This window comes from Molothrus aeneus, chromosome 6 (genome assembly GCF_037042795.1).
Source record: "Molothrus aeneus isolate 106 chromosome 6, BPBGC_Maene_1.0, whole genome shotgun sequence".
Lineage (NCBI taxonomy): Eukaryota > Metazoa > Chordata > Aves > Passeriformes > Icteridae > Molothrus > Molothrus aeneus.
Window position 1 is genome coordinate 3,097,204 of NC_089651.1, and position 144,179 is coordinate 3,241,382.

Here is a 144,179-nt window from a genome sequence, read left to right on the forward strand (position 1 = left end):
GCCCTACACACCTTCATCTTGCTTGCTCTTAGAAATGCTGTTTTTTCTCCTTGTCTCTAATCTCCATAGAAAATGGCAATTTGTTTTTCCTGGCCCATCTATCTTCACTAATTCCTGGTTAGAAGTGCTACCTGTAAACCTATGACTAACCACTCTGTAAGATAGAGACCTTTGCAGCTTCATGTCTCTGCTCTTTCATGGGACAAGGAGAATGGGACTGATGGCAAAAAAGGTCAAATTTGGAAGCTGAATGAGGTTTTAGAGGATGAAAACCTTCAGCCAAGGCATTGGAGCTAAACTGCAGTCTACTCAAGAAAGTGAGCTGAAAAGAGATATGTAGCTCGATAATTTGATATCCAAGGAGCCAACATGGAAAGGATGCTTCCTCTTTTATGTTGTTTATAGGAGTGCTATATATGTGCACTGCAATAAATGGAAGTTTTGAAGACCAAACATAGTCTGTATCAAACATACAGAATTTGACAGTCATTTATAACAGCAATGTGAAATATGTTCCTAGAGCTCATATTTTAACTATTGCTAGAGCTATCATCTCCTCCTGGAGAATGTTAAAAACAGCAGAGAAGAACAGGATCACTCAGTACTGTCCTTATGAATAGACAATCACTTGTACAATTATTTCTATTATTATCACCAGCCTGCCAGCTACATAAGTTGTGCTTGAATATTGCAAAAAGTAACTTACTAAAATGCATACTGAGGGGTTTACGTTTTTCAAGAATTTTTTACCAAAAAGCTATCTCTTTATATAATTTAATACACTTTGTAATAAAATATGTAATCAAGGACAGTTTAAAATGGGCATTTATGAGAGATGTATAAGTCATTAAAAGCTGCATACAAGAAATTGTGGTTAAAAAATTTACTTGTGACGACAGAATTTTGTGTGTATCTCTTATGTAACTATAAGTTTTTCATTCTCTTTTACTTTTATGGAATCTTTATCATTCAGTTCTGCTTTACTGTCTAAGGTATTAATGCACACTGAACTAAACTGATTTTGTTAATATTTTTGCTAGAGCTACTGAGCTCCCTGCATCCTTTCAATGCTCTAAATTTTACATGTCAGTGACTCACTCTATAATCCTCTGTGTTAAAAAATACTGTATTTGACTTTATTCAAACTAGCTATCAGGTTGGGATAATCAACAGACAACAGATAAAAAACCAAAATGAAGCATTAGGTGCCAGCATCCCTATTGTCACAGGAGAAAAAGCCATCACCACCAGAGGGCAACTGAACCCCGAGAAACCAAAACCAAACCGACTATAAAAGGACAAGCGAAAATCGCGATTTCACCAGAACGACACGGGAATTTAGTAAGATGATGCAATTTCTTATCTCAACACTGCAATTTAAGAGCCAGAGTGGCCTTCTCCCAGCCCCGCCCTGTTCGGTAATCTGTTCTGTGAGTGTACCTACATCCGTGCGCAGCTCATCACAGTTAAACACCAAGCTCCACTTATGTTGTTGAGGAGCAGTTTAGCCAAACCAATGGAACTACGTCCATGGCGACATGCCGAGAGCGAACTATCAAGCCTCACACTTGATACTTTTTACTGGGCTGATTTTGTACATATTCAACCATCCTTAAGAATCTCTCTACCAGCAACAAAGAGATTCATTCTCTCGACTCCCCAAAACACATCAAAGCATTTTTTTTCTTGTAGGGTTGGGGTATTTTTTGGTTTTTTGGTTTGTTTTGTTGCTTGTTTGTCACAGACATATTTTATGAAAAATCCTTTCCTTAGGATTTTGCTCCTGAGAAGCTGAGAGGCCTCAGGAACAAAATGTAACCAATGGTTATCTGCTGCTGTGGAATGCAACAGGTGCATCTGGGATTGGCTCATGTGGTTGTTTCTAATTAATGGCCAATCACAGCCCAGCTGGCTCGGACTTTCTGTCTGAGCCACGAGCTTTTGTTATCATTCCTTCTTTTTCTATTCTTAGCCAGCCTTCTTATGAAATCCTTTCTTCTATTCTTTTAGTATAATTTTAATATAATATATATCATAAAAAAATAAATCAGCCTTCTGAAACATGGAGTCAGATCCTCGTCTCTTCCCTAATCCTCGGATCCCTGTGAACACACACTTGTTTGGGAGTTTGGGGTTTATTTGGGAGTTTGGGGTTTGTTTGTTTGGGGGTTTGGGGTGGTTTTTGTTTGTTTTGTTATGTTTTGGGGGTTTTTTGGGGAGTTGGCTTGTTGTTGATTTTTGGGGTTTGGTTTTTTGGGAGAGTTGTGGGGTTTTTTTCGGAGGGTTGTTTGGTTTTGGCGGTTTTTGTTGTTGGGGTTTTTTTTTTGAGCGGTGGGGGGGGGGGGGTTCGGGCTGATGGGGGTTTTGGGGCATGGAGGGTGTGATGGTTTCTTTGAAGCACCGCTTTAAGAAGGCTCCGGTGGCAGCTGTAAACCGGGCAGTCCAGATTCCAGCGCCAAAACATCTGCCTGTTCCCAAAGGGGGTCCCGGCTGCGTTCAGCTCTGCCGATCCCCGGCAGCCCCCGAGGCAGCGCTGCCCTCGGCCAGCAGGGCCGGGCTGCCCCGGTGCCACGCCCAGGCGCTTTCCTTCCCCGGGGACACCGCAAACCGAGCCCTCGGCGTCACTTCTGCTATTGCCCGGGCGCACAACTCTGGCCAAGAAAAACAGTTTCTGTAAAGGCATCTGTTTGTTTAGACACTCTAAGTGCTTATGGCTGTCTGCGCTGCGTTCTGCGATTTCAGCTGACTGGAAAGCGATGACGTAGAAAAAAAATGCGGTGACTAATGATGAACTTTTTGCATACTTAGTAAAGTTTTTACTTCCCTTGAGAAGCGTTAGCACTCTGCCGCGTCCCACCACAGTTCTTTGGTACACTCCCTTTCCGTTTCCTGAGGGATTTAGGGCGGTGCGGTAGCCGGAGCAAAAAATCAGCTGTCTCTCGATACACAAATTCACATGCCCATCAGCAAGCCTCGCTGTGCTTCTCTGTGAAAAACGCATGTATTTTATGATTGGCTTTCCGCAAATATTGAAATGAATATTATATGTGTTGTGTTAGAAAGTAATGCTGTATTAGTTTTCTTAAGTACTGTATTAAATATAGTTTTAAGTTATAAAAAAATTGTTAAAATAGAAACGATGCTATGTAGGATACTTTTTTTTAAAAAAGAAAGGACTCGCAGCGAGATAGCAGCCACAGGGCACCTAAATCTTTCAGAGAAAGAGAATTTATGGCCCTCTTATCAGAAGAAACGAACTTCTTCCCCCCTCGAAGGCGCTATTAGGATTTGGAGGAAGAAGTTGACGATGACCAGACAGAATCCTGTGTTTGAATGGAATTTATGCATCATGTATGAAGTGTATGAATATGCAACAGGCTGTTGCTTTTAAGGGTAAATCCTCTGTTAACGTGGGGCCTTTTTCAGGCTCGTGCTGCCCAGAAAAGGTACCCGGACGTCCGTAACTCTTTGTCTCTATTGTCTCATATTGTCCTAATTCAGTTTGTCCAAATTATTATTACTCTAATTGTATTACTATTTTTATAACCATTTTATTACTATTAAACTTTTAAAATTTTGGAAACAAGTTATTAGTGTTTTTAACATTCTCCATCCACGAATTCACATGCCCATCAGCAAGCCTCGCTGTGTCTCTCCATACACAAATTCACATGCCCATCAGCAAGCCTCGCTGTGTCTCTCGATACACGAATTCACATGCCCATCAGCAAGCCTTGCTGTACTTCCCCATACACTAATTCAGATGCCTCACAGGGAAAGGACTCCTCTCCCTGAGAACTGGAAGAAAATCTTGGTGATGAACCAACCAAACCCCCATGCCCTGTGCTGTCGGTGGGAAGGAGGGAGGGGCTGGGAGGGAAGAAAAGGTGTTTGAAGGGCTTATTTTGCTTCTCATTATCCTTCTCTGTTTTGTTAATAATAAATGGACTTTGTCCCTCTAGGCTGAGGCTGTTTTGCCCTTGGAGTATTTTCTCCTGGTCCTTACCTCAACTCATGAACCCTTCATTAAATTTTTTTCTCTCCTCTGCCTAGCTATGGCAGCGGAGGGCAAGTGAGCCACCTTTGTGGGTGCCTGGCATTTGGCCAGCATCAAACCATGAGTTTCTTGGTGGAGAATGCGGGCATTGATTCTGCTACCTCTCACAAAAAAACTCAGGTTATATTTTCACAGATGCTTCAGTGCCAAAAGTTTCAGATAATCCTCTAAGTAGAATTTTTAAAGTTGGCATCTCAGGTTGTATGTTAAGATTTCTTTTGAACGGCCTTGGGCTATCTACCTGAGACAACAATAGACACTGAGATATCTTGTAATCTTTGAAATCTTGCCCTCCAATCCCACCAATTTTGTGTTTAATTTTCTTTTTTTTTTTTTTTTAATGTGAAGGCCCTAAAGTCAGTCGCATGGTTTGGAAAAGGCAAATCAATGGAATGGAAGACTTATAAGAGATACAAACTACCTGTTCTCCTTTAGCACAAAGGATTACCCTTTGCCACTGAATATACTAAGTATATTCACTGTCAGCAATTTTGGTGAGGCTTGCTACCTTTACCCACAGCTTTCTAGGTATTTTATTATTTTTTGGTTTATGTATGCACTGTATCAGAAATAGTGTTTGAACTCCCAAAGCAGAAATATTATGGTGTACTTAGCTACTGTATTAATATTTTAGGAATAAAATTGTGTGATTTGCCACCTCTTCCTTTATTTTGGCCTTACCTGTTGCTTGCAGTGATTTGTGCAACTGAAAGCCCCCCAAAAACCCCAAACCAATAACATGATTATTTGGTTTAATAGGCTGACATAAGTCATGCATCACCTTATCAGCATTCCTTATTCAGATTGAACCAGGAAGGTTGGAGGGAGAAAAGGTGTGTGCCTTTGGAAGGAAGGGTGGTCCTAGATCACTTGGGCAAACTGTGAACACACCGAGTCAGACAGTGGCTGGTTCAACTCTGAATATGCAAGGAAATTCCACGCCGGGTATTGCACAGACCTCCTGTGTGCCTCCACAGATTCCTCACTCTGGAGGAGCATCCCTTCTGTCCCATCCCTACACAAATCCCTGTGTAATTTGCACAAAGTCAGTGCTCAACACACTATCAGCCTGTGCAATTACAAGGGCCGTTGAAATCTTCTTTGGCATTCTGGCTGAGGCACTCATACAGCTTTAGATATGGTTGGGTTGGCTGTTGGGTGGAGCTGGAAACAGCCAGCGTGCAATTAGGAGAAAAACTGAGCAATGACCATGGCACTTCTTGCTGTTTCTGGCTCTTGTTGAATAGCAACTCTAATTGCATCTTCTGTGGGCATAAGCACATGTATCCAAGATATGTAGTGCTAGGAGGAAATTAAAGGCCTACAAGTGCAGCTCTGAAACAGAGCCTTGTGGTCTGGTGCACTGTATGCAGTCACAGGCTGTTTCAGGGCACTCTTTGGTGCACCAAGCCCATCCTCTTTGTTCCCCCCATCCTGCACTGGGACATTAAAATCCCGACTAAACATCTTAGGCTTTGGAGAGCAACCAGACACATTTTTAGGTCTTGCTCCTGACTAAAAATATAATCCTTGAAGCAGTTATGTTGCACAAATAAAGGCTTAGTACTGTATATAGATCTGAAAACAAGCCCAGCAACTCAACTGACTTAAATAACTTTCCATTAAGAATTCCATTAATTCTTATTGGTCATGAAAGTGCTGTTGTGTTACAGTTGCCTAAGTAATAAAACTCCATCAGTTTGGTGTGCAAAATGGTTACTCAGGTAGTAGAAGATGAATAAACAAAAAGTTCATTTGAAAGAAGGCCTGAGCTTATATTAATGAACAAAAAAATGTATTAAATACATGTACTGAACCAAGACTGTTGGAAACTGTTTCAGATGATTGAAGGAAGGAATAAGAAGCTGGGGCTGTTAGACATGGCAATGGTAACAGCTCCAGGAGCAGGGACAGCAGCTGTGAATGGAGACTCACGAGATAAGAGTTAAATTTCTTCATAGCAGCTTTTATGGGCGTGAAAAACACCAATCACTTGTTTTTCAAATTTTAAAAGTTTAATAGTAATAAAATGGTTATACAAATAGCAATATAATTACAGTAATAAAATTTGAACAATTGGGATTAGGGCAATACGAGACAATAAGAGCAAACAGTTATGGACAGTCTGGATGCCTCTTTCTGGGCAGCACAAACCTGAAAAAGGACCCACGTCAACAGAGGATTAACCCTTAAAAGCAACATACTCATACACCTCATACATGATGCATAAATTCCATTCAAACACAGGATTCTGTCTGGGCAGTGTCAGGTTCTTCCTCTCAATCCTGACATCGTCTTCAGGTCTGAGCGAGGCAGGAAGAATTTCGTTTGTCCTGATAATGGAGCAATAAATTCTCTTTCTCTGAAAGATTCAGGTGTCCTGTGGCTGCTATCTCACTGCAAGTCCTCTGTTTAAAAAAAGTATCTTACATAGCACAGTTTCTATTTTAACATTATGTTAAACCTAAAACTATATTTAACATACTACCTAAGAAAATTAATACAACATAACTTTCTAACACAACACTTATAATATTCATTTCAATATTTGCGAAAAGCCGATCATTAAATTCGCATTTTTACATGAGTCTAAGTTTTGGCTTTGTGACAAGAACAGCGTTGCTAACAGAGGGCTGGTTTAGATACCGCTGAGCAAGGAACTCTTGCGCTGCCACCAGGTGCGTCCCGCTCCTGTGGATGCACAAGCAGCGTGAGAGGGGACACAGCCGAACCCAGATCACACATACCATGGACCCTGCTCTCAGGCATGCTGCCCAATTGTTAGGGTTGTCCTCTACAGGCCAGGAGAGCCCTCGCACCGCAATTCCGTGGGGCACAGCCCCGCTGGGTGGCGGCTGCGGTGGCTCCCCCGGCCCGGCCCCGGCACGGTCCCGCTGGGTGGTGGCTGCGGCGGCTCTTCCGGCCCGCCCAGCCCCGGCCCAGCCCCTCTCGGTGGCGGCTCCCCCGGCCCGGCCCGGTGCGGCCCCTCTCGGTGGCGGCTCCCCCGGCCCGGCCCGGCCCGGTGCGGCCCCGCTCCGCCCCGCGGGCAGTGCGCATGCATGAGGCGGCCCCGCCGCCCTGAGTCACCGCTCGGCTCAGCGGCCGCTCCCCGGCAGCAGCAGCGGGAAGGCGGCCACCATGAACCGCTTGGGGAAGAAAGCCAACGAGACCCTCATCGAGATGGCTCTGTCGGCGGACGGTAGGAGAGGGCGGGGAGGGGGAATCGTGGTTCTGTTCCGCCCTTGTTCCCCGGGGGACGCGGAGCGGAGGCGAGCGTGGTGGGGGGGTCTGGGGGGCTCTGGTTCCTGCCCGGGGTCTGCAGGCCGGCGTCTGTGAGAGGGGCTGGTCCCGGGTGAATCCTCACCTCTCCCGCATCGAGCTTTTAATCCTTCGGCTTCCACTTGAGAAGAACAAAACCGCTTCTCCATGAGCACGATCCAGCTGTGATTCGATCTTTATAATTCTCAAATCAGTCTTGAAAATGGAGGTTCTCGTATCAGCACTCTGCCAAGAACAAAAAAAAACTAGAGAATCCGCTTGGTTTTTATCTTAAAAGACACAGCAGATAGAAAGGTCCCTCTGCCGGACGGCAAACTTTGGGCTTCCCCCGGAGCACCGGCTGGGATGGGCGCTGGCTCCGGGGAGCTGAGGCTGCCCCTTGCGAGGGGGCTCCGAGCGGACCCCACCTCACCTGGGAGGGGTGAGCAGAGCGGGTCACCTCACCTGGGAGGGCTGAGCAGAGCAGACCCCACCTCACCTGGGAAGGCTGAGCAGAGCAGACCCCACCTCACCTGGGAAGGCTGAGCAGAGCGGGTCACCTCACCTGGGAGGGCTGAGCAGAGCAGACCCCACCTCACCTGGGAAGGCTGAGCAGAGCGGGTCACCTCACCTGGGAAGGGCTGAGCAGAGCGGGTCACCTCACCTGGGAGGGGTGAGCAGACCCCACCTCACCTGGGAAGGCTGAGCAGAGCGGGTCACCTCACCTGGGAAGGCTGAGCAGAGCGGGTCACCTCACCTGGGAAGGCTGAGCAGAGCAGACCCCACCTCACCTGGGAGGGGTGAGCAGACCCCACCTCACCTGGGAGGGGTGACCAGACCCCACCTCACCTGGGAGGGGTGAGCAGCCCTCTTCCCCTCTTCCCCTTGCCCCATCCCAGATGTGCTGGCACCCCTCAGCTTCGGACAGACCCTGGGGCAGGGCATTTGCAGCCAGTGGATTTGTGTCGGGGCCTTGCTTTTTTGCTGTAGCCATGTTACAGTTTCCACTCTATGTCATTACTTATAATAAATGTGGTCACGTTAATATTTTGTGAAATAACATGATGCAAGTGTGTGTTTATCAGCACCTCACCTGGCAACGTGAATCAACAGTCAGAAGTAAGAGAGCATGTTAGTATTTTCAGAATGAGACTGTTTTTTAGGGTTTTTTTTTAAAAAAAGGAAAATGCTGACCTAGAAAAATTACTTTTTTTGGGAATAATGCTTTGCCATCAGTCCTAGAAATGAAAGTCTTAAACCAGGAAAGAACCACTAAGTCCCTGTGTTGGCTTCTCGGGTTATCTGTTCTCCTTCACAGCTTGACTGCACTGTCTCTTTTAGAAAAACATATATAGTGCCATTTTAAACGCCTCAAGCACTAGCAGCAAATCATGATTTTCAAAAGATTTGGCAGTCTTTTTCCAGAGAGGTATGATGGCAATACTGACTGTGAAGTTATTCAAAAGAAGCTCTTTGTAGTGACAGCGAGGAGGGGTGTCCACTGCAGGGAGGCACGCGTCTGCAGCAAGTGTCAGACGAAGGTTTGCCCTCTCTGGAAGGTCTGAGGGAGCTGGCAGCTCCTCAGGAACCCGAGCAGATGGATATTACAGCCTCCTGGCCAGCAAGCCTGTTCCAGAGGGGATGTGAGAGACCTGAGTCATCGCCCATCCCACTGCCTGGGAGCCATGAGAAGTGCTGGGACTGAGCTTCTCTCTCCATGGGTTATTCTCCTGAAGTACTTTGAGACTAAAAAATATTTACAGAACACACAAAATATTCCTATTTAGGGAATGATTCTATGAAGTCAGATTTGTAAACTTCATTCCACGTTATTCAGTTTTCCCATGAGCCTTGTGGGGTTTTTGTAGTCATAAATAGTGAATATAAGGAGATTTGAGGGGTTTCAGTGTTCAAGGATGGTTAAGAAGGATTTGCCATATAGTCGTACATAACTCTCCGTACAAAATCATATTCTAATTCAGTTCAATTTTGTTAATCAACCACTTTTCTTAAGCAGAAACAAATTGAATATGGAGTGAAGTGAGTAGGCTTTTTAAAAGTTACGTTAACTTGTTGCCCAAAAGTCTCTCAAGGTTAAAAAAAAACCCAGAAAATTCCTTCAGTTATTGTTTAGAAAAGTTAATGGTGTACATATGCTGCCAGCAGGACTTCTTATAGATCTAAACATATGCTTTGTGCCTTTTAGGAAAAGCCTCTTAAGGCTCTGGATGTCTGATGTGTACAGGCAGGGCCTGTGTAAGTCAATAGGAACAAGGCAGGAGAGAAAACATCTGCTACTTATTTTCTTTAAAGGTGTGTTTGTATTTGGATAGTATGTGTGTATTTAATTCTGGTTTACTACTGCTTTTCATTAAACTTGAATGCTGGGGAACAGCTTATGGGGTGCAAAACTGTCTACCAGCAAGAGAAAGTTTTACTTGCCTGTTTAGAGCCTACGTGCCAAAACTTTTACCTTGAAGGAAGCTTCCTGCTGAATTACATCTGTGTGAGGTAAAAAATTCCATTTTTGTGTGTGGGATTTTGCTTTCTGTTGGAAGCTGTGTGTCATTTACCCCAAATATGAAAGTCTAAGAAAACTGAACTAGCAAAATTGGAATGTCACTTTCAGAGGAAGAAGACTGCCATGTGTTGCTAGGATTATTTGTGTCTACGTTCACTTTTAGTAGCTTTTTTTATCCTCCAGCATGTAAATGCTGCAGTAGCTGTGTTGTGGGATATATCCCAAGCCTGCCAGTTTTCTGGAAGCTTGCTGTTGGCTCCGTGCCATGATTTGAAGTATGCTGCCTTTATACACATGGCTTCTCTTCCAGAACTTCCAGGAGCCTGCTTTGTGCTCAGAACTAAGTGATCTGAATTCAAATGCTTGCTTAGTTTGGTTGTCATCTTGTTTGTTTCCCTCCCAGAAAGGTGGAGAAACATCCGTGAAAGCCAGCAGTGCTTGTGCCACAACAGCGCTTGTGCCAGTGTGTTGGCACCTTGCAGTACCTCAGCATTCAGGGCCTAATCCTGCTGTCATTTAATAAAATGACACTGAACTTACTTGATCAGAATTCATACCATAACATAAAATACAGCCTCCGTTCAAAACCGCATCTGTCTCTAATTACTGTCAGGGTGAATGTAGTAATTTCTGATCTATTTGTGGAAACGTTGAGTGGGATATCATATTCCCATAGGCCTAAACCAAAGGGTTTGTTAAGAGGAAACTGTTCCATAGCTTATTCCTAGGTAATGAAATGAAAGCTCCAAGAAATTTAGACATAGTTCATATTATAAAAGGCAGGGAAGAAAATACACTCTCAGCCCAAGCAATGTCTGGTTTCTGAGTGGAATTTCTTTACTGGCTGCCACGCGTCGCTGCAGGGGCACAGTGTAAATACAGGTTGGTTACTGGAAGTTAAACACCTTTGTAACAGAAAACCTGTTTGTGGTAGGAAAACCTGATTTTGGGAACTCATCCCAACAACTTGTGTCATATCACTGTATAGCTGTGGCGCTTTTAATGCAAAAATGAAAATGTCAAGCCCATTCCACGGCAGCTGTTAAATATGGAGTTTTCTCCAAAGATTATGTCAATTAAAAAAAAAATTACTCTTGGACAGCATTTTTATTTTAGGTGAGCACCCTGCATATGAGATTAAACTCACTGTCTGCAGTTCAGTGAGTAGCAAAGGAAGGATTAAGTACCCTGCATGCCATTTGAATCCAGTAGCAATTATGTGGGATATTCAGGCCACATTTTGGGAAGCTGGGAAATAAAGGTGGATTCATAGGATCATTAAAGTTGAAAAAGACCTCTAAGATCCCTCAGGTGCTGAGCTGAGTGATGGCCTTGCCATCACAGGTGAAAGCATTTTAGTCTGTTTGTAACGAGCTGCCTACAATTTCACCTTCTCGCTCAGAATATGAACGAAAATTCTCTGCAGCTGTCTCTCCTTCACAATAGCTCCTGGAGGAATGGTTTGGCTCAGTGGTGGGGCAGAGATTTTGGACTGTGAATGCCAAATAAACAGCAAGAAAGGCGCCAGCATCTCTTCTGGTGTAAGGCAGAGTGATGTTCTCTCAGTGATTCCTCTCCATCAGTTTGCTGCTAAGGCATTGCCTGCTGTGCTGTGCTGTTCTGAGGTGTTCCCTACAGAAATAAACTGATAGCTGTATTATAAAATGGAAGTACACTTTAACCTTTATGTACAAAGACTTAATAAGTACTGTGATACAAGGGGACACCAGGATAAGATAAAAGGGCATTGATGAAAATGTCCTTCAAAAATCGTGCTTGAGAACTGTTGGCATATAATGTGTAAGAAAAACCCCAAACAGAAGAACAAACAAAACCACCAAGAAACCAAATACCATGTCTTGATATTTTGTATCTTTAAACCAACGAGTTGCATGTGCACATGGAGGAGACAAATAGTCATCTAACATAAGCATGTTATCAGGAAGGTATAGGTAATGTGAAAATCAGATGTTATGAGGCAAGGTAATAATGCAGTGAATCAGATGTTATGAGGCAAGGTAATAATGCAGTGAACTTTTGCACTACTTTTTATTGTGATCTGGGGATTGAACCAAAGAGCAGTGTAATTACCAAGTTGCATTTTCTTATCTAGCAGTAATTTTATTATATTTGGTGATAGCTTTCCACGTGCATATGTGTATAAATGCAGAAAGGGAATGTGTTGTATTGCTAGGGATAATTCTTGCAATTATAACATAGTTATGGAGGGATTTACAGTTATTTGCTGTGTGCTAAAGCTGAATAACATCAGAAATTATTTATAGATTAAAGTTTGTGTGTAGTTACACACTGTGTAACATTTTTTATTTTGTTGTAACAGCTACAACATTTTGTGTTAGATTAAACACTGTGGGAGAGGAGCTGAGTCTATTAGGATTTGTTTACTTGGATTTATATAGAAAAACATGGATTTTTACATGGATTTTCATATGGAAAAACATATATATATTACAATGTAGATAAAGGTTTTTCATTGAAACCTAAAGCTGTTAAAGCTGTGGTGTTCATGCCTTTGTTCACCAGTGGCTCTCAGTGGGGACCAGTAGACGTGGTGAAGTTCCGAACACATTTTTTTAGGAAGTGAATATATCTTTGCATGAAGGATAGTCTTCTAACTGGAAATCCCAAGGGATTCTTGTTTTCTTTACTTGGCTCAAAAGGGTAAATATGAAATTTGAGGCCTTTGGCAAGATAGCATAAACCCAGCAAACCATGTGGGTAGGACTCATGATGCAGATGGTTGTCCTTTCATTTGCTGTACTGGCCCTAAATTAGAAAGGGCCCTGTGGTTTTGTTATTCAAAGGAGTTGTCTTAACTGTTGGGTAGGAAATCACAAAGTCTATGTTAGCACCATTTATAGTGTGCTAGAAATATACTATGCCAGCAAGTCATGGCTAGCAGATGTGGATTTCAGGCCACTTGGTTCTTCAAACCACTTCGCCTACCTCAGTTCTGTTAATTGACTAGTGCTTACATAAAAAAAGTTTAGGCAATGGAAGCCATAGCCCATTGCCCTGATCATTTTCTTGATTGATAGGAACAGTTTCTCTTTGGGATGAGTATAGGAATTCCAAAGATGTTCCATCATTTTTAAAGTAATTTGGACAAAAATGCCGAATCTTGCAATTCTTGTTAGTCTTGCAAATCTTGCATTTGTTCATAAAACATCTTCCTATACTGGTATATTTTTATGTTGTGTAATGTGAGAAAATGAAATACTCAGTGAATACAGTAGCAAAATTTACAATGATGCATTTCATTGGAAGCATAACCAGAAAAGTACTGAGTGAGGTAGAATATAAAGAACCAGAAGGAACAAAAATTTGCCTTTTAAATTGGCCATCTGAAATTAAATGTCTGGATAACATGAAATTGAGGAATACCACCAGAGGACAGTAAATTTGAGGTGATTTTTTTTAAAAAATGTGTTGCTATATTTGCATCATTAGTTTCCTAGCTTACCCTTTTCATTTTCAACATCTGTAGAAGATCTCTCATACAAGGCTAGGAATGCAATGTGTGTGCACAGAATGAATAGTTCAGTGGGCCCTCCAGTACTTTTGGACACTTGTGTATTGCAAATGTGGAAAGGAATTGGAGGCTCTGCTGCCTGAGGGTTTACAGCACTGATGTCAGTGGAAGCTGGAGAAAGGCATCAATGAATGATGCTGTGAGGTGTTCAGTGTATCTCTGTACACACCAGGACAGCAAGGCTGTGCCCAACACTTGGCTCCATTGGGCTGTGATGAAAACCATTCCCGCAGTTCCTCCTTCTTCATCGCTCCTTGAAGGAGAGGCAGGAGCACCTGACACTTCCATGGATGTGCAGGGCCCTTGCTGGAGCTGTGTGCTTGCCTCTGCACTGAGATAGTGCTGATGGAATCTGGCCCTGAATATATAAGTACTCCTCAGGGCAAACAAGCACAGCCCTAGGGCTTCATGATTTGTCAGAACTCCTGCAGTCTGGTGTTTCTGCCACCCTGTTCTGCTGAGATTTGTCATTCTAGTCCCTCTAACTTGCATGCATGTAAATGCCATGCAGTTTAAAATACCTGATTTTATCCAACTATTGCTAGTCTGAGCTTTCTTTTTTAACTGCATTTGCACCTAATAATGAGTTTCTGTGTGTCACGCTGCAGAACACTGATACCTGGGTGGTCTGAATGCTCACAGCATGCTTTGGGTCTTGCCTGTGCTAGTACATAAAATACAGTGGTGGTTGTTACCTGAATTGCATTAAAATGCAATTCAAGTTCTCTGTTACAACACTACGTTTGTGGGTTTTTTGCTAAAAACAGATTTGCACAACTTCTCTTTTTGTTTAATGTATTCCCTTTTTTGCTATCCCAGTGGCTTGTAATTGAAAGGGGAGGTGGTTTTGTGGTTCAGTAAAAGGGAGGCAGCTGAAGGTAGATGTCCCATTTTGATTTAAAATACCCAGTTACTGTACTGGAGATTAGGGCTAGGACTACGTGTCTTTTCCAAATGCTAAATGAGATTTTCTTACTGTTAGAAACAGATTTCCAAATATTTATCCCTGTGTAAAATAGTTATTTTTCTTTTATTTCTGATGTGTTGATAAATACCTGTTCTCTGGAAGTACTTGTTTAATAATGAAATACATGAAGAAAAGTAATATGTCAGTGAAGCAGCCTATACTTGAATGCAATCTTCTTCTTTTTAAGGGACTAATAAGATTCTTGGAAAATATTCCCAATAGATTTTCTTGGATTCACTGAGAATGTTTTCATTGTTAAATAGTTTTAAATTTTTAGAAGCATCTCTGTGTGCATGAATCACCACATCATTTTAGGATTGAACCTTTGGCTAAGCAGCACAGTTCCTACTCTTCAGACAATAGCAGCTGGATATATAACCTTATCTTGCTTTCTTACAAGTCAGCTGGGTGGGTTTCCAGTTCCCAGTGGCAGCTCCATTCAGCTCTGGAGGATGTGATCAGTATGTGCATCAGTTTAGTTGATAAGTCATTGTAAAGCTGCCTTCCTTAGATCTGGAAGCACTTGCAATAGTCTTATGGTGCTTACTTGGAGGCAGTGACTCATTTCTCTTTCCTGTTGGCCAGGCCCAGTCATCAAATGATGTCAGGGGGTTTATTAAGATGGTAACTTCAAGACATCTAGGAATAATGTTTTCTTTCATAGCATGTTAAAGATGAATATTGGGAATTTTCTTCATAGTACGTAGTAGCTACTTCATAACAACTGCAGTGTAAGTTTCAGGATTTGTTAAGATTGGTTTATTTGTTTGTTTTCATTTTACCTGGACCATCAAAACTTTGCATGTGTATAAACTAATATGCCAATGTGTCAGACAGATGTAGAACAGTGTCAGTGGTCTAAAACCTCCTTGCTTGGTTTTGTTGGCTGAAAAGGATGCTGTTATTGTATCTAAGAAAATTGTGGAAATAATTGAGAGCAGAATTTTGGAAACAATACTGAAATAGCAGAATCAATAGTAATACTGTCTTACTGCTGCTAAACAATGCAGTTTATCAATACCCCCATGAGAATCCTGTCTGTGGCTTTTCCTTTGGAATAGCTCTATCACAGATCTTAGGTGTGCAAATCCAGATGATTTTCTAGTTTTAGTAGTAAAGCAAATTTTGATCCCTAAAAATGTCTCTTCATCTGCCACCTGATTTTGGAAGCACCTAATATGTAATGTTTTTAGTGGTATAAATGATCTGTCAAGAGCTGTACTTGGTGCAGATGAATCAGGGTTATAGAAGTTGGAAGGAATGCTTAAAAGCCTTCTCTTGCTCAGTTTTCTGGTGCAGAGTTGCTCTGAACTGTGCCAGACTGCAGCATCTGCACACCAGCTGCACCATGCCCAGCTGTACCTCAAGTGCAGCATCATCAGCCAAGCTCTTTTCTTTGCCACCTCCCAGCAGACTTGGACTTACTGAGGGTGCTGAAGTAAAAGAATTGTCATGTTCCAGGGAAATTGCAGGGTAGCTACTGTTAAAGGGGCTGGAGCATCCATGGCTGTGACTGTGCTAGTTACTATAAAAGCCAAGGATTTTGTCATTGGCTTTTGAAGATGAGTAGCACAGTCCAGCCACACCTGTATGGCTAAAATCCCTTCTCTCCCTAGCAAGGCAGATTTCTCTGCAATACTGTTTTGGTTGCCAGACTCCAGAGTCCTCCAGAGTGTGCTTCTTCTCCATCTAGAAGAGTGCTGGAAGCTGAAAACATTCAAGGCTGAAACCATTCTCCAAAGAGCACCAGTAGCTGAGTGAGAAGTCCTGTGCTTAAGGCTGTCATGAGCTTTTACTTGCCTAGCTGGGGCATTGCTGTGGGGCCAGGACATGGCCTGTGACAGCCTGGGGCATTGCTGTGGGGCCAGGACATGGCCTGTGACAGGCTGGGGCATTGCTGTGGGGCCAGGACATGGCCTGTGACAGGCTGGGGCATTGCTGTGGGGCCAGGACATGGCCTGTGACAGGTTGGGGCATTGCTATGGGGCCAGGACATGGCCTGTGACAGGCTGGGGCACTGCTGATGTGGCCAGGACATGGCCTGTGACAGGCTGGGGCACTGCTGTGGGGCCAGGACATGGCCTGTGACAGGCTGGGGCATTGCTGTGGGGCCAGGACATGGCCTGTGACAGGCTGGGGCACTGCTGTGGGGCCAGGACATGGCCTGTGACAGGCTGGGGCACTGCTGATGTGGCCAGGACATGGCCTGTGACAGGCTGGGGCACTGCTGATGTGGCCAGGACATGGCCTGTGACAGGCTGGGGCACTGCTGATGTGGCCAGGACATGGCCTGTGACAGGCTGGGGCACTGCTGTCACCAGGACATGGCCTGTGACAGGCTGGGGCATTGCTGTGGGGCCAGGACATGGCCTGTGACAGGCTGGGGCACTGCTGTCACCAGGACATGGCCTGTGACAGGCTGGGGCACTGCTGTTGTGGGGGCCAGGACATGGCCTGTGACAGGCTGGGGCACTGCTGTGGGGCCAGGACATGGCCTGTGACAGGCTGGGGCATTGCTGTGGGGCCAGGACATGGCCTGTGACAGGCTGGGGCATTGCTGTGGGGCCAGGACATGGCCTGTGACAGGTTGGGGCATTGCTATGGGGCCAGGACATGGCCTGTGACAGGCTGGGGCACTGCTGATGTGGCCAGGACATGGCCTGTGACAGGCTGGGGCACTGCTGTGGGGCCAGGACATGGCCTGTGACAGGCTGGGGCATTGCTGTGGGGCCAGGACATGGCCTGTGACAGGCTGGGGCACTGCTGTGGGGCCAGGACATGGCCTGTGACAGGCTGGGGCACTGCTGTGGGGCCAGGACATGGCCTGTGACAGGCTGGGGCACTGCTGTGGGGCCAGGACATGGCCTGTGACAGGCTGGGGCACTGCTGTCACCAGGACATGGCCTGTGACAGGCTGGGGCACTGCTGTGGGGCCAGGACATGGCCTGTGACAGGCTGGGGCATTGCTGTGGGGCCAGGACATGGCCTGTGACAGGCTGGGGCATTGCTGTGGGGCCAGGACATGGCCTGTGACAGGCTGGGGCACTGCTGTGGGGCCAGGACATGGCCTGTGACAGGCTGGGGCACTGCTGTCACCAGGACATGGCCTGTGACAGGCTGGGGCATTGCTGTGGGGCCAGGACATGGCCTGTGACAGGCTGGGGCATTGCTGATGTGGCCAGGACATGGCCTGTGACAGGCTGGGGCACTGCTGTCACCAGGACATGGCCTGTGACAGGCTGGGGCACTGCTGTCACCAGGACATGGCCTGTGACAGGTTGCATTTCTCCCAGAGAACGTGCAGTTCCTTTTTTGGCACCACTTGCCTTGCTGCAGCTATTATCAGAAACCAGGGTTTGTGGGAGGTCTGTTTTTTTTGCAATAGCACTGAACACTTGCACTTTTACCTTTTCTTAACTCATTAGTTTTGCCATGGAGAAAAATGATGATTCCAGCACTGTGAACAAATTTGACGTATTGTAGAATTTCTGATTGTTTAATTTCACAAGAAGCCATGTTTTATGCTTGTTACAGAAATCATAAGATTATAGTAATGAAAGTATCTGTTTTGTGAGTAATCTACTTATATTTTAAGAGATGAAATCCATCTTGATTATATTCTTCAGTACTGAATGTTAATTTGTGTTGTGGGCTACTGTTGTTCTCATCATTCAGGTCTGTAATTGAAGTAGAAATGGTCTGTAATTCTTTACCAAAAGTTCCTAAGTAGGTTGCCTGTGGTTGGGTGTAGTTTGGGACAGCATATGTTACCTTATAGTGCAGAATTATAGGCCATATGAAGGTTGCTTATTTACAGCAACGTGCACACTGCCAAGGCATGTGTGTTTAAGGGGTTACACATAATGGCTGTGTGAAGAGTTGTAAGGCTGGTGAAGACACCAGTTACATTGGGAAAGAGGCATTTCTTTTGGGTAGGATACGTGCACTCCCATGAAGGCCAGTGATTTGAACAAATACCAAAATGATACATTTCTGAAATCATTTCGTGGGCTTTTTAATAGTCATGGAGTTGTACTGCAGTAAGTTTTGAAAAAACATTTCAAAGAGTTTCTGCTATTAATACAAATTTTATAATAAAGAGCCACTTAGTTTAGTAAGTGTCCTTGTTTGTTGTTCTGGGTGTGCAGGTATTTCTAGGTCTATATATATACATAAAAGCATGTAGTGTTGAAGAACAAGGACATACCCTTAAATACAGAATTTTATCAGAATATTATTGTTTTACTCCCATCTTTAGATATGAAGCAGTAATTTCATGAAGAATTTTTAAAGTGTTTTCTTGACTAGTAGAAGCTATTGCGGTCCTCCCTGCTGCTGCTAAGGAAAAGTGGCATCCTTGTTTGTGTTGCTGAGTAAGGTGCCTGGACAAAAAGGTGAATGTTGGTGTTCCAAGAGGAGCCTGTGCCATGCTTTCTGTCTAGGTCTGGTGTCCAGGGCTTATTCTTTTGCTTTATTGTAAAGGATAGAGCAGAATTGTGAAACGGGTTCGTGTTAAAGTGAATTTTCCTCCTGGTTCTCACTGAAGTGTTTTTTCCTTTCAAAGATGACATTGCGGTTCTCACCAAGTTCAAGCCATCACAGTCAGAAGGTATTGTACTAACCCGTGTTTTACCCTCCTCACTTTTGTTTGTTTCCTCTGTCTGTCCTTTTTTTTGTTTGTCTGCTGGGAGCCTCTTGCAAATCAGTCTTCGCTTAATGTGAGTCATTGGTATCACATATGAGCCAGGCCTTTTGCAATGTGATTTGCAAGTCAGTTGTTGGCTATCTGTTGGCAGTTCTCCTGGTTAAGGTCTAATTGTGCATTTACATTCATGGTGCTTGGTGCAGTTCTGGGCTGGGGCCTCTTTACACCTTCCTACATGATTTGGGTGTGCATTGCTTGTGCTGCTCACGTTCAGGAATCTGATGACAAGTTTTACAAGGAGTGGACATACTGACTGTGTTGTACTTTTCAGTTAATACATGTTTTGTGTTCTCTTTTTACCTTCTCATGTGCTGCTCTAGGGTTATTCATGTTTATTCCAGTGGAACAGAGATATCAAGAGGATTTCCTTCCACAAGTTGCATAAGTAATCAGCTGTGGTATTGGGAAAGCACTTAAAATGTGGAACTCTGAATTATGTTGTTCTGAGGTTAGACTTTCACAATTACAGAGAGGATAAAATCCAGAACACCCCCCCCCCCCCCAAAAGCTGTTATAGGCCATTGAATCAGTTCCAGTTCCCTCAGCAGTATAGAAAATAGAATGTTCCTGCTGCAGGGACAAGATGCCAGACTGTTTCTGGCCTGGAAAGGAGGGTTGTGTGACAAAATATTTGGGTTTCTACTCCTGGGCCCCGGGCTGGTACCTTTGGCCAAGTCTGCAGCAGCCACCTGCCTCCCAGGGCTTTAGGCAGCACAGGTAGCAGAGCGTGGTAGGGATGCTCCCATTCTTTACCCTGGTGTTCAGAGTGTATCTACTAATACAGATTTCCCAGGTGTAATTTGCTTTAGCAGAATAGCATGCAACAGTGTTAACTGTCTTGGCATTCAGAAACTTATTTGTATTTTATACAGCATTGCATGTGTATAGTTAAAATTACAGACACTGTTTTCTGTAAGTGAACTTTGAAAGAGAAAAAAATTGTAGGAAACAAAATGCTCTCAAGCTGTACTTAAGTAGCTTACTATATATTTTTTAGAAACCACTTTATATCCTGCCTGGATGCAATTTTGACATCAAATATTTGCAGATTACAAAAAGAAAAGAAGGCTTGTTTTATTGGCAGAAATAATGTAACGGTAGTTGTCTTAACAGTGGTCCCGTGTAAGTCTGTCCAGTCTAAGCTGTACTCAGCAATGCTTCCTTAATGGAGAAAGAAGTAGGATGAATCCTCTTTTCTGAAAGAAAGAGACACCATTTTTCAGTGCACAGTCCAGATTTTGGCCTGCTGTTTTCAAAACTGCTTATCCTTTTCCAGTGGAGTGATTTAGATGCCTGATTGAAGAGATTGGTGTGCCTGATCAGCAGAGATGGTTGTTTACAAAAACCTTCTTGGAGCAGGAGCCTACCTTATGGGCTCAGAGTTGTTCTGCGTAGGAAACTGGTGACATTGTAAATTCAGAGGCACAAACACAGCCAGTCTTGATTCAATTTAAGATTATTAAGGTACTGAATAGGATTTTCCCTTTAGCATTAGCATTTTAGTAACAGTGTCATTGGTGAAATTACTGTATTTGTGGCAAAGTCATGTTGGAGTTTACTACTGTCATTAAAATGAGGGCAGGTTTTTTTGTTTGGTTTATTTTATCGGTTGTTTTGGAGCTGGGTTTTTTGGGGTTTTTTTTTTGAGGTTTGTTTTTTGAACAAGAAGCTAAGTAATTAAATTCATATTATCATTTTTGATCCTGTTGTCATACTTCCATTACATGGGCATTTGTAATCTTGAGGTTATGCATCATTGACTCCTTAGCAAAAAACCACACCCTAATTTGATCTCTAGCAAACACTTCCACAGGTAATTGGGCTTCCATAACGGAGGGAGCAAAGCTCTGAGTTGAAAGCTTCTTAGACCTAGCAGATATTTGAGACAAGAAAGCTGAGTGATGACAACAGATTTTTTTTCTGTCAGTTAAAAATACATTTCTGTGTATGCAGGGTTAAACCAAGGTAGCACAGACTGAGTATATTGTGTCTTGCAGCATTTTTTCTCCTCCAAAGAACCATTCTTGAAGATTTTATGTATTATGAGTATTATTTTCCATCCTTTACTTGTTCATAGTTCCATGCCTTCAAGGTCCACATCATTTTCACATACAACAATATTTTAAAAAAAGGGATGTGTTTATGTGAATCTCTTTTTCAATGTTCCTTAGGGGAAGAATGCAATGGACCTGAAACTATTTCAACTGCAGGATCAGAAATCCCAAGCAGCTCTGAGGTAAGGTACAGCATGAACAGTGTCAATTAATGAACTACTTGGTAGGGGGGAAGAAGAGCAGTTGTTGTGAAAAAGATAATTCATTTTCAAAACCAGTATTTCTTTTAGATTGTCCTATACCTCCTTTTTATCCATGTAAAATTTTTCTTCCTGTATTGTTTTGAAAGAGCAAAGCCATGAATATGACATGACACTCACTGAGTCTCTGAAGAGACTTACCAGTGTTAGTGCTACAGCACAGTAGTGGTAGAAAACAGTATGAGCCCAATGGTGTTTCCTGTATCAGTCTTGAGATGAGGATCTCACAATCTTTAAATGTTTTGACAGTTGGAAAAACATTCTGCTTCTGCACAAACCAGGTACTTTGTTTTGTGCTGCATGTTGCTGGCTTGCTGGGGAAGTCAAGGCACACTAGAGTTCCATGGCTCTAGGAACCTTGTGACAGTTCAGCAAGATTGATGAGAAAGCAAATGAAGATTTTAATTACTAGAGTACCTCATATGTGCAACAGGAAAAGCATCATCAGCTATAAATGTATTAAAGGTGCCTCATTGCTTAATATGTACAGTACACATGGTCTTGAAGAGGTAGCAGTGTGTGGCCAGTATTCAGTTGAGAAACTGTCACTGAATATGTCGTCTTTACCTTGGTATTTTATATTCCTTCCTGTTGTCTGATTTCTTTATTGTTGTTACATGCTTAGAGGAAGATAGGAAGTTTTCAATAGGAAAAGAAACAGCTGTTCTGTCATCTCACAGTGGCCATGAGCACTGATCAAAAATTATGTCTGTTGAATTGAGTGTTGAGAAACTGCAGCTGTTCTGCTGAGCTTCTTAAAAGTAAAACATGTCCTCAGGATCTTCTGAGGACCAAATCTGGAAAGGATCACATGAAAACAGAACTCAGAAGGGCTTCCTAGATTACACAGATCTTTGTCTTCTTAGAACATTCAGCCATATCATCCCAATGTTTTAATAAATTTACCAGTTCCATTTTAACACCTGTTCATATGTTCACCCTATTCCCTTCTGAATCTGTTGTAGGAGTTGTAATCATCTTTTTCCCCAGGAAAGTTTCAGTGAATGGCCATATCAAATGCTTCACTGAACAATGGCCATCATACCATGATAAGCTGATTATGAGCTACTTACATCTGAGTGGATGGAGATGACCTATTTCACCAAAGATTGGAAGAAGTCACTTCATGGCTTAGGACATAGGAAAAGGCAGGAAGCATGGGAGAAAGAGTGCAACGTGTGTCATATGTGTAGGGAAGTGGGATTTGAACCTTGTTTGAAGGATGAAAGATTCATGATGAGGTGGGAAAGGAGGAGGCTTTGATCTTCAGCACATTCATGTCTGGGAAAAATTTATCTGATTATGCTCTCAAAAATCTCTCCTTGGTAATTTCATGCAGCCTTTTCTCTTGTTCTCTACTTACACGTTTCCTTAGATAATTATTTTTCTTTATACTTCGTTATTAAATATCACAAAGTATTGTGATTGTCAGATTAGCAATAGCAGTAAGTAGTTGGTAACTTGGGGGTTTTCTTTTGTTGTTTTCATTGTTCCCTCTGAGAGAGGAACAATGTTTGGCCTTCGTTTGTTTCTGCAGATCAGGTGTTTGCTTACATTTAAGTTAGTACTTTCCTGTGCTTTGCCCTGTCCTGCCCAAGGAACCCTAACACATTGTCATTTATCTGATTTTTGCTTTCTGTGCATTAGCCAGATACACAGTTACAGAGTTACTCTTGATCTTGCCCGGTTTCACACTCTTATCACCCGTGACAGGCTTAGTTCTTGATGATTAATCTCCTACAATTCAGGTTAAGTCTATATTTAAAAGTTCTTCTATTAATTATTTGCAATAGTAAGATAACCCCTATTATTTATGGGATTTTTTTTCATAAAATGCTAATCTTTTATCTTCATGTGTTGTCACAGCTTCAGTTATCTTCTGTATAAACTGGAAGAATTTCTTTTCACTCAGTTCTTTGCTAGGCTGCCTTTAAGATCCTTGATGCATTCCTGTAGGAATTCAGCAGGATCTTCTCTCGCAGCATGGTTTCTCCTCCTTTCACCAAGGCCCTTCTGAGCTCAGGTCAATATGCTTTGTTCTTGGCTTGACAGGTAGCACATTTCTCTATTAAATGGTTTTACCTCTGTGATAGGCTGGTAATTTTCCTGCCACTTAACAATGTTTCTTCAGTTAAAATACATGAACATTTGGAATTTCTAAACCACTTTAAGTCAAGTAATTTTAAAACAGAAATAGAATTAATTTAAAAAAAAACATTGGGAAAGAGTTAAATGAACTTCCATTCAGGTCACTACTTCATTATCCTCAGGCTGTCTTCTCTTTTAGAAAAGACATAACATCCTGGAACAGTATGCTTCTGTTTAGCAGCACAGAGAAAAAGCTAAGGCCTTATTGTTAATTTAGCAATAGAAGAGGGAAAAATAAATTAGATTTAATATGGAGAGCAGAAACATTACCCACCCATAATTCAGTGGCTGGTTGTTTTTTTCTTTCTTTCTTGTGTACTCTGCGAAGGAATATGTGATTTGGATATAAGGAATGATGCAAGTAAAACAAAAAGTGAAGAACAGTCTGTAGTGAAGCCTGCCAGCATATATACAAAAGTTGGATGAAGTCCAGGACTCAAAAAGCATTGGAGCACCAATCAGTGGTGCATTTTGTCCTTCATGATTTTGCATTCTTGCCTATTTCACCCTGGATTTTTTCCAATTTTTTTTAAACTGCTTCTTCTTGGGACTCATTTTCCTTATTCTTAAATCGCCCACAGGACCAAAGAAATAAGATCACTTGGACTTCATCAGCTTTTCATATTCCAAGACTTATAGCATAAATAATTTCTAGATGCTTTGTCATGCAGGGAGGCAAGGAGATGTTGTCCACAAACAGCAGACTGGAGAAGGAGAAGAAAAAAGGATATAATGGGGGTATTTTCAAATGAGTTCTGCAGTGGGGACTGCTTCAAATTATGTCCTTGTTAAATCAGTAATACATAAACAGCCACTTCTGTTAGGGATGGGCAGCTGTCTTCAGTGAATGCCTGTGCAGAATCTAACCGAATCAGTCCTTATGGAGTTCCTGTTCCAAGAAATACATAAATGCCTCTGAAAGTCCTTTCAAGCAAATTGAAAAATGAATGAAATAAAACCTGAGAAACTTTTTTTCCTCTGTGCTTTCTATTTGTGCAGAAAGCACACTAGAAAAATATATGATGGTGTGTCTGCTCAGGGATTGTAATTAGTTGTTCAGTTGATAAGTAAATGAAGGTGAAACACACTGACAAAGCAGAATTCCTGTACCTGAGAGGAATGAAGATCACTCAGTTATTTCAAGATTGGAGGAAAGGTTAAAAATTTGAATTTGTATTGAATTTTCTGTAAGAGTTACTAAGATAGTAAGAGTTCAGGCCATTCAGATGGGATAAATGTAAAATTAGCACAGCTTTTGTGCAAAATTGAATTGTAATTTATCAACATCTGTAGAGGTCCATCTATGCAGGGGACTATTTGTTATTCCAATGAAGAAGCACATTAGAGATGTTTGCTTGGTGTGCATGTGGACTCTGCCTCACAGAAGGCAGGTGATTGCACTACTGTCTGTGTAAGACTGCAGGAACTGTGCCCTGTTCTATCTGTAAGGAAAGAGGAATTGATTTTGCACAGTTATACATTAAATTTTCACCTTTCTATTAATTTCACACCAAGAAAATGCTTACTAAAAATTAATCAGGATTTTCCATAATGTAACTTGATCATAAGAAAATCTGTGAGCAAGCTGTCTTTTTGTTTAAGTCAGGTTAGCAGAAGTAAATTGGCAAATTTATTAAAGCAATGCCTTTTTACCACAATTATGCTTTGACTCATAGGTTGTCTTTTCTTCAGAGCAGTGGGTGCTGCAGGTGTTCCAAATTAATTGGTTGGGGTTTGTTTTCTGAAGAAACACCATCACGTTACTTTTCATACTTGTTCGTTTTTCAGTTCAGACTGGTGGATCTTCAAGTAGAGAAACATAAAATACCATTGTTAATATTGCAAAGATAGATCAAATTGGTTTCAAAATTTAGAAAGAAGTTAAAAGATACTTCTTCCAAGTCTAACAAGGACACATGAGGGCTATTTTGGGGAGAGCTAAAGTGCATTAAAGACTTAAGAGGGTGGATTCCAGAGTGAGAGGGACCAGCCCAACTCTGCTGCCACCACTGCCAGCCCTCTCAAGTTTTCATCTCAGCAAAGTTGGATGGATTGTTTGAGTTGATTCTTGTTTTGCATGTCATGTGTTACCAACACTGGAGCTCCTTTGTGCTGTACACAGACTTTGGCATATCATGAAAAAGCAGTGTGTTCCTATCGGAGTGCTTGAAATGTGCAGGAGAAGGTATGAGCACCAGTTTAAAAATAGTTAATCCTAATGACTTCAGCTAATTAATTTCTGACAGTTACACTGAGCAGGGCAAGATCCCATGACTAAGAGGAAAGCATTTAACAGAATGCACAGGAAAGTACAAAGGCCTTTGCCAGCTGTGTGTCTTCACCTCACAGCTTTGTGTTTCACTAGATGTAGTAAAACTGTGTCTCTGAGTGAGGCAGTGTGGGCAGTAAGGTGGCTAAAGCCTGTATTTCCATCTAACCATGGAGGAGGTGGTGAGCAGTGGCTGGGAGGAGTAGGGGATGGAGAGGCTGGATAAAAGCAGACAGAAGGGAGCTCGAGTGGATGGGGAGAATTTGTGCAATGGAGAGGTCAGGAGCCACAGGGCAGTGTTGAAAAGCAAGGCTGTGCTTTCAGCAGTTTAAAGTTTGTACAGTACTTTCCATGGCAAATATTTACAGTGTATAATTGGAGAAAAACTTCCCACTAAGTGTCTTAGCTCTTAGTTCTCTACTAAAGTGCAAGTTTTTCCAGTAGCACCAGTGACAGGAGGATTAGACCTCTAAACCCAGTTCAGACTAACGGTAAGAGCACAGTGCAGCTATTTATATTTGCACTGTTTCTCAGGGGGATTCCCTTCCAAAGAACAGATTGATCTTTCTGTTTATTTTACTGCATTCTTAAAAGGACATTTTTGACTTACTTAGATAAGCAAATACCCAGACATGGCATCATTGAAAAAGAATGTAAAGATGTGTGTGTTACTTCATGTTTAACCAGGACAGGAATGGACGTTAGTGATTCCTCTGAAGAAAAATTGTAATAGAAGTGAAAAACATTATTTAAAAAATAATCAACAGTACTTTATGAAAATTGCATTTGCAGTAATAAACTTTCTGTAATCTTACAACTCTAAACCAGTAAATGATACAATAATAATAAAATGCTGTTAATACTCTGCTTCTATTCAAAGTTAATTTAATTCCACAGAGAGCTATTGCATTTTCATAATGGACTTGCACTGTTTAAATCTGTCCATGGTTTGTGTTCAAAGCACACAAAAGCAAGACAAAACAGAAGTGTGGTAAGGTATTGACTAACAGAATGAGATACTGAGGTATTGTAAGCCGTTATTCATTGCAATAGCAGCACCTGATCTCAAAGCCATCGCTGCTGCAAGGCCCCAGTGGTGGGTCAGGAGCCCAGGGAGCTGATGGCCATGGGTGCAGGGTGTGCTCTGCAGAGGATGTGCCCTTGGTGCTCCTCTCTGTCACACCTGTGCGGACTCTGGCCTGAGGATGTTGCAGCAGCCTCCACCCCAACATGCAGGAAAACAATGAGCACCCAGATGTTGTACAATTAAAATCAGGGTAGGGCCTCACTGGGTGTGGATCAGAACTGGTGTCTGGGAAGCCCTCACTATCTCATGAGGTATAACTGCAATTACTGGTACCTTGTCTCATTAGTCTCATGAGGTATAACTGCAATTACTGGTACCAATTTACCTTGTCTACACTGTGAGATGAGGGATTTGGCTCAGTGCCTTTGTTTTCGTTCAGTGTACACTGTATAGTTTCAGTTTGTAATTAAAAAATAACGAAGTAAGAGGCAGCACATTTGTTCTGAATGCCCAGTCATCTACGCTGTGTAGGTTTTCTCTCTTTGGGATCAAAATAAATAAGAGTACTATTAAGAGTTGAACTTCACCAGTTCATAAGTGGTAATCTATACCAACTTGTTTAGACTGTATTTTTTCCAATGGAAATGATGAGAAATACTGTTTGACTCTTATCAAAAATTGTAATTGTTAATGCTTAAAAATCAGTATGGGCCATGTAAAAGTTGGTACTGTAGGCTAGAGACCAACCTGCTCTGCAGAATAGAGGTTGGTTTAAACTCTGACTATCTTGACTGAAATCCATGTATCACTCAGAAGAGCTTTTCAGCAGCTTACACCAGGAACTGCACTGTTTCTTCTGAATTAGCCTTTACTTTTAAATCTGAATTAGCCTTTCATCATCGCTAACAACATTGTTTTTCCCGTGATGCCACTGGCAGGGCCTAAACAGCACTGAGACTACTTTACTCATCCCTGAACATCAAGTGGTAAGCAGTGAGAAGTATTCATGCTTCCTTGCATGAATTTGTGTGGCGTCTTCTATTACAGTATGCCAAAACGTCCCTCACCAGAAAATTTTCCAGTTTCAAGGATGCCATCCTTCTAAAACCAATTCTTTCCATCCTTCTGAAACCAATTTTTTCTAGTTGATAAAAATGAATGTGATTTTGCAATAATTCCTAGAGACAACTTAAGAGATAAATTCAAATAAATCAAAAGGATAATAGACAAAATTGAAAAGTTGAGATTGGTGGAGAAAACTGGAAAGTTTGCTTTTTTATCATTGTTTTGGTTTGATGGGATATAGGATGTATTCTGACTCTGGTGTTATTAACAAATGTGGGTTTCCTTTTTATCATGATGGCCTGAGGGTTTTGTGAGTCAGCATGATACTTTAACATGTTTTAAAGAGCAAGAAACAAACACTGACATCATTTGAATATGTTGCCTCTTTTTTTTTATTGTAGTAAATAATAAGGAAAGGCTCAGGATAGCCACTTACTGAAATTCACAGACAAGATAACGATATAAATTCTCAAATATATCAGAAAACTTGAAAGAATCATTATTGTTTGATGTAGAAGAAGTACAAAAAGTCATTTAAAATAACTGAAGAAGTACATGCTGAGGTGTATTAAAACTGTCTGCTTGCTTACTTTGGGCTCTGGTGTCTTCCATTAACACGTACGCTCTCCTAGCTTACTTTTTATTTTTCTTGGTTCTGTTCTTGTTTAATGTATTCTTTTATACTGAGAGGCTTTTCATGTGCATTTATATTTCAGTGCAAATATCTTGGTGTCTTAAACTGCTTTGAAATGCATGTTTTCAAGCTTTCAGATTTTAGTGGGGTTCAGAATTGAAACAGGAGTGAAGGTGAAAAAAGCAGCTTGCAAGTTTTAGCTACAAGAAATACATGGGATTTTGTGTTCCTTTGAATGGGAAAGGTTATAGTTTTGTATGCAAACTTACAGCCTGCATGAAGTGTAACTGAAATTGGGATGGGTGGTGTTAAGAGTTCTGTTAATACATGGCTTTAAAGTGAGTGAGCTCTTCAGTTCAGCGTGGATTCCTTCAAGGAAGAAGAATGATGAGAACTTCATGGAAAGGGTCTCTGGTAAAGTGCATGAAGCAGAAATACGCCATTTGGATTTTCAGGAGAGTTACCTCTGTATTTCTGTATGTCTTGTAAATGTATTTCCAGGAACATTTTACTTTTGGAAATACATTTTATAATTTAGATATGTATTTATAAAGGTATGCCTAAGTTCATATAAATGTATAAATATATATATATATATTCATATTTTGTGTAGAAACACTTAAAACCATGTTTTTCCTATCGCATGTTTTAATTCAGTGAATAGGAGGACTATAGAAATATTCCATGCAAACTGGGGATCTAAGTGAAGGTGATAACTTTGTTTTTACGCCATTGAATGTTTCCTACCCTTTCAGTTATGGAGACTTTTCTTACATTTGATTCAGCTTTCAACCTTATATTTTTGTACTCTAAAAGTTTTTTCTGCTGCAGATTGCTAATTCATAAATTGCCTAGTTGCATTTTAATGTAGTTCTTCAGGGTTTTTACAGTGTCTATTTAACATCTAAATTGCTGTGTGATTATCAAAGGTATGCAGTTAATAAAATAAATATTTTGGTTCCAGACTGTATCTTTTAAGCCAGCAAAATGTTATAAATCAGTTTAGTGTTGTAGTTCCAGATAGGTTTTTTGCCTGGTAATGTACAACTATGATAATGTAATTCCTTGATGTGCTGATGGGGGATCATAAAAACCATTCCATGGTATTAATGTAACATCTCGTCTTTCTTGTTAGTCACAGCCAGAGGTGTCGCAGACATCTTTTTCACTAAAAATCCTTTCTTTAGGATTTTCCCTTCTGAGGGGCTGGGGCCTCAGAAACAAGATGTAAACAATGGTTATCTGCTGCTGTGGAATGCAGCAGGTGGATTTTTGATTGGGCCACCTTGAATGTTTATAATTAATGGCCAATCAAGACTGAGCTATCTCGGACAGAGTCCAAGAGGGCTGCCTTTTGTTATGATTCTTTTTTTTTCTATTCTTAGCTTAGCTAGCTTCTGAGAAGAAACCTTTTTTTCTATTTCTTTTTAGTATAGTTATAATGTAATATATATGTATCATAAAGTAATAAATCAAGCCTTCTGAACATGGAGTCAACATTCTTCTCTTCCCTCACCCAAGAACCCTTGTGACCACTGTCACACAGAGGTGCTGCCCTGTGCTGTAATTAATGAGGCTAATGGGTTCCTCCATCTCTGCTTGGTATTGGTTACTGCTTTGGTACTGAAAATGCTGCTCTAAACCACCTTCCCACAAAAAAGATAAAAACTACAAAAGCAGAAGTGGAAGGGTGCTCAGGTCTGAGCCTGCAGCCCCCGCTCTGTGGGGTTGCACACTTGGGAAACCTCGAGGTCCGAGGCACTGAATTTGGGAAGAGTGTTTCTGAACATAAGGAGCTTGCAGTTTTCTGACTGAATAATAATCTGAGAAGTATTGCTCTAGGACAAGTTTCCCTGTCTTTGAGGTGTGGACATAGAGAGGGCTGGGATATTTAATAGCAGAGTGTATTTGGAGGAAGCTCCATGCCAAGGTGAGAGCTGTGCTAAGTGAGCTGAAAGGATACATTTCCTGTTGGATGGATAACCAGAAATAGAAATCCTTCAGAGTCCCATAAAAACATAGGGGATTAAATCATTAAGGTATCATCTGCAGAGCATATTTGTGTTTTGGATAGTGTGATACCACTAACCCACATGGGATAGCTGCCCACACTGCCCACTGTCAGAGTGCCAGGGGGCATGGAGGCCACAGGGGCATTTACCAGGGTGCCCATGGCTCAGCCTCAGCCCACAGCTGTTCCTCTGTGCCAGGGCTGGTGGTTGTGCCGCTTCCAGCAGCTGCTTTACCTCTCCAGCTCCCTGGGCCTGAGTGTTTGCCTTGGCGCTGGAGAAGTGTCTCAGGGGCACCTGTGGAGCCAAGGACTCCTCAGCAATCATGCAGCAGTGCTGAATGGTGAGTTTAGGTGCATCTGTGTCTGTGGGGCTGCCAGGCAGCATTTACACACCGTGCCCAGCCAGTCCTGGCAGAACAGACCCTGGGCTCTGACAGCCTTGCTTCATCCTGAGCTGGGCTTTGTTTCCTTGCTGACATCTTGGTCTCTCTTATAGGAATGTGCCCCTGTTGACGGAGTGACAGAACTATCCTTTGTCCCCTCAAAAAGGAAAGAAGCCCAGAAGTTTCTCTCCTCAGTTAGGTGAAAAGACATCTCATAGGACCTGGGGGACTTCACCTCAAACTTAAGGATAGCCAGTTGGACAGGAGCCAAAAAGTCCTGCCTGGGCAATTTACTAGAAAAAGAATAGAACAAAGAAAATAATCGCTTTTGTGAGGTTTTTTACCAGGAGCAAGAACCTCTTGCCCCTGGCTCAGTTTTTCTCTGTAAAGAGTTTTGTTATTTTGCCTTTTATTAAAACCTTTTTGTTTCCAACACTACCATAGAAGCCATCCTGCTGATTTTATGCCTTCTGAGGTAGCTGAGCTATCTTGGGTGTGAAATATATCTCCAAGAGCTTATGAGACCTGGCTCAAGGACACTCATATTTCAGTCTCTCCTGTCTCCTGTCCTGTTGAGTCAGGGTTTCCTACTGCAGGGCTTTGGATTGTGTCTGAGGTGAGGCTTGCAAGCCCAGGTACTTGGAGGGTTGTTTGGTTGGACATGGCCCAATACCTCAGCCTCTGCTGGGTGTCTAGAGAGAAATCATCAAATACAGAATAACTATAACTGTTGGTATAATACCATATGAATCCTGTTAGTTTGCACTTATGCCACATGAAAAGAAAATTTATCTCTTCATGATAGACCATTACAGCATTCAATTAGCACATCTGTCCACAAGCTGAGTGGTCACAGTTCTTAGAGACATAACTAGACTAATGAGTCTGGAAAGCTATTACAGGATAACAGGAGGGCATTATTTGTGTTTTGAACAGGTGGGGTTTGTAACTTGCTTTGTAGTTGATGGATTTATTTGGCGTTTTGAAAGCCCTGGTAAATGCTGAATGTTTGCAGTAGTGGGATTGCATAGAATCCTACAGTGAACCTGGATTGGAAGGGACTCTGCAGTGCTGGCTTCAAACATAGATCAGGTTGCACAGTCAGTGCAGATCAGTCCTGGCCTAGCTTAATCAGGCTGTGTTATCTCTGAGGATGGAGTCACTCTGGACAATCTGTTGTACCCATTCCCACTCAACCACTGCCTCTCATCCAGGAGGAATTGCTCCTGTTGTGACTTGTGGTTGTTGCTTCTTGAGTTTGCACCAAATGCCTCAGGGCTCCATCTCTTCTGTAGTTCTCATTGGGTGTAACTTAATTACTAAAAAGCTTCAGCTTGCTATCTGTACTGTGTTGGGAAGTTTTAATTTGGTTACTTGTATTGCAGGAGGAAGACATTTCAGAATATTTTCTGCGATGAGGTGTAGCTTCATTTAATAACTACAAGTTCTCAAGGATCACTAACTGCATTTATGCAGTTTGGAAAGAGCTGTTAAGAAATAAGATATACAAATGTTTAATGATGCACTGATAGAATCAATGCAAATTACAAACTTTTTATATACATTAAACTTGTAGGCACACATGTATGCACAAACCCTCATGAATGTATAGGACTGATCTTGTTCTCCTTGTGAAATCCAAATGGAGCAAAATGGAAAGGAATAATTTATGGGTTTAATAAGCAGGCCTGTCACTATCCACAATGAATAATCCTATGTCTCAAAGGATGATCTCCAGAAGGAGAAAGAAGTGATAAGTATTCCCCTTCTAATAGCATATCTGACAATGATTACTGCATCTTCTTAAATTGATAGTCAGACCTTTAATTACTGAGGATTCTGACACATCTTAGAAAACGACCAAATTTTGATGACAGTGAAGATAAAATACTTCTTCAATTGTATTAAATAATTAATTATAACTATGCAATCCAAACAATTTGGGCTGCTCCTTCGGTAGGAGCTTTTTTTTTGAAGTAACTATTTCTTATTGGTTTATTTCTTCTTTGTGTATATAAATTTAGTGCACTAGAACAATTTCTGTGCTTGTGAGGTCACTGTCTTTTTTTAATCAGTGGTTGGGGCAATTGCTAACATTTTAAGTTGTTAGAATGCACTTTGGGGTTTACTTACTGTAATGCTGAATAATTACAGTACTGTTGATTCTATAGAGATGTTAGCATGGTTCTGTGGACTGTTTTAATTTGATTCACTTAGTATCTGAACTTGCAGTTTCCATTTAGTCACAATTATATTTGCAAAGAAAGACCTAAACCTGTAAGTACAAAATAGAATAGAAAAATGCTTTTTCTTTTCTGCTCTTGGATTCCATGGTTTTTGTGAACCATTTAATCATGAAAGATGAGGTACTGCACTTTGAAGCAAAAGCATTTCTGAGGTATCTGTCCTGATTTCAGCCATACAAGGTATTCTAATTGATCTGCTGTAAATATTTCTCAAGAAGATAAACAACAAAAAACCTTAACAGAATTGCTGAAGAAGAAAGGCAAAGAACAGATGGTAGCACTTTCAGGAAGTAATTTCTTTTAGCTTTTTTTTGTGCTGCATTGATTTGAAGCAGTGTTTTGTAGCTCCCCAAGGGCTAGGATAGGAGCCCAGGAGTTCCTGATAATGCATGGCTGCTTCAAGTGTCTAATTTCAGCAGTTACCAGTGTGTCTAATGAAGATGCATAAAGTTGTGCAACACTATGGAACAATAGGATTTTCAATTATTTTTATTTCATTTCAGCCTATTTAAAGATAAACACATGAATTATGTGGATATTATTGCGTGTAATTTTGTCAGCTCTGGAATTACATGGTTGCCATTTGTCATTTTATGTCCCAGTGAGTCTGACCAAACGTGAGCATTACAGAAACACACACGCCCTATGCATGAGGCAGTGGTTTGGTATCTTTGCTCTACACTCAAAACCACTCTCTTACTGCTCTTTTTTAAATCTGCTGAAGTGTTGGAACCCAGGAAATTCCTCTGGCTGCCCTGGAGGACTCGAGCCCCTGCCCAGGGGGCATAGAGCCCAAGACCCCTGTGCCTTTGATTTAGCCCTTGGAAAAAACAATTACCAACCTTATATGAAGAATTACAAGCCACGAAAGTTTAAGTAGAATAATAGTGAATTTATCACAGGGTGAAAAATAGATTTTTTGGGGTTTTTAGAATGGGGGTTCAGGGGACAAGATGGAGGAGTCTGGGGGTGTCCAACCTTTCTCCTCCTTCTTCTTCTTCTTCTTCTTGGCCTCCATCTTCTGCTGTGATGGTGGCACTTTTGGATTGGTTTAGAGTAGAGACAGACTGTCTGACATAGAGGATAGGTATTGGGAAGTAATTGTAAATATTGTACATGTAGTTTTTAGTATAAAGACATAACCCTGCCCAGGGGCAGGCAGAGTGCCTCTGACTGTCCTGCTGAGCGGACCTCGGACCTCGGCAGGCCAGGAGAAAGAATTTTATAGATAAGACACAATACACAACCTTGAGAATGAGAAATGAAGAGCTCTGACTCCTTCTTCCACTGCCGGGCTGGGAAAAGAGACTTTAACCCATCTCAGGGTCACTCTGACCAGCAGCAGTCCTGAGACTGTAGTATGCAAATGATAGCAAGTAGTATTATAGAAATCTTTGTCTAAAAACATTTTTACTGTCCAAACAGATTCCAGCCCAGCTTTGCCTTTAATTAAAAATACATGATCATCACATTATTTTTGGGCACTTGTGTTTTTCTGATGTTTGGAGGCTTTTCCTTGCTTTAAAGGACATGGATTTCTTAGTCACTGTAGTTGGGGTATATGCTTGAAGCGGTTGGTTCTTGGAGAGGAACAGTGGGCCTGCTAACCTCTTGTTGGTTATTCCAGCAGAGTGGAAGGAAGTATAATCTGTTCCTGAAGCGGCGTCTCAGGGTAAAGCAGTGATCAGTGCTATTGGAGTGGCTCGTATGCTGCAGTAATAACATGCTTCACTGAGTGCTGCCTTCCGTTAACTGGGAGCAAGGGTCACAGCTACAGAAAAACATTCTGTGCTTCTCAGGGAGCACATGCATCCTTGCATGCCGTGAGAGGGAAAAGACACAGACATAATACTCTGGTTTGTTCCTACTCTAATAAAATAAAACCCCACTTCAGCCCTATACAAATACACTTTCACTGAGAGGTGTGGTTGAAAAAGTAACAGCAACCTTCCTCTGCACGAAGTTACATTTAAACTGGAATATTCACTTTGCTGTATGTCTTGTATGTGCTTTGATAGAGCTGAATATTGATATGATAACAAACAATATTACCTAATGAGTTAACTTCCCTAGGAGAGTGGGGTTACAGTCTTTTCTTTGCCAAACATTAATCACTGTGGCCTAATAGTGAAAAAGGTGGATGTTGTTACTAAGACATTCTGGCATGTTGGTAAATTAAAATATGACCTTTAATAGATCAATTGGAATACTAATTACTTGTTACATTGATATCTTTTATTAGGTGTATTTTTTTCCCATGAAAGTAAATACTCAATGTTGAAACATTACCCCTGTATTTTTGTGAGCTATTTTTATGTGTGGTCACTGCTGGGACATATGTCTCTGTGGTGGTTGATTTAGTGAATGTTGTTATATAGAGAAAAATGCATGAATTTACATTTTGCTACCTGCTTCAAGTATTCACAAGTATTGCTACACTAACATATATACATTTATTTTTCCTGTGTCAGTTATTTACATGTAATGCTTGCGGACATATGCGGTTAATTTTGAAATTAATCTAGATGTAGCCCTTGTTAAAACTTGCCCAGATGTGTCTTCAGCTGTAAAGAAACTGAAGAACTGCGGCAATATGGGGGAACTTCTTTGCCTTCTGTGATATTTTAGAGAAACAGCAGTGCTTGTTTTTTAATTCATATGCCTGTATCTTCTGCAGATTGATAAAAGACATCAAAGCAAAGATTCTATTTTCTTCAGGGATGGTGTCAGGAGAATTGATTTTGTTCTCTCCTATGTGGATGATCTTAATAAGGAATGGGAAAAGAAGTTGGTAAGTTTGTCTTTTTGAAGTCCTCTTAATTTTTATTTATAATTAGATGAATATTAGTTACTTACCCTTTTGGATCACTAGATTCATCTGGAATTGAACTTACCTAAAAAAATCACATATAGCTATGTGAAAAGCAATCCCATGTATGAACATTTCTGTGTAATTCACTGTTGTTTGTCAGGATCCAATTTTATTAGATTCTTGTGTCTATGATTATTGAATTGATCACTCTTCATTACTTAGGCAGAGCAATGTATTATACAATGGAACAAAGAATCCGAATTATTTTACTTCTTCATTTAACAGTCTAGCTAAGACTATGGAGAAATATTTGTGAATACTTGCACCTGTAAATACTTTCAAATGAAGGAGGATTATTCTTCTAAATAAGCAAAGGTCATCCAAACAATATTTAACAAGGACTAATTTTTCATACCCTTTGATTGTAGTTAGAGGACAAATAGATTCTTAGCTCCAAGACTCAGTGCAGTTTTTCTTTAATAGTTTTGAGACTCTTTTCTTAAAATATACTCTGAGTAACACAAACACAGCATGTTCTTCTGGAGCTTTTCCCTGTGTTTGACCTACTGTCTACATATGTGTGTTCATTCTTCTAGAAGAATATTTAAAGTGGCTTTGAGAAGAGCCCTCCCATGTAACAGAGCACAAAAACAAACTTTCTCTAAAATGCCAGTTAGTGATTATTCTTGAACTTGCCAGCAAGACCCTGAATGGTAATCATAGGTCAGATGGAATCAGTTAATGGCACCTGCTTGTTCCATGCTCACGCTGACACATGAGGTCTCACTTGGCTAACATAAATTCAAGCTATATAAAAAAATCCAGTACAATGAGAGGCACTCAAGACAAATTTTATATAAAGCACAATATTTTTTAAAAATGAGAATTTAAATTTGTTTTTCTCTGTATTCGCTACCTTCTTTCCGAGTCAGGAGAGGTTACTTTTACAAACTAGTCTCACCAAAATATAATTCCAAAGTTTATTCATGATCAGAAAAATTTAAAAAGGAGAGAGACACTAAACAATTACATTCTCAAGTAGTCATATTTTTCTGAAAGATAAGGGTATCTGAAAAAAATTAATTACACCAATGCTTATAACAAAATCATGATCAAAACTATTAGTCTTTGAAGCAAAGAACAGTTGCAATCTTTATCTTGTCATATTGAAGTAATTTCATAATTTCATAATTAAAAATTCAAATTTCCTTTGGAAAAATAATGCAAAATTAGGCTGTTAAAAAATTGCATATTGCTTTCATTCTTTTATGAAGAAAATACTGTTTTCATTAAGAACTTCTGCTGCCTGTCCTTGCATCCAAATACAATCTAGTGTAGAACCCCTGCTGCCTGTCCTTGCACCCAAATACAATCTAGTGTAGAGCCCCTCTATCCTACTCTTACTACATTAAAAAATCCAAAAATTTGTCGTGTCTCTGTGGGATACTTTTCCCAGATTAAGCATCTCAGTCAGCTTTGCTCAGCTAGCCACATTCAATGATTTTCCTGGGAGACCAGATTATTTGATAGATGATGACCTGTGATGATGACCTCTGATGATACCATAGGTTTATATACAAGCATACTTTTTCAAACTCACCCTGACTCTTTGTTAGGCTGTACTCCTGGCTAGATGCTTTCTTCTCTCCTGAAGCAAAATGCATTTCAAAAATAAGGAAGAAAAGGCCCCTCGACGTAGAGAGAAGAAAGATACCCACGCAAAATTTGTCAAAGCAAGTCTTAAACTTTTCCATTAGTCATACTTTAATTATTTTAAATGAGGGAAGAAAAGAATACTGTTTAGGTTATGTTCAGGTGGGAAGGAAAATGAGTCAGATGGTCAGTCTAGTCACTCACTCATATTGTGTGCACCAGTTTCCTCCTCATTGATTTATGGCTCATTAAGGGTAGTAGGAATCTTTGCCAGACCAGAGCCCATGTCCATGGGTGTCATTATTGACTGAAGGATTCACATGGGAAAAAGCCCAAGAGTTAGTAGCTAATATTGTCCTTCCTCATTGACATAAAAATGCACTTTCTGGGAGCATATCTCTGTCTTTCAGAAGGCATAAACATCCACATTAAGTCTTGTGATACTTAATTCTGTGTATATCTGTTCCTTGCAAAAGAGTTTATGGCCTCATGGAGGAAGGTCAGTGGCCCTGTGGATAAACTCTGTGGTCACTGGACAAACTGTCATGGAGATACCAATTTTTTTTACACAGTTTGTGGGGCATCTGCATATGCCCTACAATTATGTTCACCATAGATCTTTATGCAATTAGTATGTCCATAAATTAGTGCAGACTTCTTAGCATACAAATACTGTGCTGTTGTCTTTGTGGTAACAAGATTTAAATCTTGATGAAGTGCAGCCTCTGGAATTTGTCTGACATACACTGTACTTGCTATTGTACAGTTACTATAGAAAGAAATGTTTCTTTTATGGTAGTACAATGATGCAGTAAAATGGAACAGCTGAGAATAGAAGTGTTTATACAAGGAGAATAACAGCTGTGACAAAGGGTTTTGTTTCCTAGTCTCAAGGAAACAGCTTTATTCTGCATTTCTAAGAATGGGATAAATAACGTCTTTGTGTGTTTCAACATATCCCTGATACAGATGTAAGAGACAGTCTGTTCATTTTCTCCCTTAGTTTCATGCAGAACAACTTTTAGCTTTTTTGATATTCCCAGATACATTCCAGGTTCAGCTGGAATGCTGATTTGACTTGCCTTCAGCTGTTTTGAACTTGCCTTCTATAAACTACATGAACAAATCCAAACCACAAAGGCCTCTGAACAAAAATTAGGATTATGATTTTTTGAGACAGTATTATTCCTTAAAGCCTCCAGCACACATGGAAATATTTCACCAACATATGAAATGTATGTGAACATGAAAAAATAAATAGAATTTATAAAAATATCTAAAGTATCAAAGTATTGATGTATGACCACGACATAGTCTTTATTGTCCATAAGCATATTTCTTCACAAGAACTACAGAGCCTTAGGACTCATAGATCTCTGTGCAAAGTAATTCCACTCCTGTGTTGACTGGAAGCAAAGTCCCTCTGTCCCCAGTGGGGTACAGAGATACAGAAGGAAATTTCAGTGAGTTCCTTTCCCAGTTTTTATCATCTCAGACAGAAACCTCTGCTTTCTTAGAGGTCAGGCCAAGCCAGAGTTAGGGAGCGAGGGGCAGCAAGTATCAGATGCTTGTTTGGTGCTGTTAGCCCTGCACCCCAGGTCTGCAGGAGTGGCTGAAAGCTGGGCTCACTCTGAACTCAGAGCACACCACACAGCTTGGCAGGAATTTGGCTGGTAGCTGCAGAAGGAATCACCACATATTCTGCTTTGGAAGGGACCCACAACAAAGTTCAATGAGTCAGCAGTGCCCTGCAGCAGGAGGGCCAGCCCTGTCCTGGGGACATCAGCACAGCCAGGAGGGCCAGGCCTGTCCTGGGGACATCAGCACAGCCAGGAGGGCCAGCCCTGTCCTGGGGCACAGCCAGAAGGGCCAGGCCTGTCCTGGGGACATCAGACAGAGCCAGGAGGGCCAGCCCTGTCCTGGACACATCAGGCACAGCCAGGAAGGCCAGGCCTGTCCTGGGGACATCAGCACAGCCAGGAGGGCCAGCCCTGTCCTGGGGACATCAGGCACAGCCAGGAGGGCCAGGCCTGTCCTGAGGACATCAGCACAGCCAGGAGGGCCAGCCCTGTCCTGGGGACATCAGGCACAGCCAGGAGGGCCAGCCCTGTCCTGGGGACATCAGCACAGCCAGGAGGGCCAGCCCTGTCCTGGGGACATCAGGCACAGCCAGGAAGGCCCGCCATGTCTTGGGGAGGCATCAGGCACAGCATCACCAGCCAGGCAACAAGGGATTGTCTGCTCTGCTCTGAGCTAGGGCAGTCTCACCTTGAGTTCTGTGTCTGATTTTGGGTACCACAATATAAAAAAAGACAGAGGTTGAGAGACTGTCCAAAAGAGGCCCATGGGGCTGGTGAGGGGCCTTGAGGGGAAGCTTTATGAGAGGCAGCTGAGGGCACTTGTTTTTTTCAGCACAGAGAAGAGGAGACTGAGGGGAAGTCTCATCACAGTGTGCAATTTTCTTGTGAGGGGAAGAGGAGGGAGAAGTACCAATCTCTTCTCTCTGGGACCAGTGAGTGACAGGACTCAAAGCAATGGCATGAAGCTGAGTCAGGGGAGGTTTAGGTTGGGTATTAGGAACTAAAGGTTTTTTACCCAGAGGGTGGTTGGGCACTGGAAGAGGCTCCCCAGGGCAGTGATCACAGCACCAAACCTGGCAGAGTTCAAGAAGCATTTGCACAACACTTTTAGGCACACAGTGTGTCTCCTGGAGTGTCTTGTGCAGGGCCAGGAATTTACAGATTTAAAGAATCACAGAATATGCTGAGTCAGAAGGGACCCACCAGGAGCTGGACCTGCATTGTTACCTGTTGTTGTACCAGCATTGTTATCACAATTGGGTTTATAGAAGTTATCTCTCTTCCCTAGCTGCCTGATTATGCAGTATTACATTTGCTTTGGGCATAATAGAGCTGCTGGACTTTGGATCTTGCTTTGTCAGTCTTAGCAGGATGGTTCATTACAACCCAGCACATGTTGGATGATAAAGTTAGTCTGTGCTTATCCCACATTATGTGAGCTATCCACATAATATGGTGGATGTGATGACTTACAGAGCTTCCCTCATGCCTCTTGGACTGCAGATTGGCATCTACAGCCAATCTACAGAGTCAGAAATACATGGACCAGGGATGGTTTATCAGGTTTGGGGCAGTAAGCTTAAAATTCTAAGTACAGATTAAAAACAGCCAGTTCTGTTCCAAGGATACATTTTGTCCATTTTAAGCCTTTGATAGCGACATGAAGACATCCAGTATTTGACAAGAAAAGGGGGAGGATTTTTTTCCCCCCCCAGCAGATTGATTTCCTTTAAAAATGTTTCTCCCATTAACTGGAAAGTACTGTACATTGCACGGGTTTCAGGAGGGGGCTTGTGGGAGAAGAGCAAGGTGGTAAAAAGAGCGTAATTTCTATTAGAGCACTGCAGTTTGTCACACTAAGTGTATTGCAAGGAAAGATAAGTAGGATGGGGCCAGACCCTTTGGCTCTGCCTGCTCCTGAGCTGCACAGCTGGAGAGAAGCTGGCTGTGTCTGCTGGCAGAGAAGCCTCTGAGCTGACTTGCTTGGCTCTCTTCCAGTGTTTGCTGGAGAAAGAGTACACACCAGTGTGCTTTGTTAGGAGAAAAGGTAATCCACAGTAGCATATAGCTTTGGATGCTAGGCTTGAATGTCAGCTTTTCTACAGCATCTTAACATACCTTCTGAAATACCTTTTAGTTGTGTTGCTCTCTATCTGATTATCATGTCAGCAAACCAGAGTTCTCTGACATGTTTATACAGGTGCATTTAGGCAGGTTTGTAGGAAAAATAGTGCATGGAATTGCTTTTGCCCTCAGCATGTGCTAGAACTCAGGAGTTTTCATATTCAAAAGTTTATATAGCCCAGTGTCTAATTTAATATCTAGTAATACTTGGCAAAATCAGATGTGACACACAAAAATGAGAGGCCACTAACACAGGAAAATATCTGAGGGCTATGAAAGCTGTTCTTCAGTCTGCCTTCATTTGTCTAAGTTATGCAAAATGAAAGGCAAAAATGGCAGTCTACTCCTCACTGACATGCAGGAAGAGAAAACTGGCTGAAAATTATCGTGTTCTGGAGTATTTAAGTATGTTTGAAAACTGTAATTTAAGACTTTTCAATAGAAGAAACATTAGACAGCATGGCAAGGTTTAGCTAGAAATAAATTTATGATCTAGCTTGTGCATTTTAAAGAGGGTAGGACTTAATATTTGGCTTAATTTATTGTTATTCTGGCAGTTCTTCAGCAAATTTTATATAATTAAGAGGAAATTAATACAGTCTCTCAATAGGACCAAAAATTATACAGAGATGGAGAGGAAGAAAATGTTCGTACCTAGAGACACGACTTAGGAATTACTTTGCAGAAAAAAAGAGTTCAAGAAGAATATGAAGCTCACACAGGTCATGCAGCCACCACACACTGCCATGGGCAGGTTTGTTATCTCTGCATGAAGTCCATGCTGACTTTATGCAAACTAAGCACATGCAGTGATTTGTTGGTCATATCAGTGATGTTTGTGAAATGCTGTTTGAATAGTCTGTAATCAGTACTTGAATGTCTGTATCGGGCATAATTGTATAACTAAATATACAAAAGAAATAAATGAAGCTGGAAGCACTCAGTCTTCCATGTGCTTCCAGAATTTTTCTTTTCATCTTTCTCCTGGAAATAGAGCTAAACTTGACCACACCCCACACAGCAGCCTCCTTGTGAAAAGTGCCAATCACTTGTTTTTAAAATGTTACAAGTTTAATAGTAATAAAATGGTTATAAAAATAGTAATACAATTAGAGTAATAATAATTTGGACAATTTGGATTAGGACAATATGAGACAATAGAGACAAAGAGTTACAGACGTCCGGGTACCTTTTCTGGGCAGCACAAGCCTGAAAAAGGCCCCACGTTAACAGAGGATTAACCCTTAAAAGCAACAGCCTGTTGCATATTCATACACTTCATACATGATGCATAAATTCCATTCAAACACAGGATTCTGTCTGGGCAGTGTCAGTTTCTTCCTCTCAATCCTGACAGCGCCTTCGAGGCGGGAAGAAGTTCGTTTCTTCTGATAATGGAGCAATAAATTCTCTTTCTCTGAAGGATTCAGGTGTCCTGTGGCTGCTATCTCAGTGCGAGTCCTTTCTTTAAAAAATGTATCCTACATAGCACAGTTTCTATTTGAACATTTTTTATAATCTAAAACTATATTTACCACACTACTTAAGAGAATTAATACAGCATTACTTTCTAACACAACACATATAATATTCATTTCAATATTTGTGAAAAGCCAATTATAAAATACACGCATTTTTCACACTCCTGAAGTCAGAAGTGCTCAAGACACAAGCCATCAGCTGCTTGTCGGATGAGCCCGGTAGCCCAGACCAAAGCTTTTCCCAGCCACTGGTGCCCTGGGGCTGGTCAGTGCCCTTCCTGCTGGGTTCCCATCACAAAGCTGGCACTCACCAGAAAGTGCCCCGGTGTGTGTCACTGGTTTTTGTCTGCTTGCTTTGAGAAGGTCACATAGCCTTAAGGGGTTGTCATCAGGGCAGCTGAGAGAAGTGAAACCCGGTGAGTCATCGGTGAGTGATCAATTAGTTGCTAACTTCATCAGTTGCTAAAGTGTCTTTGTTTCTCTTCAGGAAAGGAGAAAAGAATTTGAGAGCAACCTGCAAAAGGCTGGTTTGGAGCTAGAAACAGAAGACAAGAAGGTAAAAAAAAAAAAAGAAAAATTAGGACCAGAAAGAGGACTTGCAAATCAATAAACCACTTTCTTTCTCTGAGAAAAATTATAAATTATATTCGTGTATTTCAGTGGAGTGTGACTAATTTAGGGGAAACAAGGTTAATATGTTTATTTGAGTGCTTTTTCCAGATACATTGGTAAGAATTGTGGAAGCAGAATAATTTTGATTCAAGAGGAAGCTTTTGTTTTTGCTTTCATAACAAGAAGGCAAAATAGCTGTGCTTTGGTTCATATCCACATAAATGGGAAATGTGCTTACAGCTGATTTTAATTCTACCTAACAATGAGTAACAAGTTTGGAAGGCAGTGAATGAATTAGTTATGCCCACTGGATGTTGTAATTGTGAGGAAGGACCCTGTGACCTTGAGGATGTTTGGTTAGTGGTACTGTTTGCTGTAATAACTGGAGGATGTGCAATTTTGACTGATGGAGTCAGCATGCCAGAGGCTGAGGTGAGTCAAATAACTCTTGGTGAAGTTCAGGCTCTGTAACATCCATAGGTAGGGAATTCATTGAGCAATATTAAAAACCCTTCTGATTGCCAACTTCTACTGTGAATGCAGAGCAACACTAGAAGAACATACATGTTACATGAGGCCTATGACAAGATTATTCTTTGTGTTTCCAGTGTAATGAGAATTTTCAGTGTATGAGAATAATATAGTTTGAAAAGCCTTGTGAGCTTGTAGTAGTGGAAAGGTTATTTTTATGAACAGCTAACCACTCAGATAAGCTTTTCAGTAAATATATATATATATATATATATATATATATATATATATATATATACACAGAAAGTCCTATTCCCTCCTACTTCATTTTTAAATCCTTTAAAAATATGTAAAAGGCAATACATTTTATATGAAAAATATTCCCATAAATCTTTAAATAAAACACAGTTTGGTCTAATGTCTGATTTAACTTTTCTGGAACAGGAATCTGAAGATGGCAAGATTTTTTTTGTGAAGATCCATGCGCCATGGGAGGTTCTGATCACATATGCAGAAGTGCTGAACATTAAAGTTCCCATCAGGGAAAATGACATTCCCCCCATGGTGGAGAACCCCCTGGACTGTGTGCTTTTCCCACTGAGGCTGCCTGAGAAGGTGATGCACCCTGAACCAGATTATTTCACAGCACCATTCAGCAAGGACAAGCAGGAGCTGTACCTCATTAATGATGAGAGCACTTTCTTCTCCCCATCCATGAGAAACAGAATAGTAAGTATGGGAATTTGGCTGCTTCTGGGTACAGTAGATTTACACAGCCCCATCAGAATATTCATGTAAGGAAGGAGTGGGTATAGAAACCTTGGAAACTGAGGTAAATGCAGAGAGGCCTGGGTACCTGTGCATCTTGCTTAGAAATATAGAATAATTCTTGGAACTGATCTTCTGGATGTCTACAAGGCAACTATGCCCCCAGTATTCTTATAGGAGATAAGGCCTTCTGAAGAAATACCTTTTGCTTTTGGATGTTGTTCCTGCAGATTATACACAGTGCATATCTATTACAGGTTTCTATTTAATGGCCTTAGAATAGGAAAGGTCTGAAACTGTCATTCTTGAATCTCAGGTTAATTATATTCTTACACGTTGCCCATACGGAACAGAAGAAGGGAAGAAAAAATTTGGGATTAAGAGACTGCTGAACAATGGCACCTACACAGCTGCATATCCTCTTCATGATGTAAGTATTTCAGCTTTCTGCTCCCTTGAGCATTTCCCAGTGTTTGCACTCTTTTACCTACGGTGACATTTGCTGTTCTAGGAGATATGAAAATATACTCAAACCTTTCAATTTGTCCCAGTAATTGATGCTGTTTTATAACACACAAGACATAGCTGTCAGCCCTTCTATTTGGCTTTTATGTGCTGAAATGTTTCTTCCTACAGATGAGTTTTTAGAATATGTGTCAGTCACTCATTTCTTTAAAGACTTACTCCATCATATTCCTGTAATGCTGGTGGCACAGACCACACAGTAGTACCTTAGATTATAACAAGGAAAGAATTTCCACATTCAGCAGTGTGTGTGCATAGGGTGTGCACACAGACATACTGTAGTTACACACTAGTGCACACTACCTGTAGTTAGAGGAAAACTCTTGGGGTCATACCATTTTGGGACTGAAGTCAGAGGAGTTGCCTGAACCCTGCCCGTTTAGTGTGGGGTGGTGACTTGTCCATCTCCCAGTGACCTTTGGGTACAAATACTGGAATACTGGAAATGTGGTAAGGATAATAAATACTATGCTTAGTTTTGCTGTAAGGTCAGTTTTTAATATGACATGTGTGACATTTAGTCCTGAAATTCCATGGAGAAAACAAGAGAGAGATGGGTTACAGTGTTTTACATGGGGTTTTTTGCATTAATTTTTTCCCCCTAAATGTTGTGTTTAATTTTTTGCTTAAATTCTCTGTGTTTTTAAAGGTTATTTCAGATGTCACTATGCTTTAGTGAACTTAATCTGAATTCCACCATAAGACATTTTAAAATACTGTATATAGATTTATATTTGAAAATATTTGAAAATATTTTATTTTCCTTAGGAAAAAAATAATTGAGTGAATGGACATTCCTTAGGTTTTCAGGAGGAAAGTTTGGCTGATTAGGATCTAGAATGTTAGTCTAGGCTGGGAGGCACTTTATACTATTGGGATTACCAAAACTGCTGACAGTAAAAAGCAAGAATCTCTTCTATACAACTACAACCAACTTTAAGTGCTAAGAAATCTTATGAAAAAAATTCTAAAACTTGTGAGACAAACTCAAAAATCTTTGTCTAAAAATAATTATTTAATCTTTCAGAATATTTTCAAAATGCAAAATTTATGTTGCCTAAAGTTCTGTTGGTTGCTTCCAATTTAGAAACCAATTTTCATGCTTTTCTTTGTGATTGAGAGACATTCAGAAAAAAGGAAAACCAAGATCACGAAGTAAATAACTGACAAAGTGGAGAAGCCATTTGTGCCACAGAAGTGGAGCTCTGTGGCACAAAATAAAATTGAAAAAGCTGTCAAAAACTGTGGCTATTTTACACTGTTTAATTTCTAGGAAAGTGATGAAGTTCCAAAATTTTCATGGTATTTGACAGTTAAGATACCTGATAATGACCAACAGCACAGTCTGAAGAGGGGTGCATCATCATTGCTGTTTGTCTCATTCAATGTAGTGTTTGGGCCTGTCGATGAGGTGTGGATGCCATGGAATGGGAGAGAGAAATGGCAAGAGGGCTTGGGAGAATTTTCAGGGAGTTGTAAGGATGTGATAACTTGTTAAGTGCAGGTGGTGTTTTTCTGCTTTGTCTTTCTGTTCTTCTCAATGATGGTGTATGAGGAAGGTGTTTTTGTTAGTTAGCTGTGAAAAACGCCAATCACTTGTTTTTGAAATTTTAAATGTTTAATAGTAACAAAATGGTTATAAAAATAGCAATATAATTAGAGTAATAAAAATTTTGGACAATTTGAGTTAGGACAATATGAGACAATAAGAACAAGAGTTACGGACAGTCCAGGAACCTCTTTCTGGAAAAAATAATCCTGAAAAAGGACACACATTAACAGAGGATTAATCCTTCAAAACAATAACCTGTTGCATATCCATACACCTCATACATGATGCATAAATTCCATTCAAACACAGGATTCTGTCTGGGCAGTGTCAGCTTCTTCCTCTCAATCCTGACCGGCATCGTCCTTCCCAAGCGAGGCGGGTTGAAGTTCATTTCTTCTGATAATGGAGCAATAAATTCTTTTCCTCTGAAAGATTCAGGTGTCCTGTGGCTGCTAAAAGTATCTTACATAGCATAGTTTCTATTTTAACCTTATGTTATCATCTAAAACTATATTTAACACACTACTTAAGAAAATTAATACAGCATAACTTTCTAACATAACACATATAATATTCATTTTAATATATGCAAAAAGCCAGTCATAAAGTACACATTTTTCACATTAGCCAATCAAATAGAATCTATCATGTCACTCTATAAAAACTACGAGGTTCTCTTGAATAAAGCTTCTTTGCTCCTTGTACAATCCTGCCTCCTGCCTGTTCCTGTGTTATTCTTGGCACAAAAGTGACAATGAGGTGTTTTGCTCTTGCCCTGCTTTGCTCGCAGTGCCAGTACTGGAAGAAGGCCAGCGACCCCAACTGTGACAGCGAGAGGTACACGCTCTACATGGAGTGGGCCCGCTTCCTGCGCTTCTACAAGGAGCAGCCTTTGGTCCTTATCAGGTGAGATGCTGCCTGGGCTGGTTGTGTGCCCTTGCTTTTCACTGCCATTCAGTGTGTATTCATCTCTAGCTTGATCCTGCTAGCAGTGATGCCTTGAGAAGGCTGACCTAGGACAGAGGCTACACAGACTTAAAGTAGCTGTTTATTAAAAAGCCTTCATGGATCCACCTTGGGCAGCACAAGAGCCCAGTCAGGGTTACACCCAAGAGGAACCAACGTGGTCACAAAGTGCACGACCGCTCACCAGGTCTCACACTTTTAAAAGTTCTGGTCCATTTGCATATTGGAGTTAATTGTCCAGTTATAGCTTTAGGTTAAAACATCCCATTCTTCTGGTTTTCACTCTTCATTCCATGTTGTTTATGCCCTTGGGCCTGAAACTTGTATCATTTGTCCTTTGTCCCAAGCTAGAAAAGGCTTGATTATCTACCTACTCTGTGAAGAGCACTTACCATTGCTTAATATGAAGCTCAGAGCCACACACTAAAGCAGCACGGAATCTGAAAAATATAAAAGCTAAAACTGAAGACATCAGGAAGTCTTTGCCTCTTTTAAGATCCAATGGATATTAATTGGGCACTGTGTCCTGGGAGGACATGACAGAGCTTTCTACTAAGAAGGGGCAAAATGCTTTATCTCAAATCAAGCCTCTTTCCATCTAGCCAGTCCTCCTGGTGTTAGGTATATTACAGATAATTCAGCTGTTAAAGAAACACATACATAGAATACCTCAGATTTTTTAATCAATCTCTGCAAAAAAAAATGTTAAAGGTTTATTTGAAATGTTGAAATTTCAACACAGACTTGAAAAAATACTGATAAAATCAGTTTGGAAGCTTGATTCTTAGTTCTAACCCCAAATTTAAACTGACTTAAGATCTCTTTGATTCAGCTGATGTGATACAACAGAATGCTGCTTTGTTCACAGGTCACAGGTTGTTTGTACTGCAAGTGGTTGTATTTCTGTGGATTGCCTCTTTGCTTTAACCGTATGGTCAGAACTGTTGTGCTGTTTCATTTGTGTAACTCCTTGGAAAAATCAGAAAGTAAATCTTCACCTACACTATTCTGAAGAAAAGAGAAAAGGGTGATTTTAATGTTAGTTTCTGCCAGGAGGAAAAAAGGGACAAAAGAAGCCATATGTCCTGATTATTCACCTGGTTCTTACAGCTTGAGTAACTTCTCATGGCCAGTTTCAGCCCTCATTTTCCACAGTACCTCAAGGCATTTACTCTGCTGTTAAAAGTGAATTTTGCCAAGTATTTCACTTTTACTCTGGCCAGTTTGCTCTACTACAGTTTTAAATTTTGCTTTGTGTTCCTGTTAATTGCTTTTTTATTTTTTTTGTATTCAGAAAGTACTATGGTGAGAAGATTGGAATCTATTTTGCCTGGCTAGGATTTTACACGGAGATGTTATTCCTTGCAGCAGTTGTTGGCTTAATCTGTTTTCTTTATGGCTTGTTTACAATGGATGAAAATATGAGCAGGTAAGTATAACATTGAAAATCTCCTGGGCAAAAGCTAAGCAATGTGAAAAATTTATTCTTGTTGTTACTCAACAGGTAACAAGCTTTTAAAGCTTGTCAGAGCAGACAAATTTGTTCTTCAGCTGTCTTTATTGACTGTAAAGGTGGTGGACCACTAATGGAGAACTTGTGACTATCAATTAGTAAGACTCAGCTTGTAGGTGAAAAACAATACTTTGTTTGCCATAGTTTTCTGCATTAGAGAAGCTGAAATATATGAAGTCCTGAGGGTACCCCTTGGATCTTGTCTATTCAATCTGTCTCGCAGAGCAGTCTGACCTTTTGGTATAGGGCATTGTTTGTACTAACCAAAAGCATGAGTAAAACAGATCAGCAGTGTTCTCTCATCAAAGAGGCATCCAGTATCTTACAGGCCATAATTTGGTGGGTTTTTTTAAGTAAGCATAGAATTTCTTTTATCAGAAGTCCAAAGATTTATTGTTTTCAGGGATTGGGGGTTGCTTACTCATTGCTTACTGTTTTCTGTATAATTCTATAAAATTTTGCATTTTAACTATGAAAGATGACTAATAAGTTAAAATTCTCATCTATTCTGTTGAATAATGTGTCGCTGTCGAGGCGGTCACAACATAAAGCAGAGACCACAAGCAGTCTCAGTTGGCAACACTTTATTATTGAACATGGCTGATTTTTATACACTTTACAATTGTTTATGCTTCTTCTATCTTTACTATTGGCCACAATAAATCAACATAATACTATTGGTGAGAAGTTATAGTGACTTAATTAACTTTCTAAAAATGTTTCATCCAGCTGCAAAGTTCTTCTATCTTTCTTCCCTCGGTCTCCTTGGCTACAGCCTTGGAGAGAGCTCCTTATCAGTTTCTTCTACTTCTCAGCTTCTTCTCACTCCTTTAGCTAACAGGCCCGCTGTTAGCCCCTTCCACAATAATGTAATTTTGAGACTTGTATTTTAGCTAGGTTAAGAATTCATCTGGGAATAGTGTTATACATATTGAGATTTCTCTGGATACCAAAGGACTATCATAGAATTCTAAATTTTACCCACTGTCATTAAATTGAAGTAGCAAATTTTTCTGCAGATATCAAAGCTGAAGTGGTCTCTCTGCTTTTAGAAAAGGTGTTTTGATGTCATTGCTAACCTGATGAGAAATAACATGGTTTATATCTTGCCTGAAAGCAGTGCATTTACAGTACAGCTCCTGACAGACTCCTGATTCATTACTAGTAGAGCCAAAAAGCCCTTATCAAGGGAGTTTATTAATTCTACTCCTTGTAGCAGCTGCTTCATTCTTGGGTTTCCCTGACCAGCCACTGGTCAATACCAGTGACTGTGACAAGATGTGGCATCTTTGCTGTGAAGCTGCAAACGTTGAGCTTTGAACAAATGAAGCTCCTATTAATTTTTTAAATAAATTTCATATAACAACTTTTAAGATGCTGTGGAAACAGATATTTTACAATGTTTTCCTGCTTAGCAAAGAAATCTGTGACCCTGCAATTGGAGGAGAGATCATCATGTGCCCACTTTGTGACCGAGACTGTGAATACTGGAGACTGAACACCACCTGCGAGTCCTCCCAGGTCTGTGTCTGGCTCTGCAGCCACTGCTCCTTTTTGTTCATCCTGAAAACTCTCTTGGTACTGACCTGTTCCTGGCTCTTCTCTTGCAGTATTCCCATTTGTTTGACAACGTGGCAACTCTTTTTTTTGCCATTTTCATGGGTATATGGGGTGAGTACATTTGATGAGTTTTATGTCAAGCAATAAGGAGATCTTGGCCAAGCTGTTGAGGGACACTGAAAGTGGGAAGAAGGGGAATAATGGCTTCACCTTAGTATCCTGCCTCAGATGCTGAAGTGATGAATGAGTGAAAATAACTTAAAGTTACGGAGAAATTAAGACTTAAAAAAACCCAAGTAGGCATCTAGGATACCATAAGAATAACGTAAGCATTGTGTACTTTTAACTGCTAATATTTGATTCTTTCCTTAGTAACTCTTGGAGGGCTCCAACCTTATGCAGCCAATATAAGAGTCCTCTCTGCTCAGCCCTTCACATCATCAGTGTCCCAGTGGGGGAGTGGGGAGTTCTGTGCCCTTTCATGGATGGATGGTGCTCAATCACTGCTGCTGCATTAGCTGTACTTTTGGGATGAGGAAATTCATAGGGATCCACTCCAGTGAACCTCATGCACTGTAGTGTGTTTTGATGACATAGAAACAGGTGGATTTCTGGCCTCTATATGTCACTATGATATTTTCTGAAAAATCCTATCGCCAGGATTTCTTCTCCTCTCCTGAGAAGCCTCAGCTTCTCCATGTTTTGCTCCTCTGGAATGTGATTTGGAGAATTGTTTACCCAGCAAGTGAATAGTTTTTAATTAATGGCCAATTACAGCCAGCTGTGTCAGACTCTCTGAGTCTGTCACAGGTTATTATCATTCTTTTCAAGCCTTCTGATGTCTCCGTTCTCTTTCTTTAATATAATTTAGTATATAATTTCTTTTAATATAATATATCATAATATAATAAATCAGCCTTCCGAGAACTTGGAGTCAGTTCTCATCTCTCACCTTGTCCTGGGACCCACAACACCACAACATCTATAATCATAGTTTCACACCAATGATACCTTTTCAGACTTTTAGGAACATTGTGTTGAATACATATTCTTTTCTTCAACTCTATGAAGGTTCATAAATTCTGGATAGCATAGTTACTGCTTCTTATTTCCTTAAATACAATTCTCTTGTTTCATGCTGTTTGTATGAAATGTCATCATTAAATGTTCAACTTGTACATAGATATTTCATTAACTCACAAAGATTCTTGTGTGCTAATAGAAAACCTGTGTATTTTTTATCAGAGGATCTAATCACTTACTTCTTTCATATAGAATTATTATTTAAAATCTAATAAGGTTTTTGTTGTATGGCTGTTTTACTAAACTTTTCTTGGCTTTTAAGAACTAGCATTTGCGTGACATGGATTAGTCATTCAGGAAGTACCAGCCAAAGAGTTAAGAACTACAGAAGATAAGGTTTCCTGTGTTTGTCTAAGCCATAAAACTTCCCTAGTTCAGATAAGAACAATCAGATTACAAAATGTTTACATTTTAAAGTAATTTATTAAGGGCTCTAAGGATGTTAAATAATATTATAAATTTTATAGCTGTTTATGAATTAAATCAATTCCCTCTAATGTCTTAAAAAATTCTTAGGCCAGCCCAACTCTTGATTGTATAAAAATCATCAGACATTCACTGTCTTTAAAATGACTGTGTCCTGGTTTAGAGCAAATTTCGGAGAAAACCTCCAAAGGGGTCCCTCTAGAAAGCAAATTCAAGTGGCCCCTCCTCCCACCAGTTCAGGAGACATAAATCTCCTTTGAGAAAATTGGAAAAAAACTATTTAACAAACAAAATATTCACAAGCATAAAAATTGAATAATATTAAACAATGGAAGCTCTCATTGTTCTGAAGAAGTGGCAAATTCGGACAGTCCTTTTCAGGGGCTGTGGCTCAGCTCACTCTGTCTCTTACCAGTCCCTCCTGTGCTGCAAATGCTGCATCCCAGGCCCCAGTGGGCCACAGCCATGAGCTCCAGGTGTTTTTCTGGGTTTTCAGTCCAGAGCAGGTTGAAAAAGTTCCAAGGAAAAAAAAGCCACAGTCTGGGGAACTTTTTTGCCTCAGCTAGCTAAAAACACCAACTAAAAGCCAAGGAGAGCTTTCTCCTGCTCCCTGTCCTTGCTGCAGACAGCATGGTCTGTGAGACACAGAGAGCTGAAGCTCTTAGCTCTGGTTTTTGAATACAGCTGTGAAAAAATTCCACCCCATTTCCTTCTGCCCTCCTTTGCTCTCAGATTTAGCTTTAAAGGCACAAAACTTATTTCTGGGCTATTATATTTGCTGGGAGTCTCGTGTCAGGAAGGAATGATGAATCTGACTCCATGTTCTCAGAATGATAATTTATTATTTTATAATACTATATTATATTAAAGAATACTAAACTAAACTATACTAAAGAATACAGAAAGGATACTTACAGAAGGCTAAAAAGATAATAATGGAAACTCGTGACTCTTTCCAGAGTCCTGACACAGCTTGGCCCTGATTGGCCAAAGAGTGAAAACAACTCACAGCAGAAACCAATGGAACAATCACCTGTGGCAAACAATCTCCAAACACATTCCACAGGAGCAAAACACAGGAGAAGCAAAGCAGATAATTATTGTTTTCCTTTTTCTCTGAGGCTTCTCAGCTTCCTAGGAGATAAATCCTGGGATTTTTCCAGAGAATGTGAATTCCACACTGGGCTAAACAGACAAATGGGGATACAATTCAGTATCATAAAGTCACTCTAGGACACCATGATATCAAGTACGCCTCAAAAAAGCAACAGAAGTGTTTGACCATATTACTTGAAAGCTGTTCTGCTTATTTGTTGTAATATTTATGTGTTACAGGTTTATACACGGTAATTAGTTGAATTATCAGGTTCTTTTCTTAATTCCATGTTGCTTTTTGCATACACAGAGTAGTTAATTGAACATGGTCACCATAATCATGGAAATACTCACATTTTGTCTTGACATCTTCCTTGTCATCCCCTTCTGGAATTCAATTAGCTGATAAATCACTGGATCCATATTGTGGTCTTATCTGTGAAATATAGTTGGTAGTCAGTAAAAATAAGTGAGTCACACTGTAATGATAAACCACAGAAGAGAAGCCAGTGCAGATGTTTAACTTGGTTCATGAACTTGTTCACTTCTTCCTTGACTCTATTCTAACATTTGCAAATTGCAGTTACACTTTTCTTGGAGTTCTGGAAGAGGCGGCAAGCAAGACTGAAATATGAATGGGATTTGGTTGATTTTGAAGAGGAACAGCAACAGCTCCAGCTGAGGCCTGAGTATGAGGCAAAATGTACCCAAAAGAAGAAAAATCCTGTAACTCAGGTATGAACATGCTGTGTTGACGTGTGTGCAAATCTGGTTGTATGCTGAAACTTTTGTAACATGGAAATTGATATATTAAATCAGGAAAATCAGGGCAAAGTTTATAGCTTTTATGTCTTTTTACTGCATCTTTCACAATTCAGGGTCCCGGTCTCTGAAACTTTCATGCCTTTAAAACCATTCATTCTTTTATCCCTATACAACATATGAAGAAGCAGTCACTGTGATCTAAAGTGATAAGTTGGTCTAGCTGTGGTGTAGCTTCTGATACACAACCACTTTGTTTGGGGAACACCAGAGGGATGAAGGTGGCCAAAGTCCTTTCTCTTGAATGTAATTGAGATACAATTAGTGACCCTACTTAACTCTGTTAAACAGTCTATATAATTATTAGATGTTAATTGTTTTCATTTAAATTTATTTTGGGTAGGAGTTATTTGACAAATTTCATGATCAGCTGGTTGCATTCCAACACAATATCTACCACACCCATTTGATGTATTTTTAAGTCATCTTTTCCCTTTCACGGAATTGCATATAAATAGCTTATTGTTGCTAGTCCTAAGTATACTTAGATAACACAATCTTCAGAAAAAAAATAGAAGCTTAGCCAGAATGTGGGAAGAGTCTGTTCTAAAGCAATAGCCTTGTCTTTCAGGGCTCGTTTCCTTAATCATTAGGAAATACATATACTAATCTTATTTCTCATGAGAGAGAGTTTTTCCCCCTCCACATACACAGCATTAATTCTGCTGTTGTAACTAGTGCTGTGTACCTTGCACAGAGCTCTTTGATAACAGTGCACTATGTTTAATGCTCTGCTGAAGCCTTACTTTCTGCATGTTCAGGAAAACAGGTTCAGGTAAATAAATTTTCATTAGTTAGCTCTACTAACTGAAAACACATGCCTGCCAGTCATGTATTATTTGCTGGTTTACATCCCTGTGTATCATCAGGCAACCCCCCCACCCTTCTGTGGTAGCTTCTGGGTCCACCCATCATTGGAAAGAATGAATGAATCTGACTCCAGGTTCTTAGAAAGTTAATTTATGAAATGTTTTTAGAAAGTTAATTTAATTATTTATTTAGTTATCTATTTTATAATACTGTGTTATATAAAAGAATGTTATACTAAACTATACTAAAGAATAGAGAAAAGATACAGACAAAAGGCTAAAAGATAATAATGAAAAACTCGTGACTCTTTCTAGAGCCCTGACACAACTGGACTGTGATTGGTCATTAAGTCACAACAATTCATGTGAAACCAATCAAACAATGGCCAGTTGGTAAACAATGTCCAAACCACATTCCAAAGCAGCAAAACACAGGAGAAGCAATCAGATAATTATTGTTTTCATTTTTCTCTGAGGCTTCTCAGCTTCCCAGGAGAAGAAATCCTGGCGAAGGGATTTTTCAGAAAATTCGACAGTGACACCCTTCCATGGCGGCACAGGGCCCAAACCCTGCCCCAAAGCCTGCCAGACTGTGGTGGTTGTGCTGCAGCTGAGGGAGAGCAGGGGGAGCTCTGTCCTGCAGGCAGGTGCTGGCCCTTCCTTGTGCCCTGCAAGAGAGGGTGGTCATGCAAGGACAGGCTGGCTGGTGAGCACTGGTTGTGTACAGCATGGACCAAAACCTGTAACCTGATGAGGTGAATCAGCTGTACCAGAGCACAGCCAAAGGCTTGTACACTGTCCTGAGGGAGAAGACTGTTCTCCCTCTAAATTGATCCAAATCCCTTAGGTGAGATAGGGGTTTGTGAACTTTATTGTGAACTGTAATACGTTCCTTTTATCTCAGTGTGAGATACTGCTCTCCTCTGTACTTTCTAAGTATGCATTAACAATTGCCATAAAAATTCAGTGACTGTACAAGCCTTTATATTATGACATTTCAATTTACTGTCTCAGTGGTTTTTCAGAGGCTTTTTTGCAGCAGGATTTATCAGTGATTCTTATCAGTACCCAGTTAATTATGTTAATTAATACTGTACAGGTAATAGTAATTTCCTTCTGTTAGAGCATGTCCTGTAGTGAACACATGAAAGGCCAGTGCTTTCAAATAAGTTAGTTCTGCAGGAACCAATAAGGTTATGTGGGTACAGGACAGTGACTTTGTGTCCCACAGCTGGTTTTGCTTCACTCAGAAAATTATTTCATCATTATTCGTGATTCAAAGTTTTAAGTGCACTGAAACCAAAATTGCTGATCTTGAGGCTGTCATTAACACACTTGTTCATGCTGCTAAACTGTCTAACTAGATCATAGCTAAAATCTGGGTTTGCTGATTACAATAGAATTGTAATCTACATAAACAATGAAGCATTTGATTCAAACTTAGTCTCTGTCATTGCGCATTACTGCCTATATTACATTTGGGATCGCAGTTTCTGTAGTACTCAATGCCACTTTGCTCAAGAGGAGTCTAAGCATTCTACAGTGCCTTGTCCCACAGATTTATCAAATCTAGGTTATTTTTCACTATATCTTCTTCCACTGGCATTAGTTCTTAGAGAAGATTCTTTCATAGAACATGTACTCTGGTATTTAGGAGCTAGAATTGATTGTACAAGCTACGTGAGCATTGAAAATTGTTCATGTGTTGTCTGGGAATGCTGGCGTGACCCAGTTGCCTGGTGCTGCAGCAGAGCTTGGCAGCTACATTCATAGCCATTACTTCAACTGAAAAAACAAATAAAATTGAAGGAGTGGAGAAAAGCACTGTCTGACTGGTACATCCAAATAACAAGTTTGAAGGGATCTCGGCATGAAGAATTTATAAAACTGGAGTCCCATTGTGGACTCAGAGCTGTTTGACAGCTAACCTAGCACTACAGTAGTAGTTGTGGCCTGCTTATCTCAGGAAGTTGGGCTTTTTTCTTTAGCTATTGATTGATTTGGCAAAAGTTTAACCATTCTTTCCAGGTACTGTCTTGTAGCAGTTTGATGCCCGCTTCTGTCCGGATCTTTTTGCCCTGCCCCACTCACCCCACCCACAGCACACTCGAAATTATGTTCTGTCTGCCATCTGAGAGGGGTGGGGATCTGGATGGTTTCCCTTGGATGTGAGCACTTCTCACACAGCTGGTGAGAGCTCTGTGTGAGATGATGCTTGATGTTAGAGTGAGATGTGGGAATAACATGAACTGTGCTGTACTTGACTGTTTCAGGAGATGGAGCCTTATTTGCCTTTAACTAGCCAGGCTGTGCGATTCTGCATCTCAGGAGCCACAGTGTTGTTCTGGGTGAGCACCTTTTTGAGTCATCATTTTGACATGTGTCAGAGATGCTGTTCATTACTAATCATCACATTAACACAAATTAGTTTTAATCATGATGATAACACATGTTTTTATTACTGTTCTGCAGATTTCATGCTGTCATTTGAAGTGCACTTCAATTCTGATAATTTTTTTTTTTAAAAGGGCACTGGAAATCTGTCATTAATTGTCAGGACCCACGACATTGCTCTGGCTGCCCTGGAGGACTCCAGACCCTGGCAGGGGGCTCAGAGACCTTGGCAGGGAGTCACAAACACCTGTGCCTTTGATTTTAGCCCATGGAAACAATTCCCAACTTTGTGTGAGGAGTTACAAGCCACAGGAGTTTGAGTAGAATGATAGTGAATTTGTCACAGGGTGGAAAAGTAGAATTTTGGGGTTTTTAGAATGGGGGTTCAAGAGGCAAGATGGAAGAATCTGGGCATGTCCTGTCCTTCTTCTTGTCCTCCATCTTCTGCTGTGATGGTGACACTTCTGGATTGGTTTAGAGTAGAGACAGACTGTCTAACAGAGGTGATGGATATTGGAAAATTATTGTAAATAAGGTACATGTAGTTTGTAGTATAAAAAGCCAATACCACCCCAACCTGCTGTGCCACAGCCCAAACCTGCTGGACAGATCTCAGCAGGTCAGAGAAAGAATGTAACAGATAAGGGAAAATAAACAACCTTGAAAAGCAGAACCAATGAATCTCAACTTCTTCTTCAGTCACAGGGCTGGGAAAAAAGAGACTTTCTAGCACCTCGGGAGCCATTTCAACCACAAAAACCCAAGAATTAGTTAGTAATTTGATTGGACATTTTAGCATGGGGATAACTTTTTCTGTGACTTATTTGATGTTAACAGACATACCAAAAAATTGTGGTAGGGCAAAGCAAAAAAAGAATTCACAACAATGAATGCAGAGTGACTTTCAGAGTGACTTTCAGAGCTGACAGTTTAATCTAACTCGTCCTTTCCATCTCCTGTCTATATTTTTCTGCACTTTCTCAGATACTGGTATTAACCTGTTGGCTTTTCTTATGTTAACAAAATAATTTTGTTGATTTTAATGTACATCATATAACAAAGTATTTTTGCCTGCGTATTTTGCATTTCAGTGCTGCTGAACTCATACCCACAAAGAATAAAATTTAAAAAACATGAAGCACAATGGTTTACATGTTGTTTTTAAAGCTGCATGCATATAGCATGTACACTACAGCGTAGAGCTCTACGAGGCTGCAGGTGTATTTCAGCTGTCCCTCCTTTGTGCAGGTGTCCCTGATCATAGCCAGCATGATAGCTGTGATCGTGTATCGCCTGGCGGTGTACGCTGCCTTCGCCAGCCTCATGGAGAACACCCAGACCCTGCAGCCCATCAGCGGCGTGCTGACCCCTCAGCTGGCAACCTCCGTCACTGCCTCCTGCCTCAATTTTGTCATCATCATGATCCTCAACTTCTTCTATGAGAGAATAGCCATCTGGATTACTGATATGGGTAAGCAGGGGGACTTGAGGGCAAAGCTCGGAAGGAATCGTTGAAAATTCACACCATCAAGGTGTTCCATGCTGTTGTTCTCAGCTCAGGCACAGTGGGAGCTCTATAGCTCCCATTGCAGCAATGACTCAGGAGTGTCCATGGCCGTACTGAACATTTTCCCTGCATTTCAGTAGCTCTCATAACCTAGTTTCTCCTCAAATTGGGCTTGTTTATATTAGAGCTAGTTTACAGAGACAGTCACAGACCTGAACATAGTTAAAAATCATCTTGAATCACCAAAGCAGGATCAGGCTATCTTAAACTAACAATATATCAAGTAGAAATCCTGCAAATATATTTGAAAAAATAAATCACAGCTATCTTTACAAGAAAAAAAGACTAAATAAGCATGACTCTTAGTCGGGGGGAAAAGATGGGCATTTTCCATGTTGTTTCCTTTAGCTCTGGCTGTACAGATTTGGAGTTACAAAGATGGAAGGCAGAGGTTAAGCAGGATGAGGAGCTGTGCCCAAGATGTGTTATTGTGGCAGTAGCTATTGATAGCAGTACCCCCACTGCAGAGCTGGAGGCCCAGAAAGAGTGCCTACTTTTGTAGTGTATTTTATGTTTGATTTCTGCTTGCATGCTGGAAATATCATTCCTGAGAGCCCTTCTTAGACTTTTTTTTTTTAATGATTTCATTTTATTTGTTCTTAATGATTTAGAGATAGAAGTCCCTGAAGGTGTTTAATAGAAAGAGATAATTGTAGAATATATTTGGTTTGGGGAGGGGAGCTGAAAATATTGGTGCTTGCAGTTTGTGCACTTGTCATAAGAACAGTTGGGTGATCTTTTTTTTGTGAGATCTTGCAAGTCGGGTCAAGAGTTGAAAGATGTTCCTTGCAGAATCTTAATGGGATGTTGCATTTGGTTTATTTTCATTTACCGTGGAACATCTCTGTGATCTGTATTGCTTATCTCTCTTGGCCAAATCAGACCAAACTGAAACAGAGAAAGTAGTAACTAAAATTGCCCCTAACAAGCACAGAAACAAACACAAAATCATAATTTTTTAAATCTTTCTTGAGGAGCAAAAATTGTAAGCGTGAAGGCTCAGCAGTGTTATTTTGCTGATTTGCAAGTGTGGATGAATAATTTCTCAAGTGGCAGCACTACCTCATCTGTGGGTTACAGGGGGAGCATAACAGTTCAGTGGTGTGGGGAGGACTGCTGCCCCCCTCGGGTGCCCTGGGCTGTCAGAAGTGTCTGCCCACACTTTATTCACTCTTTGAAATGCTTAGGCCAGATTTGGTGTTCAGACAAGCAGGTATAACCTGCCTCTGGTGCTCTGAACGTTGTGTGCCTCACATCAATATTTTAACAACTCACTGAAAATAGAAATATTTTAGGGACCAGCAAGCTAGGCAGACTGCCTGACCTGAGAGCTGCCTCCTCTGTCCTACACTCTGATGTCAGGTTCCCAGTAGTTCTTCTGGCATGCAAACTTACACCAAGCTTGGAAACAGTTTACTCAGTTATATGAAACAACTTTACAATAAGGCAGATGAGTTCAACACATCTGCCAGGTCCTCACCAGTTGAGAAGAACTTGATGTGGTGTATTTTCTTATGCTGCTTCCCAACTTGAATTGGTTATATGTTATCATTTAACAGGACATTTGACAATAATATGCTTAGGGCTTCCTGCTGCCTTCAAAAATATAAATGTGATAGTGAGCAGCAAAAGGCAGCAAGACCCTAAGCAAAGGTTTGGTGATTTACAGGAGCTCCAAGATGCCCCTATTCTTCTGCCCTTTATGAGCCTTGTCTTTCAGAGGCACATGGGCCATGCAGCTTCTGCTGATTTTAATGATATGCACATACAGTAGGTTGAGGAAGAAATACTGTAGCATGCTTCTCTACCACAAAGAAAAAAAATAATCATGTGTTGCCAACAGTGAAATCTTCATACTACAGAAGATCTTTCTAGTTACTGTTTGAGATTCATCTCAGATCTCCTAAAATAGTGTAACATTTGGGGATGGACAAGTGCTAATGGACAGGACAAAGAAGGGGAAATTAAATTTTATAGAGGTTTTAAATACGAAGTTCCTTTGCCTACCTGCATCAAACGTTGCATTGTAAAGTAAGGGTGGGGTGTCTGAAAGCAGGAACTCCATCTGCTGAAGTATTTGTAGGTGTTCCTCTTTTCTTATTTTTTTTTCCTTTAAGATCACTGTGCATGATGAATATTTGTGAATCTGTATCCTTTTAAAGAGAATAAAGGAACATAAAATTATTGTTTTTTGGTTTCACAGAGATCCCCAGAACTCATATGGAGTATGAGAACAGGCTCACTATGAAAATGTTTTTGTTCCAGTTTGTCAACTACTATTCATCCTGCTTCTATGTGGCCTTCTTCAAAGGGAAGTTTGTTGGTTACCCAGGTGCCTACACATACATGTTTAATCGCTGGAGAAATGAAGAGGTAAGATTTTCTTAATTGAGGTGAATTGTTCCCTTCAGTCTGCACAGTTGTAAATTTCCAGCTGCAGGCTTGGTCTGAACTGAGCTGCACCTCAGCTGGCTATCCTAAAGCTGATGCTTCCTCAGCTGACTCTTCCTGCTGTTGCTAGCCAGGGCAACACCAGCAGTGAAAATCTGTCAGCCACAAGAGTGAAAAATCACAAAGCTTTTCTTGGTCCCAGTTCTCCTGAAATACCAGTGGGTCTCACCATGGGTCTTAAAAAGAAAAATCTGGTGCTGAGAGCTCATTGAGTGCAAAAGATTCACCTTGCCTGAGGGGTGTGTGCTGCACACAGATCCTGCTGAAGCATCTCTGAATTACATATGGTTGCTATGTTTTGGTGTGTGTTTTGTCTCACACTTGAAACACTTAAAGCCCTTCCTGCGAGAGTGGCTTAGCTGGCAGCCCATGTGGAAATTAAGTATTGTCCTTACAAGTTTTAAGACCTCCTTTCTTGCATTTATACAGTAGTAAAATATAGTTTATCTGGGTGATAATACCCATTATCCATGTCCATTGACACTCAGTTTGTCTCCTCCAGTGTGATCCTGCAGGCTGCTTGATAGAACTGACGACACAGCTCACCATAGTCATGGCTGGCAAACAGATCTGGGGAAACATCCAAGAGGCCATTGTTCCGTAAGTTCTCTCTGGCACAGAGGTGCCCATCTCATAGCCTTCCGCTGCACCAAGGCAAACTGGATATCAGGAAAAAGTTTTTTACAGAAAGGGTGATCAAGTTCTGGAATGGCTGCCCAGGGAGGTGGTGGAGTCACTATCCCTGAGTGTATTTACAAAGCCTGGATGTGGCACTGGGTGCCAGGGTTTAGTTGAGCTCTTGGGGCTGGGTTGGACTGGATGATCTTGAAGGTCTCTTCCAAACCAGTCATTCTGTGATTCTGACCTCAGAGAACATTCTGAGTTGGAAGGGACCCACAGGGATCAAGTCTAGCTCTTAATTGAATGGCCTGTACAGGGACTAAACCAACAAGCTTGGTGTTACTAGCACTGTGCTCTAACCAAGCAAGCCAATCTGATCTGCTTCTCTCATTTTTAACATTTTTCTGCACATACAGCTGGATTTGTAACTGGTGGGGTCGTCGGAAAGCCAGAAACAATCCTGAAAATTTATACAGTCGCTGGGAGCAAGACCATGATCTGCAGACATTTGGAGCCTTAGGCCTGTTCTATGAATATTTAGAAATGGGTAAGTTTAAAATTACACATTTGGAATTGAGGACAGGACACCTTGTACTGACACTTCCAAAAGAACATTTTCTCGATTAATTGTTGTGGGTTGATGCCACTGCTTTCATCTGCATAACAGGACGATTAACTGCTGGGAATCATTAAATAGGTCAGCCCAATTTAAAAAAAAAAAGCTGTCTTTGCATCTTGAACTGCTGGGAATTTCACAGAAACACTGCAAAGACTTTTTGTTTTCCTCATTTGAATGGGGAACATTATTCTCAGTGGAGCCAGCTGCCTCTGTGTTCTTTTCTCATTCCAAGCATATTCTTAGCTGATGTCAGTGGAAATTTTAAGTATGGGATGAGTGCCAAATGTGCTGTAAAGGATGAGTGCTGCAGACATGAGATCTATGAACTGGCTAGAGGAGAATCCCTTCAGCTTTAGTCTTGCACTGCTCAATGCTTCCCTTCAGTCTGTTAGACCAGTAGAGGGAGTGTGGACAAGGGAATATGGGTTTGCAAAGGTGACCTGAGCATGTCAGCTTCTAACAGCAGTTTACAGCACTGAGAAACTGACACCAAAACTGAAGCCAAGCTAAATCTAAAGGATACTTTAAAGAAGTTAATATTCAGTTATTACAAGGATACATTTTGTTGGAAAATGAACCTTCGTATTGTTTTATTTCTGCAGAAATAGTTTGAAGTGTTCTAGAGATGCTTAGTGTTAGTATCACTTTAATTTGATACAGGGCTGTGGTCTTGTGAAACCAATACGCTCAGAATACACTGTTGCCAGCCATGTCCTTGCTCTTCCAGAATCAGAACTATGCTCCAGCACTGTCCAAGGGCTGCTAAGCTAGCAGGAATTTTGTTGCTTATCTGAGGTGAAGAACTTACCACTGAAATCATGGAAGAGTGAATGACTGGTGTATGGGAATTTATTTTATATACTACCTACACCAGAAAAAAATGTTCTATTTCCTTTATTTGAAACAAAGTGGCAGTATTGGCTGTGTAGTGAAGATTATCACATTCTGTACTGAGATACTTAATTTTGGTAACTACAAGGATCATTTGTAAATTCTATTCACAATTCTTAAACTAATGTCAACACTCCGCAATGGAACTGTTGCACATAGAATTGTTATGGATGGTTTGATTAAATCAGTAACAATAGGTGGAGATAAGGTTGTGAGGTGTGTAGTTGATAAGTAAAAGAAGAACAAGATGGTACAAACTGCAAGAGAACAAAACTGGCCTGATAGCAATTGAGAAATTTGATGGATGAATACATCCTAATTCCCCTACAGTTATACACCATTCATATGAGAACTGCAGCACCCTGAAAGGATTGGTATCCAGCACTGCTGGCAGCATCGTTTCACAGGATCCAAATGCTCATTTCTATGGGTGCTGCTGAATGGCACCTGAAGGGACTGGACAAGTCTTGGGTCTGGGGCTGATTGTCACTGGGGCTCAGGCCAGGGCTGAAGATGACTCGTGCAGCTTGGCAGGAGTTTGCCATTTGTCTGCTAGTGGTAGAGCCCCATCACTCTGAGGATACTTCTGGAAGGGCAGATTTTGACACATTGTTTTTCTCTCTTGTAGTCATTCAGTTTGGATTCATTACTCTCTTTGTGGCATCCTTTCCCCTGGCTCCCCTTCTTGCTCTGATGAATAATATCCTGGAGATTCGTGTAGACTCCTGGAAATTGACCACTCAGTACAGAAGACCTGTGGCTGCAAAAGCACATAGCATAGGAGTGTGGCAGGAAATCCTCAATGGGATGGCCATCCTGTCTGTTGTCACCAATGTAAGTTTGTTAATACTTATTTACTTACTTAGGTATGTGATGTGTTAGCTGGGAAATCTCAAGCTGGAGAACCAAAACCACTGGGCTGTGCTGCATCAACACTGATTCTTCCATGTACTCAAAATGTGAAGAATTAAAAACCAGCTGATGCTTTTTCTCCTTCATCAACACTGTATCATGTTAACCTACAAAGACACCATCAAACCATTTCAGTGGTTTGGCTCGTCCATATATTGGCAGTGTGCAGCTCCCCATCCAAATTTTATTTGCCATAACCTTTCATTCAGTTGTCTGTGTTTTCCAGCCTTTTGGAATGGCATGGGCCAGTATGAGGCTTAGTCTGATGAAGCACACTGATTGCCCAGAGGGAACTGTAGGGGACAGGAAAGGTGGATGAATCCTGTGGCTCAGATGCATTTTTGTCCTTGTTGCTGTGAGGCCTGTTCTGTGGGAATTCTGCTCTGCTTCTGGATACCCCTGTGGGACCAGTGGCTCCAAGGATTTTTTATAAACTGGTAACTAAATGGTATGCCAGTATTTCATTGGAAACATGCTGTAAAGCAGCCTACTGAGCACAAGAGATGCCTCTTTTTAGTGTGTCTCAGGCAACAAACCCACTTGCACATACTGCCATAGTAGCACAATACCTCAGCACCTTGAGTATCTCAAACTTCCAGGAAAAACGTGCTGAGGCTGCAGTCAGCATCTTTTACCAAGGTGAAGTGCCCCAGTCCTGCTTCTCACCCTTTCTTAAAAGATTCTGCGTAATGCCAGGGTCACAGAGCCTCAACATCTTTATAAATCTGCTCCCAAATTTTGTGTGCCACTTTCCTTATTTCTTTTTCCAATTTCTTTTCAGGCTTTCATTGTTGCGTTCACATCAGATATGATTCCTCGTTTAGTTTACTACTATGCTTATTCTGAAAATGAAGACTCACCAATGTCTGGATACATAAACAACAGCTTGTCAGTGTTTCTAATCTCAGATTTTCCTGTGAGAAATGAACCTAAAGAGAATCCAGAAAACTTTGTCATATGCAGGTTGGTGTCACTTTGTGTAGAATACAGCATAAAAAATCAATTAAGATCTACGTGTTCCATTAGAAAATAAATTATGTCAGTCTCATCATTCTAAAGTGTGAGAAGTAATATTTAGACTATTGATAAAGTAATGGTTGAGGTGGTAAGAGATCAAGCTAGTAAAAAAAAAAAATCAACTAAAAAAAAATCACCACTAAAAGTCTCATTGCTAACTTGCATTTTGCTTTTTCTTCATTGGATTTTTTGTTTACTTTAATTACACTATTGATTTTTGAGTGAGGAAGGAGATTTATGTCCCTAAAGTTGCAAACTTCAGCCTATATGTTCAGAGATATTTAGGCTGAATAAGTGGACAAGAAAGCAGAATAAAGGAGATGCTTAGATCCCAAAGCTGAAAATGGCATATGGTATTTAAAATCAGTCCTTATTTTGCTTGATCGGGCCAAAATCAGACCTATCCTTCTTTCATTTAAAAAGTAGTCCTTTCTTGCTAGCACTGGAGATTCTAGAATAATTGCAAAAGAACTTTGGAAATGGTAAAATAAAAGTATTGATTGGATGAAAAAACCTCAAAGCAAACAAACAAAACCACCCCAGCACTTTTGGAAACAGCTACATTTGTTTGGTGGTGTAAAACATGTCCTTTCGTGAAGCCCTGCATCTGCCCAGGCCATAATCTGCTCATGTGTGTCACATTTATCCAGTGTCCATTACCCTGTGATCCATCCCATCACCCTGTCCTGTATTATTTGAGCATTGCCTGAAAAACAAGTAACCTGTGGACCGAATTTCACATCACACATCCTCATCCCTGCTCTGGTGCTGTGAGGGTGTTTAAGCAAACACAAGGGAGAAACAAATTGAGAGGCAACCTTTTTCTGCAAAAGGAAACAGACCATTTAAAACAAGAAAAGGTTCCTTTAGTGACAGCTGTACTTGCTTGTAAGTGTCACTAAGCTTGTAATCTGTCCCAGGCTGAATGTGACACTTCACCTTTGCATGTCTGTCATTCCTACAGGTACAGAGACTATCGATATCCTCCAGACCATGAGAAGAAGTACTTACACACTATGCAGTTCTGGCACATTCTTGCTGCAAAACTGGCCTTTATAATTATCATGGAGGTAGGTTCCCTACAAAATTTCCTTCTGATATATATTGGTACTTTGTGATTTGTCTAGATAGTTACTAATGTCACAGAAAATAGAATTGCTGGGAGCATAAAATGATTTGTTCCCTAGATAATACCAAGTACTCATGGCCTAAAAGATTACTGTTACTGAGCCTTTTAACTTCAGTGAGCTGACCTCAGAGTAGGAAAAGTGAAAATAGCTGAGGAGACTGCAAATGTTGATCAAAATAATCAGAAAAATGAAAAAGGTCTCTTTTGTCAGTGTAAGAGATTAAAGCCTCCAAATCTAGCACTTCCACTCCTCTTGCTTTCATTAAGGAGCTGTATGTGAGATGACTGTGTTCAAAATCCAGACAGCATTTTGCAATGATGTATATTGGTTAAAAACAGCTAAATTAATAGTTTGGATAACTGGCACATCAGTGTTAAACCACTGCTTTGCAAGTTACGAAGGGAAAAGGGAGTAAGTTCAAGTGCTAATCTCATCACTTTTCCTGCTGTGTTTCATCAGCTCTCAACAGCTAAGTGTTATCAGCACAGCTGTGTGAACTTTCTAACAAACCACACAGAGGAGTTAAAGAGTGATGGTTGAGATTCAGGCCCTGACACTTTCCTTTTGGGTTTGCTAAGTCATTAATGGTTTGGAATTAAAATTTCTGCGTAAGAAGATGGGTTTTAATCTTTGTGCACATCTTAGATACACATTAATTTGGTGTGTATTTCTCCAGGACAGCCAAATGAATTGTATTTTATTGTGAGCAAGAAGTGACCTATTTGGTCAGATTAAACAAGAGGTGCTTCTTTTGGTAATGAGTGCTAATGAGTGCTTTGTTTGTTTTTTTTAGCACGTTGTATTCATCGTCAAATTCTTTGTAGCATGGATGATCCCTGATGTTCCTGCAGACGTGAAAGCCAAAATAAAACGTGAAAAGTATTTAACACAAAAAATCCTACATGAGTATGAACTTGAAAAACTGAAGGAGAGACTGTGCCAAGGTGACAAACGAGCCACAGAAAAAGAGTTCATCGCTACGGAAGGGAGAATGGAGCTGTCCAGAGCAATGTAACCAAAACCCAGGTGTTTTGGCATTTAGCTTGTTCTAGCTTTTTTATCTGTGGTTTGCTCAGTATGCATCATGTTGAAAGCTGTAGGAGAGTTCAACTCTTCTCTTTCAGTCCAAAGATTTTCAAGTTTTCTTTAAAAGTTCTACTGAGCTTTCAAAGTTTAGGAAATCTACTGAACTGTATGATTTCAGCACTGGTTTTTATTTACCCATGACTCTGAATAGTAAATGTAATCCTGTAATTCTAGAATTTGAACTCCTGGTATAGGGACTGTTAACCTCAAAGGGCTCACAGAACATGTTCAAGTCATTTACCACCAAGCCCTCTCCCTGTTGCTAGTTGCAGCATTCCAGGCTGTATCCCAGCTGGCTGAAAAGGATACCACAGAGGACCACTGCTGTGGAAAATGCTGAAAATTATTATTTTTATTATGTGGTAATTTAAATAGAACACTCCTGATACAAGGATTAAGGTTTGGGGCTTTTTTTTATATTCAGTATGTCTTATGAAGCATTTGTTTGAACTTCTATACATTTTATAGAAGGAATTGATTTTTAAAGATAGATTGGCTTAATTCCACTTGGAATTATTTATAGGAACTAAATCCAGTTAATACAATAGTGAAGGGAATAAAAAAAAAGTGAAGGGAAAAAAAGCCATAATTTATTTTCCTAAATATACAATTTATGGAAGAGTTTACTCTCTAAATGCAGATATTGTGGAATCACCTAATTGCAGTGGGTTTTGAAAATATGTGTACGATTTGGAGAATAACAGTTATTTAATTTCTCATTCTCAAAAACTGTCATTGGAAGATTATGTTTGACTTTTTTTTTTTTTTTTGGCCAAAGCTGCTTGTTTATTTATTTCTTTGTTTGGATTCTCAATGAATGCCAGCAAAGAGCTAAAGCTGTTTGTCTGTCCTCAATGCACACTATGGAGTGTGCCTGCACTCCATGGCAGTGGATTGGGAGCTGGACCACCATTCCAGCCGGTTTAGCTGAATGGTTTGGTCTTGGATTTTTATCCAAAAGATTTTAAGCATGCCAAATAATGTATGTTTATGCTGTTATTTTCCTTATACATAGTATCCTAAGGCTTGGGAGTTGTTCTGTTGGAGGTTTTTTTTTCTGCCTTTGAATATTTGGGAAGGATTTTTTTCTTTTCTTTTTTGTTAGGAGGCTTTTCTACAAAGTTACTGAGTTTATAAATATGTAATAACTATTGTGCAAAGTAGCTTCCAGCTGTTTAAGAATGTGCCCTCATTTTCTAGTTTGAAGCAGGTAGGCATTTTTGTGATTTTGCTGTATATTTAAAACATATCAACGCTTCCATGCTCAGTGCCTTGTTTCTTTGCATTTGGCAAGAGGTGTGAAAATGATCTCTGCAGGGCAGTGCCTATTTCCAAAATGTGCTTGCAGGCATTAGCATACAGTGAACCTGCAGACAGAGCTGTTCAGTGTTAGGAAACCATGCCTGCCTTGGCACACCTCTGTTCAGTGCCATGTGGACTGTTGGAGAGCAGTTCATGCCTGGACTGCAGACTCTTGTAACACCAGACTGTTGAGTTCTCTCATGCTGAATACACAAGGTAGACAAGATTAGAAAATTTTGCTCTATTTGCACTTTGAAAGTTATACTTCCTTGCAAGTATACAGATAAAAATTGAGATTTGTATTCCATATCAGTGAGTGATGTACTGTTTACTGCTACCACAACTTAGGGTATTTGGTTTTAGCAAACCTCGCCTGTGTCTTGGAGTACTTGGTGAGTAACCTTAATGTTGTAAGGGTTTTAAATCCACGTCCTGAGTGGAGCTGTTGTTGTTAGCAGAAGGATTAAGTGCCTACCTCGAGCACACATCACAGTTTGGCTGCCAGTCAGGAGTTGATGCCGATGTACATTTCTCGTTACTGTAAGTTACTCACCTTCATCCTCTAAGGTTGCTTGGTCAATCAAGCATGTTGGCAATTTGTGTTCATGATGAACTGATCATGTTCTTGAATATTCATCTATATTTGAAGTGATGGATCTGTTGGAGGAATGCATGTGTAAATAAATTAGCTCTGCTGCTTAATGTGCAAGCCAAAGAGGAGTATCAGCCATCAGTCGTGATCACATATCAAACACCACAATCTGCACAGTGAAAGCACTGTGCTGCATCTTGCACATATACTGTTAATTAGACTGCTTAATTTAGATGTTGTGGAGTTGTTACTGTTTGCAGTGCAGACAGATGCTTCAAACAGAAAGGTGATGAGATGCAAAAGGATATTTCTGTGCAAAATGTACAACCTGGCTGAAGCTGAAAACAGATTTGGAAATTCAGCATTAGATGCACTATTTCTGCTTATGGAAGATTAGTTTATTCAAGTAATAAAGTGTCTTAATATACTACCCTTAAAATAGGTGTGTTGTGAATAAATAATGTTATTTAAGAGCAAGAGGGAGGAAAACAAGGAAATACATGTGTTTGGGATACAGCATTGATAAGCAGACCCTGAATTTGAATTGATTTTTTGACTCCTACTTTGTACATCTTATTTTTTAAGATCACTTGCTATTTAATGGAGGACAGATGTTTTGTATATCTTGTATCATGCAATAGAAAGTGGAAAAAAGCCTGGGATCAGCTTATTTAGAAAGAAATATGTATCTTAAAAACAAGTCATTGCACTTTGTAGCATTACTTCTTAGTATACAAAAACTGTTGAAAAGAGAATCTGTTGTCATACTAAAAGCTAATATCACATAAAAAATTAGTCTTGACACCTTTTTACATAATAGTTTGCCTTTTACTTGCCGTTAAGCAGTATTTTGAGTCAAGGTATCAGTATGGTTGGGTTTATAATGGTTCACATAAGTTTCCTGAGGTGTTCTTAAAAAGCGAGAAAAGTAAGGAAGGTTTGGTCAGTTTGGAGATGTGCTGATTCTTACTGTCAGAATAATTTATTTTGATGTGATTCAGTATCTAAAAGTGTCCTTTAACCAAAGTGAATGCAGTTTTGTGTTGCCATTACTGTAATTTAAGCAACAACACATTGCCATTAGAATTAGTTACACAAAACAAAACTGACCTTTCAGGTGTAATACAATCAGGGATTTTTTTTTTTTGCAATTACAATTTGGGTTGTTTACCTTGGGAAGGTTTAGCGTGGTATGTTCTAAGCAAAGGACTGCAAAAGAAGAGTGCTACTATGAGACACTATTGTATTTTTTCTCAAAATTTTTTTACTGTGCTTTTACTTTTTTATGTAGTGCTGTCAGTTTGAGGCAAGAGAATGGAGTGAAAATAGATGGAGTTTCTGACTATTCTACATGTACCACTTGTTTGACTTGTACTGTTGTGTAATCTGAGTGGTGGTTTTGTCTGCTATGTATGTTGCTGATATATATGATACACTAATGTCAGAATAAATTTTTTAAACATTCTGCTAACATTTAATATGCACATTTAATAAGATCTAAATCTAGCAAATAAAGCTGTGTTCATTTTTAATGTGCTGTCACCTTGTGTGTGAAAATTCCAAGAACTGAGAGAGGAGCCGAAGTACTAGAAGTGAGGTTCCTGGAGCACCTCCTGGAAGAGACTATTCCTACAGATTTCTGCAACTCACAATGTCTGTTGTGTTCATACAGATCCATTTGCATCCAGGCTGCTTTTCCCTGCCTTATCTGGATACAGTTTTTATTCCTGCAATGCCAGGACCTGAGGTGCCTTCTCAAGTTCTCAGTCACACATGCAGTTTCCACACACAGCACAAGTGGTTCACATGCATGCACTTTAAATAGCTTTAGTACATATCCTAGCAAAGATGGCAGGGCTGAAGCTTTCCCAAGGCACTGGGCAATCTTGCAGTACGTATTTTAATCTTTCCTAAAAGTCACTTCTGGGACCAGTGAAGGGCTTTGGATTAAATCACAGGGAATCTGGCTTGAAGTTCCTGACTTGCTCTCAATGGATGTTTTTATCCCAGCATGTCACCTTCCCTGTTGTATCAACTTGTCAGGATTCTGGGAACGGGGTCACCTGCCACACTTGGTAGGTCATTTCCTTTGTAACTTTGCAATTACAAACTAAGACACATGCAATTTGAGCAAATCAAAGAAAGGTCTAAGATGAATAAAAGAATCTTCTCTGTATTAAAAGAGAGAGAAGAAAAAATGACCAAAACAAGCAAGGAGTAATTATATAATATGGTAGCTTTACTGTGCTCACTAGGGTACTTAATTAAGTATGAAAATAAAAAAACATTAAAAGGAGAAGAAAATGGTAGCAAAAGAAAGAGAGGAGGGAGAAAAGAAAGATGAAGGAAGGTGCTGTTGATATGCAGGATATAGGAGATATTTATATTGTAAGTAGTGAGTTTTCAGGTGCATTCCAGCTTTGCTCTTGGAGGTTAAACCTTGCCTCCACCAAGGCCTGTAATAATGGGTAATTTAAATTTTAATTTTAATTGGGGATACAATGTCAGCCAAAGTCAAGCATATTTTATAAAAAGGAGTAGCATGGCAGCTTGTGAGAAGACATTCACAAATTCTGGTACAAATCTGGCTCTCCACGTGATTAGAAATTTTAACTACCCTTCAAAAGTCATAATTCCTTCATTTAACTTGTGCACCACAATTCAGTGGTTCTACTTTCTGAATCAGAAAAATAGGTAAGGCATCTATATGATCTGTCCAGCCTAAAGAGTATTTCTAAAAAATAACTCCATGTTTATTCTATACAAAGAAAAAAAAATTATAGGGAGCACTGAAATAGAAGACATTTTTCCAACATTTGCATCTCAAATGGTGCAAAATATGCTGTCTTACAGGAGTAGAAAAATAAGCAACTCATTCCCTAATCAGTGGATTAGTGGGAAAAAACAGCAAGATGTGGGAGAAACAATATGCCAGCATCTGAAGTCTGCAATTTGTTTGAGATGTGTAGGCTGGGAAACAAATAAAATCTTGTATCATATTCCTCAAAATGTTCAAAATTGATTTTAAAAACAGTGTTTCTGAAAATACTGTCTTAAATGTTTAGGACACACTGCTGGGAGGCACAGGGAAGGGGTCCTAATGTCTGGTGTGGCGAGAGATTGTGTCCAGAGAGGGTTAAGAGAGCCCTCACAAAGGACTCGTTTATAAAACCTTCCTTCCCTAAACAGATGGAGAGAAGTAAAGGGGGAAAAAGGATGATCATTGCCATCTGAAGGATAAGAAAATTATTTCCAGGCTTGTATGAATTACTGTGCAACCTCATTAAGCCACAGCTACTTTTTCTTGTCTGTCTGCCTTCTTAAGGGTGGTCGTAACAATTTTTGCCTTGGCATCCTTAAAAAGGAGCAGCTAAATTAAATCTCATTCTGGTTTTAAATAATCATTGTCTTAACACAACACTTACATCATTCAGATGCAACTCAGGAAGGGTTTTTTAAGCAAGCACTGAGAAATCTGCTGGGAGATGATGAGTAGGATGTGAAATTCAGCAGCCATATCAATTTTTGGAAGGTGCATACGCACATTCCCCTGCAATAATTAGTGACTATGCTTTCTCAGGCAGAAATGACTCAGTCTGAACCATTTGATAAGGGTAGGATTTTTTTTAATTATTCTTTTTGACTCCTCAACAAACCAGTGCTGTTAGGTTGTCAGAAATATTTGTATTTAAATCACTGACTGACCTGGCTTGGCCCCTGGGTGTTCAAAGCATCCAACACTGTTCAGCATTTCAGTTTTGGTGCTGAAAGATGCAGAGGCCATAGTAACTGCTTCTGTCATCAGGAGGCATTAAATAAATGAGCCTTGTTGTTATGCTGGCCCCTCCTTAACCACAGTCTGTTTGAAACCCTTGGTGTTGTGGCTCTGTCTGGCCCACACCATCCTCAGCAGTGAAAAGTTGCAAAGGTAGAAAAGCTCTGGCTCAGATGGCTCCTAGATCCTTGCATCTCCCATGCTGGTGGCTTTTGCTTATTTCTCTCATCTACTGCTTGGTGAAATGTAATACCAAGAGTGCTGGAATGTTCCAGGACTGCTTGCTCAGTAGCTCTTTTAATAGGTTTTTCTATAAAGGAATAGAAGTACTCCAGACAGAAAGGTTTAGCAGGGAAAACTGATAGGAAGGCCACATTCCCTGCCATGTTACCTCTTCACAGCAGGCAGTTTTGCTGTCAAATGAACATTTCTGCTGGCAGGAGCCCATTGCTAGTGCTAGCAAACAGTAATGCTACAGGTAAGCCTGTTCTCTGCTGGTGGCATCAATGTATTATTCTTCAGCTACAATTCTGTCTCCCTCTATTGCAGTGTAAAGTGTACCATTATTTTCAGATGTGGCCAAGATTTCAACATCTCTGTAACAAAGATCCAGGTGAAAAAAACAAACAGATGAAATAGGTAGGCCAAGAGATTTATATATAGTAATAGCAATCTGTTAATTTTCAGGTATCTAGAGCTCCTGCTGCTCTTAGCAAGCCACAAATGCATTGCCATCAGGAAGGATTCTCTGCTTTCCCCTTTCACACAGGATTGCTTTCCTCAGTGTCAATGACAGCTTTTTGGCTTTCCAGAAGCAGTACAGGAGGCAATAGCAACCAAGTCTCATATTTTGAGGAAGGGAGAATGATCCTGTGTGTTTTATGGTAAGCAATCAATGCTTTTTCATTGGGTTTTTGTTTGCATTTAGGTGGAAGTAGCAAATGATTCTGTGGCTGCAACCCACCTGTCACAATGACTCGTGTTTGAATTCAAAGATGCCACCACATGTTGAGTCACCAGGTACCAACATCCAACTTTTTCATCAACAACAAGTACTCTCTGTGGGACTGGTAAAAAGATTATGATCTAGTTAATGGGGTCACTGCTGTGATTAGAACTGAGGGGGGTGACGTGGGTAGAGGGAATCAAAGCAGAAAAAGAGCCTGCTTCATACTTTTGCTATAAATTCAGAGTGCTGGGTTATGTGCTGAACATGTGAAGGGCACTGAAAATAGGAAGGAACTATGATGTCTTTATTAATTAGTTTATCTTCATAAGGAGAAAGATGAATAAACAAAAGTGTAAGGCCTTAGGAACTGGAGAAGACAGAAAAGCTGAGGCACCAGACAGGCTTGAAGGCAGCACTTGTAGAGAAATTTTTAATATTCAGCTGTACAGAAGAAGCCCTCAAATGTAAATGCCAGTCTGTCAGCAGGTGTCCCCTGCCCAGGAGAAGAGACCCAGGTGTTAGCAGCTAATGCAGGAACTGGAAGGGGGCATCTCAAAGGTTGATTCTGTTGAGGAGGGAAAAGCAGGATTTCCTTTGCTTTTGCACCTGGAAGAAATTACCTGCAAAGCAATCCTTCATTTTCAGTGCTGTACAAACTCTGCTTCAGCTGTCCACCCAGAGCACCCAGACACCCCATGGTGCACAGAGCATCCCCCCTTTGTCCTGTGCACATACCACCCACCCCTGCCTGTCACATCTCTGTCACTGCAGGCTCTGAGCTCATTCCTGGGCACAAGGACCGTGCTGGCAGCAAGCTGATGAGGCCGCTGGTGTAGAGATGACCCCCAGGTGCTGGAAAGTCTTTTTCCCAGCCCCAAGACTGACAAAGAAGACAGAATTCCTTGGCTCTGGTTCCCAAGGTTGTTTATCTTTCCTTATCTATAACATTCTTTCTCTGAGGTCTGTCCAGCAGGTTGGGCTGTGGCACAGTCCCTGCCCTTGGGGTGGTGTTAGCTTTTTATACTAAGAACCACTGTATTTACAACAATTTTCCAGTACCCATCACCTACGTTAGTCTGTCTCTACCCTAAACCAATCCAGAAGTGCCACCATCAAGCAGGAGATGGAGGACAAGAAGAAGAAGAAGAAGGAGAAGAAGGATAGGACTTATTAAAAAAATAAAAATTAAAAAATAAAAAAAAATAAGAAATAATAAAATAATAAGAATAAAATATTAAGATATTAAAAATAATTAAAACTTCCATTCTTAATATTTTAAAATATTTCCCAAACATATTTAATAACCATTTAGAAAATTTCCAAGTATTCAAAGTTTTTTCAGTTAAAAATCTGTTGCCCAGATTCCTCCATCTTGCCTCTTGAACCCCCATTCTAAAAACCCCAAAATTCTACTTTTCCACCCTGTGACAAATTCACTATCATTCTACTCAAACCCTTGTGGCTTGTAACTCCTCACACAAAGTTGGGAATTGTTTCCATGGGCTAAAATCAAAGGCACAGGTGTTTGTGACTCTGTGCCAAGGTCCCTGAGCCCCTGCCAGGGTCTGGAATCACCCAGGGCAGCCAGAGCAACGTCCTGGGCTCTGACACTCTGAGGTGTCTGATGAGGATGGGGCAAATGCTGAGCAAGGGAACTTCAGTTCCTGCTGTGGTGAGAACAAACACAACTTCCCGTAAGGCTGCATTGGAAAGCTTCTTCATTCTGCAGTAAATGCCAATTGTTTGGTGCATATTTGATGCAGAAATGCACAAAATTCAGTCATTCTGAAACTTTATAATTAAGCCTCTAACCTGAAAAAGGATTGATATTGTTTAGCATAGGAGAGTGACAGATCATTGTTATTTTAACAAAATTTTTCTAAAATAGAATTTTTTCATTAAAACAAATATCTATATCAACAGATTTTTAACTGAAAAAGCTTTGAATAATTGGACATTTTCTAAGTGGTTATTAAATATTTTTGGGGAATATTTTAAAATATTAAGAGTGGAAGTTTTAATTATTTTTAATATTTTAATATTTTTATTTTATTAATTCTATTATTTTCTTAATTTATTTTTTATTTTTACAATTCTAATTTTTAAATTATTTTAAATTCTTTTGTGTTATCATCAAAGACAAAAAGATTACTACTTCCTGCAATTCTCAGTCTTTCATCTTGTTTTGCAAGACTGAGTTACCAGCTACCACACTCAGATACATGTGAGAGCTGTTGTGACCACAGTATCAGACAGATTATATTGTGAACATAGTCATATAGTAATATATATAATATAACCCATTCAGATTACCTGGAGAATTAAACTCAGACTAATTAATAAATAAAAATCCTGAGTAGTATCAGGTATTTTAATACTGTCAAGAAGAAAAATTTACTGCTCGTGCTCAGTTTGCTCAGTCTTCCCTCCTGATGCACAAAGAATTTCTGAGCCTGATTTATGTGCTAACAAAAGAGCAGCTACTAACAAAAAATAGGATTACACTTTGGTCAAGTATTAATTAAGGGTATTAGAATAGGGCCCAATGTTTAGCAATATTAACAACTGTTTAGAATTACATTAATTTTGTTCATTATGTTGTCCTATTTATGTCCCTATAACCTTTTGTGGAACAGCAAGGAATGAAAGACCAAAAAGCACAGAGAAGGAGGTGATGGAGCTGACATGGACATTGCCATCCCACTTGTGCTGGGAAAGGGGCATTCCTCCAGTGCTGGGATCTGTAAACTGCTTTTTATCCTGCTGCAGGGAGAGGGGGTAGATGGAGCATGGAGCATTTTGAAAAATCCTAATATAGATGTGAAACAGAAATTGCCTCCAGCCCCCTCAGAAAAGCTTAGTGAGGGTTTGCTCCCAGGCTGATAACCTGCCTGTGGTATGGGAGAGGAATTTCTGAACAGGAATGGTTTGTGAGATTTCCTGCCTAATGCTGACACTCAGGAGAAAGTCCTGTTGGACTTCAAGTCCCATTCCTTGAGGTTGGGTTCAATAAGGGAAACTTGGCTGGTTTGCTGTACTCTCTGGCCACCTCTGTGCCTCAGAGAGATTTGAGAGAGGATCCTCTTCTCCCTTTCCCTCACTGCTGATGTTTTTCCATCTCCTCCCGGCTTTGTGGCTGGTCACCCATCCTTTCAGTGAAGAAGGATTAATGAGGATCATTGTGAAATCTCTTAGGAGTGCTGGAGAGCACAGGGCAGCTTTGGAAGGACAAGCAATCAATTCATGAGGCCTTTTGGAGAGCACTACACAAGGTACCAGACAGGAGTGAAGGAAAGGTGCTCACGCAGATGGGAAAAGCCTGAGCTGGGTGCAGCACTCAGGTTAATGCTAAGCAGCTGCCAAAGTGCCTCCCAAAGATTTATGGTGTGTCCTGATGATGGAGCACACCCTGATCAGAGAGAGATTAATATTCTTGTCATAAATGGAAAGAAAAGGGAATCCTGCCAGGGAAATGTGTCTGTGAAAGCAGCAGAACATCTCAATGCACCAGGAGTGACTCAGTAACATGAGACTGATTTAACACTTGGATTCAGTGGAGACTTTTATTGAAAATAGGATTCCTCTAGGGAAATGTGTTTTCAGAAGCCAGTGAGGCCTCATAGTAAAAAAGGATTTGAAATGAAGAGGACATGACTGACAGAGTGGATTTTTTGGGGGTTACTTACTTTCCAGCCATTCACTTTGGGGATATGGATTTATTTCAGAGCTTTGATTTTTTGTTTGTCACCATGATATTTTCAGAAAAATCAGAATTTCTTCTCCTGGCAAGATGAGAAGCCTCAGCTCCTCCATGTTTTGCTGCTCTGAATAGGGTCTGGAGGTTGTTTATCCAAACATGTGAATTGTTTTTAATTAATGACCAATCACCATCAGCTGTGTCAGACTCTCTGCATTAGTCACAAGTTTTTTATTATTCATTCTTGTTAAACCTTCTGATGGCTCCTTTATCTTTCTTTAGTATAGTTTTAGTATAGTATTCTTTTAATATAAAATAATATCATAAAATAATAAATCAGCCTTCTGAGAACATGGAGTCAAATTCTCATCTCTCACCTCATCCGGGGGGCCCTCACAAACACCACAATTATTAGATGATTATTCCTAACAGAAAGCCAAAAAATATTATGCCTGTTGTTGTAAAGGCACTAAATCCAGCCTTTGTAATTCTTCTGATGTGTTCAGCACTTCAGAAGCCAGAACATATCCACAAAAAAAAAAAGGAATATATAACATCATGGTAGGTGTGAATTGTGGATGAATTGGCAGTCTCAGACCAATTACTAGACACATCAAAACAAAACAAAACAAAAGTAGGGAAAACTAGTACCTAAAATTTAGTCTATCATGATAAGGAGAAAAAAATTATGTGTACAAAAAAACATTCAAATCACTGTAATAAAATTTGGGTTCTTTTTTCTGAAATAGCAACAGTGATTTTATTGGAATTATGTACAAAGTAAGACATACAGTGTGGAAATACAGGAAAATACTAAGTGAGAGAACAAGAAAACAAACAATTAAATGTTTTTTTACTTAGGTGTTGCAGACATTAATTACCTGGCTGCAGCCCCTGGGGTGTGAGCTCTGGACATCTGGCCAACAGCAACAAAACTGTGCTTGCAACCTCCCTTTTCTGACATATTTATTCATATCTCATCTTGATCTTTGCTTGGCTGTGGCATGATGGACATTTTTCATGGATAAAACAGGCTTAGCATCTAAGAAATACCTAAACAGGGCTTCAGAACAAACAAATGGCGAGACAATTTTTTGAGAAACAAACAAACAAAAAATGGTGAAACAATTTTTTGAGAAACTGGCATTACTTCTGAAAGGAGAGCATAGAGGATCTGAAAATTCTGTGGAATCTTTCTCAGCTGGTAGAATGCCATGGGCACATTTAAATTAGTTCCATACAGATGGGCAGATCCAGAATTCCTTTGCATATTATTCCTTTGCATACTCCTCTGAATATTATGCAGAGATATTCCTCTTGCTCTCCTAGGTAGGAACACAGTCCAAGCAGAGACTTTGGCATTTGTCTCTTTCCTCCTTCCAGCTGTTATTTTTCTGATAGATTGAGAAGTTTCTGTAGCACTGGAACAGAATAAATAGCATTGTCTTGTCAGAGCTTTCTATCTGCACTTTAGTATTTGGCTTTGGCAAACAGAATGGGATCCCTGGATCACACACCAGGCAGACAGAGACAGCACTGATGGAAATTCTGATCACTCCTCACACAGGGACAGCACAGGAGCTGCTGCTGAGCACTCCTCCAGCTCCGGAAAGGGAAAAAGCCAGGGAAGAATTGCCCAGAAAAGAGGGTCCCTTGGGTAGAAAAAGGGAAGCAACAGCAAATCTTTGGCCCAAGAGGAGTCACAAAGCCACTCAAGTACAGAATGAGTTGTAATAATCAGACATAATTCAATAAAAGTCCGTGGTGGAGGCCCAGCAGATGTCAACTATTAAGATGAGGGTTGTTGGAAAGAAAACCAAAGGACAGAAATGCTTGTCCTGGATGAAAACAGCAGCGTAAGAGACAGACAAGGAAACCTTGAGCCTGGGGAGGGATGAAGGTTCAGCACAAGTCTCTTCAACTCTTTGAACTTCCAAATCTTGCAAACAGGGCCCAGAACAGGTAATTAAAATTCACCTCCCCCACAGAAGAAACACTGGAATAGCTAAAAATGTTTGAATTGGTCACACAGAGACTGAGTCACACAAAAATCAGCAGACTTTCTCCAGGGGAATCACTGACTTGATCTACCAGATCTGTGATGATTTATTTATAACAAGCAAGAAGAAAAAATAGTTGTAAAATATTTACTCTTAAACACCAGATTATAAAATTAAATGCGTATGAAATCTGAGCTCAATGCTGACATTTAGAAAAGATGTCTGAATCGAGAACTTGGTATTTTTAGCCACATTTAGAGATCCCAGGTATTTTTAAATGGATAGGTTGAGTGCTTTGGCCTGAAGTAATCTGTCTATGTGACATCCTCATCTTCCCACCTCCCTCAATGCAACCACCACTGAGGTCAATAGCAGTGCCCTAAAATAAAGCAGATGTTTTCCTGCCCTCTTAATTTATGTGCTGCTCTAATATTTCTGGGGGAGAAGGAACACCTTAAGTATTCCACATATCAACAAGAACAGCATTTATGTCTTTTGATTCCCTTAAAATCTTTTACAGTCTTTGGTTTTCCTTTAAGAACAAGAACACTTGGACATTTCTGCCTTCAAACCCATGGCCATGCTCTCCAAAGAAGGTATCTAGCACTTGTGAAGTATTTATGGAAGAGGTAAGACCTTGTGGTTTAGAGAAGACACACACATTGTCCCCCAAAAGATGCAGCAATATCAAAGATTGCTTCTGCTATTAATGAAACATGAGATCAACACAACAGCATCTAACACTGATGGGTTCAGTCCTATTTTCTAACAAAATGAGACTTACATTTCTTTGTGTGTGTGTGTGTGTGTGTGTGTGTGTGTGTGTGTGTGTGTGTGTGTGTGTGTGTGTTCATTTCCTTTCATGATCACTGTTGAACCCATTTTGGTCCCATTTGGCAGAAATATGAACATGCCAACACTACAAGCTCCCTACAATTAAAAAAATAAATAAAACTTTATCAGAAGCAGTATTCTAAAGGAAAATAAGAGAGGCACAGTAAGGAAGAAGGAAAAGGCATGTTGATGACATGACAGCAACTAAGTTTGCTGACAAGAAAGCATTGGAGAACATGCAGGGGAGCACTGGGATCTCCCAGATCCTGACCAGGGTTACTGAGGACAGGAAGCCTCAGAGAGTCAGATGCACTCATTAACAGCTGGACTCAATTACCTTAGAGGTTTTTTCCAACCTTAATGATTCTATGTTCCTGTGCTAATATCTGATTTTGTATTATGAATACAATGATGGGGTGTTTTTAATAAAGTATTAGTCATTTGAAGACGTGGTAGCATTGTTAACGTGGGTTAGTGTTATCTAATGCAGATGCAAATGTTTGACATGAGAGATCTGCACAGATTTCATATTCTCCTCTTTTGGATCCATACTGGAGACAATAATTCTATGCTTATTCCAAGAAAATTCAAGAGAATAAATGAATTGCTTTCAGTCTTGACTTTGTGTGATGGTTATCAGCTTGTCAAGAAATGAAACCAAAGAAGAAAATATGGGATGGATGAAAGTCTCCCTCATACAGACTCCACTAACCACAAACATCCACTAAACATGTATTTCCTCCTTATTTAATTTTTGCTACAATGAGCTCTGCTCATTGTCTCAATATCCTTCTACAGAGAAAAGTTATGGCTTAGATGTGAAAATACACAATTGTCCAGTAGTAAATTATTTTTGTAGGTACAGATTCTAATCTGTATGTCTTTCTCTTTAGGGAAACAACTCTATATGTAAAAGAATCTACATGCAGTCTCCCTACACAGCATTTACTGCGTTTTGTAAATGTATTTTAGTCTACTGAAAAATCAATATTTATCCTAAAGAAGAATAACCCCCCAAAAATTGAGGCACATTAAAGCTGAGTGACAAATTTGGGTTGCAATATCAGTCTCAGACCCAACATGGGAGTCCAGAACCTGCTCCACCACCTCAGGCATCAGTCTGCTGTTGTACTAAGCACAATTATTTCCCAAATATCTATTGTGAGTTTTCTTGGGTTGTTTTCCCTCACCAGGAATAGTTTCTTGATCAAATGATGTATCTGATGCTGCTTTTGGTATCTCTTGTAGTGTTCTAGCAAATGAAAGCATACAGTAGATTTAAGCCCTGTTCGGATCAGGGCAACTTGTGATCTGAATCAATGGAAATTCCTCCCCAAACTTTCCTTAATACATTTTAAAATAATGTTAAGAGACAAGTCAACAGAAAATGGAGGACTACTCCAGCCTTATAAAATCTGCTTCTGATTTTCTAATTCTTGCAATAGAAAGCCACCATAACAGTCTTCAATGTCTACATTTCTCACAAGGTTTCCCATGCAATGAACAGAGACCTGACTGTCACTAAGACCAAACTGACTCTTGCATAAAAGCTGTTAAACAATCCAGCGATGGTGATCCTGGAATAATAATGTAATGACAGATTAATGGTATTAACCATTAACCATCATGGTAATAAAAGACAGGAAAATGTGCTGCAATCACAAATCCTTGGCTGAATTTTGTGATGGGTAATTGCATCCCACTCACCAAGTGTTGCATGTTTGTCTTGGGCACTGGGAGAGCTGTGCCTGAGCCCCAGAGGTGGGAGCATTTCTGTCTGTGCAGAATGACAGATGGCTTCCAGCCCTTTGGGATCCTCTGCATGTAACTCATGGAGCAGCACTGGAATTCAGAGGAACAGATGTTCCTGTAATATGTAGGAAGAATGTAAGCATCTCCATTTACTTTTAAGATAAATGTATTCAATGCTGTTAAATTTGTCCACAGATATACCAGAAAAATAATAATAATAAAAAAAAAAAAGTATTATCGTTGCTTTCATGATTTAAAAGGCATTTGCTGCTGGGTGGATTTTATCAGTTTGTTGGGGCGTTTTTAACAATAAAAATACTTATACTAAAATTGAGCTAGGCTTTAGACAGGAAAGGCAGGATGGAGGAAATAAACGAATCTTTTTGTAACACAACAGAAAAATTTCCAGCCATGGAGTAGTCCTATATAGTAACTACAAATCAGCTAGTGATTTTTTTTTCCATGGTGAAATCTGCAATGCCAATAGAACATAAAAATCGACTGCAGTTCTAGTCATTTACCTAAGTCCTTTTACCACTAGAGGGCTGAAGGAACAGCTTCAACATGAGCTAGAGTAGCTGATAATTAGGCACTATTAGAATGAACACTGAGATTTTACATGCTTAGAAACAAGATGTTCCTAAACTAAAAAACAAACAAACAAACAAAAAAACAAAAAAAAAACAAACAACAAAACAAAAAAAACAAAACAAAACAAAAAAACAAAAAAAAAAAACCAAAAAAAACCCAAAGCAAAACAAAAAAAACCAAAACCAAAAACAAAACCAAAAAATTATGTAGCATATCTTTAGAATATTTAATAATCTCTGTTAGTGCACAGATCCCTGAGCAAATTACCTCCAGTTTGGTTTAAAACTAGAAACTGCCCTGGAAAATGTGTGAAACTCCTGTACCCTACCACATTTCATTTCTGGTGCTATTAGACCACTGTCAAAGCAACGTAAGAACATTCTAGCAACTGCATAAGGGCATTGAAAGGAGTAGCCCAGTTTGCAAGCACTGAGCTGCCGAACATCAGCCACAGCTGAAGCAGTGGAAAAGCTGCTTTGCTTGACAAAGTCCACAGCCACTTTCATGTTGCATCTGTGGCCAGCTTCCTGCTGGATTTATCCATTTTTCCCTGTGATGGTAGCCTGAAATTCCAGATTTTTACTTCAAAAATGCACAGTCTGGTTGAGAGGGAGCATGTGAATGTGTAAGTTCTGCCCAGACACATCCATCCTTTAGCATGTTTCAGCCCAAGCATGCTCACTTTCAGACACAAAACAAGAAGGATAATTGTGCTGCTGTGGAAATGCAGAGCCAGAATCTGACCCCACAGTTCAGCTTCTGCCATGTTTGTTGTATGACCAGCCTGCAGGTCAGGAGATTAAGGCACCACTCAAGATGTAAATATCACAGATTGTGAGGAAGGAGAAGGAAGTTCTGTGAGTGTTGCAGCAGGTGACAGCTCTTCCTTTTGACACTGGTGTGAAACACTTCCCACCAGGACATCAGAGCCACTCTGTGCTCAAGCCTGTGTGCTCTGTGGCCGTAGGCACAGCCCCTCTCATAAAATACAGACACTGATGGACGGGCCTCCAAAAGGCAAAATTATCTATAAAGTGTTGTGAACCCAACTGCACGCGGTTTTAACTTGGATTCAGGAATCTTTACAGCTTGGCATGCAGAATTCAGCATAGACACCTCTTTAATATGTCAACTCATGGACACTACACCTAAATCCTCAAATGATGTATTGGGCAGTTTTTCAAGGGATTGTCCAGCAGTGAATGGTCCTGACTCAGGAGAATAAGAGAAATCCCACCAAAGTTGTTCAGGAAGTGATCCTTGCAAATTTTCAGGGAGAATGAGAAAATTCCTGATTTAAACCAATCTTTTGGACACCTTTTTTTGCATCTTAAGTCAAGATTTGGCACAAGATTTTATTTCAATCTTTTCTTTTAATGGTAGAATTTTTTTCTATCATAAACAGTTTATATAAGCAGTTTACTAAAAAAGAGTTTACAAAGCTCCTGCTTCTTCCAGAAAACCTCCTTTCTGGTGGCCTGGCAAGCATGATGATTATTTTGGCATTGCTCTGTGATTTTGCAGTTCCATAGTCCCAAAGAAGGTAAAAATTTGCTTTGTTTTTCAGCTGACATCAAATTCCATTGGATTTAGTGGACTGCTACCATAAACAGGAGTAATAATTAGATCATAATTCATATTTTTGAGGCATGTCTATGCTATCCTCAGTACCAGAGGTCTGTATTACACACAGGGGTTTAATGGCATAACTAAGATTTTGAGCACATTATTTTTTTCCTGAAGATGACACTGCATTATTGAGAGCAATATTCTGTCACCTTTCTGTCAACAGGAAGAACAAAATGTCTCAGACCTTGTATGTATGATCATATGAAGTTAAAGGAACACATCTTTGCTTGTTTTTCAAAATGAATCATAAAATGAATGTCCATTTATAAATTCTGCTTGCATGACACTTGGGAAAGAGAAAATTCATTTTGCAGTGAATCAACAGCAAAGATAAGGTCAAAAATAGAATTTAAATGATTACTGGGTTTAAATCACTGGGTAGGTACCATGATGAAAATTTTAGCTTACTGTGTAGTTCTCTTCAGAAAGACTAAAAGAGAAGGGATTTATATTGGAGTATTGACTTTGAACTTCTCTAAGAGAGCTATACAATATTTAGGCACTATTCTGAGGGTCATTGTAGAAAATTTTGAGATTAGATACATGGCAATAAGAAAAAATGAGCTAAGAACCACATCTGTAATTCTTCACCACTGAAAGAGATTAAATTCTTGAAATAATTTGGTTCAAAATTTGCAAAAATATCTATTTATAGAAATAAAAATACAGGTAAAGATTCAATCCTTTACCCTTCACATGAGCAAGAGTTAAAGAAAATCCAATGACATGAAGAAAATTGTGTTTAATTGCAGGATTTCAGATGAAACAATAAATTTTCTGCTCTATGTGAAAACCACAGACATCTGCAGCATCTTGGATTGCACCATGTCATCCTCCAGATATTGTTAGAGCCATTTCAGAACCACAGTTTTTACTCAGCAACTTTTGGCTGAATTTCTTTCCCCCTGGTCAATATGGGAACATTCAGCAGTGATCACCTGGACTAGAACATTCTGCACTACTTCCTATTTATATATATATTTTTAATATATATTTATATATATATTCTGCCTAGCTTCCTATTTCCCTTTACCACTGACACCAGTGGAAGGACTCATTGTGATTTCACTGAAGTTTGAGTGCACTTTTGTGAGTGGTCTGTCTAGGACAGGTATTAGTTATAAAAACAACTACCCATAGCAATTTTGATTAATGTTATGTGCTGTTTCTTCTAGAAATGGCTTATTCTACCAAGGTTAAATACTCAATATATTACGTTTTAAAAGCTGAGAAGACTGTGCAAGTTTTGTAGAACTAATGAGATTCGTTCACTGCTCTCATGTGAAGCCAAACCAGCTGAGATTGATCAGGACATGACTCAGTAATATCTGGAGGTACCATCTGATAGACAAAAAATTTCTTTTTCAGACACCTACAGCAGCAGAGCCTCGTCACTATAGGATTTCACTGTATCAAGGTTGCTTGCTGTTTTGCATATTTTATGCCATTAAGGACTATCTAATTCTCCTCTAGTAAGAGAAATAAGCAGGAATGTGCCATCTGGACTTCTCTTTTCCATTTTGGTGTGATATGATAAATTATTTCTCTTTCTCAAATCAATCATCATTTATTTATTAAATGCTATTGTTTTGCTAATACTTAGTAGCCATAGCATCAAAGCCATGCCAGGGATGAGCTTTCTAAAAAAAGGGCCAGAGCTCCTTGCACAGCATAAATAAACAAAGCCCAGCAGGCTTTAGAGCCTCGAATTCGAGCTCAGAAAAGGACTCAGTACCTTTCTGAAAGGCTTGAATTACAGAATCCAATCCCATTTAATGCATCCCTGCAAAACAATATTCTGTTCCTGCTGCCTCTCAGGAAAATCTATTAATCTGGGTTTCCTTTGAGCATCTGCAATGGCACAGTGGAGCCACGAGGCGCTGGGAAGAAGTGCTTATGTAACTGTGCAGCTTTTCCTTTTTCCTCTTCTGGGAAAAACCTTCCAGGTTTGCAAGGGCTGTGACAATGCTGCAAACCACATCCCGTAGCTACTGGGATGCAGAAATCAGGGCTGTGCTGTGATGCTAATTAGCAACGTTTCCATTTCACATGGTTTATTGATAATTTATTTTCTATTCTAGTACTTTGTCATTCTTTTACAATTTTGAAAGGAATTCTTGAAATTCTACGTGGATCAGCCATTATGGGAATTTCAATATTAAAATAATTGGTCTTGTATAAATGTGCTTTGGCGCTGTAAAACTTCATTCACCCTCCAGCAGAGGGCAACATCTGAAAGAAATATTTCTATAAACCCAAAGAGCAGCTCCCTTTCGGATATTGCAGCTACAACATATGTTTTCATCAGGGAATCTTCCTTTGAAAATACAGTTTGCATTTGGTTACCCATTGGGCAAGTGAAAGAGCTTAATAATATCAGAAGAACTTGCTTAAAACACAAATTTTAATTTTTTTTAAGTAGCACATTACAGAAACTTTAAAATGAAATAAGAGAAATATAATGGCTACGACTTAGAAATACCGAATTTTGCATCTTACATTTTCTCCAAAGAGATAAAAGTTTATTATTATTAGATTCTGAAAGGAAAAATAATTCTCTTCAGAATATGCTCAGTTCATTCCAGTGCTGTAAACACCACAGACCAAGATTGAGTGTTGCAGTGGCCTACTCAGAGGTACAAAAACAGAGGACCAAAAAAGAGGTGGAAAACATTAAATTGCTTTCCAGAAAGCAGTCACTGATGGATTCCTAACGTGACTTTTAAAATAAGATGTGTGAGTAAATGTGGGTCCAGAGGTAAATATACCCACATAAACCTGTATCTATATACCTATATAAACCTATACCAATATCTATATAAATCTATACCTATATAAATCTATACCTAAATCTATACCTATATCTGTATACCTATATAAACCTATACCTGTATCTATATACTGATATAAACCTATACCTAGAGGAAGGTTATATATAAACCTATGGGTTATACTTATACTTAGAGGAACCTATACCTATATATCTATATACCTATATAAACCTATACCTGTATCTATATACATATATAAACCTATACCCATATACCTATATAAACCTGTACCTGTATCTATATAAACCTATACCTGTATCTATATACCTATATAAACCTATACCCATATACCTATATAAACCTGTACCTATATCTATATAAACCTGTACCTATATAAACCTATACCTATATCTGTATAAACCTATACCTGAATCTATATACCCCTATACCTATATAAACCTATACCAGTATCTATATAAACCTATACCTGTATCTACATACTGATATTAGCCTATACCTATAGGAACTTATACCTGTATCTATATGAACCTATACCTCTATCTATATACCTATAAAAACCTATACCTGTACCTATATACTCATATAAACCTATATCTATATAAACCTATACCTATATAAAGCTATATCTATACCCATATAAACCTAGACCTACATAGACCTATACCAACATATAAACCTGTACCTCTATACCTATAGAAACCTACACCTATACACCAGTATAAACCTGTACCTGTCTAAGCAGACAGCGGGTGTTATCTGTTTATGGCACCACAGCAGCTTTATTGCGGCAGAGCCCGCCGTGCCCAGGAGCGGGGCTGCCTGCACAAGGCCTCGTTCTGCCTGCGCCCCGCGCTGCCCGAGGGCAGCGGGGCTGTACGCGGGGCTGTCCTCAGACAGCAGGGCTGTACGCGGGGCTGTACGCGGGGCTGTACGCGGGGCTGTACGAGGCCAGCGGGGCTGTACGCGGGGCTGTACGAGGGCAGCGGGGCTGTACGCGGGGCTGTACGCGGAGCACCGCGCTGTACTCGGGGCTGTACGCGGGGCTGTACGTGGAGCACCGCGCTGTACTCGGGGCTGTACGCGGGGCTGTACGCGGAGCACCGCGCTGTACTCGGGGCTGTACTCGGGGCTGTACGCGGGGCTGTACGCGGGGCTGTACTCGGGGCTGTACGCGGGGCTGTACTCGGGGCTGTACGCGGGGCTGTACGCGGGGCTGTACGCGGGGCTGTCCTCGGAGCTGAACGCGGAGCACCGCGCTGTACTCGGGGCTGTATACTCGGGGCTGTACGCGGGGCTGTACTCGGGGCTGTACGCGGAGCTGTCCTCGGAGCTGAACGCGGAGCGGGGCGGGCGCGGCGCTGTCCGCGGTGCTGAAGGGCCGGAGCGCCCGGGCATAGCGGAGCCGCGGCCGCGCCGGGGGCAGCGCTGCGCGGACGGACAGACAGACGGACGGAGGGGCAGACGGAGGGAGGGAGGGAGGGAGGGGGCAGCGGGCACGCCGCGGCTCCGCTCGGCTCGGCGCAGCTCGGCCGCGGCTCCGGGGAGTTGGCAGCGCCTGCCCAGGGCGGCGAGCGCACCCCGCCCCCGCCAGAGACGCGCACCGCCCGCACCGCCTCGGAACGCTCCGTGCCGGGCATGGCTCTGCCTCCGGCCGCCGCTGCCGAGCCCTGCCAGGCCCAGGAGAGTTTGTGACCGTGCCCGGCAGCTCCGCGCCGGCGGAAGCCCCGGGGCCGCCCGCAGCGCGCCCTCCCCGCCGCCCCTGTCGCTGCCGCACACAGGCGCGCTCCTCGCCCTCCCCCCCGGCTCCGCACGCCGTCTCCACCTCGCTCACTCACACACACACACGCGCACTCTCCTCTCGCTCTGCCTTTAGCCGCAGGTGAACCGATAGCCATTGAATGAGGACGAAAAGTTAAGAGGTTAAACCAATATGAACCATCGTTGCTCGTAGCGGTGCCGTATCCAGAGCAGAGCATTATCCGGCGAGCATCCCCAAAGGAATGGAGTCCGTAAAACAAAGGATTTTGACTCCCGGCAAGGAGGGATTGAAGAATTTTGCTGGAAAATCCCTTGGTCAACTCTACAGGTAAGAGCGATATCTCTTACAGGATTCTACTTCTCAGAAAAAATTGGAAGCTTTCCGTAAGCGCCCGTTGCTGCAGGAGGTGGAATGCTTTGAGGTTAACGGTGGCAGGGCTGGGAGCTGTTCTGCTTCTGTTGAATATAATCTAGATCCTGGAAACTAGTGCTGAAGCTGCTCAATATGGCACCCTCGTAACTTCCCTATCTGACTCGTAGATGGTGTCAGTAAAGATGCAGCAAAAGATTACCCCACCTTTCTTCCACAAAAACGGGATCCCATCTTGAAATCCTAATCAGGAGAGAGCAGCAACCTGTATTTTTGTTCCATCTTAATTTCCCAATGCACCCACAGGATCTTGCCTCCTGCCCTTAACAAATATATTTTTAAAAAATTCTGGTTTTAATTAGTCTTGTCCTTTGTGTAATTCCTCGTCGGATGAAGGAAAACATGGAGATGTATAAATAATTGATATCCGAACGATTTTTTTTTTCTCCTGAAGCTGAAACATATAGAGGAATGTGTTTAATTATTTATCCATCTGCCTTTAGAAGCATCTGTTTGTCCTATAAATTATATACAGCTGCAATTGCTAAACTCAAAAGCATCACTTCTCTATATTTATGTGTGTAAAGAACACTTCTATCTGAGCCTTGTGCACACAGATAAATAAACCCAAATTCTTGCATGCCTATGAAGTGCATGCACTAAAGTTCACACATCGTTCTCCATCCAATCTGGTGACTTTAGTGACCTCCACAACGTTTGAGAATAGTCTGTGAAATTCCAACAATTTTCGATTGTTCCGTCTGCTAGAAATGACCCCGAAATATTTGGCTTGGGGTATTTGGTTAGTTTGGTTCGGTTTTTGGTTGTTTGTTTGGGGTTTTTGTTTTGTTTTGGTGTTGGTTTTTTACGTTTGTTTGGTTTTTTGGTTTAGGGTTTTTTTTTTCCGAATTGCAGCTATAAGGTAACTGCGGATTTGTCTGCCCAGGGTAGGTCACGTAAAAATCTTTTTTCCATATCTATGCGGCAGTGCTGGGCACAGACACCAGGCTGTTTCACAGCATGAGTCACAACTTCTGCTGCCATTTTAAGGGAAGGGGACATATCAGTGAAGTGATATAGACAAAATTAAGGCTTCCATTTTCATAGGAAGTGTACCATTGAGAAAAGCCAGAAGCAAAATTAAAGTCATCAACAATGCAATTAATTTCCTACGGTTTTTGGTTTACATTTAAGTCATTTTCAATAGTTGAAAATTAATAATAATAAAAAAGGATAATCCAGAATAACTGCTTAAAATATAATTTAGGAAATACACCTTTTTTTCGTTCTTATAGAGTCTACAACATTTAAATAAAGCTATTATCCCTACTACTTGTACAGTGAATAATGGAGAAACGGTGTTTGTATTTTCCAGCAAAACTCCGTTTGAATTCACACCTCGACTAATAAACGCGTGATTTGCTAATCTTTGCCAGCTCCCGGCAATTAAGTACTTTGTTTATTTTTCTTAGAATCTAAACCATTTTCTTGCCTCTTACACATTGATTTCCAGCCTATTTCCGAAGACAAGACGCCCATTCAGGGAGAAAACACTCCTACCCTTTATCCATACGAACGAATTTTGAACAGAAACCCACGGTAGTTTATTTTATTCACAACTTTAACACATTTCTTAATGCCGCGATCTTTAAGCATGGAAATAACACGCCCAAAAAAGAAAAATCAGGAGAATTTCAGCTGAGTAGTTTATGGAGAAAATCCCTGTATTTTCTCCCGAACACGGATAACCTTTTAAGCCTTATTCTGCTAATTGTTACTGCCCTATCAGCCGGATGAGTTAACGTGAAAGAGATGCTCCTTCGAGTGGGAAAACGCTTCTACAGCAGAGTTGGGAGGCAGCGGTTGTAGAGTCCACAGTGTCACGTAATTGCTTCTCAAGACGACAAAATTGGTTAGCTTTTCTGGTTTTTAAATATCTCAGTAATTTCAGAAGAAGATTAGGGATTCAATATGGGATACTTGCTCTATAAACCTGATTTTTCTTGCTACCGACCCAGCATTTAAAAAGATTTAAAAAAAAAATCTGAATGTTCTAAATCACCTTTCGTGGTATTTTTCCAGCTGATTGGAAACAGCTGCAAACAACCTTCAGATTCCTTCAGATCGTTCTCTAGGAGACACAGTTTCCCAGTAAAACCGAGGGAGTGAGGGCAAGGCGATGGTGCTTAAAGCTGCTCTGGGAAGGTCAAACCTGCGGAGCGCTCACACGCTCCCAGCGTGCAGATCTTTGGGGAAGCCTCCTCCGGCGATGCCAGCTCTCGGTCCTGCTGGTTTTTTTTTCACTGACAGCCATTTTGCAAATGTAAAGTAAACAGCAACATCGCCCTCTCCTCCTCGCTCCTCCCTCCCGTCTTTCTCTCTTAACATTTCTTTTGTTCGCAGACCTGGAGCGAGGTGCGCCCCGAGATCACCCCCTTGGCGCTTCTAGCACAGCGAGGAGGCAATAAAACCTCCAGGAGGCAACAAAACCTCCTTTTTCTGTGTCTGTGCCTCTGGCTGCCCAACATGGCGCCTCTGCAGTGGTTACAGATGATGTCTGCTTGGTGCGCCCTACATATTTCAGCAGAAGTCTTTAATGATAGATGAGCAATTCCCAGCCAGAGCTCCTCCCTGGGCTGCTGCGGAGGGCTGGGGGGAGCTGGGGATGACTAATCCTCACTCCCACAGGTCATTGCTAAAGAACAGTTGAAGGTGAATGGGAAGCGGGGAATAAATCCTCGAATCAATCTCCAAGCCAGAGGAGCGAGGGGAACGGTGAATTTTAAGCCTGCAGCTCCCCGAAATTGTTGTGCCTTCAGGCGGCCGGGCCTTGACTTTCCCTTCTTGTGTCGGGCAGAGTCCTAGAGAAGAGGCAGAAGCCCGGGGACACCATCGAGCTGACGGAAGATGGGAAGCCCATGGAAGTGCCCGAAAAGAAAGCCCCGCTGTGCGACTGTACGTGCTTCGGGCTGCCCCGGAGGTACATCATTGCCATCATGAGCGGACTGGGATTCTGCATTTCCTTCGGGATCCGCTGTAACTTGGGAGTGGCCATCGTGGATATGGTCAATAACAGCACCATACACCGAGGAGGAAAAATTATAAAAGAGGTGGGGACTTTTCCCTCGTAAATCCCACGTCCTCCCCAGTACAACTCGCAGTCCAACACCTGAGCACAGGTGGGGACGGGCTCTGGGTGGTTCCGCGGCATTTCCCCACCTGAGCCCCGGTCCCTCCTCCTGCCGCTGCCCCTCCAAGGACGGAAATCCCGTTCCTGACGCAGAAACAATTTCTACCGATTATTCCCGCTTTTCCATTTCAGTTCCTAGCCCCAGTTTGTGCTATTATTGTGCGAACAATTCGCCCCACGCCGTGCCTGTCCCACACAGCCTTGAAAACCGGAGATATCTCCTAAAATAAACGTAGGGGATGGGAGAAGGAGGGCATCGAATAAGGGGCTGTTAGCGGGTGCATCTCTTCGTAAAGGAGGCGGGGAGGTTTAGCAGGAATGTTTGAAAACACCGGGGCGAATTGGCTTTCTCAAAAGGCGTTAAATGATCAGAGCCGGTTTAAAGCGAGTTAAAGAGCGCTGAGAAAGATGCGGCAAACGCGGATGAGTCTTAAACACCCAAACCCCTCAGACGAGCCCCGCAGGGCTGGCAGGAGGTGAGTGCGGGCCGTGCCAGCGCTGCCCGGCCGTGCCCAGCCGTGCTCAGCCGTGCCCAGCCGTGCCCATCCGAGCCCATCCGAGCGGCTCGGGGCTCACGGCCCCTCTGGTGTCCCCGGAGCCACGGGCAGTGCCGGTTCCATCGCTGTTCTGGGTTTGTTTGCTGACCTGGCACGGGGCACTGGGACACCTTGGATGGCGCTGCGGGTGAAAGCTCCCGAGGGGCACAATTACAGCTTCCTCTTGTCTTTCTCTCCTTCTGTCCCGCTGCCTTGCGTTGGAAGAAAGCGAAGTTTAACTGGGATCCTGAAACGGTCGGCATGATCCACGGCTCTTTTTTCTGGGGGTACATCATCACGCAGATCCCCGGAGGGTACATCTCATCCCGGCTGGCAGCGAACAGGTAACAGCAACTAAAAATAGTGCCTAAAGGGATGCGAGAGGGGCTGAGCCCGCGCAGCCGGGGCTCCCCTGCACCCCAATTTAACCCCGCACAGCCGGGGCTCCCCCGCATCCCAAACTCAACCCCGCTTAGGGAGGGACGGACAGCCTGCAAGGCATCCGGGAGCTCCTCTGTGATGGTGTCATGCTTCACATTTCATCAATATTGCTCAGTGCTCCTTCCAGCAGCCCCTCGGCTTTGCGGGGGATATTCTCATGCTGGTTTCCTTTTCCTTTAGACGGTCACTTAAGGAGGTTGCGGCAACGATATTCAAACAACACGTGTTCAGAGGCAAATTCAAAGATTCATTATTTCATCAAAGCTTGAGAGGTTTTTTGTTGTTTTTTTTTTTTCCTCCTGTGACTGAATTAAAGAATTTTATGATTTTTGTTTTAATGAAAAGGAAAACCGTCAGTGGGAATTTTTCATTAAAGCATAAATGAATTTAGAATGGTCGAAAAACATGCTTAAATGAGACTTCCACAATGAAAAGAAAGTGCAGATGGTCCGGGGACTTAAGGACTCGTTTCTATGGTGTCTGGCATTTTTTCAAGCACCCAGGGTGCGATTCTACCTGTTAATTAGATCCACTGAGTATTCGAGACACATGAGGCTTTCACATCCCTGCTTAATGCCACGGGCTCATCGTTTGCAGAAGCAGCAAAGGTCCTAGTGCCACTCTTCAAACCAGCACAGCACTAAGTGCAAATGGATGCTAAACTCTAAACTAAGCCATACACAGCCTTAGCTCTTCTCGGGGGTGGGCAGCATGAAGGGTAGGCTGCATGGGCAGAGAGGCTCAGCCTGGCGAACAGGATGGTTTGGGTGTGCTTGAGACTGAGAGGAAGGAGAGAGTGTGGCTATAGCAAAACATGGTCTCCTAAATAAATAAATAAATAAATAAATAAATAAATAGCTTCTAGACAGATCTACAATAGAAACGAGTATTTACAAACACAGAGATGCTCTGTAACTGAGGAAACACCAATATCCTACCCTTAAAAACAAATAAATCAAAACATAATTTTTAAACTGGGGTGTCCATTGTCTTTCTGTTTACAAGATAATGGTTCAGAAATCTAAAAGACTTTCCCAAATAGCCATTAACAGCCATTTAAAGGGTTATTTACCTTTTTTTCCTCCTTTAATCATTTCCGCATCTTTACACAGTCTGTAACTACTCAGGATTAATTGGAGTTTTGGTTGAGTAAAGGCTGCAGAATCTGACCCAGAGAATCAAAGCTGTCTTCATTCCCCCAAACAACACCAGAACACCCATTTGAACCAATTCAGATGTAAAGTGATGCAGCTACAGAGATTTGCAAGACAATGATGGGGACACTGCCAGGAAAAGTCAGTAGCAGAAGCACACAAGTTGTCATATCGAATCAGATTTTTCTCTTCTTCACAAACATTTACATTTATGACAGTAACTGAGGACTATTCCAGTTAAGGTAGGTGTATTTTATCTAGTTAGGTATTATTCCTGTGGAAGCATCCATGATTCAGGTGTATTTTATCATTCCCAGGCATCTCACTGCCCAAATATCCTGAGGGGAGCCCAGGTTGCCCGGGGTGTCTGCCCCACGTGGGGTGATGGAACACCTTCCCTTCTTTTTGTGTTTTCCACAGCCAAGTCAGTGACTGTAACTGGACTAGTGATGTTTTTCACGTTGGGAGACTGATGATTATCTGATTATCTAGAGTTTATGAACCTCTCAAAATTCAGATTCCATCATGATACTGCTGATACTTGCTGTGGTCTTCACATTCCATCATTTGGGGAATAAGCAGAAGTGCTGATAAACTTGTGGGTCCCAAAGGATCCAGGTGTTCAGATGATATATTAAACCTTTGGTTGACTGAATTCTGTTCAACAGATGACACTTGAGTGCAAGGTAACATCAGGGAGGGAGGGACCCCTCTGAAAAGGAGCCTCACTGAGTGGGATCTTGGGCCATGTGGGAATAGAAACACATCACAAGCTTCCAACATGACTCTACTAAAGTAATCAGTGTCATCCCAGAATGTTTGTTTTTCTTTACTTAGTGCAATGAGTGTGTTTAAGTCAGTGATGTTGGCCTTGGATGTTTGTGGGTAATTTGGACACATTCATATCAGTATGGGTGTGGGAAAATTAGAGATTGCTTTAGAGATCTGCAATTGCTTTTAAAATGGCTTTTGTGTGCTTGAGACTGAGAGGAAGGAGAGAGTGTGGCTGAAGCAAAAATGGCCTCCTCAAGATAAATAGCTTTTAGACAGATCCACAGTAGAAACAGTATACAGTAGTAGCATGGGTGTTGAAAAATTAGAGATTGCTTTAGAGATCTTTAATTGCTTCAAAAATGACAGTATAAAGAGATGCTTAGTGAAATAAACAGCAAGAACTATGCATTCAGGATACATGTATATAAAAAGATTACAAGGAGGTAATCTGATTGGAAGTATGCATAATAATTCCACTGGAAGAATTGCTTGGTATAAGTGTATGCTTTAGTCCTCTGGAAAGAAATGTCAAGAATCAGCAATTGACAGCCATGCAAATGAAAAAAGCCCAAATAGTAACAATAGTGACTACCCACCACTGGCCCAACCAGAGAAATTATGTTGTAGTCTTTTTCATTGGGTTTGAAATTCCTATAATGGAAGTTATGTTTTAGCTATTGTGAAATGTTTGCAGTAGAGGGATAAATAAGCAAAATATGAGGGATAAACAAGTGTTGAGGGCTGTTGCTACACTGAATTTTAGGCTACATGGTCCCATAAGTAAGCACATGTTTTGTTTATAATCTAGAAATTTAATAAATTTAAATTAATATTCCCTATTTCACATTCATGCTATTGCAGCTGTCTGTGAATAAATTATCTGCTGTGCTGTCACACACATATGGGAAGGTGTGAAACTGTGCTCAGTTTTATCACCTCATCTCAAGATAATTTGACTATCATTATATTTTAAATTTCTGATCCACCCTTTAAATATCCTTTAGGTTGGAAATCTATAACAAACCCCTTGCCCTACCAAAAGCAGTACTGAAATGCTGTGGCAGTATTTCCTCACTGATTTCCTAAGTGAACTGTTTAAAGATTTGCTGTAAATCAGGAAAGATTCTTTGAAATTAATAGGGCATTGTTAGGTTATGCAATAGAGAATTAATTCCCGATGCAGTTACAAATTTAAAATAGAAATATCAGTTTTGACTGTATGTGCCAAGCATTTTTTCAAAAGTAAATCTGCAATAATCACAGGGTATTTTTTATACAATGAAGCTGAGTAGCCATTTTAGCTCATTTGTGTGTAGTCAAACATGAGAACCTTCTGACACAGAGACCCAAAGGGCAGAATAGAATGCCAATATTTAAACATTAAAATCACCTGTGGTAATGACATATATTTCCTATTATCTGTCAAATCTCAAATCCTGGCAGTATTCACATTAAAAAATGTAACTACATGACTATACTGCATTTCTCCACAATGTAATCATCTCTCATCTATGCCGAACTCTTAATCATTGTCATTCTAATCTGAATGAAATTATGCAAATTAACATTTCACTTCAAATTAATCTTTGTTTCTCAAGTGCCATTCCTCGTGTTATTAAAGGCTAAGTCCTTCTTCCCAGCAAGTAATCTGATAGGATTATTTGTATGAATAAAATGAATGATATTTCAGACAACTGTCAGTGCATCTTGTCTCAGAGTCCCACAGATTTCCCCTGAAACTGTCATTGGCATGTCAGTGGAATCAGAATCTCCCTAACTCTGCCTTAATTACAACAAGCATAAACATTTAAGGTAAGGTATTGTTTTAGAAATACAAGTAGAAAGATGTCCAGAAGTCCACATCTTTACATTTCCCTATTTTAAAAAGAGAAACTGTTCCATTCTTTCAGCAGGCAGGCGTATTGTGTGTTTTCTGATTTGCAAACAATGATTAATTCACAGCACGAGCAGGGGATTAGTGGCTGATTAAACAAGTGCCAACTTCTGAACTTCTGAGGACTAGAGCTGACCTTGCATTGTGAGGGAACCCCCAGAGCTGCACTTGCCAACCCCACCTTTCACATCCAGCCCCAAATCCTGCAGGCTGAGCTGCTCTCTGACCCTGGCACTGCTGTGGGGCTCATCTGTTCCCAGGCAAAGAAGCCAAAATTGCACAAAAAGCCCCCAGGATGCTTCTGTCACCCTGCTGCATTGCAGGCTCCTTTGAGTCCCGGTCTGTCCAAGAAGGGCACTGGGGAAACTGGTGCTGGTGCTGCTGCTCCCTCTGCCATATGGTTCAGGGACCTTCCATTTTTCTGTCGTGAGTGATGAAGCTGTTTTCACAATTTAATGATGCAACAAGGGATTTGGGTGGGGGTTGTGCTTGATAAAAGGGGGCCTCAGATGTGTGACAAAAATTAATAATGTATCCAAGCCCTTATTAAACTGGATTAGATGGCGGGAGGTCGGCTCTTACATATTAATGCTTCATGAAGGGCTCGTAATAGGATTTAGTGTGAGGAGCACAGAGACACATCCCCCTCCTCCCATACACACAGAGGAATGAAAATAACCTGCTTTATCTTGATTTAAGAAAGCCAAATAAAGCTGTTCTACTATGGCTTCTGGCCACAGACTGTTTTGAAAGAAGTTCAGTTTTCAGCAATTGTCCTACGAAGCACGTCCAGCCTAGGGAACAAGTGTTCATCTCTAATGGCAGAGGCAGATTATTGTCTCTGTTTTTTTGGGTGTCTGAGTTCATCTACCACTCCAATATTCATGGCACAATCCCAGTTTTGTTATCCCTGTGCTGTTTTATGCAAATTAAAGGCCCAAATCAGAATAGAACACTGCATTCTGTCTATCATCTAGGAAAACATAAATTGTCAGGGTGAGCATTTCACAGGGAGATGTTTACAGGAGATGGGTCAACAGAGTCATCAGGAAAGAGCCTGTACCAGTCAGAATGACTGTATGTGCCACAGAACAGCTAAACAGTGTCTCCCCACAATAGCTTCAGTTCCACTTAGTTAATTTGAAATATAAACATAAGTAAAAGTTAACAGAGGCAGGGTTATTATCACCAAAGGGATATTGGGGCAGCCAAAGGTGACACAGAGACTCCATCATCAGGAGGCATGAAAAGGCACTTTATTATCAGAAATCTACAGTTCTTATAGAAAGAGTGGTGGACCTAAGACCTGATTGGCCTTTAGTAATCTTCTCTCACCTATTGGTGAGCTATGAGTAGCACACTCTGGAGAACCACGTCACTGACATATTTCATGAAAAATTCTTTTGCCAGGATTTTTTCTCCTGAGAAGGTGAGAGGCCCCAGAGGAAAAGAAAAACAATAATTATTTGCTGCTGTGGAATGCAACAGGTGCATCTGTGATTGGTCCAACAACTCCAGCGAGTTGTTTCTACTTGATGACCAATCACAGGTCCAGCTGTGTTGGACTCTGGTCAGTCACAAGATTTTATTATCATTCAATTCCTTTCTTTGCTAGCTTTCTGATGTCTCCTTTCTCTTTCTTTAGTATAGTTTTAGTATATCATTTTCTTTTAATATAATATATATCATAAAATAATAAATCAGCCTTCTGAACCATGGAGTCAAGATTCTCACCTCTTCCCTCGTCCTGGGACCCCTGTGAACACCACCAGAGAATCATATCTATAAACAACAATTACAGAAACAGAGATAATATTTTTTTTTAATTTCTTTCCCTGAGCTTTCTCCCAGCTTCCCAGGAAAATCCTGGGACAGCTTTGTCTCTCTCTGTTCAGAGGATATGTGATTACCACAGGGTTCTCAGAGTGATTACAGACTGAAAAAGACAACTAGACTAAGACAAATATTATCAGGAGTATTTAGGTTACAAAGGAAATGAACAAGTGAGATGATAGGTATATAATTTTTAAAAATCAATACAGGTAGTGTGAGTCTTCCAAATGAGTGGTTACTCACAGTTTGCAGTCAAGGAGATGAATATGAAGAAAAGCAGAAAATGCATGTGGAACAGCTGAAGAAAAAAAAAAAAAAAGAAAAAAAATCACACTATTATCAAGCAAAATTAATCTTTTCACAGTCAGTGAAAGATTATTTTTCCTTGATTATTTATTAAGCAAAAATAACCTTTTCAGAGTCAGCAAGGGCACAGTTTATGTTTACCTACGTTGGATACAGGTAAACCATCATTAATGGTGCTTAACTTTTAGCTTTCAAGGCACCTCATGCAAGACTGTTATAGGCTAAAATGTTATTTTCTCTGGTGCTGAGAAGCAGCTGTATAACACTGCACTGACAACTGTGGCATTTTGGAACTAATTAAATACAGAAGGGAAGTAATCCTCATGACACAAAATGCAGAGAACCACATTTATCCTTGACTAATTTTTTCAGGACTAAATCTAAAGTTTTCTGAATTTAACCGTCCTTGTTGAGATATAACTACAGAAGTAGGGTTATGTTTGAAATTCCAGCTTATTTTTTGCATTCCATCCTCCACTGATGAAAATCCTTTGAAATCTTTATTTGTATAAAATCCACTACACAGTTTTCATAAAATTACACAGATACTTTCAGAAAATCCTAGAATGGTTTGGGTTGGAAGGGACCTTAAAGATCCCCCAGTTCCAACCCCCATGTCAGGACACCCCTTTCAGAACCAGCTGATTAAGAAACTTCTTATTTATTAGGATTATATCATCCAGATATGTCAATGCTGTCAAATAACTTTGCCCCCAGTTCTCTTCTGGTCCCGAGTTTCCACAAATCCTCACTGCATTTACAGTGGTATCTAAATAATAATAATAATAATAATAATAATAATAATAATAATAATAATAATAATAATAATAATAATAATAATAATAATAATAATAATCTGTCTCTGAAACAAAACCCAGGGATGCTTCAGAGCATTAATTGCACACACTCTGTGCAACAAGTATCCTTAACCACCTCTATTTGCTTTGTTACTTCAGTCCAAAACAATTTGTACACCGGGTTTGATGCAACAAAATGTTATTTAGGTTGTTTGCATAAAACCACTAATGTCACTGTCATTGTGCTCTGAAGGAATCTGCCTTTGCTCTGAGCAGTCCTGATACAATCAGCTGTAACCTGTGCCCCATAAACCAGAAAACACCCCAAAAAGCAGTACAGATGTCCAGCTTTTGAGTCCAACACATAGTAGTTATCCTCCCAAATAACTCCACAAAGCATTTTAGAATTAAACCTACAGGTGATTGCTGTGATAAGTGTGTTACATATCCCTAAATCAGCAGAGACAGCTGAACCACAGCATGTTGGTAAGCTGATTTGAAAGAGACAGTCCTGGTTTGAAACATTATTTAGCAGATTACATATTTAAAGAGCAAGCTGTCCCAAAGCTAATGAGCTAGAAGGAATGAGTCAGAGCTTTATCTAGACATATATAGATAGAATGAGTTGTAAAACAAAACCACAGGTTGAGAGATTCCCCAGCTGAATTCAGACAGGAAAGAGAGGATTAGCAGAGTGAGCAAATGAATGAAGGAAAAAAGCAAGACAAGATCTAGAGGATCTGATTTGCTTAGTGATGTAAAAGAAAGAAAACAGGATTGAGGTTGTGGAAACTGAAGGGATTAAAACCATTAAAATAAAACAACAAGGGTAGAAGACATATACTGGATATATGTCTTTTATATATATCTCTATATATATATCTATATATCTGTCTTCTATATGTAGAAGATATATACTGGATATATGAAGTGAAAAGTTGAAAAAGAAAAACTACTAAGTAGGCCAAATGCTTGTAACTTCTCAGATGGAAACAGATCTGTTTATGAAAGGATAATGTAAATGCACTTGCTGGTAAGAACAATAATTTGAATTTAATGACCCAGGATTCTTTTACATTTAGCATCCATTCCAGTGATGCTGTCATCCAACAGTGCCCAAGTTTTTACAAAATATACACTGACATATCAAAAACCAGGCCTGTGAACAGGCAAGGGAAGGCACAGCCTGAAAACTGTTTGTGGTTTTGGTATGAGTCTGTGGCATCAGTGGGCTTTGAAGAAGGCAGAAATGTAAAGGACTTCTGGCTTGCTGATACACATGGATTTAATCTTTGCATGGCATTCCACATCCAGTGCTTGATCCAGTCCCTTGAATCCTCTGTTTTGCTAAAAATCTCATTAATATTTTGGGATTTTTTTATCTTCCAACCTGGCAGATTGAACCATAGCAAATTCAGGTCATCAAAATGCACATTTTCTGTATCAAAGTCTTAGAAGGCCCTGATCATCACAGCTGGTACAGGTAGAGATATGCTTTGTAAGGAGGGAAATATTAAGTGCCAGTTAAGACCTGAAATTTCTGTAGATTCAAAGAAAAATCTAAGTTGAGGTGTGGATCACAAAGTGTCATTGTCACAGAAGAAAAGATTCTGAAAAGCTGCTGTAAGCCCACAGACATTCCAGTTAGGTCCTGTCTTCCTTCTTTGTGGACATTGTGTTTTAGTGGACAAAATGAAGCATCTAGTGCAGCAGCGAGCCTTGCAGTGCCTCTCAGACAGAATATGGTTTGGATGGTATGAAAGTACAGCAGAGCCACGTCTGTGTTGTGTTGCTGCCCTTTGCAGGAGAAGGTGTGTCACAGATAAAGACAATAGGTAGAGTCAAAGTGAAATAATACATTTCAGAAAGCTCGAGCTGACAGAATAGTCCAAAAAGTCGCATTATGTGACACATGTTCTGCTGCTCAGAGCTGCTGCCCACGAGCACTCTCCCAAAAAAGCACTGTTCAAAAAAGAACAGCAAAGGATAGTCAAAACCCAGCTTTAACTTTTCTATCTGATTCATAAAATAAGTATTTCTTCGACATATTTCATGTGATTTCTGTAAGGAAAATGGCAAACCAACTCACCGGCTTGAATCCAAATAAATTAAATTTGTTTTATAATGGCGGGTTTTTTAGTCTAATCTTTAAACTAGGTTGGGAAAACTTCAGAAGAAAGGTTGTGTTTTCAATCCTCTTTGTTTTCCACCCTATGTACCTAACAAACTTACCTAATGAATTTGTAACTATGACTAGGGAAAATGTTCTATCACTGTTTACAAATCAAGTATTTGATCAAAACACACACTTCATCCAATGAAAACAATGTCCTCTAGAATATGATCAATATTGAAATTGTGAAATTGTCAAATCAGAGGTTTTTCAGAAAGGACCATGGTTTATATTTTCCATAGGTTCCTGTTTACAGTCAGAATAAACCAATTTTTAATTATTTGAATTTAATTTATTGTAGTGGTGCAAAATGCTTTCACACACATCCCCACACACCCACCCACACCCTCTGATTCCCTAGAAAACAAACAAAACAGTCAAACTTTCCTATTCAGCAGATAGATCTTCCATGAAATGATGATCAGTGGCACTTTGGAGGGAAAAATTATTCAGTTACAGTCCTGAGTTAATTTTCTATGGAAGCCATTGAATACTTTCCATACCTTTGTACTTTTCAATGCAAATCTGTTTAAATACATGCAATGGTGTTTTGTAGTTGTAAGTGACCGAGACTTACTGTTCTTTATTGATTTTGAATTGTAATGAAATTATGTTAATAATTCACTGATACAGCATATATTTACACATCTTAAAAGTACAGCATTTTCTTGTTTAAACAAATGTTTAAAAATTCATTTTAAATATACAGAGTTACTTTTCAATCTTTTTTAAAGGACAAATTTAGTTAAGGTACTTCATATGCTTTAGAAAAGATCCATTCTTTTTCTATTTCTAGACTGAGTGGACTCGGTCCCAAAAATCAGAATCTAACATTGATCTTCAGTGTTTTGTCATTATCCAGAGAATAGAGACATCAATAATTGTGGAATTTATCAAATCTATTAAAAAATTGACATAAATAAAAATACAGGAGGCTCAGATGAGGAATTGATTCCACCGCATACACGCCTAAAAGGGCCTTTAGTTTTATGTTCCATGAATCCTTTGCAGCAATTTTCATTCCCAGTCCCTGGGGTAAAAGGATGCCTCTAATGAGGACTCCTCACTTTCAGTTATCCTGTGTGTAACTGGATATGCCATCCATCTGCCTGTGCTCTGTGCTCAGATCACTTCTGGAGCTGACTCTGCTTCCAGCTGTGTAACAATATCTGTAAAACACTGCAGAATATCTGTAACACTGCAGAATGCTCATGGAATGTGAATTTCCCGACAAAGGTGGATGACAATAGGGCTGCTGCAAAGATGCAGAGATTAGAAATCCAAAAATACACTTATTTTTCTTTTGTTTAAAAGAGAAAAATGAGCCAACTGACTTGGAACCCAAACAGATTAATTCCCCATGCAACCTCATTCCATTCTAAGCACTGCTCCTGAGCTGTCAAAGTAATTTTCTTTCTCTTCTCCTATCCCAAATGTCTCGCATTCAAATATGATTTTACTATTATTACTCCTTATATTGCAGGAGGATTAAGTCACAGTTCATGATCTTTGAGGCCAGGGTCAGCAAAACACTGAAGATCAATGTTAGATTCGGATTTTTGGGACTGAGTCTACTCAGTCTAGAAATAGAAATAGATAAGCTATAGAAATAGAACTACTCAGTCTAGAAATAGAAATAGATAAATAAAGCATAATTTTTTGTTTCAGGACTGCTTCTGGTCACTTATGAGGACTTATTGGGGTTTTTCCCATCTCTTTGACACACTACTACTGTATTTATTGTCTTCTCTGTATGTGTTTATTTTCTTACAGATGTAGTTGCTGATTTTGAGTCAGAAAGGAATTTTTTTGCAAGGCTAGGGGCTGCTGAAGACTTGTCATGACATTTTAATTCCATCCTAAGGCAAGGGCCCAGAATTATGGCAGTGCCATTGGGCTCACCTGCTCCATCTCTGTGCTATAACTCCCTTTTCCCAGAGTTTACCTTCAGTCTGCTAAAGGTTTCACTTTGTGCCATGGCATTAAAAGCTTTTGTGGGGTTTGGAGTGTGCCCAGAATGCAATGGATTTGCAAGGATACCTCAGAATGAAAGTGCAGCCACCTGGATTTCCAAGGCTGAGCTCAGCCCAGGGACTCCCTGCAGCAAGGCTGGGCTCACTCCAGAGCCCAGCTGTGCAAACAACTGGGGAGGCACCAAGGGCACAGCAGCTTTAAAAATGTGTGTCCAGCAAGGGCCACAGCTCTTCACTCAGTGTGACACCAGAACACCAAGAGGGCAAAGTGGCACTTGTACAAAACTGTGCAAGTAGAAAGTGTACAACTACACTTGTAGAAAACTGTACAAAAATGCAGTGGGGTGTGGAGAGGAACTAACACTCCTAAACAAGCTGGAAATGACAGTGGAACCACACACACATTTAATTTGCCATGGCAACATCAGAAATCTAAACTTTCTAACCCATTGCTGGAGTTAGTGTTGTAGAAAAATTGAGCAAGGTGCAGAAATTAAACATAAAGGATCATAAATCACTAGCTTAATAGCCAGGAAAAAATGTAAGAAAAAAAAAAAAAAAAGGATTGTACAATTTGAGGGTTTGATGTGTGAGTCAGCAAAATAGTTTAGAAATGCCCTAGGAACAATCAGAATGTTCCTAAACTAAATATATTCAAATGTGAGCTGCATATTTTGATTGCTATAGCTCAAAATAAGTTTTATTTTATATAAATAATAATAAATATTGCTAAGTGAGATATTTAAAGCAATAAAACAGTAAGGTTTTATAAAAAACACCACTATATTACAGTATTTTGTTAGGTAGAATTTAGTATTTGTGGAAATAAACCTAAGAAGATTAAGGGGCCTTAAGGAGAAATGCTTATGATATTTATGATTGTGTGCTGAGAGATACAAAGCAAATATAGAAAGGTTTATTTGCTCTTGATTGAGCTATAGAGGAAATGGACTCACTAAAATAGCCATGCATGACATCACTTCTAATAGGGACTCACAAAAAGCATAAAAAAGCCATTTCTTGCAAGAATCATAATTTAACTTATTCCACTTTTAAATCCTTCGATTTCTGGGGAGAGAGAGGAAATCATTCTTATGAAGCATAGTTCAGACAGAGAATTGGCTCACAAGCGGTGCTGCAGAATTATTTCATCATCTACACCCTGGTGTAACGGAGTATTCCCCAGCGCTCGTATGTCTAAATGCAGGCCAGATTTCAGTCTGGGAGAAGCATGTCTCTGATCATTCCTTCAGTTGCATTTTCCTTGTCTTGAGAAGGACCAGACTCAAGGAAACAGCTTCTCTTCAGTAAACATGAGGACAGAGGCAGTTCTGGGAAAATTAGCTTTCAGCTGTGTGCAAGTAGAGGCTGATTTCAGATACAGGATTAAAAAACTGTTCCTTGGAGGAACAGTTACCTACTGCAACCATTTTGTAAATCTCATCCTTGTAAAGAGATGGCATTTTTTAATATTCTATCTTCACGTGATCTTACCAGGCCAAGACACCACTGGAGTTTATGTGAGCATAAGGAGATGTTAAATTGTAAGAAAATGAAGTGCATGTAGTTTTGGAGTAGAAACTTACATGTTAGGAAATCAAGAGTAGAAGACAATTCAGGTCAAAATAGTCCTCACAATGCAACACAATCAGGTGCACAGTCAGTCCCAGCAAATGTATTGAACATGCTAACAAGCAGAGCCAGAAATATGCTGTACAGACAGATACATGTTGTTTAACTTGAGACAGAGATCAAAGGGAGCACAATGAGGAGAGGAGATTTAGGGCTTTTTATTGAAGATTCCTTACCATGCCCTTCAATATGGGTCAAACAAAAGTGGCATATCCTCAGCTTGCTATTTGAAGATTTGTTTCAGACTGTGATTCTACATATATGTGAAAAACGCCAATCACTTGTTTTTAAAATGTTAAAAGTTTAATAGTAATAAAATGGTTATAAAAATACTAATACAATTAGAGTAATAATAATTTGGACAATTTGGATTAGGACAATATGAGACAATAGACACAAAGAGTTACGGACGTCCGGGTACCTTTTCTGGGCAGCACGAGCCTGAAAAAGGCCCCACGTTAACAGAGGATTAACCCTTAAAAACAACAGCCTGTTGCATATTCATACACTTCATACATGATGCATAAATTCCATTCAAACACAGGATTCTGTCTGGGCAGTGTCAGGTTCTTCCTCTCAATCCTGACAGCGCCTTCGAGGCAGGAAGAAGTTCGTTTCTCCTGATAATGGAGCAATAAATTCTCTTTCTCTGAAGGATTCAGGTGTCCTGTGGCTGCAATCTCACTGCGAGTCCTTTCTGTAAAAAAAGTATCTTACATAGCACAGTTTCTATTTGAACATTTTTTATAACCTAAAACTATATTTAGCACACTACTTAAAAGAATTAATACAGCATCACTTTCTAACACAACACATATAATATTCATTTCAATAGTTGTGAAAAGCCAATCATAAAATGCATGCATTTTTCACAATACAGAATGTGGAACATTGTGTCTTTGAGGAGGATTTTCATCCTGCATCTTTAGCCCAAGGTCTGTTTCTCAGTGACTTATGGCACTGTACCAGTTTCTGAAGAACACAAGTGGAGGTCAAAGGTTTCTGTCAAATCAGTTCCACATCAGATGCTGTGATGTCATATGTCATCAAATTTATATTTGCATTATGCAGCTTTAGACAAAAAAAAGACACAATAATGCTGGCAAAGGGTTTCCTCCTACAAGAGGTGGATATTAATCGAATCAAATAAAAATCCCATCAAATCAGTGGAATTGAAAATGAATCACCACTTCATGCATTTATTTAGACTTTGTAAGGTGCTTTATTTCAAATTAGGGTGCTGTGGAATCAAAATGAGAAATTTTCAGTGAGTAGCCTCTGAAAAAACAGCAGTAAGAATTATCTGGTTTCTACAGATATATGTTTCCAGATTGATTATCCCCTAAGGAAATCCCAGCTCTGAAATTCCTCCCCATGCTTTTGGCCTGTATGAAAGTGAATTCTCTTCTGCTTTATGAGGAGTAAATGTATGGTGTCACTTTCTTACAATTAAAGCACATGAGGAACTCTTTTACTGACAATCTCTTTTAGCACCCCCTTTGGAGACAAATTCTAACTTTGTTTCTAGAGGGTGGAGAATTCAATCGGATTTGGTTGAAATTAGTGTGAAAATTAAAGTGGGTGTTTATAGGGAAATTAATATCTATACCTGTGATTGCATAAGATATATTTCCTTAGGAAATGACGCTAAGTAGATGAACACATCCATGTTTGCTCTGGGTCTTACAGACAGATTATTACACTAGATGGAAGCAGACACTTTTCCAGTGCAGTCAGCATATTCCCCATATAAAGAAGACACGTAGGGAACACCTACATTGATACATGAGCATATGTATGGAGAGCAAATCAGTTGGGAGAGCACTGAGGTCACTTACTTTCCCCTTTTTTGCTGCCTTTGCAGAGTGTTTGGTGCTGCTATACTGCTGACATCTTCCCTGAACATGCTAATCCCATCTGCAGCCAGGGTGCACTATGGATGTGTCATCTTCGTGAGGATCCTGCAGGGCCTTGTAGAGGTGTGGAAAACTGTAAAAGTAGTGAATGTCATGGTGTTAGTTAGCCTTTAACTAGCAACTGTAGCTCTGCAAGGAAGATAGAAATGGTCTTAAATTTATTACTGATGTTCAGTGTAAAGGATTTCAATGTATGAATTATTGCTATTTGGTTTTCCTTCAGCTATAAAATGTCATGGCAAAATGAGAAGCCAGTGAGGTATGCATTTAGCACTGATGTTTCACTGAACTCCTATACTGCATAAGGCTTAGACTGGTGTAATTCTCAACAATTACTTGTTGGTCAGCATCACAGGGCAAATATTTAACAAAAACCTAAGGTTATATCTTAAGTCCTGACCATGCCATGTTTTTGTTGGAATGAATAAGAGACTTACCATAATTTAAAAGAGGGAAAAAATAATTGAGCCTTTTTCCTTTTTCCTTTTTCCTTTTTCCTTTTTTCCTTCCCTTCCCCTTCCCTTCCCTTCCCTTCCCTTCCCTTCCCTTCCCTTCCCTTCCCTTCCCTTCCCTTCCCTTCCCTTCCCTTCCCCTTCCACTTTCCTTTTCCTTTTTTTATATAACCTTTATATAGGTTATTTTATATGACCTATATAAAAATACATATATGGTGTATATGCATGTACCATAATTTCTAATCACAAATTTGTGTACTTTTGGACATCTTAATCAGAAATTACTGTATATTTCGTGTAACACCTTTAAAAATTTCAACACTGCAGGTTTAATTTTTCTATTGCTAAGTTAAAGGCTGGTTTTGAAGAGAGATCTAAAAGGTAGCTGGTTTAAAATAAAGTCAAATAATATCATTCAAATACTTACTTTATATGCTCAAGTAGGTTCATTGAAGACAGAGTGAAAAACTTCTCTAAAGAGCATATTTCTAAATGGTTATAGATCTTATTTTCTAGTTTTAGAGCAGTGTCACTTTAATCAATATTACCTAAATTTTGCTTTAAATGTTAGGTTAAAAAAAAATAAGGGCTGGATAAATCAGTCCTGCATTAGAAAGACTTCAAGAATCTGTGTTGTCCTCCTTCCTTTGACTCTGGTTCTTGTGCACTAATACTCTTTAACGATTTGGAATTCTTTCCTGGGAGGGGAGGGGAGGGGGAACAAAAGGAAACATGTTTTATATTTGTTTCATACAGTCTCTGTAATGATTTGAAGTGATACACAAAACCCAACTCGAATATTGACGTTTTTCTGTGGCTGTGTTCAGATTTTGCTGTAAAGGTGCAAAGCATTCTCAACCTCTTGTTTATAGCAACTAAAGACAAAAGCTCATGCAAAGACAATTAAGTGAGTGCCTGACCAGCCTTAGCTAACCTGTGGTACCCCCATTTCCCAGGGGGTCACCTACCCTGCCTGCCACGGCATCTGGAGCAAGTGGGCCCCCCCATTAGAGAGGAGTAGGTTGGCAACCACCTCCTTTTGTGGTGAGTAACTTTGTCCTCCTGCCTTCCCTCCACTTGTAATGCACGAGAGTGTTGAAACTGATTTATTCCCCCCTGCTCACCCACATGTCTTGTTTTGTAGGTTCCTATGCAGGAGCTGTGATTGCAATGCCTCTAGCTGGGATTCTAGTGCAATATACTGGGTGGTCTTCTGTGTTCTATGTGTATGGTATGCATTTCTGCTCCTCTCACTCCAGGATTGTCTCACCTTCCTCCACCTCTTCTAAAAATGTAACAGCTACTGTTAGGAGGACAAAAAAAACCCAGAGAACTGGGACTTTTAATCTAAAAATACAGTCTAGAGAAAAGAGCAATGAGAGAATAGAATTTAAAAAGAGTATGTAAGAAAGCAAGATAATAAAATAAGAAAAGCTAGCTCACCTTGAAACCTCCATTACTTTTAGCACAAGCAGTGCAAACTTCTGGGCAGATCTATGTATCTCTGCTCACATTAACACCTCTCACACTGGTAAAACTGCAAATTTAGAGTACCTGCCCTGAATAAGTTGTCCTGATTTTTACCTGAAGACCTACATAACTTTATCCACACCAGTTATGTTAACCTACACTGACAGAAAAGAATGCCCCAAGGGAATTCAGACTGTGTTTATGGGAATTAAGTGGAAGCATTATAGAAATTTAATAAACTACTCAGGAAGTGCGTTGCTATGTTGAAAAAGTTGGCAGAGTCTTCTATTCTGCAGGTAAAAATTTAATGCAGTAATCAAACATCAGCATCTTAAAGCTGGATGGGCCTTCATTTACAGTTTGGTGAAATGAAATGGAAGCTGCTTCATTGTACAAATTGATGTTAAGATCAGTGAATATTCACTTGCAGTGAAATAATTCTGTAAACAAAGCAGAGACTACTTCACTGTGCTATAGTTCTGCATGCATTTTGCACAAGTATTATTCACAGGACCAAACTCTCTGTTGTAGAGTTATGTCTACTGAGAAAACTCAGTAAAGAAGCACTGACAACAATTGCCATTTAAACTTGTTGTAATGCTTCACAGATTTTTCTTCCTTGTTTGCTGCTTTATTGTGCATTTCTTTTTAAAGTCTTTCTTTCTGTTCCAAAGGGAGCTTTGGTATAGTCTGGTACATGTTTTGGCTTTTGGTTTCATATGAGAGTCCTGCAAAGCATCCTACAATCACAGATGAAGAAAGGAGATACATAGAAGAAAGCATTGGAGAGAGTGCCAACCTCCTAGGTGCAATGGAAGTAAGAACATTACCCACACACTGGTTTCCAATGAGATAGTAAGAAAAATAAGCATCCCAGCAACCAAAAAAAGGCAACAACAAAAAAATCAAACACTCACCTTAAGATTGAAAAGTGCATTTTGAACAATTTGAACAAATGTGTTCCTGGGGCATGGGAAGTTTTTAAATCTGCTGGTGGATTTCTGGGTGGATTCTACTTTTGCACTAAGAGAACACAGTTCTTCTAGCAGATGACTCATGGAATTTATGCCTCTTTGTCTACTTCAAATTATAAAAAAGAGGTACAGCTACGTTTGAAACTGCAACTTTATTTAGACTTTTCTTATATCTTGAGCTGAAAAAGTCAGTTTCCTTCCTATATAAGTAATTTATGGAAGGTTTTCCTCTTCCTAAAAGCAAACTGCAGGAAAAGCACTGCTCAGTGTCTCTTGAGGTCCCCAGAACACCAGAAAATGCCCATCATTATTATTTTATGTTTTGTCTGCCAGAAAAACTGCAAGTTGCAATAGAGCATGTTTCGAGATCCATAAGAACATTTCCCATTATTGCAGGGAACAATTCAGAACAATTCCCTTTATTTCTCATTTTGCTGGAGACATGTTAAAAAGCCTCTCATAATGTTGGTTGTGTAGTGGTTTAGTTCTCATGAACCATGTATGACCTAAAAACCATGTATGAACTCTGAATTTTCCAGCCACTTAACATTCCTACTGTCCTAACTAATAATCATCTTATTTCTGTAACTGCTGAAAAGTTTTAAAGAAACTATTGGCATGTGTGCTCACTCACTCAGGAAAATAAAAAAAAAATTGTTTAAGCCTCACTTCATCTGCTTAAATTTTTACACCATCCATTCCCAGTAGACCCTCATTATATTTCCTATTTGGTCAGAACACTGGTTCTTGACTGAACTGAGGAATTAACAATTTTTGACTTAGTAAAAACTTGGTTTAGTATTAAATAAGCAACTGAAAATATGATGGAGTCATTTTTTGATAGCTGAAACTTTTGGGTGCTATTGAGGGCCTGTCTCAGTTGATATTCAACAGCATCCAGTAGGGCTTATGGTTTTGAAAATTTGATGTGAAACGAGTTACTTTGAAGGATGTCCATACAATTCTAATTTGGACTGTACAATTTCTATTTTTTACTGTGGCTTTTTAATTAAACATTTTTTTTTCAAAGTGATTATCTTGTATCAATAGTTCAGTTGCTTCTAAAATATTTAAGCTGAAATTCTTCCCATACCATCAAGTTAGATTTTCTGGCTGGCTTCTCAGTAATTAAGTCACTCAATCCTTACCTCTCACTTAAATGTAATTTAATAGGTATACAAGGTGTTGCACATATCTATCTATAGGCTGGGTTTTTGTTTGTTTTTTAAAGAAAAGCCAGTATTCAAATCAATAGTAGACTGAATTGAGCCTGAATTCTTGCTGAAGTGATTTTCAAGCACTTATCTGGGTATGGATCCTGTGCTTGGATCAACACAGATGGGTGGAAGCCTGGGCTTGTGGACAGGTGCTGGGACTCAGCAGGGTTGTCCATCTGTCTTTCGGGTTTTTTTTCTTTCTGCAATTTATTTTTAAAATACAATAATACAAACAAAAAATATATTGACCAAGCAGTTTCAGCTGAGACTTGATTAAAAAAAAGGTGGAAGACTGCAATTAAGACTTAAATGCTAAAATGCCTGTTTGCAGTAAATCTGAAAGGAATCATGTAGTTAGTGTCAAATCTAACTGTTTCCTTACATACAGCAACATTTTCTTTTAAAGACATTATTATTTAAAGACATTACTATTTTGGTCTTGTGTCCATGTACGTATTTATATGACTGAGATAAAAGCACTTGTGCATGAGTGTTGTGATACAATTAAGCATCACCGAGTTTCTCCATTTGTGCATTTTGTGGTAACGTTTATATGCTGTGCAGAGATGTGCTTGTTGGACCACAGCTGAAGAAAAGGGTAAGGAAAGATGCAGAGTTGATAATGACCAAGACGGTAACTGGATCCCCTTCCTGTGTTTCAGAAATACAAAACACCATGGAGAAAATTTTTTACATCTATGCCAGTCTATGCAATAATAGTTGCAAACTTCTGTAGAAGCTGGACTTTTTACTTGCTGCTAATTAGTCAGCCTGCTTACTTTGAGGAAGTGTTTGGGTTTGAAATAAGCAAGGTATGTAAAAAGAATGTGAAGCTTCTATCTTAACTAAGTAAATACCAGAGCTAGTATTTGTAGTATTTATTAAGAAGTATTGTATTAAGTATTGTCGTATTACTACAATTAAGTATTGTAGGATTTATTAAGAACAGGAAAGAAAAGTGTGACACATCTTTAGCATGGATTTACATCTTAAATCTTACTCATCCCAGTTCCTGTTTCCTTGACCAGCACGAATAAGTGAAGTAACAACTGTGTCAAAGGATGGGATAGGGAAAGGTGGAAGCAGGCTGAGATTTAGTGATGATTTATTTGAGGCTACATTGCAAGCTGAGTGCTCAAAACCAGATCATGCTTGGTATTAGAAATGTGTCAGCAGACCCATCACACTCTATCCCTGATGCCCCAGGGGTTGCAGAATCCCACCAAAGCTTATAGAAAACACTGACAAATGGATTTTTCCAGGTGCCTTTTAAAAAGCAGGGCCATCTTGTTCCAGGAAGGATATTATAATAAATTTGTCACCTTTCTATATGCACCTTTAATGTGGTGAGAGCTGCTCCCCCTTTCTCATTCAGAAAGGAGCAAAGACAGAGACAAAGTGTGAGATGTAGGGCTGATCTGAGGCTCCATGGTGTTCATGTGAAGTTTGGATCAGACTTGGGAGGTAAATATGAATAATCTATTGGAGAAGAAATCTATAAAATCTATTGGAGAAGTCATCACAAAAGAGCTACCTCTTGTTTTGCCATGTACGCTGAGCACTTTGAATACCACCAGTGGATATTCAGTATTTTATCTTTCACTATATACAAAGCTTTTCACACACATCTTTTGCCCACGTACACTTTGCAGCTTGGTCAGAAATCAAAGAAAAATGGCCATTGTGCACATGATGATGATCGACAGGGAATCTGTCTGGGCATGTGAGGCTTGCTGCAAAGCTGCACTAAACACTGAAAGAAATGCAGCAATTCAGTTTTACACTTTTGATCGTGAATTTTCTGAAAATTCTGTCACAGGGACTGTAAGTGAGGGGAAAAAGCCTTAGCTTAAATATAAACTATGAAAACAATCTATAAAAAAACAAGTGTCATGGCATCAGAAGTTCTTAAAAATTATCACTGTACTTCATAAAATGAAATAAAATAAAATAAAATAAAATAAAATAAAATAAAATAAAATAAAATAAAATCTTCAGATCACATTGTTCATTTCATAGCCCAAGACTTTAAGCTTTAACACAGAGTGTGACATTGAAAAGAAATAATTAATTAGCTGCTGAATGCTTCAGAAAATGAAGAATCACAATTTTCTTATGGTTTATACTTTGCTAATTCTAATTTTAATTTTAGGTGGGAATCTTATCTGCTGTGCCACATTTAGTGATGACAATTATTGTTCCTATTGGGGGACAAATTGCTGACTTTTTAAGAAGCAGGCAGATTGTTTCAACGACTAATGTCAGAAAGATAATGAACTGTGGAGGTAAGCCTTTCTGTTTTATTTAAATGTTTCTTGAAGGGATTTGATGTTCATCTTGTGTTCTGTATAGAATAAAGAGACAAACTGCACAGTTGTATGTTCTCAGGGGGCAATACTTTCTGCATTTTTTATGCAGTGCAGATGTGGTTACTAAATAAAAGAAAACACAGGTGCTCTCATTGGCCATTTCCATAGAGTTATTTGGTATTTGGAAAACCATTTAGACTATTAAAGAAATACATGAGGTTTTGGAGGGGAATTTGCCTACTCTTAGCTACTTACTCAGCCTTAGCTCCTCATCTGAACACCCTCTGAACTAAGAAAGCCCAGACAACAACCTGAGATTTCATCCTTGACTTCTGAGGCGTCAAAGCCACATTAGCTGTGGTAAGGGCTGGAAAATTCACAAGCAGGTTACCCATGGGAGTTGACTGGAATGACCTAACCCCATCACAAGTGTTTATTTTCATCTTAAAAATGACAGACAGTGGCAATAAATTAGCATATAAAGAGTAAAATAAGTATCATTTGAGAAAGGTAGAACATGTGGTTTTTAGAGATGAAAGAAATACCTGATTGTATCCCACTCTGAGGTAGTGTTTTATTTGTTTTCCTATGGAACATCATGGCATCCTAAGGCCTGCAGTGTTTGAGAGGGAATGTAACTCAATATCTATTTATTATTTCACCAGGTTTTGGTATGGAAGCAACTCTTCTTCTCGTGGTGGGATATTCACACAGCAAAGGAGTGGCTATTTCATTCTTAGTGCTTGCTGTAGGCTTTAGTGGATTTGCCATATCTGGTAAGATTCCATTACTATTAACACTAAACTATTTTATCTTAGGAGACAAAACATCTATCTTTGCTTTTATTCATGGAAAGTAATTAAAAAGCCCACTCACTCTGGAATTCCCAAAGGACATTATTTATTTAAATATATATTTATTTAAATATATATATAATATTTAAATATTATATTATAGATAGATAATATAAATATAATATAGATTTTATTATAGATATTATTTATTTAAATAGGTATTATTTATGATCATTATAAAGGAATGTACATTTGGTATTACAGATTTTATATTAACTTATTTCTGTTTGAATACTTCAATCTTTTCCATGTTCATTGCAGTAAATTAGACCCTCTTCTCATTAGGATGCTAATGTACATGACAGATTATTCTTGAAATCAAACATAGAAGACAAATGGACTGGTATTACATAATGATACCTAAATTTACATAATTTTGTTTAAATAGAAGCCTTTTATTTTTTTTCCACTGTATACTGGTTATTTCTTTGTTAATATTGTATTATTTTATTAATTTGGGGCCTGTTAGTATTATATTATTTGGGGCCTAACTACTGGGATTTCTTTTCTGAATTAAAGTTCAGCTATTCCCCTTTCCTGCTGATTCATCAACCCCTTGCCTTTCCCCGTCCCAAACACAAGTCACCTGGCCTCCCCTTGTTTTCCCACTGTGATTTTAGCATCCTCTCCCATGCTGCTTCCTTATGTCTCAAACAGGCTCTCTTTCATTTGTGCCAAACATCTCAAATCTCCTCTAATCAAATCTGTCCTTAATGTCACGCATTCTGCAAGGTATCATTCCTTTTTTGTACAATTTGGGAAGTGTGTTGCACTTTCCCCAAGCTGGCCATATCACACTGCCTGCCCTTTCCATTATACTGTCTGTATCCAAAGGGTTGGATTCTGTTTTCACTTATTTAAGTATTTATTTCGGGAACAATTCATTCTGTCTCTCTAGATTATTTAAATAGTTACTGCATACATTTTCAACAGAATTGTGCTGCTGAAAATGCAAGAGAACAAGTAAATATCCTTCAAAATCAATTAGTAATTCAGTTTTAGATACTGTTTTTTTCTCCAATTTAACACTGAAGAATAGAAAATAACTCCCTTCTGCTGGTCTGTGTGACAAAAAGAAAAATGTGGGCAATAGGAAGAGAGGATGTTACATACTGGAAGAAGAAAAGACATGCTATTTACAGCATGAAATGGTCATGGAAGGGACTGTGAAATGCAAATTCTTTCCCTGCCTAAATATCTACTGAGTTCTCTACTCCACACAGACACTGCTGGGAGGTTTTGGGGTTTTCTTAAACTGCAGTTTTGGGAGAAAATTAACCTGGTATCCCTTTAAAATATTTTCTCAAAAGGAAATGAAAACCCAGAGTCTCTCTAGGAGTATTTAAGCATTGTAAGTCTTTTAGAGATAATGAAATGCAATTAAACAGCCCAGATATGTTATAGTAAAAATGCCACGTCACTTTTCTCAACTGAAGTACTGCTCTGCTCTTGGTGTGAACACTCACTGACCTTTCTATTGCAGGATTCAATGTCAACCACTTAGACATTGCCCCAAGGTATGCTAGCATTTTAATGGGCATTTCTAATGGAGTCGGGACCTTGTCTGGAATGGTTTGCCCTATAATTGTTGGAGCAATGACAAAGAACAAGGTAAATGGAAATACCATTTTTAAATCTTCCAGTTCGGTACAACTGGTTTCAAGAGAAAGACCTTTCTATAATACAACTTGCCAGGATATCCATACTGGAATCTGGGACTTGCATCCAGGGATGCAAATTTGAGGCATGCTTCACTATATGCCCATTAGGTTGATGCTTTTGTGGGCTGATAAATTTTTCAAAGAAAGATGGATATAAAAATTTCTGAAATGGACACATGAATGTTTTAGCTGTGCTCTCACAACCTCAATCCATAATTTAAATCTTGCAGCTCAGAAGAATTAGGTAAATCTATGTGCTACTCTGATTGGGCAAATTTCCTCTTTGCAGACACGTGAAGAGTGGCAGTATGTCTTCCTCATTTCTGCTTTAATTTCTTCTTTGCAGACACGTGAAGAGTGGCAGTATGTCTTCCTCATTTCTGCTTTAATTTCTTCTTTGCAGACACGTGAAGAGTGGCAGTATGTCTTCCTCATTGCTGCTTTGGTGCACTATGGAGGTGTGATCTTCTATGGCATATTTGCTTCGGGAGAGAAACAGCCCTGGGCAGACCCTGAACAGACAAGTGAAGAGAAATGTGGCTTTATTCATGAAGATGAACTTGCTGAGGAGACAGGGGACATTACTCAGAATTATGTAAATTATGGTACCACCAAGTCTTACGGTGCTACAACCCAGGTCAATGGTGGCTGGCCTAATGGCTGGGAGAAAAAAGAGGAATTTGTACAAGAGGAAGTACAAGACTCATACAACTACAAGGAAAGAGATTATTCATAACAAACCTAAATATTTGGTATATTTTGTAGTGTTTGTGATTAAATTCATTGTGATTGTTTGCACACAGAAATAAAATGTGGTATAAACATGTAAACACATATCAAACAGGAAGGTCTTACTGTAAAAAAAATACATCAAAGTGCAATCTGTATGAGTTGTGATGTTATCACTTTCATTAAGTTATATTTGTTCTATAAACATTAGAGTTTTAAGGGTTTACTGGTCAAAACTATAGAGGCAAGTAAATACTTTACAGTATACAAGAGCTAAAACTCATAATTACAGATTAAAGCACAACTAAGCAACCAAGTTGGCACATCTAATGCTCTTTTTAGAAGCCAAAATTACTTGATCATTAAAAATGCACTTATATATTTGTTACACTGTATTGAGGTTGTGTTAAAGACACACATTTACTCAGTGCAATGTAGGAGTTGTGTGTTTAGTCTAGGACAAGAGCTTTCTTGAAGAAGAAAGGTTGAGTCCCAGGTGTTGATGAAGATTGATCCAGTTCCCTTACTGGTATCAAGCCTAAAGAACAAATAGGGCATATTGTATGTTTATGGTGATTACATGCTGCAGGCTACTCTGTGATAAATAAAGGAATTATTTAGGAGTTTTATACTGAATGTTTTGGGCACAAATCCTTATTTCTATCCTTTACAGAATCTCATGAAAATATAGACATTGTCATGTTCTTCCCTGCATTTATCAACTAATATAAAAACAATATAAAATATTGAGTCTGACTTTTCAGGCAGCCTGGAAAATCCTTTTATCAAAATACAAGCTTTATTATTCTATTCTTTGCAGTATATTCTGAATTTGTACTTGTGTCTTTAGAAAGAGAAAAAAATACCCCAATATAACATAGAAAAGAATATAGTCTTTTACAAAATTCCAAAGAGAAGTTTACTATGAGCAAATAGCCCTATAAAAAGGATGCATTTGTTTTGCAGGATATTTTGAAACCAATAGAAGAAACAGAGAATAATTTAACCCTTATTCTTCCCTTAATAGCTTTCATATTTTTACACATTGTGCCACAGTTGTATACATAGATATGTTTATTGAAGATACTGTAATTATAGAAAATGTTGTTATTTTAGAAATCCCTGAAATAAAAGATGTATTTGTCTTTCAATCAAACCTAGTAATAATAATGGACACTGAATATGAGTAACATAAAATCTCACAATAAACCAAAGTGGTAAATAACTAGTGTTGGATGAAAGAAGCCAACAAGCATCACGCTTGTCCTTTGAGCATAACTCAACAGTGACTGCAACATTAGTGTACCAAGCAATAAGTGCAATGCATTATGAAGTGCATAACCTTCTAGATGATATATTAACCTACATTTAGCTTGTTGTATATACTTGGGGTTGTTGGGATTGAACCAAACTGAACCAACTGAAGTTAGCAACACCAGACCACTTCTTAATACTCTAAAATGACAACAATGATCCATTTCTTAATTCAACCAAATGAATATTATTGTATGTAACAATCCATTCTGGATTCTTGGTCTGTTCATTGTATTGTGCTAGTGATTGGAAACCCTGCTACCGCAATATACAACTTGAGGATTGTTTTTTCTCCTTTTTTTTAATGCAAATCATACCTTGACCTTAAGAAAAGAAGTACTTTGCTTTGTGCCTCAAAGTGATGTAAAACGTGACCATAGCTTTTGCTGTGTTTAATGAAAAGATGTGGACTGTGTCACTTTTGTTGCTGCAAAAAGTGTTAATAAAATGCTCTATTTATCCTTTTATATAAAAAGGACCACTAGAGTTTCTTGTAATTTTTAAATGTGTTTTAATGTAGATGGCTACAGTTATAGTGACTGCAGAACAAATTCTGCTATTGACATGGACAGAGTCTCTCAGCTGGGAGCTCTGCTCCACACCCAGCCTATCACATTTTCTGTTCTTGCTCTGGTGAGAGAGGCACCTGTCTCCAGATGTTTGTGCTCTCAAAAGGATGGCTGGCATGGATGTGCAAGGGAAAGGAGCAGGAGGATCAGTGTGAGAGATGCAGTGAACCCAGGAAGGACAGATGAATCTGTGTTAGTGAAAAAGATGGCACAGATGAAAGAAAATTAAAAGGTACACATTGCTGTTTGTGGAATTTTTCCTTTTCTTGATTACCCAACAAGGCTCCTTAACTGAAACATACTACTTTCCATCCATTTTTTACATAAACCCCACAGCAATCAGTAACTTTAAGAAACCCTATATTAAATAATAAGTATTTTTCTAATAAAATTTTTTGCTTTTCAATAATTTTCTTTCACCAAGTAGAATAATTCAGAAACGTCAAACTGAGCACAGGGCTTCAGAACACTAACCAGAGCAGTAACAGGCCCAGTGCTTTTCACCTGAAAGATTCAAAAGTAGGATAAGTAGGATAACAAGGGGCTTCAAAATTACTGTTGTATTTATTGTGGTAAATGGACAGCTCAGAAAATACAAACTAACTAAAAATCAATTTTTCTTAATTTTCAGAATCTTACAGGTTCTCTATCTTAGAATTATTTAAATCATTTCCTTTCATTAAATATAGGCAGGGTTTTTTTCTTAGCTTGAGACCTTTGAATTATGTGGAACAAAGGAGAGACTTTAATCCAGGCATTAGACACTGCACTGTTCAGCCAGCTACACCTCAGTAAGGACCTGACAATTGTCCACGAGTGCTACATTACTCAAGGAATCTCCACATTCTTATTTTAGCTCTCTGCTTCTGCTTTGTCTCCTTCACTTCCTCTTTCAATGGCAGAGTAGAAGAATCCATTCTTTTGGGAAGAAGAAGGAGCATGATAGGTCCTAAGGTTTTTGCTTCTTCACAGACTCCTACTCATGTGAAAATGCAGGAAGCAATTATCAGGAACATGACAGAGAAGGAAGAAGGGGGAAATGGAGAAAATAATTCGGTTCTTCAAAGACAAGCATCAGCAGCTCTGTCTGCTTTAGGAAAAAGGAGAGTTGAGGGGACATGACCCTTCACTTAGATATTTCTTCTGTATTTCTTCTCAGTAAATAGGTTTATGTTTTTCTCTTGCCACTTCATTTTTTATAAAGTAGCATTGCTAAAATGTACCTCCTCAGCCTCTTCTGAGCTGTGCTCTTTCTGTTCAGAGGTTTCTCCTCTGCAGAGGTTCAAAGGCTTGCTCTGCAGGCCTGTTGCACATGTGTGGTAAAGTCCTCCCCTTTTGGAAATCTCAGAAGCTCAAATCGCCCCTGTTTGTCCATCAGACCATGGTCACAGTCACCTCATGGTTTGGTCTTGTCACCAATTTCTGTTCTGCTCCCCATCTGGTACTCCCTGCTCACTTAATATGTTAAAAAAAAAAAAAATTGAATTGTTCCTCACATTTTTATTTGTTGCTTGGTTATCTTTTCAACGAGGTAAGTAGAAGGAAGGGGTGGAATCCAGGCTCCATTTAAATTGTTAGGAAACTTTGCATTTAGATGGGCTACAATAACACCTCAGATGTTCATCTTCATGTCCTCAAATGATTCCATATAGACGGAATCGGTCAAATTGACAAGTCTTAAAATATTTGAATCTCCCTCAGTGGGATCCCTCCTGTTAACACATACTCTTTGTTGCAGAGATAAAGCTATCATAAAGTGTTCTTTACTTTCAAAAGTGATCATGAAATTCAATTGATCAAATTTTAAAAAAACTTGCCTAAGGGGAAAAAGAAAGCCTCAAGGTAAAGGTTGAATAAAAGTTACAAAAGAATATCTGCAAATATGAATTAAATTCTCTTTCAGCATGAAGCTAGGAATAGGAATGAGGGTGAAAGTCAGAATAAATGTCACAGTTCAAAGCTGCACCGTAAGAAAGATAGCATCACAGTCTCAGTTGCTGCCTCTGAGAGATGAAATGCTTTGTTCCTTTCATGATAAGCTGTGAAGCAGTTTAAAGGCTAGTATAAGTCTAGATTAACTACTTAACAGCAGCTGCTTTTGTACCTACTTGAAATTTGTGTCTTTTGCATTAATAATTTTCATTGTGCTGGGAGATGCAAGAGTAAATAATCAAAGGACCTAGAACTGCAATCAGATATTTTAATTAGTTATCTATGGATGTCCTCTCTATCCAGCTAGTGTGTCTTATGTTGCTATTCTAGCTTTGCTTGATGTCTCTTCACTCAGCTGTAACCCCAAGCACAGCAAAAATGAAAAGTATTTTCTGTTTACTTATGAGCCTCTACAGAAGCCTGTGTGCTTAATTATACTGAGTCAAGTGCTTAGACAAAATCTGCCATGTTTGGGAATTAATGTTCAAAATTATTGTTGGCAAATGTCTCATTGGTAAAATTTTAACATTAGAAACATATAATCCTTGCAATTTCTGGTTCAGGTGAAACAGTTTCTTTCAAACACCACAGGTGAGAGGTTAGAAATCAATACAAAATTACATTTTTAGCAACGGTTTAATGTGTAAGAAAGTAGGTAAAAAATAAGGATGAAACAGACTTAAAGTCAGACATAAAATGCATGGAGAAGTTAGAAATTACAGGGAATAAAGCATTGTAGGAAACTTGAAGAGAAGCTTACAGAGGAGATGACAAAATTCCTCAGTTTTTCACAGAGAATCATAGAATGGTTTGAAATGGAAGGGACAGAGAGGAGAAAAAACCTGAGTGCAAAGACCTAAATATCTGTTCACTCTCTCCTGAGGTTAAGGTGGGCTCAGAAGCTGCCACATTCTGTGGCACCCAGCCTTGTGTCTGACACATTTCTGTGCCAGGGCCACAGGGACACTTGCAGACCTTAACTGCCCTCAGCACCTTGCACTCGCACCCTCTTCAAAAATGATGCTTGGAAGCAGAAAATGAATGATGAGAAAGCATATAAAAGATAAAGTATTGCATTGTTAAGATTGGAATGTTGCCATTTAATTAGAGTTTTTATTGTATAATCCATTGAGTGTGCCAACACTGGCTAGACGCCACCAATGGGCCTGCACTAAAAGAGTTTGTGAGGAGAACATGATAATTTTCTTCAAGGTAAACATCAGAACAATCAACAAAACTCTTTTTATTTTTAATCTAGAAAATTCCAATATTTTTCTTTTTTTGTAGATGTTGCTTAGTGGAATTAAAATTGAATCAAGTAAAGGTAAGATCAACTTTCTTCTCAGTTGTGTTTTTCTGTGGAGTTATGTCTGATCATAGAGTCAATAAAGCACAAAGAGTTTACCCTGCATAGAGGAAACATCAAATGAACTGTGATGCATGTGATGTGCAGTATACACCACGTGTATGTGCATATATGTGTATATGTATATATATTGTGTGTATGTATATGATGAATGCATGTATAAAAGATGCTGGTTGGCACATACGTGTATGTATGGGGTTTTTTCACACAGAAAACCACAAGGCAGCACTGTGGGGTTAACACTGACCACCTGCCTCTGCTTAGGGACCCTGAAGGTGATGGCTCTCAGTGGCTTTTTCTTGACTGCAAGCGTGATGGGACTGTGAAGAAGTGGCTCAGCTTTGGGAGACAGTATTGCCCACTGCATGAACATTAAAATACTGTTGATGTATGCTCTTTAATTACAAAAATATAATAATAATAATAATAATAATAATAATAATAATAATAATAATAATAATAATAATAATAATAATAATAATAATAATGTCACCCTGTTCTTCTAAGTTCTTCTAAGCCTTCTGCTGTTTGCATTCTTGTAATGAACTTTCTCATGCACTTTTATGTAAATTATTATTATTTCATTATTCCCCTCTGGAGGAGGAGAAACTTGATGGACTGTTGGTTTGTCCAGTGTCATTGAAGAGGTGGCACTTTCATCCTCCAATCCACTGTCACTTTTGGAAATCTATAAATGTTGGAGTCAGAAAGTAAACTTCCCTTCTTCTTACCTTGGAGTTCCAGTGTCCGCGTCATTTTATTTTGTGTCCTATTGTGACAATAAAATATAATTTAAAACTATAATAATAAAAAATAAATAAAATATAACAATGATTATAAAAATATAATAATAATCTCAGACAAAACTCTAAATTTTTTTGCTCATTTTAAATAACCTGAAAATGAAATACATAAAAAATGATATACATTAAATCTACTTCCCAAATATGTGTTTGAGCAAACATACTTTTGATTTTTTTCCATATATCTCAATCATACTCAATTAAAGACACTTCTCTATCATTTTTATATAGTGAAGACATTCAGCTTTGAAAAAGGACAGAAATGAAAATCTAAGAAATCAGAATTTAATTTTTAGGCAAATTATTTTAAAGGATATTTTTGTGTGTCTATGTGTTTCATATAAGTAAGAAGAAAAGGTAGTTTTCTAAAAAGCACTTTCTACTTCATTTATTTTCTTGCCTTAGAATATTTTTATTAGCCTAGAAACTTGCTCATACAATGCCAGCCTTATGCAACAGTAATTTACTGTTTATATTACTAAATGTAAATACTCTACTTTTTGTTTAGAATAGAATCCTTTGGGACATCAGTGGCTTATTTGTTCTTGTGCATTAATTTAATTTGAGAGGACACAAAAACCACTTAACAGAAAGCATACAAGCTGAAATAATTTGAGTTGTGTTGAAATAGCAGCGTTTCTAATGTTAAATAAAACATATATATTTTATTTTATTTTATGTATTTATCATAATGTTAAATAAAAAATATTTAACAATAACTATTTAACATTTAACTATTGGCACTCATTTAAGATCAATTCCCTAACTGATACTTCATTGCACAGACTATGACACTTTGGAGAATCAAGTGCCAAAATGCCCACTTCTGCTCCTATGTAGGCAGTGTGTTTTGATGTCACTACAACGAAGATAACCCGAGTTCCTCAGAATTGTCCCTGTCACACCGAGCACTGCTGGAAACTGGCGCTGGGCAAGCTCTGAAATTCTGTTCTAGAGCTGTCACCGCCAGCTAGGAGAGTCTCCACAGTGCTTCTGCTCACCAGAATCCACTCTGCGCTCTCTTTTAACAGAGAAGAAATAGAGACAAGGCCCTAACTATGTATTTTCCTCAAATTCAAAGCCCCTGGAATTTGTTAATTGTCTGTTAGAATGGAAGATTTATTTTCACAGGACTTCACAGTGAAGTGGGTCAGCTTGAGAGTTCCCCTGGGCTGGGGCTGTGGCTGCAGTGAATCCAGAGCCTCAGCTATCAGTCTCTCACATTCCAAGAAATGTTCAAATCCTTCTGTCACTGAACTGATCTTCTGCAATCTCCTGTCTCTACTCCTTACTCAGCATGAGCTGGTGAGAACACCTGAAGCAAAGAAGACAGAAGTTTGTGTGACACAGAGCTAAAGAGGGGAAGGTGTGGCTCTTGCTCTCCAAGGGATGTCTCCATCTCCACTTGCCATGGTGCCCAAATGACAGATGTTCCAGATGTTTTGGTTACAGCATCACTTAGGTAATTTGCCTTAACGCTCACCTAAATTTGTGTCAGTAGTAAAAAAGGTAAGTCATGCGAGAAAGACAATCCCATAAATAATTAAACAGCCCAGAGAAATATCAGAAAAAAAGCCTCCTGGTTTGACTAACAAGTGATCTGAAGGCCCTGCCTGGAAATGCTTAATTTATTATTTTGTTATTGATTGATTTAATCTTGAAAATATATCACTTTCGATTATGTTATAGAAATAAAACGGGGAGTCATAAACAAGTTTTTTAACAGCAGGATGTTGGTAGCATGGCTTAACCATTCCCTGTGGAATTGCTTCTTTCATTTCAAGCAGCTTTGGCTTCCCTTCCTTTACAATGAAATCACATACCATGTGATTCTTCCTGGAATAATCTCACAAAAATCTCACAAAGAAATGTAGAAAAAGGAAGGTGTGAGAAAGAACAGGACAGAAAAGATTACTCCAGATGATTCAGATGAGAGATTTAAAGGTCAATATCAAAACAGGATGCAAAACCAAGCATCAGAGAAGACAATAAAATCAATTAGCAAAATTCTATTGCTGATTTTTAACTATTTTAATAACAGGGTATAAACCTGTCACATATTAAAACTCTTTTGGGCAACTTCATTCACTTCCAGAATAAAAGGTCCGTGTAATTTTTATTAGGAATTAAAATTTTTTCTTTAAAAACCTTTTTTTGATGAGCATACATTACAGTATGTATGAACAAAAAGTGTTTACAGAGTAGGTTGAAGCCTGGTGTGACATTGTGGCTTTGCCTCTGTTGCCTGAATGGACAATGCAGGGGCCACCTGGTGACATCTGAAATGAAATTATGTGGATCTCCTGAGGAAAAATACTGCAGTCCATCACTTCATTTGGTGTGTGTGGCCATTAATTTGTGATTAATAACAAAGTACAGCAAGAAATAGAGATGAATTATTGATCTGCTTTTGGGCACTAATAAGAACAAGTTTACAGTTTAATCTCAAAAGCACTTTTTATCTTGTTGCAGTAAGAAAAACAAATTTAATTAAGCCTCTGTTTTTCTTGTGATCAATAGAATGTATGACAAAAAACCAGCATCATATTCCTAATAAGGCATTTGTGAAAGGACACTTTGGTTTGCAGATGTCATTCTCCTCAGTCTTTATCTGTAGAAAGAACATAGATTGTCAGTAGCAACTTTGACAGTTATCACAGTTTGGGGTAAATTTTGCAATATGCTCATACTATATTTGCAGAAGATAAAATGCTTTACTAAGAAAATACAGGCACACTTTACCATTAAGATTTGATCCCATGATTTGAACTAACCTGTACCGGGCCAAGCAAGCAATCCTAGACTTTACATCTTTCAGGAGGATCCTCTTTTACCAATCCTACCTTCACAGTCCCTGGAGGTGTTTAAGAAAAGACTGGATGTGGAACTTATTTCCGTGTGGAAATATGGGAATGGAATGACATGGAATGACATGTCATTGTATTTCCATATTGGAAATGACATGTCATTCCTCTCCATGGAATTCCCAGTGGAATGACATGGTGGTGTTTGGTAATAGGCTGAACCTGATGATCTCAGAAGTCTTTTCTGACTTAATTGATTCTAAAAGATATTTTAGGTAATCCTCCACTCTGATACGGCACAAAAAAAATGTGACATAATTTATGTATTAAATGGAAGAAATGAAAATGCCTACATGAAATAGCAGTTCTGATTTTAAAACTCTATTAATTCTAGGTGAACTCACCTTATGCCCTTTGCATTAGCACTTGCAATTGCCTTACTACTTAGTGTTGTTGAATTTATTATAACCTAAAGGAAAGAAAATCTCGCTTTTTCCCCTTGAGGCTTTAAAGGAGGTTAAAGTCCACAGACAGAAGAATAAACCCGCCTTCTAAATCTTCCTGTCTTCTGCTGCCCCCAGATGATGCTCAGACCTCAAACTGAGCATGTGCAACAGAGTCACTGGAAATTCTGGTTGCTACTCTGTATGTTTATATGTGTGTGTGTGAAGACTGAAGACTGTAAAGGCAAGTGCTAGCAGTCAGGAAACATCAGAATTAAAATTTGCATGTCCAACCTTGACTGGCCTCTTTTCCACATATATGATGAAAAAATGCACAATGAATTAATATAGTTTTTCATGACATCTCCATGTCACTCAGTACACAAAGCAATAGCATAAACTAATGAATACATTTTCTTTTCCTTGTTCAGTGTCATCGGCCCATTTAAATCCTAATTTGAAGACAGAATTATTATTTTCCATGACTACAGTTCAGTAGTACTCACCACTACAGTGTCCTAGTGCTTCAGCCCTTGATCTACATTTCCTCAGCACCTATGTACCAGGAGGGCCTTGACTGCATATTTAATAGAAAACAAGATCAAAACACAAAAATTGTAATTAACTTATAGGGCATTAATTTGAGAATTTTAATTGTGATGTTTAAGGGCAATTTGTGATAAATTAAATGACTGAAGTTTACAACACAGACCCCGTATCAGCTGCAGTTACAAAAATGTTATTTATGCACATTTAATGAGTTAACACACAATGAATAAAAAGTCAGGGAAAACCCCAAGTAACAAATCAGTTTAAAAATACATATCGTGAAACTGCTGAACTACTTTATAAAGAACTTCTGTCTTCAAATATTTGGGCCATTTTTCCTAGCTATTTACTTAAGAATCAAAACCTCTATATACATTATAGCAAATGTAGAAGAAAAACCCCTTAAACAAACAGTGAATCATGCGCAGTTTAGTCTGAAAAAGGCAACTCCACAAGGAGCCACTAGAGTATAAGAAATTTCACTTATTTGTAAATTCATGAGAGATGCAGTTAGTCAAATCCAGGCAATGAATTATGAATGGTTCTGAGGAAAGAGGGAAAATTGTACATACTGTACACCTGACAAAGAGCAGTTTGACAACCAAATACTGAGTAAAATACTGAATATAAAATAAATAGTAACTGAGAATATAGAAATTTTTTTTTTATCTCACAGCGATGGTGAAGTGGTGAAGTATAGAGTTTGAAGGTGTTGCCCTTTGTTTGGATAAAAAATGAAATGTTTGCAGGAGTATGAATTTTGTAATCTATCTTTCTCTGGTATTTCTGAGTTGTCTGCCCATCTTTTAGTTAATAATATCTCTTTTTTCAAACACCTGTTTTTAAAGAGACAATTTGGCTACTAGCTCCATTTTCTGAGAGTACAAAAATTAGCACTGTGGCTACTATATTTGATAACATCAAAGAAGAGCTGGCAACACGATGTGCCAAACTCTCCAAAGTCTAGTTGTGTACTTCTAGCTATTCACACTTTGCATACTTTGACTTGTGTCTCATACCCTTTATCTCTGATTCCTGAAGGTTGCTAATCTACTCACTCTGGGTCAAGCTGGTTAGATACAGAATTCCATATACTAAGAACAAGCACCATGACAGGGGGGCTGGAACTAGATCACATTTCAACCCAAGCCATTCTCTGTTTCTATGATGGGAGCTTGACATGGCAACTATTGAGATTTTCCTTTCAGAAAAATTAATTACTTTTGGGATTTTCAGAAGAAAAATATTTGCCTGAGTGAAAATTTTAAACAGAATTCAACATCAAATATGGCAAGTGTGTTGAGTTTCATTTTTATTCTCTCATGAACACCTGTTTCTCCTGTATCAGAAAAGCTTATTAAACCAGATCTTTCTCCCTTTTCTCCATTTCAAAATATTTCTGTCAGGACTCCGGCGCAAAAAGGCCTTGCAAATAAACAGCAATCTATTTTTTTTATGTTCACCACCAAAGTTAGGCATGCATACATGACTTTTTCCCTGTCCCCCTAGTCATATGCTCTGCTCATGTAACAAATCTGGCATTTGGAGGAGAAAGAATTAGTCATGGAGCAGTGAGGGAGAACTAAGGATTCCTTACAAAAGCTGTGTCTTCAAACCATGTATCTGCTACTCATCACTCCCTTCACATGAGAATTTTAAAATGCATGGCATGTTTTATGGCAAGCTGCCTTTTTAAAAATAAAATCATAATAATGGGAAGGGTCTAACATCTGCCCCAGGTTTGGAATATGAATACTGCTCCCAGTGGAGGCAGATGTGAGGACAAAATGCAGATGAAATGGGGAAACATGAAAGGTTATTAGCTTGAGACATGTATCTCCAAAATGCATCTTGGAGATCTTTATGGCATAGCTATGCTGTTACATGTACATCACTGTTTCAGTTTTGGTTGGGTGCTCTTTAATGTAGCACTGGTGCTCTCATAAAGATCATTAGCTAATTGATTACACAGAAAACAGTTCATGTAGATGAAGAAAAACCAACTTTTAATTAATTAAAACCAACTTTTAATTAATTAAAAGTTCCATTAATTGACAAATGTGTTTTGGCTGAGGCAGAGGATTGTTAGCAAGTTACTAGGAAAAGGAGATGATGTTTTACTTGAGGTGGTTGAATGCCACCCCTGTGAAGTGATTTCCTTTTGTTATTATTCCAGAATTACCAGACTGAAAATATGTAAAAACAAAATTACATATTTAATATATATTGTTGGACCTGAAATAACATTTAGCGATCTTTAGAAAAGGTTATGAAACATAATAATAAAAAAGAAAATGTCACTAGTATGTGATATGTCATGGCCCTGAGATGGGCTCAGCTGGTCAGAGTATTGTACTAATAACACCAAGGTTGTGAGTTCAGTAGGAGCCATTCACTTAAAAGTTTGACTTGATGATCCTTGTATGTCCCTTCCAACCCAAAACATTCTGTTAATATTCTGAAAATATTTTCCATTAGGAAGTAGATTAATTGCATACAGAGGAAAACCTTTGGACCAAATTAATTTCCTTTGTTCATAAATTATTTTTTTATATTCTATATATATATTTCTATATTCTTTCTACCCAAAGCTTGCACTGTTATAAAATCCTAATTTTTTGCTGCAATCTTTTCTTTTCAGGAAAAAATACTGAAAAGTGTCATAATTAGCCAACTAGTCCTACTATATGGACAGTGTGCAAACAGATATGCACAATGACTGCAGCCACATCAGATACTGTACAGAGAACCTGTGGAAGCTGCTGGGAGCCACTGTCAAGACTGGGAAATAGGATATGCTGTGAGATCACCAGGAAACATTTCTATCCTTTCGTCATCTGATGAAGACCATATGCAAAATTTCTTACCTGGCTTGGCAGAGCACTGTTCCTTCAGCAAGACATGGAGAAAGCTGAATGCTTTTGGCTCAGATTGAGCCCCTTTCAGGATTACAACATACAGAATTTTATGTTGTCATTTTTAGTGGCAGTAACATACTGTCTAAGGATTTTTTCCCCCCTGACAATGTACAAGGCAAAGTCTGCTAAAACCTCACACAATACGAGATTTTCTCACCTTTTTCCTTTTAAAGATACCAGATACACAGTAAATATATTGTAGAAATGTTCTTAAAAGAATGTTTTAATTAAGCACTTGACATTTAGGAAATAGATGAGGTAGACATGCTTCTGGAATGTCAGTGTGTATATCTTTCTATACATGTATGATAAGGTTTTTTTAAGGATCAGTTGATATATGTGGTGCTGATTTTACCCACAAAATGTACAGAAGAACAACATTGCTAAGAGCTCTAAAGCTATTTTAAGTTCTGCTTTTTCAAATATTTTAAGTCCTAAAAAATCACTATTTAAACAGTATTTTTAATATGTTTTTGTTTGGTAGTTTTTAATTTTTTTTTTTTGACATTGTTTTATAATATTCAGTAAAAGCATTTCTGTCCAGAGAAGCTTTTATCACTGTGAACCTCCCAAGATTATCTGCAGACTGAGAGATTGATCAATACTGGAGAAAACATCAGACACATGGAGCTTCCTTTTTCCCTCTAGAGCATTAGCACATAGGGTATGCAACTTGATGCTCAAATACTTCCCTTTAGGTCACTATCTCTAACAGTTCTTGAGTGGGAGGAGAAGACATATATTAATAAACTAATAGTAAAATCTTTTTCTCCAAATAAAAATCAGCGCAAGTTTGGAAAAAAAAATTCATAGAAATAAATACAGAGTAGAGACCCCCTGAGCAGAGGTGCATTGCCAGTGAGTACTGTGAACATAGATAATTTCATTACTGGAACTAACTGATGACAAAACTCACTTGATTGTTGTCTTATACAAGTAGTGACATCAGCTCATGGCTCAGTACTGGAAAATAATGCAGCTTTGTGGGGCTTTTCAATCTAGCAGGTGGCAGACTGGGATATTGACAGGGAGAAACACTGGGAGCAAAAGATAGCTTACTTCTAAGATCAGAATTCTTTGTTGAAACTCAGGCAAGATGTAATATTTTGTTATTTCATTTTCTTTGCCCTCTGCCTGTTTAGAATTTACATGGAGGCAATGGTTCTACCTTCAGATGTGGCAACTGTGGAACCTGTGAAATTTAAATTTTATTATGACAATATCCTTCAAGTAGCATATGTGAAATTGTAACAATCTTGATATGAAACACCAGTACAAGCACAAATCACTGTGAAAGCAGCATTCATCATGGGTTGGAAAAACTAAGCTCAGAAAACTGCAAACTGAAAGGACCAGGACAAATTTATGTGGTAGGCAGAGCTAGAGACAGTTCCCAGTTTCTAGCGCTAGAGAACTGTGTTTTTGATGAGGAATTAAATCTAGACCTATATTTGGATTAATTGGATTGAAGTTTGATTAATTTCAGCCCAATTTAATTATTGATTCTCATAGAGCGCTTGACCCATTAGAGTCTGTGGTTGAGCTGCAGGGAAATACATTCTCCACACTCATTTCTGTAAATGGGACTCCTGTAACATCAGGCTGTGAGTGCTGGGTATGTTCAACAATTCACAGGACTTACAACCAGTTCTAAATAATGATTTAATGGGGAAAATTATTTCTCTGTCTCCATTTTGGAGCCTCCCTTCTAAGGCACAGATTTGTTTTTCCATTTATAATATTTTTATTGTTCTCCTTTCAGCAGTGAATTGCAAGAAACAAGATTTCACTGGGCCCTTCAATAGACCTCTTTGAGCTTCTTAGCTCTGCAGCTATGCAGTGAGTGAGTAACAAATGCTCCTCGAGGGATCAGAACAACTGCCAGTGAATGAGATTACATGCACAGGCTGCTGCTCCGTCCTGGTAGCACTCACACAAAGCAACTCTTACAAGATATTAAAATGACATTATTAGGGGCATATGCAGCCATTATCTCCGAAAAATCAACATCTGTATTTCAGGTTCTACACCTCTCACTCAAAATGCAGCATTTCAAAGAAAAATGCTTTATCAAGCATGGTAATCCTATATAAGAAAATGCAATTTTACTGAATTTTCTGCGTTCATATTTCTTAAAGAGCATTAAACATGAAATATATATTTCCCTTAAGGGATAGGAGTCTGTGAATTCTTTTCTTGAGAAATATATTAATTTCCATACAAATGTTACAGAAGACTACAGAAAGCCTAATAGTTTATCCTTGAGATTAATGAGCAAAGGACCTCTTCACTTTCTCTTTCCTAAATGCAAGCAAATGCGTTTCTCGGAGCCATAAATCACAATTTTACAAAAAATCAAATTAATTTTGCAACAAAATATGCCTAATTTGGATTTCATGTATAAAACAGAAACATTCTATCCTAAGATAATAGCAATGCTTTTATCACTATGAGTGCTAAAAGGTCTTTGCTACACAAACCAAGGGCAGCAGTAACTTGTGTTGCCACCAACTTTCACAGCTTTTCTTACCTTCTCATTGTGCTGTACAATAAAAAATGCATCCAAGCAGTTACCATGGTAATTCCTGCATCACATGATAGTCAGAAACTGTTGCAGAGATACAGAGCATTTCCTTAAAGAGGCATGCATGGATGCACACAATTAACAGATAATAATTTTTAGATAAGTGTCCTTGTACAGTACATCTTTAATTCCATCAGGTGTGAAAGTGTTAGCAGAGAAAAAAATTATGTGAAGACTTCTCAAGCTGTACAACTGTAACAGTGAAAACACATTTGCACATAACTAGTTAAATGAGCAGAAATGATTAATTAGATTTTAAAATTTTAGGACAGAATTTTTTTTTTCTTTAGCAGAGCAAAGAGTATTGCACATACCTTGAAAATAAATGTAACAAAAACCTCCAATTATTTCTTTTGTAAAATAGGCCTGAAAGCACTTGACAGACAGGGTAAAAGGGTGTCTGCATGTGTTAAAATAAACTCATTCAGTCACAGAGAAACAGCAGAATGAATCTGATTTTGAAATTCTGGATTTTTTTTCAAATGTGGAAGTAATAACTTTCATTAGCTAACGTTTTTTAGTCTTCAGTGACAACCTAAACACATGTGAAAAAATCCCCCCAGTTATTCAAACAAAATACAGCATTTCAACCTAAGGGGTAGCCCTTGCTTCACCATCTGAGAACAGAGCTCTTGTCTTCACCTGTGAAGCAATCTTTTATCAGAAAACTCTCTCTAAACTTCTCATTTGGGCTGATCTGAGAAAATGCCTGGTGTGTGACATGATAGGACAGACAAAATAAAAACTGCTTCATTAAATATTTGCTTACATGTGTGGAAATAGCTGGGAGAGAAGCTGAAGGAGGCCACCTGTTCACCCATGTCCCCACATGTGCTCTTCCACTAATGCAGGTACTGAGCTTTTGCATGGCTCACAGCACGGGGAGCACCAAAGTCCATGGGTAGCCTTTTGCTGCTCTCTACAAAGAGCCAAGGCTGATATTCGTTTTCAAGCAAAGGCTGGGAGAGAAAAATAAAGCAACTCTAATTAGGGATAGAAATCAACAGTATTTTGTTCTGTGTACAAACAACTGTGCAAGAATTGGAGAGCTTCAGCTTCTACCAGCAACTGAAGACAAGGAGGGTCGTAAGCACTACACAAATGCTTTTTCCAGTATTTGAAACTTTTTTTTTGGCCTATTTTCTTTGTCTGTTTTCCATATCAGAGTTACAAAACTGAGTCTCAGGAAAATGTCAAATACAACGAAGAAGAAAGAGAAAAAATTAGAAAAGAGAAGAAGCTGGCAACAAGTTCTCCTGTGGGTCACATTCTCACAGTTTTGGCAAGTTCTTGTGTTTCATCCACTAAAAACATGCTACTACCTCAGCTGCCCCTGCTGCTGCCATTGCTCCACTGGTGTGTGCCACCAGGGCATTGTCCATGAAAAGAACACCTCCTACAGCACTGCATAATGTCACTGCCAGTTTGCAATGTGAAAAACCTCCTCTGCTCTTGAAAAACACCTCTGGAGGTTTGCCCCTTTCTTTCTTTACCACAAAGCAGATTGTGAAAGAAATTGAATATAATGACTTTGATGAAGAAAACACAAACTATTTACTATTGCAATGAGATATTCAAGGATAATTTTGAGTATATTAGAATTTATAAGTTGGTCAAAAACCTGAGAGTATAATAAAGATGAGGTCCTCCAATAAGAACAACAACACTGAGAACCCTCAGTGAAGGGGAAATGCTACTGGCATGTCAGATATAATCAGTATTTCATTCCAGCTCTTCGAATGATAGACAGACACAAATTATCAGAATAAAAACTGTAGTTATGACTAAACATTAAACTAGTGGGGAATTGACAAAAAAAACCCCAAACCAGAAGGCATGTCAGTAAGTTCAAAATACTTTTTAAAGTATTTTAAAATTGTGTGTTGATTCTGTATGTTGACAACAACTGGTTTACACCTAGTGCAAAATTAATTCTTAAAAGAATGGAAATAATAATATCAGTCAGATCACTACAGAGATATATCTTGGAATCTCCATGAAGATTACAAAGATTATAAATAACACAAGATTTTCAAATCAGCCACAGTGAACATTAAGGTACTAAAGACTTTAGGAAGAAAGTGGTTAAATATTTATGTTAAAAATGAGTGTAAATGCGATCCTCCCTTCATCACTTACTGATGTTTAGGAATACATTCTACCATTGTAGAAATCTGAAAATCTATCGTATCTCAATATCCTTTAGCAGCAACACAAATGTGGGAAGTGTCTGAAGCCTGAAACAGTGCAAGATAAGAATTAAATTATAAACTAGCTTATATTAATAGAAGTTAATCAGTTGTCCAACTGTCTGACCAACAAGATCCTAAAGCAATTTTCTGTATGGTTGTTGAGGGAAAGAAACCTTAATATTTTTAAGATGGAGCTTGATCATGTAATGGAAGTGAGTATGCAATGTGTTTGTCTGAAGAGCACCAGAGTACATATCTGGATTCACAAGTTTATCTCTGCAACATGTGAGATTACTTCTAAAAGGAAAAAGATACTTTTGGGAAATATTCTTAATGCAGGCTTCTCAACATCACATCCACAATGTGATGCTATTATTGTTTTCTTTAGTAAGCTGGATTCTGCTGAGGAAATTATAGTCTTTGGCTTTTTTTTACGGTGAATTTATAAGGCAGAATTCCTAAGAATTAATCTTCAGACTGAATAGGGCTTGCTCCAAATGTTTCTGACCAAGTGATTATTAAAACTGGGTCTGCTTGTGCTTTGGAATCAACGTGTATGTCTTTATTTGGATTTCAGGTCCACACCAAGTATGGCAACAGCAGGCAGCTTTCCATAACTGCTGATTCAGACTGGCAGGTACAACAGTATCTGTTCTCTTTTTTGCCCATATGTTTTCTGGTGGTGAAAAAAAAAGTTTTAATCTCTAAATAACCAAGTGCATCCTCTGAGTTTCAAGAGTATGAGAAACGTCTGTGAGGATCAAGATGAATCATTTGACCCACACATATTTCAACAAATCAATGGGTGTACACCAGAAAGTTTTACTGCTGTTAGCTTTTAGGCTACAAAATTATCAGGTAACAAAATTATGTCGTTTATTCCACAGAATTTTCAGTAACAAACTCTGCTGGACAATGACTAAAGAATTATTCTGAGATTTGAAAGATTGAAACTGAGCTCCATAGAGTTATATAGGCTTCTTGTGTGTTCTTGTGCATGTCCTGAAGGTCATTGAAGTGTGATGCAAGGCATCTACCCTTTCTTTTCTGGATATGAGGATATTTTTTTCCAGTTCTTTCATCTTTACTGCTGAAGCAGATCCATGCACAAGGAAGATCACAGAGGACAGGAATTGCTGTCCTTGTCAGACCACATCTTACTGCTCCGACTCCAACAGTGGAGAAAGTGAGCTCCTGTGGAAGAGCTCAAAGAAGGCAGGAATATGCAGTAATTGCCCTGGTCATACTCTTCCAGCTTCCAACAATTTTCAGCTTGGAAAATTCCCAAAGCCTGCTGGTATTTGTCCACTTAGTAATCATCAATTAATCTCCCTCCCAAAGGCTTGTTAGTCTCCTCTTGGCAAAATATATTTTGTCATCCAAGATACCCTAAAGCAAACAATTTCACAGGCCTAATACAACCATAACTTCCTTCTTGCTTTTAATATTTTGGGATTTTTTTGTTTGTTTCAGGTTTTTTGTTTGGTTGGTTTTTGTCAGCCTCTCCCACCCTAATATGATGGTCCTGATTTTCTTATGTTGGATAAGACAAATGACAGTTCACTATCCTACACATGATTTTGAAGACTTCTGTCTTGATTTAGCTGCCCTAATTTCCATGTTGAAGGTCATTGTCTGCTTGAGTCATTCTATTCTTTAGAATTCCTTGTCTCTGAAGGTTTTCTAGCTCCAGTATATATCTTGTGAGGTCAGAGGACCATAACTGTTCATGACACTTCTGGTATTGAACCATGGATGTATTCAATGGTTTAATACTGTTTTCTTTCATTATCTTTTCCTATTAATGTAATTTCAAATGTTTGATTTTCTTTTTGACCTTTGCTGAGCACTGGACATAGCATGCATCTCTATATTATGATTCCAATGCCTTGTTTCTAAATGGTAGTGCTGATCTCAGAGCCCATCATAGCGTACATGAATGTGGAACAATCTTCCCCTTACGTGTGACACCACATAAATAAACTCAAAGTCTCACAGGCAGTTTATATATATAAATAATTCGCTCCAGAAATGAGGGCCAGAAATAGTAACATATCGGTGTCACATGGAGAAGAGAGATCAGCTTCCTAATATCTACTTCAATAAATAATTAAATTCTTTTATTACTTATTGATTGGAAAGGAGAAGCAAATCTCACCCTCCCTGACTTAATGCTCTCACTGGACTGTAGGCTCTCCCCTTGTCTCAAACCTGCCCTCTCTCTTGCAGACCTCCATGAATTTTTAATTGTTCAGCACAGCTTGGGGCAGCAAAGGCAACGGAGGCTGACAATGGATTATTGTACAGGGTTTTACTGGCTGGTGGCTAAAAACAGAAGGGAGAGAGGGAGGGAGAGAGGAACAGAAAGGGGAATGAGAAATGGGAAGCAAAGAGAGGGAAAAAAGGAAGGAAGGAAGGAAGGAAGGAAGGAAGGAAGGAAGGAAGGAAGGAAGGAAGGAAGGAAGGAAGGAAGGAAGGAAGGAAGGAAGGAAGGAAGGAAGGAAGGAAGGAAGGAAGGAAGGAAGGAAGGAAGGAAGGAAGGAAGGAAGGAAGGGAATTCAAGTCTGTAGCCTACATTAGTTGTAGTTATTAGATTAATTTTTAATACTAATACTGAGTTATTAGATTAATTTTTGAGCACCTGATTCTACTCTGTTCTGAAAGAAGATTGGCCTCAAGTCAGAAAGCAAAAGCTGCAATGCCTGATTCCCATGGAGAGTTCAGGAGTGAACTGTGGGAAGCAATGCATCAGTGTGCCTGTCATCTTTTTAATTCCCAGGAATGACATGAGTTCGAGCTACGTCTTTCTCATCATGATTTCCTCTTGGCATTTTACAGCTCCTTGGTCAGTACTTCTGCCTTTGCACAGCACATTGTCACTAAGCCTGACTTTTTTTTGTGGTGTGCCAGTCCCAGGTAACTTTGTGATTTCCACACATTGGCAAAGAAAACAAGTTAGGATCTGCCAGGCTGGCATCATGAGACCCAAGGAACCCTTGCCACTGCAGTCTCTAAGTGGAACTGAATATAAAATGGCTTTCTGTTGAACAGTGAAGATGTCAAACTTATTGGATTCCTATTAAATAGAAATAAAATGTCTCATTATTTTTAAAGTAACCAATTTTTTTACATGGCACTTAAATTCCCAAATGAAGTAAATCTTGGCACAAAGGATGAAGCCATAATAAGTATTTTTAATATGTGGTGCTTTAGGAGCCTCCACAGCAGTTCATTCAGTCTCCCATATGTGAGCTTATCAGGGCAATGCTTTCATTCATGTTTCATTTCTGCATTTCTCTGGGATTTTATGCTTTCTTGGGGGTATGGTTTATTCTACACTGTATGTACAATTCTTGGTGTAGGGGGTCCTAATCACAGTTACAGGCCATAGTAGCTTTAGCAATGTAGTGACCACTGTTTAATTTATAAATGAGGCTTTTTAGTCACTAGTATATACTTTTATGATATTTTTCTGTCTTACAGAGAGAAAAATACTTTCAAGATTGTGATATTTCTGGACACCACTGCTAGTATCCTAACTTCAAATATTTTCTTCCCTAAATGGGAAAAAGAATCATGAATAAGATTAGCAGTCCCTCAAGGTGCTTTAAAAATCCAGGCCTTTGGCATTTATATGTTCATTTGCAATTTAAATAAGAAGGATATAGTCAAATACCCTGTGCAACTCTGAAAACTATATCTTAAGATTTATGGCAATGTATAAAAAGCTGAAAAGGAAATTGTTTCCCCAGCAATAGTAAGCATTATTTATCTGTGTATTTAGCTGTATTTTCATTTTACAGCAAAGAAATAAAAGTGCTGGTAAGCCTACTGACTTTATCATTGGAATTCCTGTCCAATATAGGACTGTTTTCATGAGTGGTAAAACTACTTTTGCTCAGCTATGTGTTGTGCATGCTGTGCTAAGCTGTAATGCAAACTAAAAGCTTCTTTTAGGTATTAAAAATATTTCATTGTTACTAACAGTTACACACAACCAGATTTAGCTAAAAAAATATGGCTGGATTTAAAGATCACAAAGCCTCCAAAGACCTAAAAATAATAAATTCTTTAGGGGGTTCTGGAGCTTTTAAGTCTGTTTCTGCAGTACAGCAATCAGATGTGGATTATAAACAGGAAACAGTGCCCCAATAGCTTACAGTGTTATTTTGCATCATGAAATTTTGCAATTCATTGTGTATAGTGCATAGTATACTGCCTAAATCTGCCCTTCTACAGGTCCTCATCGATTTTATCATTGCTTAGGTACCTCAAAACATAAAGAAAATTACTTTAAATGTTTTTGGGCTATAACATACTTCAAAGACATGTATAGTATAAGAATATTCTATGCAACACAGCAAAGTTTTCAAAGGGGCCAAGTACACCTTTGGCTCCAAAGATGGAGAGGCCTTCTGGAAATGGACCAGGGCAGTTCTGCTAAAGGAAGGATTACTGCTTTTGAGAACCCTGACCACATTAAGGATCATTATATTTTAGTACAATGTTTGAGCATACAGGATCGGAGGATCCAGAATTTAATATTTAATCTTTAGCATTCACAAAGCATTAGTCAAGCACGAAAAACTGAGTGATTTCAGGGAAAAAAAGTAAAAATTTTTGTGAGTCAAATATTAGTTAATCAGCTGTTTGCCTGTGATGAGACTTTTCACTTTTAACTTTCTGGGCCATAACAATGCCATTACATTATGCTGTCCAGCTTTCTTCCAGATGTATGGGGACTTGAAACTGGCATTTTATTTTCAATAGAAGTTGGTGACTCTCACAGGACTGTCTGAATCAGAAGGCTTCTTTTTCAGCAAAACTGCTAAGCATGGTTCCATTTTCACTGCACTGCAGACAGTTCAGCAGAAGGTGTTCAAATGAACCTCAGTGCTGCCTCTTGCAGTTTCCTATGGTGAATGTGCTCAGGCCATACCACTTTCATTAGGGTTCCACCCCTTCTTGGTCACCCTGAGATGAGACCTGAACTGCCTCCAGTTTGGGTGTTCCCAGAGCTGAGTCCAGAGCCTCTGATGTATTATCACATCTGCCTACCAGGGGGGATGTCTGATATGCAGCAAGCTGTAGAAATGCTAGGACTGGTAAAAGCATTTTATGGAGGGAAAGTTCATTATTTTCAGAGTTCTACAGAGATGCTTCAGGACTGCAGCTTTGTAGGCAGGCACGCACAAATAATACATGTGGAAACCCAGGGCACCACAGGGAATATTTCTGTGTCTGCTCTGGGGTGCCCTGACCCAGGCCAGCACTGACTCTGACCCTCATCCATGGAGAAAGTTTCCCAGACTTCAAGACAGACTGGAATCCACAAAAGTGTGAAATAGATTATAGAGAGCAGTTTAGGTGTATCACTGGGTGGGAAATTAAGGTTTTGGGATTTTTAGGATGTTGTGGATGGAAGCAAGATGGAGGGCACAGGGTGTCATCCTGGGTTTTTTCTTCATGCTTCTTCTTCCTTCTTCTCCATGGGTTTGGGTGGCATTTTGTAATGGGGCAGAAAAGTCCCTATTGCAGCTCTTTGGGATCAGTCATTGGATTAAAAGGGAAAATAATCCAGGTATCAGTTCTTAATTGGATAGTTTAGTCTTAAAAGACTTTGGAACAAGAGATTGTTGGCCATTTTGAGCCTTCTAATGAAAAGCTGCTGAACTCACAGTAGTGAGACTGTTTCACTGATAAGAAATAATAAACACCTGAGTCCAAACATGAATTACTGTCTCAAGTGCCTTCAATCCAGACCCAGAGAAACTGATAAATACAGAGAAATTATGCAGTCCTTTGAAGACACCTGCCACAGAGCCTTTCTGTGGAGTCAGACCCAAAGGTTTTTCAGCTTGCTTCCAATAGCAGAGTCCGGACATGACGGAGAAGGGATTTTCTAGCAAGGCCAACTAAACCAAATAGAAATAATGCTGTCTTTTAAGAAAAAGAAAATATTTTTGCCTAACAATGCCTTTCTCAGCCAAAAGCTGGAATACTCTGCTTTCATTGAAATATCATTTAGTTAAAAGTCAAAAGAGGTGTCAAGAATAAAGCAACCTGTTTTGGCACTTCTGATCTGAAAGTTTGTAGTTTTTCTTACACACCGAGTGGAAACAAAATAGAATGTTTCAAAATATTTGTTTTCCCAGGATTTTCATTTAAGAAATTCTGAATTTTAGATACATTTTCCCTAAATTGAACAGGAATAACTGCTGAAGTCTCCATTTTTCTACAGGCTGAATTTTCAGTCTTCTGTGTAGCATTTAGAGTGTTCCACCTGCTCAGAAAAGAACAACCATCTTTGGTCTACAACCTCACTGGATTGGTGTGCTAAGAAGTAATTAAAAACCTGTATTATTGAGCTGCAATTTCCACTCTCCTGGGAGCATGAAAAAAAAAAAACCAACAGAAACCATTAAGGCAGTAATACATCCAGCAGAGTCTCAATAATGCTTTCAAAAGTGCTGTCACATAAGGTAGTTGCAAGATCTGTGTCATATTTGTTGTTTGGCAGGCCCAGGATCAGAAAACAAACAAACAAACAAACCCACCAAGTGATGATGTCTTGAAATATTCTAAAATAACAAGACAGATTTAGCAATCTGAAGAGAATCATTGTATAGCTTCATGGCATCTTGTAGTCAGTTCTTGCACATCTTCATCTTGCTCACACAAATAAAGGCAGGCAGCTTAAGGAAACCTTTGCCTCAATGTATAAAGAAAATATTAAATATGTATATGTTTATTAACCCAGCTTGTTTGACCACACCTATGATTTCCTGCCGTTTACTGCAAATGCAAAACATATGTAAGGAGAATAAAAATGTATAGATTTGTACACACTGTATGTCCATGCAGCTAATAAAAAGAGATTTGTGGTTGAACATTTATTTAAAAGAAATACAAGTTAGTATAAAATAATTTTTAATGAAATTTTAAATAATAGCTGTTCTAACAAAAAGATAACATAAAAATATAATATTCATAAAAAATGAATATGAGAAAACATTTTTGCTGTAAAATATTAAAATTAGGTTTGCTTTTTGATTAGGCAGAGAGATTTTGGCAATATTTACTTATCCTAAGTTTCCTGTTTTTATGTGGGCAGCATGGGTACAAAGCATCAGAGCCACAGCATCCCCTCCTCTAAATTCCTTGATGCTGGCAAGCCTTGCTCATTTGTCAGGATGCTCTCTGCTCCACTTGGTTTCACAGTGGCTGTGAAGCCAGGCTCCAAAGCCACTGCACAGCACAGATATTTGTGCATATAAAGGGATGGAAGCCAGAGAAAACTGGGAGAGGGGGGCTGGCTGTTCCCATCTGGAGCTCTGAGCGTGGAGCCTGACTCTGGCCCACAGGGGACATCCACACCAGTGTAATAAGGTTTCCTATACATCTTGTTAAGCCAGCATTAGACTGAAAAATGCCAGTTTTCATCCACATGTCACCATCTCCTGAGCCCTAAGCTTGTCCTAAGATCTCATAAAATACTTGCTTCCACCTGTTTCCACCAGTATCCCCTGGAGTTCACCATGGATTTAATTGCCTGCCAGTTTTTATGTCTGCTTAAACTACAAGACCTTTAAATAATTTATGTCCTAATTACTGTTCATCATTTTTTAACTAGAAGGTTCTATTGCATTCACACAAAAGAAAATTCATGGGATTCATTCTGGGGAAATACTTTCAAGGAGCCATATAAAAATAGCAAGTGTGATCACAGTTTTGAAAAATGAACTTAAACTTGCTCAAGTAAAATTTCATAAAAACATTAATCATTCCCTTCTGATATGGATCATATTAATTTTGGCACAGATTCTATTGAATAATTTAATGTAAAATGTAACACCTCAGATTTCTGGGAGACCTTATGTATTGATCATCTTATTCAGGGCTACCATTGTGTTTGCAATTTATATTCCTTTTTCCCAAGCAGCAGGATTAAACCCAACTAATGTTTCAATCAATCTCTACTAACACAACCCCAGGCTATCAAATTCATCTAAGATAATTTAGAGCAGGAGCCTGCAATGCCTCTGAGCTACAGCTCAGAATTGAACTTCTCTTTTTGGAAAGGGATTTTCAGTGTTTTTTTCAGGGCTACAGTATTTTCAGGAATAAGCTAGTAATGCTTACAGTTGCTCTATGATTTGTGACAGGGCATCTTAGGGAGAGGGGAAATCATTTTAATGGAGTGTTGTAAGTTTCTTGAGTTCAACAAGTTAATGGAAGACACATGTCTGGAATGATTTTACTGTTAGCATTTTGTCTGAGATATATACACAAAGGAGAAAGAGAAGATGAAATTATAGGACAAGGGTAGACGAAAGGCTTTTTGAAGTTTTACTGTTGCTACCAGGAATAGCTGTAACTCTTTTACAGGTTTCTGGTATTTCTGTTAAGCATATCCTGGCCATTATGTTAAAAAATCTGATTGAGTATCCATACACAATTGCTTCTCGGGTTTTGCCCAACTGGGTCTGTTTGAGAGAGTTGGGGCCAAGAATTCCAATGGTCTATGCAACCAGAAGCTCTAAAAAATTAATTCCTTGTGAATTTGAAAAACACATGCCTTTGTAGACAGAATTAGGTGTTGCAAGAGACATTTGGTTATTAAAATAATCACTTAAGAAAATAAAACTGTTAGAAGCTGACCACTTGAGAAAAAAAGA

At 39.4% G+C, this 144,179-nt stretch overlaps 2 protein-coding genes across 3 annotated transcripts; both read left to right on the forward strand.

Moving 5' to 3' along the window:
• The first annotated feature begins 7,149 nt into the window (after positions 1–7,149).
• ANO5 (anoctamin 5) lies at positions 7,150–71,124 on the forward strand. 2 transcript variants are annotated; one of them, XM_066551556.1, is made up of 22 exons: positions 7,150–7,256; positions 18,921–18,965; positions 21,233–21,297; positions 27,758–27,805; positions 35,836–35,949; positions 43,296–43,364; positions 44,336–44,620; positions 44,976–45,089; positions 47,527–47,642; positions 48,997–49,131; positions 50,631–50,736; positions 50,826–50,886; positions 53,963–54,114; positions 57,284–57,358; positions 58,653–58,875; positions 61,175–61,344; positions 61,925–62,022; positions 62,460–62,590; positions 64,182–64,387; positions 65,247–65,428; positions 66,447–66,552; positions 67,406–71,124. In XM_066551556.1, exons 1-22 carry the CDS (start codon positions 7,196–7,198, stop codon positions 67,625–67,627), a joined length of 2,784 nt encoding a protein of 927 aa, XP_066407653.1. In that variant the 5' UTR covers positions 7,150–7,195; the 3' UTR covers positions 67,628–71,124. The 2 variants fall into 2 exon arrangements, with proteins under 2 accessions (XP_066407653.1, XP_066407654.1); XM_066551557.1 differs by lacking the exon at positions 27,758–27,805.
• An 18,122-nt stretch (positions 71,125–89,246) lies between these two features.
• SLC17A6 (solute carrier family 17 member 6) lies at positions 89,247–119,827 on the forward strand. Its single transcript, XM_066551472.1, has 12 exons — positions 89,247–89,697; positions 92,597–92,849; positions 93,691–93,809; positions 108,307–108,421; positions 109,770–109,857; positions 109,958–110,044; positions 110,958–111,100; positions 113,137–113,286; positions 114,627–114,759; positions 115,449–115,559; positions 117,121–117,248; positions 117,702–119,827. Exons 1-12 carry the CDS (start codon positions 89,612–89,614, stop codon positions 118,032–118,034), a joined length of 1,746 nt encoding a protein of 581 aa, XP_066407569.1. The 5' UTR covers positions 89,247–89,611; the 3' UTR covers positions 118,035–119,827.
• Positions 119,828–144,179: the final 24,352 nt, after the last annotated feature.

Excerpts from the sequence above, each read along its gene's own strand:
- SLC17A6 (XM_066551472.1), top strand. The coding sequence starts at position 89,612 with ATGGAGTCCGTAAAACAAAGGATTTTGACTCCCGGCAAGGAGGGATTG. Across the intron at positions 108,422-109,769 it reads TCCTGCAGGGCCTTGTAGAG|GGGGTCACCTACCCTGCCTG; the intron begins GTGTGGAAAACT and ends CCCATTTCCCAG. Across the intron at positions 109,858-109,957 it reads GGCAACCACCTCCTTTTGTG|GTTCCTATGCAGGAGCTGTG; the intron begins GTGAGTAACTTT and ends CTTGTTTTGTAG.
- ANO5 (XM_066551556.1), top strand. The coding sequence starts at position 7,196 with ATGAACCGCTTGGGGAAGAAAGCCAACGAGACCCTCATCGAGATGGCT. Across the intron at positions 50,737-50,825 it reads CCACCTGCGAGTCCTCCCAG|TATTCCCATTTGTTTGACAA; the intron begins GTCTGTGTCTGG and ends CTTCTCTTGCAG. Across the intron at positions 62,023-62,459 it reads ATCCAAGAGGCCATTGTTCC|CTGGATTTGTAACTGGTGGG; the intron begins GTAAGTTCTCTC and ends CTGCACATACAG.